The sequence below is a fragment of the Carassius carassius genome, chromosome 32 (assembly GCF_963082965.1).
Source record: "Carassius carassius chromosome 32, fCarCar2.1, whole genome shotgun sequence".
In the NCBI taxonomy this organism is placed as follows: Eukaryota; Metazoa; Chordata; class Actinopteri; order Cypriniformes; family Cyprinidae; genus Carassius; species Carassius carassius.
Window position 1 is genome coordinate 19,550,952 of NC_081786.1, and position 142,538 is coordinate 19,693,489.

A 142,538-nucleotide genomic window follows, 5' to 3' on the forward strand; every position below is an offset into this window, starting at 1 on the left:
GGTGCATTGATGAATTTATTATAAAGACATTAAGCAATTATTATCAAAGGCCTATGTTGTTATCTAGATAGAAAAGCGTTAAATGCAGTCAGAATTTCTTGACTGTTCTATACTTCATTTTTCTTTTCAACAGGCATAGGCTAGGTCTTTTTGAAGGCAAAATATAAAATCTTGCAATACCTGAACCTACCTCTCACACAAAACTTTGGTATTCATGGAGGAGCTACAAACACTAGACCAATACACTCTATGTCAAAGTGTTATATTTCAGCATTAGCAGAACAAGGCTACAGGTTTATATAAGTAAAACTATAAGTCCATACAGTCTGAGATATAGTTTTTAACAATACATACTACAGCAGAGAAACAAAGAAAACAAGCCAGAAATAGATTTTTAAACGTTACGCTAAATATACACTGTAGGGATAAAACAAAATTATAGTCTACTGGTAAAAACAAATCAAAAAGATTAATTTCCTGACTTTATAATTTCTCATTATTTTAAGGTCTCAGTTTACAGAGCTAGTTTTTAAAGGGGAAAAACTTGTATTGATTGTTTTACCCAATTAAATAGCCCGGTCAAAATGTATATATATATATATATATATATATATTTTTTTTTTTTTTTTTCATAAATACTCAACAGTTTCAAAATTATTGCAAATTTGGCAAGTGTTTGAAAACACATAACATTTATTTGCCACCAAACTATATTTTTGCACTTTAAAGATATATGCCTTTGCATGCTTGCTGGCAAATAAATTTATTCTAATTATGACTAATACTCTAAAATAATATTTTATATTTTTAACGCCACCTGTGTATAAACTGTGTATAAAGCTTTTTTTTTTTTTTTGATGATGATGATGATGATGATGATGATGATTACATTCAATTATCTTACCATATAGTTCCAGTCCTGGCCAATACAGTATTTCACTGCTTAAAAAAAATCAGCTGACGCAAACACCTTGTCACAAGTAGGCCAGGCTCATCACAGCGCACTCCCTCACCTGAATACTGATCACCGGCACCTGTTCACAATTAAGTCATCAATTCCCCAGCACATAAAAGCACACAGCTCATTCACCAAGTTGTCTGATCTCGTGGCTACATAGCGGAACATTCCTCTGTCTTAGTTACCTGCATTGATTTCCTTAACTTGCCTCTTTTTGCTTACCTTCTCTCCAGCAAGTATCTCCTCATCTCCTAGAGACTGCTGTGATTCTCCAGCGAACTATCCCTCCTAGTCTCCCTCTCCAGCATCTACCGAGGTGTGTGCTACTATTCGGCAGCCCTGGTCATCCCCCGTTCTGTAAGAAGATATTATGGTGTTTATCTATCGCCTCCTATCTCCATACCATCTCACCAAAGAATCCACGTACCTGTATCTCTCCCACTGTCTCTGAATTACCGGTTTGTTATCGGAATGTTCACCCACCCGACCGAACCCCAGAATCCTCTCAAGTCTGACCCTGAACCTATGCAGACCGACACCCACTGTCTAACTCCGACTGAGCGGCAGAGAAGGCTGACCCAGGGACTGTGCCTATACTGCGGCTCAAGTGGGCATCACATCCTGGCCTGTCCCATTCGCCCTCCACATCCAGCGGTGACCTACATTAAACCATCTCCCATTAAGATGAACCCACTCACCACCACTGTCCAGTTTCCACCCTCCTAGACTCTGGGTCAGCCGGGAACTTAATCTCGGGGGACCTCTGCCGCCAGCTGAAGTTACCCACCGCCGCTAAAGAAACCACCTACCAAGTAATCACCATAACAGGAAAACCATTAAATCGGTGGCATGTCCGGTATAGTGTGGGTCCGGTACAAATGACTGTAGGCCTGTTACATACTGAATCCGTCAAGTTCCTGGTTCTCGAGTGCTCTACAGCGGACGTCATTCTGGGTCGCCCCTGGCTGGTGCAACATAATCCGATCATCTCCTGGTCGTCAGGCGAAATCATCCGGTGGGGTGACCAGTGTCTCCAATCTTGCTTCACCAATCAGCCATCTCCACTGAGTAGACCTTCGGAGGTCCTGCCCCTTAATACTACCTTCCATCGAGAGTCCCGTAGAGAAACGGTCTGTAGATATTCCCTCCTGTTATCAAGAATTTAGTGACTTATTCTGCCCTCACAACTGCCTCCTCACCGGAGTATCTCAATCACTGTGTTATAGTATACATTGATGACATCCTCATCTACTCCCGGAGCCTGGCCGAACATCGCCAACATGTCCTAGCCCGGTCACGGCAATTCCAACTCCTCTTCAAAGCTGAGAAATGTACCTTCCACCAGTCCTCAGATCACTTCTTGGGATATGTCATTGACAGTACTGGGATTCACATGGACGAGGGGAAGATCGAAGCTATCACTACCTGGCCACTACCATCGTCCATAAAAGAACTCCAACGCTTCCTAGGCTTTGCCAACTTCTACCATTTACTCATTAAAAACTACAGCTCAATCATCAGTCCCATCACTGACCTCTTCCACAATAAACCCAAGTCTCTGTCCTGGACTCCAGCTGCCACAGAAGCCTTTGCCACCCTCAAATGAGCCTTCACAAGTGCTCCTCTACTTGTTCACCCCGACCCAGAGCTCCCTTTGGAGGTAGAAGTGGATGCCTCAACCACATCTCAGTGGCAGGGGACTCCTCCTCAACTCCACCCATGTGCCGCCTTCTCCCAGAAGTTCAGCCCGGCGGAGAGAAATTACGACATTGGAAACCAGGAGCTACTAGCGATTTAAACTGGCATTGGAGGAATGGCGACACTGGCTCGAGGGAGCGACATTCCATTTACAGTTTTTACGGATCACAAATTTACAATATCTCAGACGCAAAACACCTAAACCCCTGCCAAGCTAGATGGGCTTTATTCTTTACAAAATTCCATTTCACTATCTCCTATAGACCTGGTCCTCGAAACATTGAAGCTGATGCCTTGTCCATACTTTCTTCTGAAGTCTGAATTCGGGATGAGTTGGAAACCATAATACCGACTCTACTAATTTCCTGTCTGATTCAGTGGACCTCTCCGCCAGTCGCCTCCAAAGTCCCTCCTCCTGCTCCGCCAGGCTGTCCCCCCTGACTCCGGTATGTCCCACGGATACAACGCACCCTGCTTATTCATACCTCCATAGGCACTGGCCACCCTGGGGCTGACGCAACTCTCTCGCTGCTAAAAGATCGCTTCTGGTGGTCTAATATGGCAGGAGACGTCAGTAGATTTATCCGGAGTTGCACCGAATGTGCCATCTCTAAGAACCCCCGTCATCTTCCTGTCGGCAAGGTTCACCCACTACCCATTCCATACCGTCCCTGGTCACATCTAGGAGTGGACTTTATTACAGACCTGCCTCCCTCGGATGGTAATACCTGTACTCTGGTCATTGTTGATAGATTCTCTAAATTCTGCCAGCTCACTCCCCTACAGGGTCTTCCCATCGCCCTAGAAACCGCGGAGCTGTTATTCAATTGGGTCTTTCGCCAATTTGGCCTCCCTGAGGACATTGTGTCGGATCGTGGACCCCAATTCATATCCCGAGTATGGAAGTCCTTTTTTCTCACTCCTAGATGTGACCGTAAGCCTCTCCTCAGGATACCATCCACAATCCATTGGTCAAATTGGATTGGTGTTAATATATCGCCTTCTATCTCCATACCATCTCACCAAAGGATCCACGTACCTGCATCTCTCCCACTGCTTCGGAATTACCTATTTCAATAAACCTCTGCATTACACTAACCCTCTGCAGTCAGTCCGTTTGTTACACACCTTTTCACGATCCGCCCACAGTGGATCATTATTGTTTTACATAGCAACGTTCTGTCACTGTGAAATTCACACTTAAATTAAATGAATTGTGTAAAAGTGAACATTTGTGCTCTTGATATTTTAATATGTAGTAAAGCAGTACATCATTCCTTAATTTTTAAATAACTGAAAACAAGGAATAAAAAAAAAATGCATCAATGCAATCATTTTACTGCATTTTATTCATATTGTTTCTTGATAAAATACACTTGGCTTACAAGTGCTGATTACTATATTACATTCACCTCAAGTTCAAGTTCTGGAATACCAACATCTCAAATCATTTCAGAGTTCCACAGGGGAAAACATTGCCTCATTAATTAAAAATCCAAGTATTTTGTAAAATGTCACAGGTATATAAGGTTGGTGATAGAGGTGGTGGTAAGTCATGCATTGCAGCTCTATCAAAGGAAATGAAAGCAGTAAATAACCAACAACAGTCAAACGCTGCAGTTAACTCTGACAAATTAAAACATTTTCAAGAACTGGAAGTTAACCCAAACATTTGTTTTAGTTTTTTATTCAAATCAGATCTAAGGCCTGATATAAAGTACAATGGAGGTATCACAGTTATATTCTATGAGTCTCTTGTATGTTTAAATGCTGCATATGTGTACATATGTAAATGAAAGCGACAGTTTGACAAGTCAATGAAAGCCAGTTACACAGAAACAACCACACCCAAAGATATTCAGCACGACCCAACCACCACGCTAAATATTTTATTCATACAACACAAACACTATAACCTGATGGATTTTTTTTTTCTGTAAAAAGCTAGACTTTCAGTAATGAATAAAGTGAGCTGCAAGTTTCACACAGATATTAGTCAATTAAAAATCCACTGTGAGGACACATCAATTCATCGCAGGCAAAACTAGCCACACAAAAATATCAACAGATCACAGGGGCCCTGGTACGATAAAAATTGTGTAAAAAGTTTATGTACTCCTTAGACACAGGTATACCAAAATGAAACAGCCAATAAAAAGATATAGTAAATACCCTGTTTCTTAAACATTTTGTAAATAGACTTTTTTTTTATTAAAATATATTACTTAAAATATATTACTTTGCTTAACTAGACAAGACATTAAAAACAAAATCTGATTATCTAGTCCCCATAAATCGACTTTGGTATATTACCAAGCAAATCCTATCTAAAATTCTTTTACATTTCTATTGCCTGGAAGGCAGATGATAAAAAAAGCCTAATTCAAAGATGCAACAAGTTTTTTTTCTAACATACATAAGAACTATTGGTATCAAAAATGTATCTGTGTAGCAGGACAGAAACTGAGCCACGACATTTAATGTTGAAACATGATTAAAATGATGATGTGTTGGACAGTACTTCACAATTTCAAAACCTTGAGTTATCAGAGACAATCGGATATGTTTAGGCAAGATGCTTTGTAGAAATTTTTGTACATCTAAAAGAAAGTCAGTATTTACAATACTAAACAAAACAATAACAAAAATCTTCATTAAATCTCCCTTCTGAGTGTTAAACTTCATTGCTCATAATAGTTTTGCTGTTGATACTCTGCATTATTTTCCTACCCCCAAAAACTAAGGGTACAGAGAGTATCTGCTATTCTAATTAGAGGCAATGTCGCTGGTGTGTCGTAAACGACTTAAATGATTCGACACAGGCTATTGAAATGATTAAGACCTGGTTTTGCTCCTGAGAGGGTACATTAGATTGTTTAAGAAGTGCTTTAATTCATACAAATCATACTTTTTTTTAGAGCAAAGACATTTTTCTGAACATAAAAAGGGCAACCCTAATAAATCCTTTTTCCTGATGAAAATTAGATGTAAGGGACTAATGCTCTTGATTTAATAAATATTGTAAATTTACAAATTATTGCCATTATCAGTATAAACCTGTTTTTACATTCTTCTCTCATTTAAAACCCACCGATCTAAGAGAAGCCTGTTAAAATTTTTGACCAAACTCCCTTCTGTCCCATAAATAACTTTGAACAGTACCATATAAACCTAGTAACAAGGCAGGCTGATGTATTAGGTTTACATATTCACAGTAATTCTGCAGTAACTGGTATTTCAGTTGTGTGGTTCTTTGCTTGTGTCACAAAGGCTTAAACCAACCAACAAATAGCTTTACAGAAAATGCAAAGACTATATGTTGATGTTATCGGTTTCTAATCCAGCAAACTAGTGTGAATTATGCGTACAAGGTCCTCAATTTGAAGGGTGGAGGGGAATCATGATTTTTAACATCTACAAAAATAGTAGTATATTCATTTCAATTTCTAAAATGATATTACAAAAATAGAACAGAAATAGATCAAGGCTTAAATATTGCCACTATTCAATATTGAGTCTTGAGTCTAAAACAAGGTGCTCAATGAATGAGAGGAAGTATTACGCGGCATTGCACGTTTTTCATACCTCATCTTTTAGAGTGTTATTTGTTTGTTCAGTAAAGAAAAACAAAGGGGCAAATTCACTAAACAGTTGCGCGCTGCATTTCAGTGCAAAAAGCCACGGCGTCTTCATTCGCGTCCACAATCCAGTTTAACCAGGCGCGTAAAGGGCTGAAATGCAAATGATGGAGAAAAAAATGGGTACATATCCAGACATACAGTGTAGTCGAGCACTTTAGGAATTTTATGGCGCCGATTCAAAGTCTGGATTGCATTAGTGCAGCCAAACTGAACAGCCCAGTAAAGCATGCCAGATAAAGGTAGTCTGCTGCATTCACCTAAGTACTCAGAACTGACTTGCTGGTCATGTTACCTGATTTGCATATAACTCCTGTATATATCATCCACTAAAACATAGCAGAAGGTCCGTGCAATTAAACAGCACTATTAGCGACGCAGTTCATTCTTAGTGAATTCCCCCAATACAGCACAACAGCTTGCCTCTCAAATGACAATGGATACATGAACACTGCTGTACTGTAGTAACATTTCTGTTACCCTCACTGCAGTGATGACAGTTTATCCTACAAGTTGCATTTTATCCTCATGACAATTATCGCACCACCAAACATGACACACATAGTTTGGATGGACCAATGCAGTCATCATGACAGAAAGCGCCACATCCCTTGCACATTATCATGGCCTTCAGCCGGCAGTAGCACTTTGACTGAACGTCCTCCATCCCAGAGGTTTCTATGTAGGCTTGCTCAGGTGAGGTCTCACCCTGACTGTTCTGATCCAGTAGGTGACCGGCAGGTATGGCAGTGACAGTGACGGAAAAAGACATCATACCTCCAGCAGCCGTTTCACCATCACCGCTGCAGGACACAGTGGGAGAAGTTGGAGTGTCAGCCATACTGTGGTTCAGCGTGTGAGGGACAGACATACTGATAGTGCCACCATACTGAGGTCCATTATGGGCTTTCTGAGACAAGAACATCCGTTGGTGACAGTCACCTAACTGATATGGCTCTGTTTTACCCTGTATACTGCTGCACATATCAAGCTGTGCTCTTGAGCAGGTTTCTTTGGTTCTAATAGAAGTGCTGCCTTCGTCTTTGCTGGACAAACAACTCAGGGATGGAGATTCAGACTTTATATCAGAGCAGGGTTGTGGTGGCAAACCATCATCTGGTTTATTTATGAGCCATCCCTGCTGTTCCACTTTGACCCTTGGGAAATTCGGGTGAAGGGTAAGTGATTTCGTATTCACTTTCACACTCTCCTCTGCTTCGATTTTCTCTTTCTTCAGGTTGGCGAGAGCAGAGCCTCTATTACTACTTAGGTGGGGCCGTTTGCTGCTCTCGGAACCTCTACCATATGTGGACACGTTGAGGAGGTAGTGTCCTGTCATAGCTGGCTTGGATACCCTTTTCCGTCCAAAGATGCCTAAATGTATATTCTGGTCATGGCTACCCTCAAGGTGACCTAACTGACAGGACTGAAATTGGGAGTTGGAGCTGGTGTTCTTCTGCTCGCATTTGTGCCCTAGTGGATGGAGCATCTGGTCCTGAGTACCAACTTTTACCAACTTTTCCACACTTCTAAATTGCATGCCAAAAGGAACTTGGTTCCCAAGTTGGTTGGAATCTTCTTGGTTTGTTGAGCTATCTTTTTTCAACCCAGCAGTGGTGGCACCAAGATTCCCTTTATCTCTGGAAGAAATGGCCACAGATTGAACCTCCATCTTGGCTAGTGGCTTTGGGAGGATCTTTTCTAAGGGAACCTCTTTACCTTGAAGAAGCTGGGTGACCAGAGGATTATTTGCTGGGATTGAAGAGCTAGGCTTGGTGACTGACACTTCTAAAAAAGGTGTTTGCTGTGGACTCTGGTTTTGTGCAATTGTGTTCAGAACAGTCACGTTTCCTGCCTGACATGAAGGTGCTAGAGACCCCGCAGGACTGAGGAGGTTATGCTGATCCTTGCTCGTTGGGTTCAGCGTACACCCAGTGGTTTGCAACCCCATCGAAGAGCGATTATCTTTTAAAAAACCCTGGCTTACACTGAAGGCTTGTGCAAGACCAGGGTCTGCGTGTCCAGTGGAACCTGAGGAAGGAGAGGTTTGTGTGAGAGTCACTGTGCCTTCAGGAGCTGGAGATCCAGAGCTTAGCTTTATAGGCGACACAGATTGACTTCTGCTGCTTGCTGGTGAAAAATCTTCAAACATGGACCGAGCTGGAGAGGGTGTTGAGGTACCTCCAACTGAGCCAGTTCCCATTGAGGAAGACGACCCGGCTGCTGCTGCAGCACGCTGTGCACGTGCTAACTGGGCTTTTGCCTTGATGTCAGCTAAAGTGCGTGCACCGGTGCGACCGGGTCGAATGCTAGGGGGTGTCAACGGAATGGGAACCGGAGTTCTTGGAGATACCTGCTCAGTAGATGCAGGGGCAGAGGAAATTCTTGACACTGGGATCTGCAAAGAAAGAGTTTGAGTGTTACTAAGAGAGTAAAAATTCCAATTAGCGTAGCATTTAATGTCAAAAAATGAATATAGTACAGCAAAAAAAAAAAGATTTTTAGATTTTCTACAGTTCTTTGTACAGACAAATTCCCTACACTTTTAAAAATAAAGGTGCTTAAAAGGTTCTTCAAAGCGATGCCACAGAAGAACCATTTCTAGTTCCACAAAGAACCATTCAGTCAAAGGTTCTTTAAAGACCCATCTCTTTCTTACCTTTTTATAATCTGAAGAAACTTCTTTCACCACAAAGAACATTGTTGAAACAGAAAGGTTCTTCAGATGTTAAAGGTTCTTTATGGAACCATTTAGACAAAAAAGTTATTTAATGGCATCGTGAAGCACCTTTATTTTTAAGAGTGTACTACAATATTAGGGAGCTTTGAGTGGTTGCCTGGTCATTGCTATGTGGTTGCTTAAGGATTCTGAGTGTTTTTAACATGCCTAGGTGATTGCTAGAGTATTCTAGTTGTATACAAGTCTGATTTCTTAGAAAAAGTGAAAGAAAATCCTCTCCTCAACAACTCACACAATAAAACAGCCACACCTACATCAATCAAATAGATACTGCAGTGACCATTGCTAACAGATTAAAGGTGTGTACATTGGAAACATTAAAGCAAACGTTCCAAATCCAATTACATTTATATAAAAATAGCACAAATGATTCTAATGGGTTCTAATGAATCTCATTACGCTCATCTGGCATAGACAGGGTGTGCAACAGTGCTTAATACTTAAAGGAATAGTTCATTCAGAAATTAAAATTCTGTCATTAATTACTCACCCTCATATCCTCCCAATTCCATAAGACCTTCATTCAGAACACAAATTAAGATGAAATCCGAGAGCTTTATGACCCTGAATAGAAAGCAACGCTACTGACAAGTTCAAGGCCCAGAAAGGTAGCAAGGACAATGTTAAAAAAGTCCATGTGACGTTCTACATCAGAACACATGCTCCTGTGTCAGCAGCACCACACACGTGTCATGGTACTCTCATGAATGTGCAGCGAAGACTGACACGGAAGACAAGAAATTGTTGAATAAACCATTTTTTTGCTTTCTTTGCACACAAAAAATATTCTTGTAGCTTAAGGTTGAACCACTGATGTCACATGGACTATTTTAACAATATCCTTAATACATTTCTGAGCCTTAAACGTAGTAGCCGCTCTCTAGTGTCATCAAAAAGATTTACATTTTTGTTCTGAAGATGAACAAAGGTCTTACAGGTTTGAAACAACATAAGGGTGAGTAATTAATAGCAGAATTTCACTATCCATTTAAGGCTATGGGGTTTGTTCAAATGAAAGAAACCTAAAACTTACTTTGAGAGGAGGTACTCTTTGTTGTACTTTTTCTTTAGTTATCACTGTGGATGACGCTTCTGATGAAGTGACACGGGGCTTCTTCTCTGTTCTGTGCTCGGTATCCTGTTCATCACAGGCTTTTCTTTTAAGAGCCTCGGATGTGGCAGCAGTTACTTGAGATCCAGCCTTATTCCTTTCCATTACGGTTGTTCCAGCCTCACCAACGGGACTTTCATCTTTAGGGGTGTGCGTCTCATTTTCTTTCAAACAGGTGACCACTGCTTCCAAAGGAGATGCTGGGGTCTTACATGTGATCTCATTTTCCAGTGCTCTTTCACTGTCAGGTTTGGGTTCCACTGCATTTTGAACAGAGGACTCTGGAATCAGTTCTTCCTGTGCATCCTTTCTCGTGTCTAAGGAAAAACGTGATTGCTCTGGAGCAGGAGGTTTGACCGGCTCTTCAGTCGAGACATGTGTTACTGTTGATTTCGCATCTCTGGATCTCAACTCCATGTGGATGACCTCTGTCACCGAGTTTACCCTCTGAGACTCTTTGACAGTTGCTGGCTTTTCTGATAAGACCGTGCTTTTAGCTGGTTCAGGAACACTCCTATCATCTGTCAGCTCTCTGGATTCCTCTATACTCAGTCCAGATCTGAAATTAAAAGCAAGAAGAGACAGAATATGAGGAAAAAGGACCTCAAAAACAAAACATCACCTATGATACAACAATCTAGTGACCCACTAACCAATTTTCTAACAATTTTCAGGGTTCAAGGCATGCAATCCTGCTCCTGGAGGGCCACATTATGCTACAATTTAGCCCTAATTAAGCAAACCTAAACCAGCTAATCAGTGTCTTCAGGATCACTAGAAACTTAAATGTGTTGGAGCTAAACTAAAAGTGGCCCTCCAGAATAAGACGCCCCTGAACTAGACCATACTTTCTGATTTTCTTTTACAGTATTTCCATGAGGCTTGGTGGCTGACTTACTGTTCACCATAGTAACTCTCAAAGAAATGCTCCTTCCAAAGCTCCACTTTCTTTTCCTTCTCGATTTCTTGCCGCATTCTCAGTCTCAGCTCTGGTGTGAACTCACCTGAGAATACAGCCTTGCATAAGTCACACAAATACTGAAGATTCATTTATATATAGCACACTAAGTAACTTTTTTCCACTGCAAAATGTTTACACGTTAAGAATTGTACTTTTTATATATAAATAAATGTATAGTTCTTTTGAATTATTATTATTATTTTTTTTAAGATTAGGTAAATTCAAATTACTCTTGCAATAGAAAAATCTGTGTTTTTCTACAGGACATTGCTTCCTCATGGTGGCTACCACATTGAGATCACATGATCTGCCAAATACTACTCATTTTATTTCTGTAGCCCCTGTATTATTGGACACTTTCGGCTGCAGAATAAACTGGGTGACAAGTACATCTCCACATACAGTGGGGTATTTTTATATACATTTTTTAGTATATTTGCCTTTGTTATGTTGCATCAACACTGACATTTTCATCTACATTTTAATAACCAATGCTGTTCAAGAGCAATGCCAGCAAAGCAAAATTAGGTTGTGCACATTTAAGCTTTTAACTACTTTTAAATCACTGAGGACAACAACTGACCCTCTGACAATCTCTCCTTCCAAGATTGTGCTGCTGATGTGAAGAACTCATTGTTCAAGGCAGAGCTGGACACCTTCAGTGCACCATCCATACTAGCCTGCAAAGTATTATCAATGACAATCAGAGATTCATGATTCATAATACTGTATGTTCACCACTGCAGAGTCCTTTTGTGTTCTGCTACCTGCTGGTCAACCTCTGGCAGCATCTTAAGGAGCTTCTGTTGACACTCTGTAGGCAGCATTGAGAAAGTGTGCTTGTTGATGAGCGCTCGCAGGTTGGTGTTGACAAGGATGGAATCTGGTGTCTCAACATCTATCTCACACTTGGTACGCTTCAGTTGTCCTGAAAATCCAAGGTGGGGATCAGTTACGGCATTTTATGTGCTGACACAAATGACTATCTGTGACGATACTCACTGGCACCGAGCCTACTGGTACGCTGAGACACCTTCCGGGCCCCAGTGGCGTGGCACACATCTGCTTTGATGGAGGAGGAAGAGCTGGAGGTAGAGTTGTGTGGACTGGCAGGGTAGCGCTCGGTCTGTTTTAGCTCCCAAGCTAGCGCAAACGGAGACATTCGGTTTAATATGTATTCTGCATTTATATAAGTGTTCAAAAATGACATTGGACACAACTAAGGAGCAGGCTTTAATTTGATTCAATCTGACATACTGTATGTATGTACAGGATTTGGAGAAGTATGTATGTATGTATGTACAGGATTTGGAGAAGTATGTATGTATGTATGTACAGGATTTGGAGAAGTATGTATGTATGTATGTACAGGATTTGGAGGAGTCGTGAGTCATGTCTTTGACAGTCTTGAGGAGCAGTCGTGGGCTGGAGGTATTGGGGATTCCACATTGCCGCCGTTGATTCCTCTGCTGCTGCTGTTTCAGTGCCTATGAATGAAGTATGACAAAGAATGTCTTTAAACCCACAGCTTGCATAACATAGGTTACTGCTGTGTTGCAAACAGAGAGCACAGGGGGTCTCAACTTCTCAAGGTCTAAACAGTGGTTAATATCAAAGCAGGTCAGATCTTAATATACCAAGGTAGATATATCCATGTGCTATCAGTAATGCTTCAAGGGAGGGTTCACCCAAAAATGAAACACAAATTAAGATATTTTTGATGAAATCTGAGAGCTTTCTGACCCTCCGTAGACAGCAACAAAACTGACACACATCACGGCTCAGAAAGGTGGTGAGGACATTGTTAAAATAGTCCATGTGAAAACTGGAATTTAATGAAGTTATGAGAATACTTTTTGTGCCCAAAGAAAACAAAAATAACGACTTAATTCAACAATTATTTATCTTCCGTGTCAGTCTTCGACACACGTTCACAACAGTATCACGATGGACTACCTATACTATCTTTCTGGGCCTTGAACGTGGCAGTTCCTTAATTTGTGTTCCGAAGATGAACAAAGGTCTTATGGGTCTGGAATGACATTAGGGTTTTTGACATTAATTAATGACTGAATTTTCATTTTTGGGTGAACTATCCCTTGAAGCATTACTGATACCTCATGAATATATCTATAGTGGTATATTAAATGAGTTATTCAGTAATTATTATTTATAACCCAATAAATAAGCAGGAATAATAAGTGTAAGTGGAGTACCTGTTTGAGGGCCTTCTTGCTGTGTTTCTGTGATGGGGATATGAGTTTGCTGTTGGAGACTGACGGAGATGAACAGCGAGATTGTGGGGAGGACGGCTGAGATTGCAGTTTTGCTGGCACTGAGAATGGTAGGAAAGCAATTCATTACTTGCAATACCACAAACACAGTTATACTCGCACACAATTGAAACGGCATATTCATAATTAGACTCCATGACAATTCAAGGGCATTTTAATACAGATAAACAATTAGTTTGCAAATACCATATACATGATTAGTGCAGTCTTAATTCTGAAATATTTTTTCTTAGTGTGTTTTTATTATATAAAAAAAAAGGTTTTTAGTTTGCACTTGGAAATTATGTTGCTATTATGTTGTTCCATGATAACCATAAATTCATAAATATGCTTTTTTAACAGTCCTTTTTGACATATTTAAATCTGCAGAATTCACAACAAATGTTTGAGTCTGGAAGACATACAGTAAATACACATTTATATATTTAGCAAATGTAATATGTAGTGTCAGCACAACTAAAAACAACCATGTACTGAGATCAGAACCTAAGCCGTAAACATGAAAATATAAATAATAGTAAATATAAATTCACAGTCACCCAAGCACCTTTTTAAAGGACGTTTTTAAAAAGACAAACACTTAATAAAACTAACTTCCATAAATAGCATGCTGCTAAAGCAATTATTATTTCCTGGTTTTGCCTCTTCATCTTCATTTTCTCAATCCACTGCTTCAAAGTTTCACCAGGATATTTAGATGAAAGTCTTACTTACAGTACTTGGTTCTGCATGAATTCACTCTGTTAGAGTGCATTATTCTCAAATAATTAGTTTCTGCAAGATGAACTGAGGTAAAACCTACATTAGTTCAGTTAGCTTCGTACTACTCTCTCATATATATATATATATGAGGAAGTGGTATCACAAAAAAAAAAAAGAGTTGAATTTCCTGTTTAAAGGGTGTTTTGCATTCAAATAATATTTTGACTTGAACTGGGCAAACCTAAACTTCAATGTGAGGTAATTTATACATATGAGTTACACATTCATGATTCAGAATGTAATCTACAGGTGCATCTCAATAAATTAGAATGTCGTGGAAAAGTTAATTTCATTTATTTCAGTAATTCAACTCAAATTGTGAAAATCGATGCGTTTCAGAAAGGCGGGGCATAGAGGAAAAACAATAATGTACAGTATGTGGAAAAGAATGTGTTTTTTGAACTTTAAACCACGTAAACACATTTAAAACAAACAAGTTCATACACCAAATAATGTTCTTTTTAGCAGCATCATATGACCCCTTTAAGATTCACAAAATAAGCTTCACCCGAAAACTTTTGAACAAAATCTTAAAAAAAAAAAAAAAAAAAAAATTCTCCCAAACAACTATGAGACATTTCAAGAGGCACAGTCATAACAAACAGCCCAAAGTTATACTAGAATTAAAATGTAATTTATAGTGGTTTAATTTTAAAAAGACAATGGCCTTTTCTTTTTGTCTTTGTTGCTAACCTGCTTATCCAGTACAGTTTGTAAGCTGTAGAGCATTAATATTTGAATATATTTGTAAATAAATATTTAACTCTACACTGCCGTTCAAAAGTTTGGTGTCAGCTGTGTTTTTTTTAAAGAAATGGATATTTTTCCAGAAGGACACATTAAAGCAAGGACACATTTTTAGTCTGTAAACACATCTATAAAGTTACAAAAGATCATTATTTGGTGTAACAGAATATTTAGACATGCTTTAATGTTCAAAAAACACATTATTTTTCAAATACTGTACATTATTGTAGGTCGTCTATGCCCCACCTCTCTCAAACGTGTCATTTTCTACAAAGTCCCTCCTTCAGACAAGCGCAGTCTGCTCTGATTGGCCAGCTGACCCAGTGCATTGTGATTGGCCAAACACCGCAAGCACTCGTCGGAAATGTATTGCCCCCTTTCCATAATCGCGAGCTTCATCTTTCAGAATAAATGTAAAGACAGTTAATAATGTCCTAGTTTTACCATCAATTCAAGCCAGAAAGAGGAACAGTCACGTGACAGACACAGTGATGAAGCTCGTATGTGTTTGCAGTACACAAGCCACGGATGGTTAAGACAGCTCCAGACTCCACTGAGATGTGACACTGTCTCTCTCTCGTTCGCACGCACACACACATACACACGACACGCAACACTCCACATTTGTACAGTCAATAGCAAATATTTAAACTACACAAATATTTCCACGTAGAGATGTGGGGGCGTGTTTGAACGAGCCGTTATAGGGGGACTTGGCAGAGTCTTAACTTTGATAAAAAATATCTCTTTGGATATGAGACTTTAGTCTTTGCAACTTTACAGATCTTCTTCAAGCACCAATATGGAATTACATTTAGTTCAATAATAATGAACGTAACTTTATAAAACTGAACGTAACTTTTTCAGAAACTATCAAACATAGGCCATTACGGATTGTAAAGTTGGAGTCTTCTAATAGTCAGTTATTGAAGCCGCAGGTTTGTGTTATCGGTCATGGAAAATGTATTCTTACAGATTTGTTCCCAGTACTCAGGGTTGGAAGAGACGGCCAGGTCGGTTTCCCACTTGGTTGTTGGGAGTGTTATTGTTGTGTTTTGGTTGGAAATCAATGTATATAGTTGGGAGGTTAATTTTTTTAAGTTATTAATTTTCAAAATTTCTTCTATAAGCTGGGAAGGTTGTAATGTATTGTTGGTAAGTGTGGTTTTATCTATAATTTGAAGTCTAAGTTGTTGATATTGAAGGAATTGTTCTCTCCCAACCCCATATTTCTGTGTGAGTGTGTTAAATGACATGAAATGTTGGTTCTCAAATAAGTGGTGAAGATGTGTGATTCCTTTTTGTGCCCATGTGGGGAAATAAAGAGGTTTATTCTGCATCATGAATTCTGTGCCAGAGTGGGGTGAACCTGTTTCATTCTAGTGATGATTTTTTGATTTGGTTCGTTTTCCACCAGGCTGTCAAGAGTTGAATGGATGGTAATGTGTTGGCAGAGTTTGGATTTCTTGATTGATTGTGAATGGAAGGGGAGGTCTGCAACTGAAATATTTGTGCATTGGTTTTGTTCCAGTTTTAGCCAAGGGTAATTATGCTTGTGTATATTGATCCATTTAACTATGTACTTTAATTGATTTGCCAGAAAGTAGTGATGGAAGTTTGGTGCCTCAAGCCCCCATGTGATTTTTTATTTTGTAGTGTTGAGAGTGATATCCTGGGTTTTTTGTTTTTCCAATAAAATTGTGTTGGTAATGAATTACGAGTTTTGAACCATTTATCTGTAGGAGTGATGGGGATCATAGAAAAAAGGTAGTTTATTTGGGGTAGGGTTTTCATTTTGACAGCAGCTATTCTTCCGATGAGTGTGAGTGGGTGTTTAGACCAGCGTTTATATTCATCTTCAATTTTCTTTAGGAGTGGAGTATAGTTTAGGGGGGGAAAGCTCTGACAGCCTGGGGGAAATCTGAATCCCTAGGTACTTGATGTCTGTGAGAAGGTGGAGGGATGTGTCCTGAGTTCCAGAATCCCATGCATCATCTGAAAGTGGTAGTAAAATTGACTTGTTCCAGTTGATAGTGTAATGTGAGACAAGGGAGAATCTGCTGATATTGTTGAACGTTTCTTGAAGTGATACTTGTGGGTTCTGTAAATAAAGTAAAAGATCATCTGTATATAAACTGATTTTGTGTTGTGCGTTTGTCTACCTGAATTCCTTTGATTATGGTGTTTTGTCTTATTGCTGCTGCGAGTGGTTCAATGAAAATTGCGAAAAGAGAAGGCGAGAGTGGGCATCCCTGTCTGGTGCCCTGATGCAGTGTGAAACTCTGTGAGGTGATTCGGTTAGTGGTGATTGTGGCCCTGGGTGATGTGTACAATATTTTAATCCAGTGGATGAACGACTCTCCAAAACTGAACTTGTGAAGTGTATTAAATAAAAAAAGACCAGTTTACCTTATCAAAAGCTTTTTCTGCATCAAGTGAAATGATAATGGTTTTCTGTTGTCTTTCTTGTGATATATTAAATAGATTAAAAAGTCTGCGGACATTGTCTGTGGCGTATCTATTTTTTATGAAGCCTGTCTGATCTGGATGAATGAGTGTGGGGGTGACTGTTTCTATTCTGGTTGCTAGTGCTTTGGTGATAATTTTCAAGTCAGTATTCAATAGTGAGAGAGGTCGGTAGCTAGAAGGGTGAGATGGATCTTTGTTGGGTTTTAGCAGTAATGTCATGGCTGCTGTATTCATGTGTGTGGGTATGGTAGATGACGTTTTAATTTCTATAATTACTCTGTTGAATAGTGGTGATAATATGTCCCAGAAGTGTCTGTAAAATTCAGCTGGTAATCCATCCGGCCCGGGAGATTTATTACTAGGAATTTAATTGAGTGCTTTAGAGTGCTTTAGTAAGTTCATTAAGGGTAAGAGGTGTGTCTAAGATGTTGGTTTGTTCTGCTGTTAATTTTGGCAATGTCAGACTAATCAAGAAGGTGTTGATTTCTGATTGAGTAGGTTGGTGAGTGGGGGAATAGAGGTTGCTGTAGAAATTCCGAAATATGTTATTTATATCCTGTGGGTTTTGATTAATGTTTCCTGCAGCGTCTAGGATGGCTGGGATGATTGATTTCTCTTTCTTGTATTGGAGTAGATTTGCTAAATATTTACTGTTTGCTTTATTACTATATTGAAGACCATTAAATTTCAGTTGCTGAATTTGAAATTGTGTTTTTTTTTCTGTATGATGTCATCAATTTGTGTTTTAAGTTCCTTTAATTCCTTCTTTTTTGGTTCACTGGGATGGCGAGATATTTCATTTGTGAGGAATTAGATTTTTTGTTCTAATATATTTTCCAATTCTTGTTGCTGTTTTTTCCTATATGAAGAGTATGATATAATTTTTCCTCTGATTACGGCCTTCCCAGTTTCCCATAGCAGTGAAGGTGAGGTGTCTGGAGAGTCGTTCATCTCCAAAAAGAATGCCCACTCTTGCCTTATAAGGGTTGTAAAGTTGGAGTCTTCTAATAGTGAGTTATTGAAGCGCCATATAGTTGAACACAAACCTGCAGTTTATACAATATAAAAGTCATTTATAGAACTCACAACACCCGAAGTAAAATGTTCAAAATGGGCCTACACAACACCGATATCTGTTCACAATGCACTTTAGGTAGCACAGACGACTATTTGCACGCCATGTGGCATTGCCAACCAGTTCACTCTTTTTGGATTACAGTCACTGAGACACTGTCCACTATCCTGAGCCACAGAATCCCATCATCACCAACACTTTGTCTCATAGGCGACTTTTCCGAAATCCATATCCCGCAAAAATACAGGAATCCGTTGCTCATCTCTCTAGCTGTCGCTAAGAAAGTAGTTCTCCAAAACTGGAAATCAAAAAAATCTTGCCACATCAAACACTGGACAAATTTAATCTCAGAATACAATCAATCAATCAATGGAAAAACACAATGCACACAGAAGGAAGCAATCATCAGCCTTTAAAGACACCTGGTCCCCATTTTTGACATTTCTTAATAACTTAACAGTGATCTACTCTGATTGGATAGTGAGCTTTTGATGGACAGGTGCTCTCTGACCGGGAAGTACAGACGCCACTCAGTGGCGCGCGCCGCGCATATTGAAAGCTCTCGTGGTGATTAAAACTGGTCTCTACTGCAAAAATTAGTGAAAAGGAAATTTATTTTAAGCTCATACACAGGTTCTACCCTGTAAAGAAGTTTATACAAAGATTTAAATCTGACATTGATCTTACACGCTCTTTTTGTTCGAGTTCTGAAGAAACTGTACACTTATTTTGGTCATGTCACTACACTCAGAAACTTTGGGATGACATTGGTGTTTGTCAAGTGTAAGATTTTGCCAGACTTCTCAGTACATATGAAAAACATTATATTTGGGTATTATGACCCCACAAACGAAAATATCAGTTTTGTTATTAATTTAAAATTTAAACAAATTTCACATTCACAAATGCAAATTCTCCAACTGTAAACCTGTATTCTCTGTTTTTCTAAAAGAAATGGAAAACTATTTGAATGTAATCTCAGTGTCTAATAAGAAAGGACAGTTAGAATTTGCTCCGCCTTTGATCATGTGTGATTTTGTTTAGATTTTGGCCCTCTTTTCTTTAGTTCTATTTTATTCTTTATTGTTTTGTTTTTTGTGGTTGATATTATGTGATGTATGTTTATACTTTTGTATGTTTTTGTTTTCTGCATTAATGAAAAAAGAAAAAGAAAAAAAAGCTCTCGCGGTGATTTGTATGCAATACGTCATGCCTTGTGTTACTAAGTAAATAGTATTTGACCTTCCATCGTCTCAGTCTGTAAAGATGAGCTCTCAGGAGAGACGGAGCGGCGCCATCTTCCTCTTTTTGTCCTTCAAGGCAGCTTGAAGTAAGCTTGTGTTACTGAAGTAACCAATATCACCGATACAAGTTTTTCATGTTACAGTGTGCAAAAGTTGTTGCGGGTAATTATTGTCATTCAGTAACACAAGCTTACTTCAAGCTGCCTTGAAGGACAAGAGCTCATCTTTACAGACTGAGACGATCGAAGGTCAAATATTATTTACATATTTAGTATACAAATCACCGCGAGAGCTTTCCAATATGCGCGCCACTCTCTGGCGCCACTGAGTGGCGTCTGTACTTCCCGGTCAGAGAGCACCTGTCCATCAAAAGCTCCCTATCCAATCAGAGTAGATCACTGTTAACCCCGCCCCCACGAGAAGTTTGTTTCAAAACTCCAAACGAAAAACTGCGAAGCAAAAGCGAAATCTGTGGCAATGCATTCAGAATCCATGATCAGCGAAAACGAATCTTTAAAAAAACATTAACAAAAATTAAGCATATTTGAAGAGCCTGTTACATTTGTGCGACTGAGTTAATTTTTTTCATTTTCATTGTGTTTTTTTTCTTTTGTAATGGCATATTTTTGATAGTTTCTGAAAAAGTTCCGTTCAGTTTTATAAAGTTTCGTTCATTTTTATTGAAGCAAATGTAATTCCATACACCACGAGCTTGTAAAAGTCCGAAGAGAAATCGCATCATATGACTCCTTTAACATAAACGTAAATAATAAGAAATGTTTTTTTTAAGCAGCGAATCAACAAATAAATTCTGAAGGATCCTGTGACACTGAAGACTGGAGAAAAGATGCTGAAAATTCAGTTTTGACCTCACAAAAAAAAGTAAAGAAAAGAAAAGTTACATTTGAAAGAATACTAAAATAGAAAACTATTCATTTAAATTGTTGTTTTCACAACATTACCTTTTTACTCAACAAAATATTACAAAAATGCAGCTTGGTAAGCAAAAGCAAGTTATTACAAAACGTTATAATGCATTTAAGTAAGAAATTATCTGTTAAATGTTAAAACCCAGTTTAATATACAGACACAAGCTGTTTGTATGTTAATTCCCCCCAGTAGCACTTTGATGATATCATTGCTCTGATGCAGTGGTTCTAGACAGGTGCAGTGTTCAGGAAACCTGTTAGAAAATTAATATGAATTCTGCAGTTCTATTTGGTGACACTAGGGATGCAAACATTGCACACTCCAGCTCTAATTATGGCTATACAATATGTAATTCATAAAATTTGTTACCTCTCCTCTTCCACCTTCCTCTGCGTCCATCTTTGCTGTAGGTAGTGGTGCTATTATTTTCTGTGCATCGGGTGTCAGACATGCTATCACTGCTGTCCTCTGAAGCATCTTCTGACAGTTCCTTAACCACGTCTCCAATGTCCTTCTGCTCACATACAAACACAAACCATAAGCATCACATGCCCAACACTAATATCCATTAAAACAGCTCATTTGAATCTGATCAAACAGTTCATGTTAATTAATACATTTATAGATCATTGGATGAATTGGGGCCTGTTACATGTACATTAATTGAGCATTAATTATAATAGTGGTATGGTAAATATTCATGTCAGTCAGCAGAACTGTATGAACAAACCAACGCAATAGAAACCCCACATTTATATTTTAATTCTTATATAACTATAACTTTTAATTCAATGCAGACATGTTAGCAGCAGTATTAATGTGTGTTCACTTTTTCAGCGCCGTTGGTTCTGGAAGCATTTTTTCCACTCATTTTTGGCGTTTTGAAAAATGCTCTGTTGAAGCATGATAAGCCATAAAACAAGCAAACCAGCTATGAGGTGAACCACAGCACTACAAACTTTTATTTGAAGCAAAAAAGGTTAAAAAATTTTTTAAATAATTGTGTACCTAACATTTTTAGTGAAGAAAAAAACTACAATCCCAAGAAATATTAAAAATGACAAATTAAAAACAAACACACACACAAACACACATATAGCATATATTTTTTAAATATTACATCTATATTTATATTATATATACATTTATTTAAAATACAAATATACAATTTTTTTTAAAATATATTCATGCATATCTTTTTTGGCATAATTTGCTCACTGCGACTGTGATTGGATGAATTTTCTGCACAGCATTGTGGGTAATGTAGTTTTTTTTTTTTTAAACAACAAATTATGCTGTTAAACATGATTATTTTAAACACAAGTTGAAATAATGTGAATAGATGGCTTTAACAAAAGCAAATACAGTAATACTCTTAGAGCTCATACAGCTCTGTCTTTAAATGTTTACAATTTACTGTTAAAATCACTTTCCTTATGGGGAAAACTGAGTTTATGAATTTTTCTTGTGCTTCCAGAACCCAGCTGCTGCACTACTTGTATCTTTTGAAAATCAAATCTGATTATAGTAATGCTGACACCATGTTGAGCTATGGGAATTGTCTTCATGTAAAAAACATTTATTTTGTGAGAGTTGCTGTGAGATTCTGGTTATGGTGAAGTATGTTTACCTTCAGTGTATAGACTCCCATTCTGCCGGGGACCTTGTAGAAGATCCCTTCCTCTCCACGTGAGTTTGTATGGAGCATGGCATTGAGACAGGCAAGAGGCGACGTTCCACTGGAATAAAAAAACAACAGCTGATTAAAACAATCACTTCACACGTCTTCACACAAATGAAAAGCTGCAACAAAGATCACAGTCCAGTGGTTGGTTTCCAGATATTTGTGTATGTCAAAATAAATGTATATAGTCAAATTATTTTATTTAAAAAATACTGAAAACATGCAACATTACGTCTGAATGACTGAATATGGATAAAAAATGACTAAGAATGTCTGGCTTAATTCTTGGCATAAACATATTAAAAGTGTTATTTGCTGTGTGTCTTCCATTTCTAACTCTGAAGCACAATGGAAAATATATAAATGCAGATAATTATACTATAGTGAAAACTACTTCAAACATTTCTATATAATATTTTAATTAGGGATGGGAACCGAGAACCGGTTTTGTTCTTTGAAAAGAGCTGGAACCGTGAGCAATTTCTAAGGCCCTGTCCACACGGACACGGGTATTTTTATAACCGTGACTTTTTTTTACGCGGTTCGGCCTTTCGTCCACATGAAAACGCAGTTTCAGGGCACCGAAAACCAAACATTTTTGAAAACTACGGCCAGGGTGAGCATTTTCAGAAACACCGGTTGCAGTGTTGTCGTGTGGACAGTATAACCGGGGTTTTTGCCTTGCGACGTCAGAGTGTGCGCCGTTATCCGCTGTGTTTGACGTCAGATTGTGCGCTGCTGACTGCTTCTGATTGGCCAAGGTGACTTTACGATTTGGGTTATATCGCCGCCTGCTGGTGTGACAGCGCTTGATAGCATGTTTTTGCGTTTTCATGTGGACAGGATTTTTTTTTAAACGCAGGAGGAAAAACTCTGGTTATAAAAATACCCGTGTCCGTGTGGACAGTGTTGGGGAGTAACTAGTTACATGTAACGGCGTAACGTAATTTAATTACAAAATTATTGTAACTGTAATTAGTTACAGTTACTACGAAAAAATGAGTAATTAAATTACAGTTACTTATGAAATTTTTAACGATTACAAAGGGGATTACATTTGAATGTTTACACGCATCCACATACAGATTTAACTTATTTCTTTCCCAAATTGCACTGACTATTCTGAGATATACCGCCCTAATAATTTCCGGGATGCGGAAATACAGTCCGGTTCGTAGAATCCAGTCATAAAAACGAAATGCCTAACGCGGACGGAATATGCCACCTTTTGGATGACTAAATCAAAAGTAGGTCAGTACACTTGAATCAAAACATGACATCGACTAGTGTCTGTGAATATTAAGCCACAAAAATGCAATATATGACTTGCACGTTCTGCGTGTCTGTGGAAATCAGGCGCGGACTGGACACCGGGAGAACCGGGACAATTCCCGGTGGCCTGGCAGCCGATTTTGCCCCACTATTTAATATCATTATTGTATAATTGCCTGCCGAATGTACTAAAGCGATCATTTGCGAATCCGCCATTTGAGAATGAAATCTCTAATAAATCATGAATTGTTAGTCATGACTCGCGCGCTCTCCGCGCCTCCGCCAAACGGTTTGGATCAGAGTAATCAATGCGAGAGAGAGAGAGAGAGAGAGAGAGAGAGAGAGGACTGCTGGAGCAGAGAAGCAGAACTACTGTTCAGGGTTTCAGGTCAGTTTCATCTGTAAAGATGCTTTTTTTTGTCTTTGTTTTTTTCTTTATTTAATCAAGCAGCAGCACGTTGCTCATCAGTCATCACTCAAAATACTATATAAAGGACGTCATTATTATCTGTTGTAATGTTACAGTAGGAATTTAGCTGAAAAAAAATCTGATTTTTTTTTATAGGTTTAGGGGGAGCTATACGACAGACAACACAACCCTTACGAAAATTAACATTATAATATTTATCTATAAATCCAGAGAAAATGGTTACTATTGTTTAACTGTGATAACCAAAAATGTAAAATTATTTTACAAATGCATTTATTTAAAAATAAATACAAATCCATTTGCAAAAAAAAAAAAAATTAAACAAGGTTATTTTACTTTTATATAGGCTAATAAATCATGGTTAATTTTTGTAAGGGAAAAATATGACTCGTGTACAGTATTAGGATTTTTCTATAAAGATATTGTAGTATTGTAGAGTATTGTATTGTAAAGTATAGTTTTGTTCAATCTTGAGTATTAAAGTCATGAGAGAGATGGATAACAGGGCAAAATAAAGAGACTGAAGAGAAAAATGGAAGTGAAGGTGCAGTTCAGGAGAGAACTTTTAATTATTTTGCATGTCCCCAAATTAAAGATTTAAAATAGATAAAAATCGTTAGATAAACGATTATAGACGAAATAGATAAAATAAAAAATAGTTTTGTCCATGAATTTGTTTGTATGAGTTTGAATTTTCCAGTCTGAATTTTTTTCCCAGTCCGCCCCTCCTGTAAATTAATGGCAAAGACATGGTTTCATTTACTACACATAAGCCTACTGAAGCTCGCAGTGTTTTCAACCCCTGCCGCCTCAATATAGGAGTACACGAGCACATAAACACAATTTCTAGAACTGCTCTGTGTCACTTCATGTGCATTTTACTTATTTTGAGAAAACTATCATCATATACAAAGAGACAGCAAAAACACCAATGTTTAGGAGTTTATTACACAGAATACGTCACATGCTTATTAGATAACTGTATTTAAGTTGATGTATATGCTTTTATTTATTATTCTTTAATTTTCACAAATTTAGAAAAGTAATCAAAAACTACTCAAAAGTAATTAGTTACATTACTTTAATAAAGTAATTGAAAAAGTTACACTACTATTACATTTTAAACAGGGTAACTTGTAATCTGTAACCTATTACATTTCCAAAGTAACCTTCCCAACACTGCGTGTGGACTAGGCCTAAGTTTCGGTTCCGAAAACGGTTCTGGTGCAACACGTGACCAAGCGCTGTGAGCAGCCTTGTGCCGGTGTTCTGAGTATTCGGCGTTTCCCGTAAAGGATGTCACGAACCGAATAACAGACACGCCTCCCTGCCTCTTTAATTACTGAGCACATTGATTCCAATGATGGGCATTCCACAAACTCGTTGCGCTATCCCGTCTTTAATTGCTGAACACATTGTTTCCCACGACTGTATGTGCACTCGCGCCTTTGATAACTGTGCACATCGTTTTGTTTGACTGTACATCTTACGGCAGCGCACTGCACCTGCCGCCACTAAATGACATTATATTTGTCCCATATTGTCATTAATATACATACTGGCTTCAACTTGGACCACTAAATAAATAGACTGCTATTGTTATGCAAGTATGAGGGTTAGATTATTTAGTGTACTGGTCATTTCAAGAGTGATAAACAAAGTGATAGAAAATATTTATTTTAATGCATTTTAAATGTTTAAAAATGTGGAAACCACTCATTGCATCGCACCATCTCCTGACTGCATTATTATTTGTAAAATAGGCACTTTATGGAGAGTGTGTATACATGTTTATAAGTTTAACCGTTTAGATTTCATTAATTAAGGGAAATTAACAAGTGTCTCAGCCCTCAAGGGAGTATTTGGCCAACAAGCTTATTCCTGCTAGAAAAGCAAAATGTTATTGATAGTGTAAAAAACATCAACTTTGAAACACATGCTGATTGATGGACTAGCATTACTCAACAATACTTACTACCTTCCAGCAACGCTACATTCAGTGAAGGTAAAATAGTAAAAAAAAACATAATAATAGTTCATTTAAATGGAACCAGAAGCCGAACTGGAAAATCTCTAAAAATACCCAACCCTACTTATGAAGATCTGTACACTGTAATATATGTTGCATTTTGACATTGCCAACCTTTAAATTAAGTTGTCAGGAAGTAATAAACAGTATTGAGCATTGAGTAGTTGAGTATTGTGCATTTTTCCTTACCACTATTTCTTAATAATTGTGTAATGATTTTAATGGAACCGGAATCAGAACCGGAACCGTTAGGTGGAACCGGAACCGGAATCGGAAAATATCTAACGATTCCCAACCCTAATTCTAATATACATCCTATACTACTGACTGAGGAGAAATTGTCAAGAGACATAATATACACAGATATTAGGAGTCAGTACTTTAAGACAATATTTCAAACAAAATATAAATAAATGTAAAGCCAAAAATAAATAAATGACTCAAGTAAATTGTAGTTTGTATTTGAAAGGAAGCTCTGTTTTTTGTATAATTTATATACTATTATAGTTGTTTTAATAATATTTAAAAATATATATTTTGAACTAGCTATTTATTTTTATATTACAAGATTTAATTTTAATTTCAGTAATTTATTTTTTTACTATTTAGTTTAAATATGTTTTTATTTTTATTCCGTTTTGGTTTAGTTTAGTTTAGTTTAGTTTAGACAGTTCAGTTTTAGGTTTTTTTTTTTCACTTGCAGTTAGTGATTTAGTGATTGAACATTTCAGTTCATTGTTGAAACAACAAATTTAATTTTCAGTTTTTCATCCGAATTTATATTTTATCTTATTTCATGTCAACTTTATTTCAAAAGGACAAAAGTGACTTATATTTTATGAACTGTTGTACTATTTGTCTTCTCAAGAAAACTACTGATTAGTTTTAGTCTACAGTATTTAAAAAAAAAAAAAAAAAAAAATCGCAACAATAATAAAACAGGCTTTTTAAGGAGTTTAAATGTATTTAGTATAGCTATTATGTAGCATCTTCAACAGAGCAAATCTGGCAGAAGCATAACAAGCCAATAGCCATTTCAGAGGACAAGCACTATGGTCAAAGCCATGGCCCTTAGGTCCTCGCTCTTGGGAGTCCCTTTGCATGCTGTGTAAACTGGAGACATGTTAATAACATGCATAGGACTAATTGGATTTAAGTTAGTTGGAGAGCAGGATGTACTACTGTATAATCTTACCTTCTGGAAGACAACAGAGAAATTACATAAAAAGAGATATGTAAAAGATGTAAAAGAGATAAATTAGATATTTTACCACATAAAAAAATACAATAAATAAAATAAAAAATGTATATGATGTGGTACAGTACAGGGGCAACAATCTGTAGTAAATTGTGTGTGATAAATAAATTGCTATTTTAATAGTAAAAAATAAATACAACCTCAAAATAAAATGATCTCACCTTATCTCCTTCAGCCTTTCTCTCTGAATCACTTGCAGGATCTCTTTATGACTCATCGGTGTGTTTGGGTACTTCTCAAGCACCTGTGAACAAGTGAACAATTCAGCAGTGACTCACAGCGACTCAGCCGCAGAGAAAGAATGAATTCGATCTGATGGTCAGTTAAAAAAAAAAAAAGGAGGTTTGGTTAATCATTAGTTACCCTCACCAAAGCAAACAGCAGACAACTGACCTACTTCGGATTGGGTCAGAGAAACATGTAAGTTTGGGTGAGAGAGTTACATTCAAAAGTGGTCGTGTTTTGAGAGTTTGGGAAATGCACACAGACTCCAAGTGATCTGTAGCTTTTAGCCATACATGAAGTCAGCTGCTGGACGGAGGCCCAAGAGCTGCTTCACCCCTGCTGTGTCACACCGATGATGTGATCTCACATCCTGCATTCATTTCAGTCAACCTTTACTTTGATCAGGAAAGGAAATGTACTGTATTCATCCATGCATTTGCTTACATGAAACCCAGGTTCTTAGACACAAGGCACATACAATGGCACCACAATGTATCTGAAAACCTGTGTTACTTTATAATTATTGATGTAGTAATACTATAGATCTCTTTTTTTCAATTCAATATTAGATCAAGTTTTAGTAATTTTGTTGTGTTTTGTAATGTAAGTTTAAGCTTTTTTTTTCATTAATGCATTTTAATAGGGTTTGATATGTGTTATTTAATGCTAAGACACACATCCATTTTAGGGGTCCGTTTAAAGATTCCACTTACCTTTTGTGGCCATTGTATGGAGTTTTATTACAGTAAAGAAAGAGCAGATATTAAGGCAAAACGCTACCATGGTACACCTACACATCTGTATACTATACTATCCCCCGTAAGCCTCTTTTGTATACTATAGATCAGTTTGAATGGAAAAAATGCCCACCAGTGACAGCTATTAGTCGGTGTCCTTTATTTTTAACTAATAATGGAAGATCTGACTAATTTCCTCAGAGTTCATTTGAACAATTCCTTAAAAAATTGTTAAAAACAAAAGTTTCACAGGTTCTTTATGTAGTAAAATTTTCGTGGGTTCATAAAGTTTTTTTTGTTTTGTTTTTTCGACTGAAGCCATGATGACATGGAAGTAGCAACAGATCTTTTGTCCTGTATTGTGATTGTTGTAAATAAACACTGCACACATACCTGTAAACTGAACACACGTTACGCATTTGAATGACGTTACCATTTTAATAAATTTGCATTTTTGTAGTTTAGACCGAGATGATAAGAGTATCCTTTTTAAAAAACGGTTTGATTTTTGAGGCCCCCAAACTGCTATTGTTGAGTAAATGAACAGCCAAAACTGTTCATAAAAGTTTTTTCCATTTTTAGTTGAAAACAATATTGTGTAAATGCCCCTAAATGATTGGACACGTCCTGCATACATCACCAAAGAGAAGACTGTTGTTTCTAGATCGAGTTGGTTGGTACTCTGTTACAATGTATATTTATTTATTGATTTATTAATTAATTAAAGAACAGTGAGTTATTATATTTTGATTGCACAAAGTCCAAATGTAACATATGCACGTATAAACGGTTCACAATAATGAATTTATAAAACAGATATGGATCATAATTTTCACTTCATGTCGAATTTAAGTTTTATTAATAGCTTATTTATTGTAATCTTCCAAGTTAAACATACTGCAAATCTGTTATAACAGTCTACTTTTTAAACTTTCTTTAATTAGGAATCAGACACGTGTGTGTGAGATAATCACTTTTAGAGTTAGGCACGTCCAAAAAAAACGTTTGATTCAGAACAATTCGTAAACAAACTGTTAAGTCAGATTCGTGGTAAACCGATTCCTTAAAAGATCCGACTGAAGACTGGTTCACAAATCGGACTTCGCCAAACAGGTGCATAATCAGAAGCTGTAAACAAACTTGGAACTTGTTTAGTTTGAAGACACTGGTATCTCTGAAGACATACACTGTTTCAGTGACAGTGTATCTACTTCGTATTTCGCCTATTACGGCCTGGGATTAACGTTATATTCAACAGCAATGTGGAAAGTTCCGCTAATTTAAAATATCATACAAAAACATGGGCGCACAAAAGTAAACAAGCTGCGTTTGACAAGCTCGCGGTGTCTTAACGTTACCGACACAACATACTCGAGCGAGCGATGATTATGGTCTTTTACAGCGGAAAACACAGACGAATTCAAAAGCACAGTAATATTGCTGTGTCCTCGAGAGGTTAATGGCAGTACTAGGTTGTTTCTGCGGGTTTAGGTGAGCTAAGCTAACTGGCTAACCAGCGAAGTGTCACTAGTCTGAATGTGAATAAGCGCGCTAAGCTGCTTTGCGCGAGCTAGCAACTGACACGAACGTCATGTTACAGACGCTTCCCGAGATCACTCCCCGGATCAAAAGTTCCCAAATGGTACGTTTTTGTGAAGGAAACCACTTCATACATGCATTATGTCACGCTTAGGCAGTGTATGGATCTAAATGCACTTTATCAACACCGACCGAGACCAGGCCCCGAGATGCACACGCAATACGTCGCCTACACCAGCGGGTCATGAACTCATAAACACAGTTGTACAAGTGGAAGGCTGGAAGCACAAGGCGAAAACAAGCTAAACAAACGCTCAAGAAGTCTTCGGTTTTACCGTTTTGGCGGCCTCTGCCCATGTCCTCCCCTTTTTCTTCTTCTGTCTGTCCCTCATGACTGCAGTCGGTCGCGCAAAATCGACCTGAGTGCTGTAAAAAGTGTTGATGTTGCTTTAGTTACCGTGCAAGACCTGCCATCTCTGCCATACTGGGCTTTTACTGTAAGAGACTAATCACGTGACCCTCTGGGAAACGTCATCTTACTGTACGATGACAGTTTAGGGGAAAGCACCTACCTAAGGCTTGTCTGTCTCTTTCCATTGTTTTCATTGTATAAACGTTTCAAACTCAAACCAGATACACACGCTTACTCGTAGTTTCAATTTATACAGTGTTTATTCCGGTCAAACGACAAGCGATGCATGTAACAGCTGCTATTTACAGTCTTGGACTTTCACAAGTTAGATTACAGTGGTCAATAGATGGCTAATATATGACACTTTATATGCTATGTATTTACTTTTCGATGCATTTATGTCATTACACTAAGTAACAAAAACCAAGTGGCATATTTTAATTTAAAAAATTAAATAAAAAATACAAGCATAAGTTTCAAGTAAAAATTTCACCAATGTTGGGATGTTTAGGTCATAAAATATTAACAGTTTTGGTTATTAGATGAATTATGTTTAGTAGATTTAAAATTAATTAATACAGTCACAACATTAGATAGGCTACAGCTATCCACTGTAATTATGAGAGTGATATATTTTATCCTCTTTGCTGTAGCCTACACTCCAACAAAAATTAAAAATATTTTGAACACAATTTGATTCAGGTGATTCAACATTAATATTTTTAGTTGGCTTAGATCTAATTCATTTACTCTAGTATGTTTAAATCAATCTTATTTTATCAAACTAAATTTTCTTAAGTGGGAGAAACATAATATTATTATTTTAATATTATTTAATTAATTTTCACAGTTTCTGCCCACAGCCTACATGCAAGACTCTTCAGCATAATGGACAAACCACAAAATTCAAAAACCTTACAAAAACTACTCTAAATATAACTAAACATTAAACACTAACATGGCTTTTACTTTATAAAAAAAGAAGTAACAAATGCTTAATCCTAAATTTACTCTCCTTGCAAAGCATTTTGGGAACTACAGATCCACTGCCTGGTTATGTCAATGATTCATATAGTTTTAACACAAATGAATTGAGTAAACTCAAATTTTAAAGGTTAAACCTTGCCCCCTTGGCCTAATCTGAGCTTGTGATAAACCTCCCAGAGCACTGAAGCTAAAGTGGCCTACAATGGTATGTAACCAAGAGTCATATGATCTATGGTATACTGGCTTTCTTATTCAAACTCCTTCTATGCTTTTTCTTTAACCCTTTACATGACCTTCAATGCATTAGTGTTTCAGATGCTGTTTGTATGAAGTCATGGTTTGATGTTCACGTTTGTACAGTTCAGGATTGTATTTCTTGTTGTGCGGTAAACATTGAGAGATTGTTTGTTTGTGATCCATTTATTGTTCGCATTGCTGTTCAAGAATGACATCACAAGCTTAAACAGGATACACTAGCGTTTTCAAGTATACAGGAGACAGTTGTGCTTAAAAGGACTAAGCATTGATGCTAAAAAATCAAGATGATGAAAAAAAAACTAATGCCATCATTTAAAGCTCATAAAAACAGTGCAAAGAATAATTTAGTGCTTTCTATGCTTGCAGGCGTAGCATACTGTACAGGCTCATGGCTGGTAGGCTGCTGCACAAGCCCCCATCGAAGCTGGGCATTGGGGCCCAGGGGCCATGGAGCTGGCTGATGAAGAAGCAGATTGACTTGGCCCTTGGTACCTTGAGGAGTAAGAAAAGAACAAGGTTTAAATGCGGACAATTCATTTCAGCTTTCCTGGGAGCAGCTGAATAATAGATGATGTGCAGGGTACTCACCACGATCTGGCTTTCATGACCCGGGATGCGGTCGTCCGCTTTCTATAATGGCCAAAGTCACGTATCAAGTCTTGAGTCCTTATATCTGACCTCTGAAGATCCAGGGGCACCATGGTGGGTGGAGAAATGTCCAGCTCCAGAAGCATAATGTTCTCAGCCTGGGGCAACAAAAGATTTTTACAAGATTATACACTACAGTTCAAAAGATTGGGGTCAAGTTTTATCATTACTATTTAATAAGAAAAACATTGTATTATTCAGCATATTTATCAAATGTTACAAATGATTTGTGTTTCAAATAAATGCTGTTATTTTGAACTTTCTATTTGTCAAAGACTAATAAAAATATATCATGGCTTCCACAAGAATTAATTGTTAAATAATAAGAATACATTTTCATTGAGCACCAAATCAGAACATTATCATGATTTTCGAAGGATCATGTCACACTAAAGACTGGAGTAATGATGCTGAAATAACAAATAAGTGACTTAACAAATAAGTGATTTAAAAAATAATAATAATAATAATAAGTAATAGAAATGTTGAATAAGGGTTAAATAATTATGACATAGCGTATTACCAAAAAATATATATATTACATTATATACTGACATTATCACTTTTATTATGCCAGTAAACTGTTATAGATGCCATTTTTTATAAAATTCTGGATAAGTCTCTGGGGGTTGAATAATTTTGATTGCAACTGAAAATGCAGCCTTGTTGAGCAAAAGATTTAAACAAAAAGCTTTAAAAAAATTAATAAAGTAATATGTTTTATTCCATAATGATTGGGAATTTTTTTAAAATGACTATCTCTGTACAATACCAACCGTGTATCTAGAAGGAGACCCGGTTGACACAGCAGCTTGAGCATATTGACTGATTGGTCTCTTGTGTCCCACTACAGAAGTTGGCCTGCGTCGGACAAGAGGGGAGTTACTGGAAAATGAGAGAAAATACAATATCATCAGATAAGAACATCATCTTTTTTTTACTGTAATGTTAGGAAGAAAGCTGATATTTTACATACTTTTCAGAAGGAAGAAGAGGTAAGACTTTCCACTGGTCTTCCTCGCTGTCGAAGTGGAGACGATTTATGATCTTATTCTTTTCCTCTGGAGGAATGAAGTTCTCAATAATCAGGTTTCTGGTAAAATAATTCAAAGGGACAAGTGAAAAAAAAAAACCATCACAGCATGTACAGTAGTTTTGTCTTTGTATAGCTTATTTCAGAATAAATCTGAGGACAGGTGGGAAATACTTGAATTTCATCTCTCTTGTCAGCTCATTCATTGTCTGCTCCAGTTCCTGCCTCATTGTGACATGTTCATTGATGATATCTCCAATCTCAGACCTCACCAGCTGCAGCTTACTGTAAAACTGAGATGAACAACCAATGCAGTGTTGACTGGGGTGAAAATAAGACTAAAATATAAGCACTTAACATAACTAATGTCTGCTGTATTAAACAGGGTTAGTTTTGATTTTCCTATGAGCATCAAATACTCATGTTGTGAACATAATTTAAAGAACTGAATAAAAAACAGTACACTCTCTCTCCTCTGTGACACAGAAGAGCATAGCTGCCTGCGTTCAGCAGATACATGTATTCTCCAAAATGGTGAGAAGAGACACACATAGGAGAGAAATTATTAAATGAAGTCATTATTTTTGTTTCATTTGCGTACAAAAAGTATTCTCGTCACTTCATAACATTACGGTTGAACCACTGATGGCATGTGGACTATTCTGACGATGTTTTTCATACTGTTCTGGACCTTGACAGTGTAAGTTACTTGGCAGTCAATGGGACAGTCACAAGCCTCCCGGTTTTCATCCAAAATATGTTCAATTGTGTTCTGAAGACGAACAAAGCTTTCACGGATTTGGAACGACATTGGGGTAAGTGATTATTGACAATTTTTTCATTTTGGGGTGGAGTATCCTTTTAAGCAGGTAGTCTAAAGGACTAAATATCAGTCTAAATATGCCATGCCTGATGAAGACCCATGATACCTACAGTATAACCATGAACCAATTTTGACAGGGATAATGTACAATTAACCAGATATTATCTCAAAATAAACCAGCTATCAAGAGCTTGCTTATTGTGCCTATTGTACATTATAAGATTTATGAAAACATGCCATATAAATAAAAAATCTGGCCATAAAATATAGATTTAAATCAAAAGTAGCTGTAGATGTCAGTTATACAGTTTAGCTATCACTCAAGGCCCACCTTTGATAATATTCAAAGAACATCCTGTACTCATAAGGTAATATGTAAACTTAAACTAATTTTTTATACTAAATTTAAATACATTTAAGACTTTTTGGAGCCTTGGAAGTTTTCGGAGACTCCCTAGTTGGTCCCGACCCCCTGGTTGAGAACCACTTTTATATAAAAACATTTTTCAAAGATAATCAGAATTAAGTATACCTTACACGTAAGTCTAACATAATGTGCTAATGTGCTAGACTTACATTTCATTCTGTTACAAAAACAGTGAGCAGTGTGTGTGTGTGTGTGTGTGTGTGTGTGTGTGTGTGTGTGTGTGTGTGTGTGTGTGTGTGTGTGTGTGTGTGTGTGTGTGTGTGTGAGCGACCTTATGTACCTTTTTAAGTTTCTTGGTCTTAAATTCCACCTCTTGCTGTAGAGTGGTGAACGTCTCTTTCAGTTCAATTGTCTCCTCATCCTGTTCAAACATCAGCTGCTGCATCTCTCGTTCCATTCTTTCCTAGAAGGATTTATCACACACACATAAGAGATTCTGATTCTTCAAGTGTTTTTATGTTGTTTTTTATTATAATTACTATGTATATGGCTACTTTTGCACTACGGTCACCTGCTCAGCAATCTCTTGCCTCTTCAGTTCCAGCGTTCTCTGCTGTTCATTGGTGTGGTCAATGATGTTTTTCCCTCCAACCAGAAGCTTACTTTCCATAGCCTATAAAAAACATGGCACAAAGTATATGATGTGGTTTAGATTATAATCTGCATGAGGAAAAAAAAACTGTGTGGAAAGAACTAACCTTGTATTTTTCAATCAAAATTTCCATAGACTGTTGCTCCTTCAGCAACTCTACCACAGTCTTAGCTTTCTCATCTACGGTGCCAAGTTTCCTGCTAATGTCAGGCTTGTAATTAGCAGAGGTCTTGGCCATCTGCTGCTTCCACCAATAGTCTTCCACACTCTCCTCCTGAACGGTCTCTACGACCCCCACCTCTCCATCCATTGGAGTTTCCACCTCTCCACTGCTCATGCTCCTCTTCATCCTCATACTGTTTCTCCTCTGTCTCCTCTTTTCTTTCGCCAGCATCCCTCGTTCCTCGAGCTGCGCCTTCAGACGGGCTATTTCCTCTTGGAACTCACGGAGTAGGGCGTCTTTGGGGTCCTCGTTGATTTTTGGCTTGTTCCTGATGTTCTTCGCTCTGTTGGCATACCTCAGTGTCGTGAGCGTCTCATCGTAGTGGCATGAAGCTGGTCCAACAGTGGCCACCATAACGGTCTTTGAGTTGCCTCCGAGGGAGTCCTGTAACAGCCGGGTGAGTTTGGAATCCCGGTAGGGTATGTGGGTACTCTTCCCATCCACTAAAGCAGAGATAACATTTCCAAGAGCTGAAAGCGACAAGTTTATTTTCGCAGCCTCTTTAAACCGCTGTCCCTGTGCGCCTGTTTTGCTTTGCCGCTCACTGCCGGCCAGATCCACCAAGTTTAACTTTCCAACACGAATGTGGTCTTCACCATCAATTCCCATTTCACTGCATTCAATAGTTATGACAAAAATGGCATGAGATCTGGAGCTACGCTCATTCATTTTGGTAAATCCGACAGATCTTGATTGGTTCCCCAAGTTCATGGCATGCTCAATCTCCTTGATGTTCTTAGTCACCACAGATGAGAGATCTTTGACATAAACACCCAACTCTGGATTTTCTTTGAGCTCCAGTTTTTTATTGTTGTCCTTGCAGAGAAGGTCTCGTATCTCTTCTTGATATATTTCAATGTAAGACACTCTCACGAGATACTGTTGGTTCTGAGACCTGGATATGTGAGTGAAAATGTGCTGAAATGAATTTGGGATGACTCCCCTCCTCTCGGGGTCTGTGGGCACACCTTCCATTGTATATGTTTTGCCAGTGCCAGTTTGCCCATAAGCAAATACAGTTCCGTTGAAGCCGTGCAAAACGGAGTCAATAAGAGGTTTGCATGCATAGTCATAGAGCTCGTTTTGTTTCGAGCCCACGTCATAGACAGCATCAAACGCGAATGATTTTAAGAGGCCTCCGGATGATTTGGGATTACGCACGCTCACCTGTCCCAATCTGACATCTACTTCAACAATTCTTTCTTGATTCCTTGCCTCTTCCTTCTTGTTTAAAGGGCGGCAACGAACCACCACCTTCACCGCCTCTGATTTCTTGCCAATCGACATGGATCGCGGACGCAATAGGCTATTTCTCTTCATCATTTCTATGAAAAAGACTGTGCGTCTTTAATATTCTGCTATGTTATATATATGCATGCGAGGAAGGATTAAATGAAATACGCACATTCACATGCAGCCTTCACATACGCATTTGATTGCGGTAAATGTATGTCCATCCTATGAAAACAGGAGTGCAGAGCATCTTGGTCCAACGCCATCGTTATACTCCTCCTGATGCACCGAGCCGCGCGCATCTGCTGCTCCACCGGCGGCACACGCCCTGCTCCTCACAGACAATAGACGGAGCGCGCATCTGATAGGTAGAGGATGTTTCTTCTCTGCGTGATGTGCTGACGCACTCGGTGTGCAGGTTATAATCACTCAATTATGAGATTATTGGTGATTAAGTTATTATAAGTAATAGAGCACAAAAATGGTATATGGCTGAAAGAGTTCATTATAGTCAAAAATTGGACTAGGCTTATGTGACTTAACCTTCATGTTTGTTAGGGTTTGGGCGGAGTCAAAATCCTTTAATAGCTCAAAAATGTATTTAATTTATGTAGATTAATACACTTAAATTTGCAAGGGGAAACGTTACCATAAAAATATAACGATGGTGATAATAAATGCTAAAATACTAACATATATATATATATATACATTTACATTTAGTCATTAAGCAGACACTTTTATTCAAAGCGACTTAAAAAATGAGGACAATGGAAGCAATAAAAATCAACAAAAGAGCAATGCAAGTGCTATAACAAATCTCAGTTAGCTTAATGCAGTACATATAGCAAGGTTTTTAAAATCATATAATAAATACAAAGAAAACAAAAAATAAAATAGAAAGATATAGGGAAAAAATAGAGCAAGCCAGTGTTAGATGCCTTTTTTTCTTTTGTTAATTGTATAATAAATAATAATAATAATAATAATAAAAAATAAATAAATAAAATATATATATGTACACATGTGTGTGTGTGTGTTTGTGTGTGTGTGTGTGTGTGTGTGTGTGTGTAAAATACAAAATGATTAGAGCAGTAGTGTTAGTTTCTTTTTTCTTTTCTTTTTTAGAGAAAACAAGCTGTTAGTAAATAAGTAGAGTGCAAGTCTAAAGGGACATTTTCTTTTTTAAGAACAGAATAAGAATAGAGAGTGCTAGAGTTAGAGGGTCAAATAAAGATGGAAGAGGTACACGCACGCACGCACACACACACACACACACACTGTGACACACAATCACAATGAAACCAGCTTTTTTTTACAGCTAAATTAAATTTCATGTTATTCCATAGGCTATTTGATATATTATTTGATAGTATATGCTATAATATAGGCAGATAGATGGATGGACGGATGGATTGATGGATGGATAGATAGATAGATAGATAGATAGATAGATAGATAGATAGATAGATAGATAGATAGATAGATAGATAGATAGATAGATAGATAGATAGATAGATAGTAATTTAATTACATATACAGATGGGGGCTGCAAAATATACGTTCACAAAAATGCTATATAATAATCCTTGTTTCATCATCATTGTATTATTTATGTAATCTATCTGTCCGTCTGTCTGTCTGTCTGTCTATCTATCTATCTATCTATCTGCCTGCCTGCATTTGGTTTTCTCAGAATTTCGGGTCCAAAAATAAAATATAGTCGAAATAATATTTCGAACATAACATGATTAATATTACTGCACAATACTGAACTTTCAGGCTTGACAATCACGCTTATGTGACTGAATTACAATCAGTAAGTTTATGGCTAATGATAGTATTTCTTTATTACCAATGTGACTAATCTGTGCACACTTTGGAGTAATTTCCATCCATCTGCACTGATTGCTATGATCTACATTGTTCGAGCGGCTTCAGAATGTGTTCTCCCTGACCACGTGACTCCGGCGCTCAGTCATTCTCGGCCAATGGGACTGCGCGTCCCCGCTCGGACCGTGTGGAGAACTTTACCGGGTGCAAAGTCTCAAGTTTCGTTTAACTTGTCCTGAAGATTCATGAGCGTCTTTTATTCCATCATCAGTCTATAGCGGCCGGTGTTTCTGTCTAGAAGTATGAATGAATGTTTCGCTGTGCTGAATACTCTAGTGCGTCGCGCAACCAATAGCAACAGCGTTAACTAACGTGTTTATTTTCAACATTAATATCTTGTTAATGCCATAGACATCTAAAACCGTTTTTGTCACTAAAATGCAAATTATTACAAGTACTAAAATAAACGAATTAGTTTTTTTTCGCTGTTAAAGACAAGAATGGGTTTGGGACAGAACCGTCTGCGTTTGGTGTGTATGCTGTCTTTAACGCTTGCGTTTTTCTTTGTTGAAGTTGTGGTAAGCAGGATAACTGCGTCTCTCGCGATGTTGTCAGACTCTTTTCACATGCTGTCGGATGTAATAGCTTTGATAGTGGCTTTAATCGCGGTGAGTTTTGCGGAGACAGCCCGTGCCTCGAGTAAAAACACGTATGGATGGATCCGCGCAGAAGTGATGGGAGCGTTAGTGAACGCCGTGTTTCTGACGGCCCTCTGCTTCACGATTGTGTTAGAAGCCGTGGAGCGCTACACGCTGCCTCACGAGATCGAGAACCCACGCGTGGTCATTTGGGTGGGTGTTGCTGGGCTCCTGGTGAATGTGCTCGGTCTCTTCCTGTTCCACGGACACGCAGGGTTTGGTGGGCACGGACACTCTCACGGGGGTCACTCTCATCTTCACAAGACAAATCGCAGAGAGTATGAAAAACCAGAGACACGCGAAGAAGAATACAATTTCATGATAAAGAGCAACAGTTCTCCAGGAGACCAAACTTCTGATCTAAAATCAGGTATTCGATTTCAATTACAATTTATTTTATTTGTAAACAATATTGTATTAAATGTTATTTATTTATTTATATTATGATATTTAATTTAACACACATATATATAAATGAATGATTGTCACATTCTTTGAACACCTTGAAATATTAGGGGAAAAAAGATTTAAAATCATATTTTAAAAAAAGTCATGTTCCCATAGTCCTGGAAAACTTTGAAATATCAGGGAATGTCAAAAAAATCTTAAAATAAATAAACAAAAATCCTTAAAAAACGTAAAGGGAATGTCTGTAGTGAACTATTTTTTGTCATTAATATATATATATTTTTATTTATTTGCACGAACAGAAAAGTAATGGGAATTACATGAAAATTCAGAAAGTGCAGGAACCCTGTCTTTAAAATCATGGAATATCAGGGAATTTCAAAAGTGTGATTTCCAAGCCTGGAATAGTCATCAGAATTAATAAGATCATAAAACGATCATGGAAATGTATATAGTCAACATCATTTTTGCACTGTATTTTACAGTACATGTACTCGCAGTGTAGAAATTGAAGTACATGTACTTTAGCTAGAAATTGGTATCCAGTCAAAAACATGGAAATGAAAGTGTGGAACGGTGTCTTAAAAAGTCAACCCAGTTTTCTGTGGTAAATATTTTCTTCTATTTTTATTACCTTTTTAGTGCAGAAAAATCTATATTAGTATTTAAAAAAAAAAATTATATATATATATATGTTTTAAAGTGTTAAAACCCTGGTATAAGTTCAAAGAAATAGCTTGGCCATATTTTTATGCACACAACCTAATGAAAATAATTTTTCTGCTCATTTTGTTGACTTTTCCAGACAGCCTAAACCTCAGAATCACTGCTAAGGGCTCGTTGGAGGACTTGGATCACAGCTCTGAGTCGGCCTCCCAGATGAACATGCGTGGGGTGTTCTTGCACGTGCTCGGTGACGCGTTAGGGTCCGTCATTGTGGTCGTCAACGCCTTGATCTTTACTTTTGTGTGGACGCCATGTCACAGCGACACAGTCTGTTTCAACCCCTGCCGCAGCAGCCACTTGACTGAACACCAACATGTTAATACCACAGTCCTGAGCATATCCAAAACACCCGACAGGATGCCCAGAACTGTGTCTGTGGCCGGCCCATGCTGGGTGCTTTACCTGGACCCAACGTTGTGTCTAATAATGGTGTGTATTTTGCTCTACACAACTTTCCCTCTCCTAAAGGAGTCGGCTCTGATTCTCCTACAAACAGTCCCCAAACAGATTGATATGCACAAGCTGAATGGGAAGCTAAGGAGCTTGGATGGAGTTAAGGCCGTTCATGACCTGCATATCTGGCAGCTGGCTGGGTCTCGCATTATTGCAACCGCTCACATCAAATGCACGGATCCAGCTTCTTACATGGATATTGCCAAACGCATTAAAGACATCTTCCACGATGAAGGCATCCATGCTACTACTGTCCAGCCAGAATTTTCTCCCATTTCTGAAGGATCTGGTGACTCACAGTGTGAGCTTTCCTGCCGAAGTCAATGCAAACCCAAGCTATGTTGTAATCTCACTAAGAGGGCTAAGCCAGAGTCGGAGTTGACTAAGAGGAAAGAAGAGTCCTGCAGGCACACTGTAGGATGGGCTGATCGAAAAGAAGTGGAGGATACTGTACATACGGAGATGGAATCAACGGTTTAGGTCAAGAAGGACATTATATTGCATGAGTTGCACATGTCCGTTTGCTCATAGCTGATTGTTGCAGGAAAAATTAGGGCAATTGGCTGGACTACTTCAAATCTGCTTATTGCAGAAGTATATATTTTAGAGAGCTGGGTTTGTTAAACCCAACAACATTCAGTTCATCAGTTCATGCTGTGTTCTGTATATAATCCTGATATATATAGTATAAATGAAGTTTATTCTTATGTTTATTTGTTCTTATTGATTACTAGATAGATAGGTAATAAAGGTCACTTTACGTTTCTACAAATGAAGACATATTGATGCATAGTAATAGCTGAAATTTTTGTTTTTTCATAAATAGTTTGTTATATTTCAAAAATATGCCTATTCCTGGCATATTAGTGTGTTTTTTAAGACTGAACCTGCTTACTGCAGAAGTATATTTGATTAGATTTAATGCTGTGTTCAATATGTAAACCTGATTTATAAAAACTGAATGCAAATTTATCCATATTTTGTATGTTGTTTATTACTGATTGCTATATAGATAGATATTAAAGGTCACTTTACATATTCAAAATTAAGATTAGGATTATTATAGAACATGTCTTTGCACAACGCTGCAAAATGAACCTAATATTCTGTTATTTGGTTTATGAGGCATCCAGCTGATTTAAACTTGAGATGCAGCAGTAAGTGGTGTCCTCTCACACAAAATGACAGCTTGCTCCTTGCACAGCTGTACAAACAGATCATGTCTTTAATGGACCTTGGAACCCACTGCACTCATACAAAAGTACACAAACACTGAGATAAGTCTTTAGTGACTGTAGGTTGAATTCCTTAAATAGATTTCTACTCTTGCATGGCCATGTGGAGGATCAGGGGATGTTTGTTATGAAACAACAGTATTGGGATAAGGGTGGGGAGCACTTAATGAGGGCAGTGTGATGCAATCAGTAAAGCAGTGTATAGGGCCCTGTTTCAGAACAATGGAGAATTGTTCTTATTCAGTCGTTGCATAGTCTTCAAATCAATCCTCTAGGATAAGAGACCTGATGTGTGTCTACTACTGTAACAATTCATAATTGATTGACAGCTATTGACAGTCATGCAGCAATCAGTGAGCTGTTTGCATTGCTGTAAATCTCTAAGGAGATTTTTTTCTGCTTCTTAAGCAGGTTTAATGTGGAAAAGTTCACTTGAACCTATTGACTGTTGAACTGAGAGTATGATGAAGGGGCTGGGGATGACCGAATTTATCATGTGAGAACGGTCCCGAGTTCAGATGGAACTCATTGTGAAAGTACAAGCCTTACAATGAGACCACTGTAACATGCACATACAAAATATAAAGAACATAACCTTTTGCCTGATTAGTACAATAGTGCTTCATTATGGACATTACCTTCCAGAAAACACATGACATTCCAGCTATATAATTTATTCATACTTTTTAGTCCTTTCATTACTTACTAAAGGCTCATTCACAGCAAGGGCACTAACTGTAATAATAACCATAAAGATATAGTGTTAGAAATCTTTGTAAATTTCAAATGATCCACAGCACAGTGGAACTACATTATTATTAAAATGTCTTTCAAAATGAAGGATAAAATGTTGACAGCCAATCAGAATCCATCTTGCTTGAGGAGGAAGCAACTGCAGCACATGCTTATAATAAACGGAATGTTGTGTGTGAGTGCTAATATAGTTATCGTTATCTTTGTAGTGATTGTCCTTGGTGTGAGTGAGTGGGGCATATTTGGTAATGCAAAAACGCAGATTACTATCAAATTTACAACTCACAACAATATCGTTCCCAGGTATTACTAATATTTTGGCAATTTTTATTCATTGTCAACGTTGTAATCCCTTGCAATCGGGATCACCAAAGACAGCATTCATAAATAGGCCTACATAAATAAATGAACGGGTTTGATCCCATCCAAAACTGGTTTATATGGATTATTTATGGTGCTTTTACATGAAACTCCACATTTTAATCCCTAATTACTTGCATTTTATAGACCTGTACACGGCCAAAATATTTACTAAAAATAATGAAAATTATGAGTTTTAATTTGGGGTGAACTATGACTTTAAGAAACATTAGTTACAACATAAGAAATACAGCAAAGTCACAATAAAGACGAGCGCGGGTAAATTACAAAGTTAGTGCAATTACTAATGTCCTACCCACGCACTGTGTCCTTCAGAGATCATTTTATTGCGTGTTTGCCATCTTGTGGATGAACAAAAGATTGCAGGCTTTCAATTGAGGGTATATTGTTAGTTATCAGGGTTATTATTAGTTGACTAAAGCAAACTAAGTCCATAAAAAAAAATATATATATATTGAAATAAAATAAAAGTTATCTGAAATAAAATATAACAAAAATTAAAATGATTTTATTACAGATAGTTGCCAAGTCATTTTATTTTAAATTAGTTTATGCACCTAACTAAAATAAAACTGAAATAAAATAAAAAATTAGAAATTAAAACATAAATATGTAACAGAAAATTCATTCAAAATACTAATAAAAACTAATATCTTAATGATACTAATATCACAGGCATTAAATGATCATAAACCACATGCACAAAGTCATGTATGAAGATATATAAACTGGGGGTCCCTCTGTTGCTGATTTAGTTTTTCCTAAAGTGCACGCAATATTATATTTTCAGCATAACATATTGAGTAAAATGTAAATGAATTTCAAATGTGTTAGTAATAAACGTCCTTTTTTTGCTTTATCCATATGATTTGAGAAGCTAATTTAATTAGTAACCTATAATTATGCAGAAATATTTAATTCTATAAACTGAATTTATTTAAATATTCATATAATTAAAATTATATATATATACATATATATATATATATATATATATATATATATATATATATATATATATATATATATATATATATATATATATATGTGTGTGTGTGTGTGTGTGTATGTGTGTGTGTATGCATATTATATATTATTATATATTTGTAATACACAGATCTTTTTCACGTCTTATACATTGACTCATTACCTGAGGTTGGTGGTTTGCTCGTGATCAGCAGGTCTGTGTCTGTGGTGTGTAGTCAAAGACATGTTTCCTCCTCCTCCAGTCTTCCGCCTGCTGTCTGTCATCATTACACACACACACACACACACACACACACACACACATTGACCTCCAAACATGGCCGGCATACGAGCCCTCGGTTCCCTCTCCAGACTCACAGCCAGAAGATATACCCTGCTTCCAGGTACTTCTCACATCCACAATCTTTTCTTACATTTCTTTACACCCCTATCGTGTTTCTCTTTGACACTTGCATTAATAAACCACAACTAGAGCAGTCACACTGCACTGCAGTAGCTTAGCTCAACTGCTAACTAACTCAGGGTCTGGTGAAGAATGTTAATTGTGACTGTATACGTTTCTTGCTCGTGCAATTTGCATTGCAATAATGTTACGGTGTACGCAACGAAAGGCTAGCGTTGATAAATGCTGTTTTTATTTTATTTACAGCAGAGTTCGTGCACTGACATGCTGTTCCCACTCATGTGACTAATACTGGACATTATTTGTGAATGCATGACTAAACGAGTAAATTACAAAAAATAAATATCCATATACACGTGTTTAATCTGGAGTCGTTCCCTCTGCTATTGAAAACTAGTGTAATCTGGGCTGTTTGGAAGAGACCTGCTGCTTGGTTTCTAATACATAATATACAAATTAATGTTACATTATGACTAATAAGTCTGAATTGTTAACAGTCAGAGACACTTTGCATTCATTATATAATGTTTTATCATCATTGGGAAGTGTATGACTTTATCATTGTGGTTGAAGTGTAGGTTAAGGGGAAACTAGGTTAAAGTTCACCTGTGACTGTACTTCTGGAGTAATGTCCTCTACAGGACGCTATACGTTTTTCTGTGTAATTTATCACTGGTTATAGGTTTTTATATTTGGTATTATGACTTTGTGAGACCCTTCTGTGGTTTTTGCACATATGTATCACTATTTACTTTTTTTTTTCCATCCAATAAAGGTGTCACCAGACGGACCTTTAGAGTTGCTGCTTGTATGATGGGTAAAATCATTATATATTACATAAAATAAAATTGAAGTGTGTGTATGTACATACATGCATATGGATAAAAGTTGAGATGTCCCTTTTTGGGGACTGCATCATGCATATATATTATATGAACTTACATATAATGCAAATACCTAGTGGTCTGAAGGATTGTGGCAAAGATTGATAAATATTTAAGTTGACATTAGTATTTTAGGGCTGCGCTGTGAGTATTTCAGTGTCATTGAATGATTCTTGTTCTTTAATATGCATGACAAGATTTTTTGGTATGCAGATTATTGTTACACTTAATGAAATTTTTTCATTCAATCATGATAAAAATGTATGATGTCATTTCTTGCTCAGAAATGATCAAATAAGCAACACATTCTACTGAACAAACAAGTAAAAACAAAATTGAAAGCTGTATTAAAGTCTTATTGTTTTGATGCCTATATATATGTATAAATATATATATATATATATATATATATATATATATATATATATATATATATATATATATATATATATCTCGTGTGTGTGTGTGTAACATTTATTTGGTGTTTTTTATAATGTCATTTATTTCATGTATTGATTGGTTGTTCATTTTCATGTCTTTTGGGTGTTTCCTCAGCTCGTACACATGTGAACTATGAGATCAAGGGAGATGTAGCTGTGATCCGTATGAATGACCCCAGTGCACGGGTAATGATCATCTCGAAACAATGCATTTATGCATTCAAATGATATTATGATCTGTCACAATGTGTTTTTGTGGGGTCTAGGTCAACACGCTGTCTGTTCAAATGCAAAGGGAGATGACAGAAGTCATGGATGAGGTTTGGGGAAACAATGCTGTGCAGAGCGTTGTTCTCATCTCATCCAAACCCGGCAGCTTCATTGCAGGGGCAGACCTTAAGTTAGTATCAGGATTCACAATATGTTTCCTAGCTGATTGTTGTGATCATCCTCAAAGACAGTGCTGATATCTTGCCTGTACCATGCATTTAGCATGATTCAGGCCTGTACGACTGCAGAGGAGGTCACTTCCCTTTCTCAAGAGGGCCAGAAGATGTTTGAGAAGATTGAGAAGTCTCCTAAGCCTATTGTCGCTGCCATTAATGGATCATGCCTTGGTGGAGGATTAGAGGTATTTTTGGATTTGTTTGTATTTGTAGTCATTTTCTTCTTCCACTTGGAAGTTGCACCTAATTTTTTGAAATGTTCTAGATATGGTTTTATCATTTGTTGATGATTATTAGTTATACAAACAATAAATAATATAACTGAGAAGCATTTAGTTCTACAGAAAAAATGTGTTGGTATTGTGTATTTTGTCTTTGTAGTTCGCCATTGCGTGTCAGTACAGAATAGCCACCAAGAGTAAGAAGACGGTTCTGGGCTGCCCTGAGGTCATGCTCGGCCTTCTGCCTGGAGCTGGAGGAACACAGAGACTGCCCAAAATGGTCAGTAATATGCCAACATTCATTTAGTAATGATTCTCTTGATTGATTCGTCACAACTCAAGTCTGATTGTTCTTGCACATGTGTTTTATACAGCTTGGTCTTCCCAGTGCTTTTGATATGGTGCTGACAGGAAGGAGCATCCGTCCAGATAAAGCCAAGAAAATGGGACTGGTTCACCAGCTGGTGGATACTCTTGGTAAAACCGTTTCTCTATATGTGTATGTTAAACAGTAAAATGTAATTACAGTAATAAACAATGCAGTTGTGTATGTTAAACTGTAATATTGTGAAATATTTTCACATGATCTGTCAGAAAATGGTTATGCTACTCAGTATATTTATATATATCTATGTATGCATGTATGTGTATATATATATATTATAATTTACTGTTTTTTGGCAACCATATTTTTTTTTATAAATAGAAAATTTAAAAGAATAGTATTTATTTTTTAATATATGTTTTTATAGAAGCATTAAAGTCTTTACTGTCATTTTTGATCTATTTATTACATGCATGTTGAATGAAAGTATTAATTTATTAAAAAACAACAACAACAGGGCCTGGATTGAAGAGTCCAGAGGAGAGGACCATTGAATACTTGGAGGAAGTAGCTGTGGAGGCTGCCAGGGGGCTTGCTAAGAAGCAAATCCCACTTACCAAAGAAAAGGGCTTGATGCAGAGTAAGTGCTTGAAGTAGTCAAATTAGTTGACAATTATGTGTCTAAAATAATACAATTGAATTAGGCTTTTGCGTATTTGAGATTTAAAACTTTTAATCTTTTGCTAGATTAAGACTATTGCCTCTATGCACCATAATTTTGGTTTTTCACTGAAATTCATATAGCTAATTATTTCCTTGCAGAAATTCAAGACTACGTCATGAGTTACCCGTTTGTGAGACAGCAGATCTACAATACAGTTCAGAAGAAAGTCATGAAACAGACCAAGGGACTGTACCCTGCCCCACTGAAAATAATTGAAGTATGATATTTGTTATTAAGTGCTCAGCGGTGATGTGTTATCATAAATCATGGTAGTAATAAATATGTATGTTCTGCTTGTTTTCTCTTTCAGTGTGTGAAGGCTGGTCTGGAGCAGGGTCCGACTGCAGGTTACCTGGCTGAGTCACAGGTGCTGTGAAAGTGTTTCAATTATTTAATCTACAATAAACCCCAATCTTGCGACACTTCATTTAATGTCTCATGAATTATTGCACTCGACTACACATCTCATGCTTTTTTGTTCCCCTCAAAACCTCACTCGTATTTCTGACCAGGTGTATTTTTTGAACTGGTTTAATGCAGACTGTGGTTAAAATGAAAGAGTATTAACATTTAATATGCCCTTCTTATGTCCATTTCAGAATTTTGGCAAGTTAGCCATGACCCCTGAGTCTAAAGCACTTATTGGCCTTTACCACGGTCAGGTCACATGCAAGAAGAATCGATTTGGAACCCCTGCGAAGGAAGTAAAGTATGTATATTCTTACTCTATTATCATGTGTTATCATTGACAGTTGCTGCATGACTTGATTTATAATGCAGCTACTTAAAGCTGCAGTCCGTTACTTTTTTTGGTTAAAAATGATCCAGAATCAATTTTTAAGTAGGTAAATAAGCTCCTTACCTTAGCCCAATTCACAACAGTAAGCTTATAATAATGTTTTCTAATTTGAGTGGTACTGGTAGGTTTTCGTGGGAAATTCGAGCATGGCACTGCGTCATTACGTCACGTCTGTGAGCCATGCATCAAAACATTAGACTCATCCATCTTGAGTCCATGCCGATGCACAACCCACATAAAGAAAAAAATTCTGCAAATAACTGCAATGGCAAGTTTCAAACAGAGATGGCGACAAAGAGCCTAAACTTATGGACTGCGGCTTCAATGATTTATCTTTAATGCTTGTAAAATGTATTTTTCTTGATTTTCTGTTTGTAGAACACTTGCTATCTTGGGAGCAGGGCTAATGGGTGCTGGCATTGCTCAAGTGACTGTAGATAAAGGCATTCACACCATTCTTAAGGACACAACACTGGAGGGACTCAGTCGTGGAGAGCAGCAAGTCTATAAAGGGTGAGTATTAAAGGGATAGTTCACCCCAAAATTTAAATTCTGTCATTATTTACTCACCCTCATGTCGTTCCAAAACCGTAAGACCTTTGTTCATCGTCAGAACACAAATGAAGATATTCTTGATGAAATCTGAGAGCTTTCTGACCCTCTCATAGACAGCAACGCAACCGAAACATTCAAGGCCCAGTAAGGTAGTAAGGATATTGACTACGTTTACATGGACATCAGTTGTCTAATTATTGACCTTATTCGAAATAAGACAATATGTGACCATGGAACACAAAACCAGTCTCAAGTCGCAGGGGTATATTTGTAGCAGTAGCTACAAAAAAACGTTTGTATGGGTCAAAATGATAGATTTTTCTTTTATGCCAAAAATAATTGGGATATTAAGTAAAGATCATGTTCCATGAAGATATTTTGTAAATTTCCTACCGTAAATATATCAAAACGTAATTTTTGATTAGTAATATACATTGCTAAGAATTCATTTGGACAACTTTAAAGGCTATTTTTTCAGTGTTTCGATTTTTTGGCACCCTCAGATTCCGGATTTTCAAATAGTTGTATCTCAGCCAAATATTGTCCGATCCTAATAAACCGTACATCAATGGAAAGCTTATTTCTTCACCATGTATAAATATAAATTTTGAGAAAAAATGACACTTAAGACTGGTTTTATGGTCCCGGGTCACATATTATGATTAACCCCTGTTTCACACTGCAAGCGTGAGCGGTGCGCGAGCAGCGCGTCCGCGCAACTACATCGTCACTGCAGCAGCAGACTCTCGCGAGTATTCACACTGGAAGCGTATAAGTACAGCATCACAGCAGCGGCTGCAAAGCGTGTTCGGCAGACAGTATAACCATTTCAAACAATGGGTATAATTCTTTCAACATTTGTTTTTATAACAATACACCATACTTTCACCCAAAACGATTAATTAAAAAGTTTATATGGGTAAATACATATTTGTTATACTTAATTTTCTTTTCTGGCATAATTGTTAAAACACTAGACATTGGCATTGTTGTTAAAACATGCTTATTCTGTGCATTTTGAGCACGTTTTGTGTTAAATCACATTTATTTTGTCCATCAAAAGTGTGCTTTCACCTTAATTGAGCGTGAGCAGCACAGCAAAAATAGACCGGACGCTGAAACCCCCGCTGCACTGCTGTTCACGCGCTGCTCCTGCTTGACGCTCACGCGTTGCTCCTGGTCCCGGTGTGAATGCACTCATTGATTAACATGGACGCCGAAAAAAATACGCGCTGCTCGCGCGCCGCTCACGCTTGCGGTGTGAAACCGGAGTAAGGTGTTTACATGAGTTGCTTTTGCAATATTCCTTTCAAGTTCCCGTTTTACATAATATAGTAAATAAAACGATTAATGGCACACGTCATTACACTCCACACCACGCCATCCAATGTCCCCTCCAGAATTTCACGAATAAAAATTTGTCTTTGTTTTTATGCCATATTTTTAATTTACTGAAAGCAGGAAAAATGATTCTGTTTTTATATTTTATTTTATTTTTAATTTGATTTAATTGTGTACATTTTCTGTTCTTTTCAGGCTAAATGACAAGACTAAGAAGAAGAGTATAACATCATTCGAAAGGGACAGTTTTCTCTCCAACCTAACTGGACAGCTGGACTACAATGGCTTTAATAAAGCTGACATGGTCATCGAAGCTGTTTTTGAGGACCTGAGCATCAAACACAAAGTCCTAAAAGAAGTCGAAGCAGTAAGTTAATATCTAACAAGACTGAGATTTCAAATTCTCCTGAATACTAAAGCTTTGACGAAACCATATTTTCTCCTTCCAGATGATTCCTCCACATTGTATATTTGCTACCAACACATCTGCTTTACCAATCAAAGATATTGCAGCTGTCAGCAAGCGACCTGAAAAGGTAAGAAACTTGAGTTCTAGACCACAATGTGAAGTTAAGAGACGATCTGGAACATGTTACTTGTTTGTTTCAGGTGATTGGAATGCACTACTTTTCTCCAGTCGACAAGATGCAGCTACTGGAGATCATCACCACTGATAAAACCTCCAAGGACACAACGGCCTCCGCGGTGGCGGTCGGCCTAAAGCAAGGCAAAGTCATTATCGTCGTCGGGGTGAGACAGAGATTTTCAAAAGGTACCTTTTATGGGTCCGTTATCCAATGTTTGGATTAACAAATTGCAATGTTTGTCTTCAGGACGGACCAGGTTTCTACACCACCAGATGTTTAGCTCCCATGTTGGCTGAGGCAGTGCGTGTATTACAGGTTTGTATATTTCCTTCTGCTGTAAAAGTGTTATACATAAAAACCAGGCTATGATGACACTCTTGATAGTAACATGCCTAATATGCAGATCTTTGTATTTTCTACATACAGGAAGGTGTCGACCCCAAGAAGCTGGATTCCCTGACCACAGGCTTTGGTTTCCCTGTTGGTGCTGCGACCCTGGCTGATGAAGTGGGCATTGATGTGGCAGCTCATGTGGCTGAAGACCTCGGCAAGGCCTTCGGCTCCAGATTTGGAGGGGGAAATATTGAGGTTTTGAAGAGCATGGTGGACAAAGGATTTAAAGGTACGTTCTTTATCTTAAGGACAAAGTGTACTTCAGTTTTGATGTGAACGTGTTTGCATACAGCTGTGTTAATTATTTTGGTAGTGTTCATTTTCTATTTTGTCAGCAGTTAAATACTAATTTAAAGGGATATTTCACCCAAAAATGAAAATTCTGTCATTTAATTACTCACCCTCATGTCATTGCAAACATGTAAGACTTTTGTTAATCTTCAGAATACAAATGAAGATATTTTTGAAGCATTCCGAAAGCTCTCTGACCCTCTCATAAGAGCCTTTCGCACCGCTTTAGTTCCAGAACTAAATGTACAGTACTAAAGTACTGGGATGATTTTGCGCAAACTGTTTCCCAGTAACATTTAAAGGGTTTCAGTCGCACTGACCGTGTGTACTAGGATGTGACGTAAGCCGGTTGACAGCGATGTAATTAGTGTGCAGCGTTCAACAACGTTAACAAAGAAGAACAACTTTAATAAGAGGAGGATGGAGGACGCCGTGATCGCAGCTTTGTTTTTGTTGTGTCTCGCGGGTTTCACAATAATGGACATGGAATGTCGACGTATATGTAAAGCGATTGAAAGAAAGGAAAGGAGAACTAAGAATCTCCAATGACACACATTTGCTACAGCGTCCGTCCTTCTATCGCTGTTAATCATACTTGCGAAATAAACTGACACAATGTTTACAGTATGTTACACGCCGTTTTAAATCATGGCGGGTGAGGGCGTTTTCGAACGCGTCTGGCCAATCAATGTCTATTTACGTCACGGTTAGGCCCTGCTCCAGATTATATTAGATCCAGATTAGATCAGATTATTTTTGGTTCTCAAAAAATATTGTTTACATTCAGATCAAAGCATAAACAACGTATCCATGTGGTGCTGCTGAGACAGAACAGCATACGTTGTTTATGTGTGTGATACTCTCCAAAATGACACAGAGGAGATGAATTGTTGAATAAAGTCAATACTTTTGTTTTCTTTGTGCACAAAAAGTATTCTCGTAGCTTCGTAAAGTTACGGTTGAAACATACGTCACATGTAATTAATGAAAGAGTTTTCATTTATGGGTGAACTATCCCTTTAAGGCTTAATCTCTAGCGACCTTTTAGTGACCTTAACATGTTCGGTACAATTTGTCATTAATATTTCTACCTTATTCGCAATTAGGCCGTAAATCAGGTAAGGGCTGCTACATCTACCAGCCTGGACTTAAACGCAGGGATGTGAACACAGAAGCTCTGGAGATTTTGGAGTCATACAAGCTTACGCCAAATGCTGCTATGTAAGTTGTTCAGACTCTTTAGCTCCAATTCAAAGGACAGATGCAGTGTTATTGTTCTGTATTAGGGTAATTTATCGTTTTTCATCCAAGAAGAAAAATTTTTGTCATCACTGCAGCTTTCTGTCTCTCCACCCAGATCTTCAGACTCAGATATTCAGTACAGGTTGGTGTCCCGTTTTGTGAATGAGGCTGTTCTGTGTTTGCAAGAGGGAATCCTTGCCAATCCAGTGGAGGGTGACATTGGGGCCGTGTTCGGTCTCGGCTTTCCACCCTGCCTTGGAGGTGAGAGTCCAAAGTCTAGATTTACTTTGATATGAACTTATCCTTAAACTGTACACAAAATCTTAAAGAATAATGTGCATTCAGTCCCATCATGATGTGAATGATCTAATTGCAGGACCCTTCAGGTTTGTGGACAGCTTTGGTGCAGACAAACTTGTGGAGAAGATGAGAAAGTTTGAGGAGGTCTTCGGGAACCAGTTTACGCCTTGTCAGCTTCTGCTCGATCACGCCAAGGATCCGAGCAAGAAATTTCACAAGTGACTTTAGCCGTCATGTGCCATTACTACTTCTTTGAAGTTTCAGAGATTCACGTGAACAAGTGATCGCGATTGTGCACTTAAAGCGAAAATACAGATTGTGAAGAGCCTTTGTGTTCCTTAAAACAGACATAATACGTTAAAATATGAAAAATCACTTTTCCCGTAAGATGCCATGTGCGTGACTAATATTCAGGTAGACTTTGGCCAAGCGATAGCCTTTCACTGAATTAAATGAATTCGTTTTTGAGTTGTTTTTGTATATTAATGAACTCTTTAGGTGAAATTGTTTTCTAATGATTGTGTACAAACTGTACAGGCAAAGACATCAGGCGCATTCCAGTACAGCCCAGGTGTCAAAATCAAAACCTAATGCTCTTCCTCATGTTTTTGCAGGATATAGTCCAAAAGCAGTTGTCTGTAAAATAACTCTTTTAATTTCAGTGAGCTTTGATGCTCAGTCTGTCTCTCTGGACACAGAACGTGGCCTACATAAAAAATGAATGTCAGTGAATTAAATGAAATGTTCACATCTTTTGTGATTATGGTGTTTTTATTGAGCCCAAATGTTTTTTTTACAAATGGGACAATTTAGGTCATGTCAGCTTCTCGTGTTATAAGCATGATGTAGACATGCAGAGCTGTTATGATACATTTCAAACAGGGTGATAATGTTAACTACCTACTGTCATAAAAATGTCTATGAAACACACATTACATTTTATAATGACAAACTTGATTATTAAAAACAGGATGCATATTCAAATTTAAATGAACAATAGCTGTACAGCAACTTTATATTAACTTGAATACAACTATAAGAATAATAGTATAAGACCATTTAATTTAGATCAGTAGCATAATATGTCCCTGTCTTCAAGAATCGGTGAAGTGCAGTCAATAAACTAAATTGAGTGGAAAGGTAAATGTTCTTGATATTGTCTTTTTCTTATAATGAGAAAACGTTCTCTCCAGAAGGGGGCGCTCGGTGGCTCAGTAACATAAATAAATAAAAATATACACCTTTTCCGGTGTAATTTGATAATTAAATCAACTTTGGTGGTGTTTATTTAGTGACAGTCATCAGCTGACTACATTATTCCACTTATCGCACTGATATTTGAAATAAATACATTTATGGACAAGTGTTATTTTACGTATCATTTATATACTATTATAGCATTTCTTAATATTTTTTAAAATAGTTTTTTTCATTTTAGTTTTAGTTTAGTTTAAATTATATTTTACATTTTTTATTTTTTTTTGTAAACAACATTATTGATTTAATTTGCAGTTCGACATTATTTTCTACATTATTTTAAAGGAAATTGTACATAACAAAATAGACAACAACTGGTTTCAGTGACAACATTATTTGATTAACTGATTTATGAAAGAAATTAAATTTCTCCTGTAATTTAGTTCCTGCCAACAGAGATTATTATCATTTACCAACGAACTTGGTTAGAACCTCAAAATGATCAAGCAATAGTTTAAATCGTTTTATTATTAATTTATTAACATCTTATGTATTCATATTAATTTGATGTATTTAATAACATGATTAATTAACCATGATTAATCGCATCCAAAATAAAGGTTTTTGTTTACATAATGTTTATGTACTCTGTATATTTATGTAGTCTGTATATTAATGTATAAACGCACCCACATCCAGTAACTTTTTTTTTTGTTGCTTAATCTACATAAGACAGGGAACCAACAATGTAAGACACTTCCATTGAGACCAACACAGAGTGTACATTAAAGAGGAAAAAAAACAAGGATGAAACTAAAGTTGTAGATGATGAAGACATTATAAAGAAAAAAATGACAATAATAGATATTTTGAAAAAGAGAAGCATAACTTTTCAGATTTTCTATAAAAAAAATTTAAGCATTTGAAGCTATGAAACATTTTAAAAAACTCACATTTTTTACATTTTTTACATTTACAAGTATGGATATGATATTTACCCATCAACAAAACAAAATTTACAACATCAGAGAAGGATGAATTTAAATCAAATTAAAAAAATTATTTAATATACAAACAATATTTTGTTATATATCTGAAATATATACATGCATGTGTGTCTATTTATCTATAAATTATAAATATACACAGTACACACGCATATATTATGTAAACAAAAACTTTTAATTTGAATGCGATTAATCGTTTGACAGCACTAATTATTTATAATATTTTTAATATTGTAAATGAAAAAAAAAAGTAACATTTCAAGTCGGTTAAGCGTAACTTCCGGGCCAAGACGAGCAGCATAGCTCCGCCCCCTTCGGCCTTATGTCTATGGTTTCCCCTTCCTTCAGTTTTATTTCTCCGGACAGGATCCTGTCACCCGGAAGTTTCTAATGGATGATGTTGGCGATTACAGCGCGTTGATTTGCTTGTCACTGAAGCGAGAGCAGGATGTGAGCTGTCGGAATCCCCATCAGTGTCCTCCAGCATGAAGAGGAGAAGCGCTTGACGGGATCTCGGTGAAGGCAGTGTGATCTCGGCAGGATGCTTCGGCTGTTCGCGGCTCTGGTGATTGTTGGGCTGCTGCTCGCCTGCTTCACTTCCTGGCTGTTTGACAGCTATGACAGCTCCCGGCACCCGAAGCGCAGTCTACACCCGTCCAGAGACACCGGCCCCCCGTACCCCGGCGGCCAGCGGGACAGGGTGTTCTGGTTTGTGCAGGTGAGAGACAGAGAGCTCATGTGTCACACTGTCATTAGTCCGTCAGTGGGCTCATCGTGTGATTGGTTGAGGACGGCTTTTATTTTGCGTTCTGCCATAATAATTAATTCATCGCGCGGTAAAGACGGCTGTTGTGTGAAATATTTAAGCAATGAAATGTTTAGGCGAGAATATTCTAACCTTTAACGTGACATTGTATAGTTTAGCTCTATTGAGTAACTTATATAACCGTGAATGCTCGATAAACTGGTTATGGTCACGACGAGACATGTATATATGTTACAAAAACTGAAAGGACTTTTTTTTCCCCTTGAGGACACGTCACACACTTCCACTGATAGTCTATTGTAATAAATCATATAGAGTTTACAGACAGTGTGCTGATTTCATTGATAAATATTAATATGTAACTCTTAATACAAAATACTGGGTAGACCTACAAGAGGTCTTTCCCACTAATGCATTTTTTTAATAGGGTCAAAAAAAACAACTATATATATATATGCATTATTTCTATTTGTGATAGAATAACTCCGTTTTTAAAAAAAATCCTGGGACAATACTTTGCCAGAAGAAATTGTTATATGTAATTTATTTTATAGTTAAATGTGTACATATAATATATTATTTTATAATAACCTTATTATTCTGCTGTTAGTAAATGATCAGTGAAAATATTTATTTTATATATATATATATATATATATATATATATAAAACATTTGTAAAGCTGTCTAATATGTGAAAAGGCCAACGATGAAAGCTAATAATTGGTTCTTTAAATATTAGTCTGTAAAAACATATTGACCTGGAAAGACACATGGAATAGTTATTTTTATTATAAGATTTCAAAATGAAAGACTTAATTAATGTGTGTGTGCATAACCCTTCCGATCACTATACTGTACAAGAAACTATGATTTAAAACATTGTAAAACATTCAAACGTAACCATCACAACAATTATTTGTCATAAAAATAATATATGTATAATATAGCATCATTCTTTAATTCACCTGCTTAGAAATGTTTGCGCACACTAAAAGGACAGTTTTATTAACATATACTGAGACTATTTGGTATTTTCAGTCTACACTATGTACAGTATGACATCCTGGACACAAAAAGCTTGTCACATCAGATATGTATTATACAGTGTGCATTAAGCCCCAGTGTCATAGTTTGGATGATAAAACATGCATCCTTCAGCTGACTCGCACCCAAGACTTGTCTCCTCTAATATCCCAGTGACACTTGTTCTATAAACAGGCGAGTTTTATGTGTGAGATTTCCAGCACTCACCATTAACTACAAGCATGCTTGTGTGAAACCTCATTATTAACTGATTTCTAAACACGCTGCTTCCTCTGTGCAGGTTTCTGACATCCATATCAGTCGTTTCCGCGATCCCAGGCGCATTCCAGACTTCGAGAAGTTCTGTAGTGACACTATTGATGTGATCAAACCTGACCTCGTGCTGGCCACAGGTGAGATGCCATACATTGCTTACTGTATATGAAGTCAAATGAGATTTTATACATGCATGCAACATAAACCCACATTTTGACTTTATTTAACAGGGGACTTAACAGATGCAAAGACTGAGAATAAAATGGGCTCTCTTCAGCATGAAGTGGAGTGGCAGGCCTACCACAATGTCCTGAAAAGATCACGAGTGCTGGAACGAACTAAATGGATTGACATTCGAGGAAACCATGGTGAGTATTATTATTATTATTATTATTTTAAAGGATGATTTTCAAGGCTGGAGATTAGAAAATATCGATCATTTTCAAACAGGCTTACCCAAACAATCCAACCCGAATTTGAGGTAAAATATAACTATTAAAGGGTAGAAAGGTAGTTATTTAAAAATATATATATATATATATTTATTAATTTGTATGATGAAAAGGTAAAATATGAAAGATAAAAAAAAATAACCTTGCATATGAAAGGTAACGGTTTTTAGAAAAAGTAAGCATGAAAATCCACCTTTAAACTTAAACTGGAGCAGAAGCAGATTGTCCAGAAATCCAGAGATCATTATGAAAGTGTCTGAAGGTTTGGGTGGGAGATCTAAAATAAAGAGCAGAAATAAGCTTCCTCTTTGCATGTCACTGTTGGTCAGGGACAAATAATTGTTTGTCTTTGTCCCAGTGTCTGTTGGCAGTAAAACAAGTAAATGACATTGAGTGAAGACAGCTGGACACTCTTATGTCACACTAATGACTTGAAATGAAGCCTACTCTATTAAACAGGATATTGCCGCTTGTTGTGACTCAGAACAAACTTTAGTGGTTAATAACAACTTTGCAATCACAAGGCTGTTTATCATTACTCCTCCAGATTCCTATCTTTATTTAAAGTGATAGTTTACCCCAAAATATATTTCTGCAGTGTTATTTTAGTTATATACACAGTACAGACCAAAAATTTGGACACACCTTCTCATTCAAAGAGTTTTCTTTATTTTCATGACTATGATAATTGTAGATTCACACTGAAGGCATCAAAACTATGAATTAACATATGTGGAATTATATATGGAATTATATACATAACAAAAAAGTGTGAAACAACTGAAAATATGTCATATTCTAGGTTCTTCAAAGTAGCCACCTTTTGCTTTGATTACTGCTTTGCACACTCTTGGCATTCTCTTGATGAGCTTCAAGAGGTAGTCACCTGAAATGGTCTTCCAACAGTCTTGAAGGAGTTCCCCGAGAGATGCTTAGCACTTGTTGGCCCTTTTGCCTTCTGTCTGCGGTCCAGCTCACCCCTAAACCATCTCGATTGGGTTCAGGTCCGGTGACTGTGGAGGCCAGGTCATCTGGCGCAGCACCCCATCACTCTCCTTCTTGGTCAAATAGCCCTTGATGCCTTCAGTGTGACTCTACAATTTTCATAGTCATGAAAATAAAGAAAACTCTTTGAATGAGAAGGTGTGTCCAAACTTTTGGTCTGTACTGTATATATATATATATATATATATATATATAGATAGATAGATAGATACACACACACACACACACACACACACACACATATATATATACTGTTATAGTATTTATACATATTTTGAATTAGCTGAATTAGCAAATGTTTTCGTAATTTTGTTTGTGCTTATGTCATTTAAAAATTTATATATTTCTATTTAGCTTTAAATTCTTTTATTTCTTGTAATTTTAGTACTTCAACTTTTTAAAGTTCCATTTAAGCCTCTTTTTACAACCAGATGGGTGTGAAACTTTAAGTTTCCAATGATAAATCCACGCTAAAACAAAGTGCATTGCAGCACAACAGAATCGCAGCCAATCAAAACACATTTGATAATTAATATCCAGTTAAATGGAAAAGGATTTGGACCATTGAGATTTACTATGAACAGATAAAATTTACATAAATCTATCTGTGCAGCAGCTGTGTTTCATCTGATATTATTATTATTAATATTTAGCTAAGCAGGGCTCTAGACTGTGACCAAATGCTCGCATTTTGGACCTTTTTTTCTGCCGGTGCGGCTACATTTTGTGAACGGTCGCAGTAGTGTGACCGCCACCACAGTGACACACTTCCATATGAGAAACATCAAACGGCAAACGAAACAAAAGCGTGAAACAAAATCCCGCTACTCATTTGAGCTGCTAAGCGCAGAGCGTTTATCAGCTTGGACCACAATGAAAACAAACTGGTCCAAACTCAAAACTGCTTTACCTCGGAAACAAACAGCACAGCGCTGCGAGATCCAGTGAAAAGCGTCTGAATTCGCCGCAGGATGAATAAAGATTGCTGCGGGATCTGGTGAGATGCGTTCAAATTTTCAATGACTTTCAAGCATTTCATCCAACTGTTTCCAGCACTTTAAAGCTCCATAGTGATCCGATTTCGATGTTATTTTTAATGGGATGACCAAAATATACTGTGGTGAACAAACACTAATGTAAAATTTAAAAAATACATCAATCACCATTATAACCTGTAAGTGGCAGCAGATTTGTATTTTGAAATGATAAAATCACAATTATAAACTGTTCTAAAATATCAAATCATCAAGAAATCCTGAATTTTGCACTTATTTGTGTATGAAGTACAGTACAGTTATAGTATTGCGTTGCAGGCTGATTTAAAGGTGTGCCCCTAAATTTTCTGCTTGTGCTCCTAAAAATGTTCAGTCAGGGGTTACAGTGCTCCTAGTACAAATAGTTAGTCTGGAGCCCTGCTATGAAGAATGCATGGACTTTGGTGGTGGCTAATGAACATCTCTAATGAACTCCCATATCTCGCATATCATTTTTCCTCTATTCCCGTTATCCCATTTCCCCACAGGTCCTGTAACTGGTGTTACATTACGAAAACTGCCAGACCTGTAATAAGAGCTCCATTACCAGTTATTTTGTCCGTGCTCTTCTTTCATTTCCAGGAAATCTTGCCTTATATTTTCTTCTTGTCTCCTCAGATGCCTTTAATATTATTTCACTGGAGAGCGTGAACAATTATTACAGGTCTGTACAAATATTACAAATGCAGAACATAATGACTATAAAGCTACAAGAAGGTTCCAATATTAAAGTCGACAATAATGCGCACTTAATGGTCTTATTGGGAAGAAATGTTGTCTTCTTTTTCTCCATTCCTGAATACTTAGGAAATACTCTGCCAATCAGAAAGTTGGATCCTTCCACTACATACACAGAACTCCTTTTGGGAACTACTCTTTCATTTGTGCCGATGCCACTCTGACCCCTGGACCCAAACGACCCTATAACTTCTATGGAATTATCAATCAGGTATAAGAGATTATTTTAGCTTTGCTTCTGTAAATGTGATGACAACTCTTCCCTGTGGCTGAAATGTGATGTTCCCCGTAGACTCAGATGGACATGTTGGCGACCTTTAGAGAGGAGAGTCTGAGCAGTAACAACTCCATCTGGTTTGGACATTATACCACATCCACTGTCATCTCCCCCTTCCCAGGAATCCGAGAGCTCATGAGGTTTGGAAAAATCTTGCGTTGACACTGTCAACCAATCTGATATTTTTCCCTACTGACCGCCAATAATGGCCCACTTAGCCAGGAAGAGAGCATGTGACCAGCATATAAAGTGACCAGTAACTGTTCTGTTAAGTGTTGATTTATCTGAGATGAGATTACATTACAATAAAGGACCAGCATGAACAAAAAAAAAAAAATTAAATAACAGTGCAAAATATCTATATATTACTCTACTGAAAACATTAGAAAACAACTTAAAATGTTTTTAGAGTTTGTGAGGTTTAGTCCATATAAAAATTATAATACAATAATATACAATTTTTGATTGGTGGTGTAGATTAATAGAATTAAATATTGTTACTTACAGCATCAAGTCTCTAAAAATATTGTAATGGAAACACAAGAAAAACAATGATTGACTTATAAACTTTATATAAAGACCATATGGACTTTTGTTTCTGTCTGTACAAAAGTAATAATACCAATTATTTCAAATACATAACTCAAAAAATCAGAGTGTGTGTGTGTGTGTATATGTGTGTGTATATATATATATATATATATATTAGTATTAGTGCTGTCAAATTATTAATATCGCATCTTAAAGTTTTTGTTTACATAATATATGGGCAGGCACTGTGTATATATTTTGTATATATAAATACACACATACACACAAATATGTTATGTCTATATATTCAATATATTTTTATATAATATAAAATATAAATATATAAATGTATATACGGTACATGTAAATATTTTCAAAATATATACTGTATGTGTGTATATTTATAGGTACATAATAAATAAATACAGTACACACACATATTATGCAAACAAAAACTTTTAGTTTGAATGCGTTTGACAGCACTAATATACATACATATATTTATACATACACTTTTTAATTAATTTATTAATTTTTATTTTTTCAAATATTTCTTTTTATTAACCTGTTAAACTTTCCAGTGTTTATTTAAACCTTGTAGCCACTCGTTTCTTTATTTAAAAATATCTTGATTTAAAAAAACTAAATCCCTCTATGTTGCAAAAGTGCTTACAAATTTTGTGTGCAATATGAATCAGAATCCGTTAGTGACCTGTAAGTGGCCTGTGACTGTGCCATCTGAGGCTGCGACTTTTCAAATGTCATTCTAAATCTGATCTGAGACCGTGCCATCTGACCTACATCTGAACCCTAGAACATGAATTCTGGTCTGAAATGCTGTAATATTCAGTGCTGTTAAACACTTGTAGGGAATAATGCTAAAGAGCTAACAAGCGGCATTCGATTCAGTCTTATAACATTCATCATATTCTGCTGAGTCTCAAATTTGATCCATTGTTTTTTTTACAGTACAGCCGTGGCGTATTTGTGTGGGCACCTACATACACTAGGAGGCTTCATGCAGGTACTGCACAGTCGACATCAAGGAGGCACGCTGGAGTTAGAGCTGGGAGACTGGATGGACAACCGCAGGTAGGTTCCCACGCTCAAGGGAATGCTGCATGATGAACATAGCTGACTATGATAACAAATACAAGAACAACAGCTGATATACGAGGAAGACATAGCTTACCTTGCACTGACACAAAGTTTCTCCCTTGGTTCAGGTACAGGATATTGGCTTTCGACCATGACCTGCTTAGTTTCACTGACATGACGTTTGAGGACTGGCCAGCTGTGCTCATCACCAATCCCAAAGACGCCCAGTACCTGCACCCAGGAGTGGAGCCTCTGGGTCGTATCCGCAGGTCCACGCACATCAGGTGTCTCTCTGTGTGTCCTCTTGAAACTCCAAGCGCTCAGAAACATTATCGTCTCTCATCCAAACCTCACGTTTATGTCTATTCTCTGCATGCTTGTCTTGTTCTGTCCTACGAAGAAATGTCATAGTTTGAGATTGCACTAATTGCTCAATGTGCCGTGTGTCACTTCTACAGGCTCCTGGCTTTCTCTGAATCTCCAATCACAGCTGTGCATGTGAATGTGGATGGAGTTTCACTGGGGAAAGCGTTTAGCGCAGGGGGTCCTTTATACGTGCTGCAATGGGACCCAACGCTATATACTACTGGACTGCACACGATCAGAGTTAAAGTGAAGGTAGGTAATGATTTGAACAAACCCCTGTCCTGTAGACTTTATAAGAGTAATATCTGGAGACCAGAATATTATAGAGATGGATGTGACGAGTGGGGCGGGGCCGAGGGACATGGGAGCGAGGCCGGGGGAGTGATTGGAGATGAACTACACCTGTTCGTCCCACCGGTCTCGAGGCCCATGGAGGAGATGGAAGGATATAAAACTGGAGCGACGACAGTGAAGGACGAGAGAGGACCAGGCCTGGGATTTTAGTTGTGTTTTGGTTTTATTTTGCGCGCATCAGTCGTCCGTGAGGGGCTGATGCGCTGCTTTGTGTTTATTTTGATCATTAAAGTTTTCTGTTGATTGTCCGCCGGTTCCCGCCTCCTTCTTCCGGATGAATATGAAGGTTGATTCATTACAGTGGTGCCGAAGCCCGGGAGAAGGAGGGACGCGCTGCTGAAGATCCCTCGCCGCTGTGGTGAATCCGCGGTGCCATCGAGCTGGCGAGGAGTGTGCCGCCATGGACGCTCGAGGCGGTGGACTGGAGCGAGTTGCCGGGGACGGGCGAGCTCGCTACCGGCCGCCCACGATGTGGAGAGACGGCTGCCGTCCGTGAGGGAGCGGAGGAGTCGGCGCCGTTCGCCAGGTGGCCGGAGCCTGCTGCCTCCGCCGGAACGGGGAGGAGCAGGGAACGGGGGACTCCTGCCGGCTGCCCAAAACCGGAGGAGCCGTCGCCGTCCACCGGGCGGCGGAGGAGTGTCGTGCCGTCCGCCGAGGGCCGTCCAGTGCCACCGCCAGGCACCGCGGAGGAGATCACCCAGCTGGTGGAGGGCCGAGCAGCGGTGCGTCTGGGAACCGGAATTTTTTTTTTTTTTTTTTTTTTCCTCTCTCCCCTCTCTCGTCTCTGTCGCTCCTCCTTCCATCTCCTTTTCTCTCGCCTCGCCTGTCCTACCCCCAGGTTCCCGCAGGTCCCCGGGAGCGGCCCCCCCGGAGGGAGGGGGGGGGGGGAGTAGAGCGCAGTCTCGGGAGTACCCCCCGGCCTGCGAGGGGCGATGGGGGTATGTGACGAGTGGGGCGGGGCCGAGGGACATGGGAGCGAGGCCGGGGGAGTGATTGGAGATGAACTACACCTGTTCGTCCCACCGGTCTCGAGGCCCATGGAGGAGATGGAAGGATATAAAACTGGAGCGACGACAGTGAAGGACGAGAGAGGACCAGGCCTGGGCTTTTAGTTGTGTTTTGGTTTTTATTTTATGCGCACCAGTCGTCCGTGAGGGGCTGGTGCGCTGTTTTGTGTTTATTTTGTTATTAAAATGTTTTTGATTGTCCGCCGGTTCCCGCCTCCTTCTTCCGGATGAATATGAAGGTTGATTCATTACAATGGACTTCAGCAACCAACAAGAAAACACAGGAGAACAACATGCCATGAAAACCTTAGCAACTGCCTAGCAATTGTTTATTTGAATATAAAGAAATGGCTGTATTGTTACTGTAAGAAAATGGTACAGTGTGAGCTTTTCTCATTTGTTCTCTGGCTCCGTGTCCCAGGACTCTGCAGGACGCTCAAAAGTGCGAGAGCAGCAATTCACACTGGAGGAAGGCCTCACTCCTAGCTTTGGCTTCATGCAGTCCTTCATCCTCCTCACAGACCACTACATACTGGTACAAAAATGAAACCAAGTCATCGTGTGGTGAAGAAAAATTGATCTCAATAAATATTGAAATGGCTGTTTACTCTATTCTTCAGTTAGGGATGGAGATAAAATGAAATGAGATAAAAAGGGATAAAATGAGATAAAAAGGGATAAAATGAAAATTCTGTCATTAATGACTCACCCGCATGTCATTCCAAACCTGTAAGAGCTTTGTTTTTTGTGAATAATGGCATTTTCATTTTTGGGTGAACTATCCCTTTAAAAATTATCATAGCTTTAAACATGGCATAATTAATTATATTATAGTGGATTTGTATAGTGTGTCAGGGATAAGGATTCAACAGTAAATACTCTGCATAAAACACATTTATCACAAAAGTACATCAAAAGTTTATAGTTAATAGTTTGCTGTTAATGAATATTATATGCATGTCAATGACTGTGTGTTTTCACAGGCACGGATTGCCTTTGTGGGCATAGTTTTACTAAACCTTGCTGGGCTTGTGCTCTTCAGATTTATGCCTGTATCTTCTATAAGAGGTATTTCTGTTGTCCTGTCATTATAACTGAATATAAATGGTCTTCATGAGCATAATTGACACTTAACACTATATACTCTTATAATCCATCAGGATTGTCCTCTCAAGCGTGGACATCTGTGCATCTTGTCAGTAAAAGCAACACGTTCTTCTATTCTCTGTTGCTGTTCAACCTGTGTACAGCATTAGGTAAGTCACCGCCTGACATTAGTTTCACAAATTGATGGAACATAATGACGTAAACTGCCTCTGCAGAAGGCCTGTAATATTTTTTTATACAGCTAGTATTTTTCAAAAAGAGAGAATGAGTGATAATGACACAATTATTATATTATAGATAATTGCCTTTTAGTTTTTATGAATGCTCATAACCAACCCTTGACCTTAAGGCTACATAGGTAATCTAATAAAATTAGAAACTAAAAATAAAATTCAAATAAAATAGTGAAAGTGCCAACTGCAGTATTCAATACAAGTCAACTTCTGTTGCAGCAAAATATGCATATTTACAGCTTTTTCTTTTTGAGATTTGTAACCAATAACAGACATGAGAGCAATGGTTAATCAGGAATGTTAAAATAGTCTATATACTAATCAATATCCTCAACCAGTCTAAATCAACGAGTTTTAATCCTCATGTTCGGTCCACAAAACAGGTGTTTTTTTTCTTTTTTTATATGCCTTTGATGAGCCTATGACTGTTATGAATAGGGATGGGTGTTGTTTACATTTTACCGATACCGATACTTATCGATACTGATATCGATACTATTTGGTGCAAATATTTGGTGCAAAGATATTAACTTGATGAAAACTTCTAGTTATTTTATTACTGCTGAACTTTATTAACTGTATTAATGTTAGTCAGTCAAGAGCAACTGTTTGCTTACCCATATTCTTCAAAATATATTATTTTGTGTTCAGCACAAGAATAAATACAAATTAATACATGTTTTGTACAACATGACTGAGTAAATAATGACAGAATTACAATTTTTGGGTGAACTATCCCTTAAATGACAGGCTGCATTATATTTAGTACTGTCCTTTTAAGAGATGCACGCACCATTTCTCTCTTGCCTATTTACTTTCACTTTATACATAATTCATTAACTGTGTTTATATGTAAACCTTATTAGTTTTTGACAGTATTAGCACAATCAGATGATAACTAATATAACTTAATAATCGGGTGCTGTTTGACTGGCATTTTAGTGTATGGACGCTTCGGGTGGACGCATTCTGAAAAAGCACATGTTAGAACAGCACTTGAATAACACGTTTCATCGGCATGGCCTTAAAGCACATGCAAATCATGTACTTTTGTGATTGCAAATAAGTGCCGTGGCTCATATCTGATCGCATCTGACACTGGTGTCGCTTAGTTTTGTAACGATAGCCCATACTCTTGAACGTTTCACTCTTGCCGTGATGACTGACTGTACACACACACATAGCACATGCGCATGGATATCACGCGCACGTCGAGCAAACCTCGGCCACATATTTCAGTGAAGGGAAATGACAGGCAGCAGCTTCTAATTCGTTGTTAACATTGAAGTATACAGAGATAAAACAACGCAAGTATCAATAACAGTCTCGTTTGTACTGAAGCTTATCAGTACTTTGGTATCGTCCTAATTACGCACCGGTCCAAAAAAATACCGGTTCTCGGTACCCATCCCTAGTTATGAAAAGATCTAGATAAACAAATACAAATTTTCATGTACAAAATCCATAGAAGAGTCTGGAGTAGGGCTGTTACTAACGATTATTTTGGTAATCGAGTAATCTGTCAATTATTTTGACATAATCGGATAATCATTAGAATTTTTTTAGTAGTAATAAAAATAGACTTAAGTTAACAATAGCTTTTAAAATTTCCTAAAATACATATATAATTGCAATGAGGCAATAATATTTAGTTCAAATAAAATATAAAATCAAGTAATCATATGGTTTTATTGAACAAAATGCATAATGTATTATAAACAAGAGCTAACGTACATTAAGCATTATAAAAAATGACCACAGAGAGCACCAACGGCCTGACGATTGTTTTTACACTTTAATGTTGACTAATATTTAATTCAAGTGTCCACCTTATCTTTAATATTTGGCCGGAAATGTTTTATTTTGTAATCGCAATTGACAGTTAGCATATTGGGAAAGATATTGATGTATTCTCTTGTACTTGCATAGGTTTATAAATGATTTACCTTATAAATCTGAGGAAATGGTGCACATTACGTTCCCAGATGAACGTTATAACAAAACAATATGCAGAGACGGAGTCTGAGACGCTCCCCACATGTAAATGATAACAGTTTGTGTTGAGCAGCATTTACTGTGAACCGAGCCACTCCGAGACATATGAACTCGACCTGCAGTACACGCTTGTAAATAATTAAAGCACGTATATTAAACCTGCATCAAATACATTTAATTAAATCACAGTTATTTAATTAAATCACAGTGTTTGACACTTTCACAATAACATTATGCTTTATTATGATTTTTAAATGGGTTTAATATATCATGGAGTCTTGGAAAATGGTCTAATAATGCATTTATGGATTCACCTCTGGGGAATTTGCCACTTCCGGTATTTTGCCGGTTAGTAGGCACGGGCAAAATGCAGTCAAGGAATTTTTTTAAATTGAGCACTTGAATCGAGGAATCCTGACAGCCCAAGCCTAGTAGGAATTTACATTCAACTCTATATTGATTTAGAGGGATCGTTCACCCAAATGAAAATTTAGCTGAAAATTTACTCATCCTCATGTTGTCACATTCTAAATTATATTTATTATAACAAGTTGTTCTGTGGAACACAAAGATAGATTAAACTGAAAAAATAAAAGATTATTGAGCCCCATTGACTTTCATCGTATGAACAAAAAATACAAATGTGTTTTTCTTCAAAATATCTCCACAAAATAAAGAAAGTCATACAGGTTTGGAATGACATGAGGGTGAGTAAATGTTGACGCTGACAGAAACAGAATTTTTAAGGTGTCACTTGTTTGGATCCTCATAAGGTTACACTGCGAAATGAATAATCATGATTACAATATCAAGGGAAATTATGAAATTGTGTAGCCCTTCTTAGTGAAGATTTTTCAGGATGAACTTGGTCACAACATGTCCTTGCAATTACTGTGAAGAAAGAACAGAGCATTTTATCTTCTGGTTTTTCAGGTCCATGGTTCATTGGCGAAGTCATTGATGGACACAATGGAGCCTGCTTTGCTTTTGGCGTGTTTGTGGATGGCCATTTCCTTCAAGGCAGTCTTTCCTATGTCGTGGGAGTCACACAGGTAATTCAAGACCTACAGTAGGTGCAGATCATACTTATCGTAACGACCGGGTCCTAACATGCCGTCTGTCATTCACAGGTGCTCTTCTTCAATATGCCTCTCACTTATTACCTCTGCTGGAGTCTTCACCACAGGTCTCGCGGTACCAGCTTCCGCTCGCATTTCTGCCGGCCAGGCAGCCGCTGGAGGAATCTGGCCATGCACATAGGCATGCTGGTCCTCATGATTTGGCAGGCTTATTCTTGCTACTTCCTGCTGGAGACCTACGGGCTGCTGGCATTCTTCCTCTCTCCCGTACGTACCTGGGCCCTGCTCATGGGTCTGCTGTTGGTGTACAGGGCATGGTGGGGAACACCTCCTAACTTCTTCAGTGGCAGCAAGACCAAGCGGCCATCATGACGGTGACAGCTGAAGAGAGGCCTTCACCTGCATCATGTTTTGTGCCAAGCTCTTCCCTCCATTCACTGCGGTCTTCATGGTTACTGGATTGCCAATCATTGCCATTACACATTAGGATAGAGCAAATAGTCTTCAGTTAATATGGAGTGATGATGGCTTCACTCTTGGATGACAGAGCCATTTAAACCTGGTTCTGATCCACCTTTGACACTAAGACACATTGGTAGTTTTTTCATAGCCAGTTCCTGCTCATGAGAAGCCAAGCAGTGTTGAAGTCCAGATGTGTGTGGTTAAACATACCTATTACTTTGATAAACTGCACATTATGTACAGTACTCGTCCAATTATGTTTGTTTTTATTTGTGAGGAGCAATCAAGAAAGGGATAAGACTGCCTGATATTCTTACTGTTTCTGCATGAAACTGCCACCGATCAGTCAATATGGATACTCATATTGTTTTAATGCATATAAACTACACCGTAAAGAGGGGATTATATCATTTTTTTTTTACACCTGTAGACAAGGTATAATACATGAAGGATGATTTAAGGGATGAAGCCAGTCATTATGGGCTATAAATGATTTTATCTACCAATTTACCAAAGTAGTTTCAAAAGAAGCCAAAGCATCAAGCTTTGCATGTCACCAAGCAACACACAGATTTAAACTGTGTATGGAATGCTGCGCAGCCAATCAGATTAGACCAGGGGTGTCCAATCCTGCTCTTGGAGAGCTAATATCAGTTTCTCTCTAGGGCTGTCACTAACAATTATTTTAGTAATCAAGTATTTAGTCGATTATTCTGACGATTAATCGTGTAATCGGATTACTGTATTTCATTTTTTTGTAGTAAAAAATTAGCCCTAAGCGAACAATAGCCTTTAAAATTACTTCAAATGTATATACACTAGTCAACATTTGAAGTGGATCAACTATTTAAATCAAAGTTGTCCTTAAACCTAAAAGCAAAATGAGTTCTTGTCTTAGGAAAACTTTGAACTTTTTTATCCACTTCAAATGTTGACTACTGTATAATAGCAATGAGGCAATAATAATTAGTTCAAAAAAAGTATCAAAAGCAAGTAATCATATGGTTTTCTTGAACAAAACTGTTAAAATGCATAATGTATTAGAAACCAGCTAACGTACATTACGCATTATAACAAATGCCTGCAGAGGGTGCCACTCACAACATTTAATTCAATGATCCACTTAATCTTTCAGTTTCTTTATGACAGTTTCTTGAATACGTGTACATCAAATCTCAGAGCAAGGGTTTAAACTTTTATTTTTAATTGTGATTGACAGTTATCATATTGAGAAAGTAATGTATTCTCCAGTGTATGCGTAAGTTTATAAATGATTATCCTTACAAATCTGATTCTGATTCTGATCTAACTGAATCTTGTGCACATTGCAATCCCAGATGAACGTTATAGTAAACTCAAACTCACAGCAGTATGCAGAAATGGAGTTTGAGATGCTCCACGCATGTAAATTATTACAGTTTGTGTGGAGCAGCATTTACTGCTAACTGAACCACTCTGACATGCACTTATGTAACCTACACGCATGTTAATAAAGCAGATATATTTAATTGAATCATAGCATTTGTGAATTCACAGTAGCATTATGCTTTATTATAATTTTTAAATGCTTATTATTTATCATGCAGCCTTGGTAAACGGTCTTATAATGCATCTTGTCAGATTCTCGTCCGTGGAATGTGCCACTTTGCCGTTTACTCGACAATGGCAAAATGCAATTTTTAAAAACTGAGTACTCAAATTAAATTGAGGAATTGTGACAGCCCTATTTCACTCCAACACACTTGCCTGGAAGTTTGTAGTGAGTTTGAAGACCCTGATTACTATGGTTCAGGTGTGTTAAATTAGGGTGAGACCTAAACTCTGCAGGACAGAGGCACTCCAGGAACTGAATTTGACACCCCTGGATTAGGCGATCAGGACTCTATAATGACTAGATGACTGTACATTATCCCACTTATTACACCGCTACTTAACAAAATAAATATTGAATTTGAGCTCTTTTCATTTTATTGCAACAAGAAATTGCCTTGAACAGTGTCCAATTACATGGTTTAGAAGTCATTGTACAAAATTACTTGACACAGAATGCCAACATTGACTAGAATGTGTCGGCATTAAAGGGATAGTTCACCCGAAAATTACATCAGTTACTCAATTAATTCCATACCTGTAGGACTTTCGTTCATGATTCATCAAAACACAAATGAAGATGTTTTAAGAGAAGCTCAACCATACTTGCTTGATTCATGAGAACAAACCAAACTTTTCCAAGCAGGAAAGGGGCAGAAATATTTCAGTAATCATTAAAACATCTTTATTTGTGTTTCAAAGACTTTCATGTATTTCTAAGAGTTATGTATTATGTTTTGACATCATTTTTAACAACAACTAACTGATTATACATATTGCAATACATATTACAAATGATGAAACCACTATATTTATCTAGATGAGCATGAATGTAGAAATTTTTTGTTGCATAGTCACAGTTAATACACTTAATAATGTCCACTTCAACACATGCTGAGGATTAAAGCCAGACATTTTGGACTGCTGAAGGAAACATCCCAATATAGCACATAAAAGAAGACACTGAACACATAGAAATGGTCAAATGTGCACAACTCTGTTAAATGTTTATTAGGGAAATGTTGTGTAGCAGCTCTTTTATAGTTGGTGTTTCACAGTTGCAGACCACACAAACACAATGGCCATCGGTTAGTTTGAAAAGCGGCTCTGTGTTGCCATTGAGGTCTGCCTTTTTTGCCCTCATAATCCACTTGACAGATGACAGAAAGAGCTGTGACAAGAGTTTCTGGTGGATTCACTGACATTCCCATTGTCTCTCAGGAAAGTAAAGACTTGAACAATAGACTGCTCTAGTTTGTCTTTCAATGCCCTGAATGTTATTTTTTTTAAAAAGAGTTTTGTTGCCATTTTAAGGTGCATAACAGTGAGAATGAACCTTTTTAGAAGATTCCACATTTACTCTCTATGTTAATCTAGATTTGTGGTGAACCAATAGGACTTTGAATGTTTGATGATGAAATATCTGCTTATATGTGATTTGGTTTGAATTACTGTATTTCTTTTTTTCATTATGTTATAGTATGCATCCACATTGATATTGTAATGTATATTCCTTCCAGCTGTTCTGCACTGTTTTATGGGCATTCTGGGTTTCTCTGGGTCACGTGGCTTTTGTAGTTCATGCCGGAAAGTGCTGTTCACATTTGTTTTGTGGAAGGCACAAAATAGTTTCTTTTCAGTGAATAATGAATACATATTTACTTGGAATTGAATCAGAATTCTATTTTAACAATTGGTTTCTCCACAAAATACGGCCAAAATAGATTCTTTATTCTGTTTTACACCTGACAATGTTGCTTTCCAACATGAAATTACCTCAATTTATATTTGCCATGTTGCTGCAACTCTGAATCATCTTTTATTGAAATTTATATTGTTTTTTTTATGTACAACAAATTAAAGGGGTTTCATATTGTGACATATTTTGTTGTTGCCTTTTTTTCCTTTGACACAGAAATGACTTGCAGGAATAAATTACATTTTTAAATATTTTTAAAAAATGGAAACAGTTATTTTAAATCATAAAGATTTTTGATCAAATAAATGCTTCCTTGGTGAACATAAGGGACTTCCCCAAATACTTGTGAACAAACTATATATGTGCATTTTCAGTGTCAAACCTCAAATGGTGCTTGAAACTATATATATTACCAAAAACTGACAGTAAATTTATTTTAAAATTAACACTTAGAGCAAGGCAAACATCATTACATTACACATTTTAATTTAAATGTTGGGTGAATTATTTCCTATAATTTTATTTTTTAACATGTTAGCTGATGCCTTTAGTTACCTTTCGGTTACCAGTCCAGATTTATAATGACTGCATCAGATGCAGATGTTTGACTCAGTCTGAAATTTTGACAACTTGTTTACTGATATTGCCTCTGGTCATCATGGAGCAGAACGCCTCTGAAATATGCATAGTGCATTCATGCATTAAAATAAACACAGTTCATGCAATATGCATGCAAAGTACACTTCAATACAAAAGAAAATAACAATAATAAACTCACACTTCCCATGTTTTCTATACCACTTACAACAGTTTCCAACACCTGTAAAATTAAGAGGAGAAATACAATGTACAAAAGGTTTATGTCATCTTTCATATGAGGAAACATGACTGGGGTAGATTTACCTTTATCTGGCCCGTCTTTAACCAGCGGCTGAGCTGCACAATACCTTCTTCATGCTTCTCCATGTAGTTCAACACAACAAACCTCTCCCTGTGAACATATTGTATTGCTTGCAAGTTGGTAATATGATACCATGTATACAATCAACAAAGTATGTTTGTAACCAGTATGTAACCACCGGGATTCATCTGCACAGGGAGAGTATTGCACGTGAACACAAATGACCCACAGAAACTGACATAAACACTGAGGGCAGGACATACTGTACCTGTGATATAACAGCATCGCTGATGGGACCCCCTACGTTGTCAAAGTATACATCAATGCCAGTGGGGCAGTGCTCCCTCAGCGCTGAGCTGATATCTCATTTTTTGTAGTTTATCCCTGCTGTAAAACCCAGCTCTGTTACCAAGGCCTGGCATTTCTGGTCAGAGCCGCAAATCCCCACGACTCTCTCACAACCATCCAGTCTGCCGATCTTAAACCACACAGAGCAAAATTCAAATCACGCATGGCACACTGAATATCTGATATAATATCATATAATATAATAAATACTTATAAGTATAATACAAAATTATGTACGGATTAATGTAGACATTCATTTTTTTAGTCATTCCGAATTATTTTCAAAATATGACACAATAAATAAATAAAGTTTTTTTTTCAATGTTAACTTACTTTTTAGTATTTGGTATTTTTATTATATTTATTTATATTTTATACAAAAAATCATGAAAAAATTAACAAAATATTATTATGTTCATGGGAGTCGCACCAGACACCATTTTTTTTATCTGTTTTATCATATGATGTCGGATTTTACAGGATCTGACTGATTATTAACTTTGACATACAGTACAGTCATGCAGGGGTCCTGTCTATGATATCATTTCATATTTTAGGTTGTTTTGTCATGTTGATAGCACCAAATGACTTTGATTGCTACACAAAATATTTTTGCTATTTTAACTGTTTCATTTTTTTCTGAGTAATAATAAATTTAATTATTTAATGAGTTCTCTGTTCTTTATTATTGAATCAGTTGTATTACCATGATAATTTTCACTTTATGCCCCCCCCCCCCAAAAAAAAAAAGAAATTACATATACATATATATGTATGTACATATAATTGATTGATTGATTTATTTGGTCACACTTTATTTTAAGTTTAAGTTTTAAGTTTTAAGTTTATTTTATTTTATTTTCGCTATTAACAAACCATTACATTACATTTACATTTATTCATTTAGCAGACGCTTTTATCCAAAGCGACTTACAGATGAGGACAGTGGAAGCAATCAAAAACAACAAAAAAAGCAATGATATATAAGTGCTATAACAAGTCTCAGTTAGGTTAACACAGTACACGTAGCATGGGATTTTAAATAATATAATAAAAAAAAATTTAAAAAAAAGAAAAAGAAAAAAAGAAAACCGATAGAATAAAAAAAGAATAGAGCAAGCTAGTGTTAGGGATCTTTTCACACACACACACACACACATACAATTGCATAATTAATGAAAGGTAGTTAGATTTTTTTAAAGAATAGAATTAGAATAGTGAGTGTTAAAGTTAGAGGGTCAAATAAAGATGGAAGAGATGGGTTTTAAGCCGATTCTTGAAGATGGCTAAGGACTCAGCTGTCCGGACTGAGTTGGGGAGGTCATTCCACCAGGAGGGAACATTTAATTTAAAAGTCCGTAAAAGTGACTTTGTGCTTCTTTGGGATGGCACAATCAAGCGACATTCACTTGCAGAATGCAAGCTTCTAGAGGGCACATAAGTCTGAAGTAACAAATTTAGGTAAATGGGTGCAGAGCCAGTGGTAGTTTTGTAGGAAAACATCAATGCCTTGAATTTTATGCGAGCAGCTATTGGAAGCCAGTGCAAATTGATAAACAGAGGTGTGACGTGTATTCTTTTTGGCTCATTAAAAATTTATCTTGCTGCCGCGTTCTGAATTAATTGTAAAGGTTTGATAGAATTGGCTGGAAGACCTGCCAAAAGAGGGCATTGCAATAGTCCAGCCTGGACAGAACAAGAGCTTGAACAAGGAGTTGTGAAGCATGTTTCGAAAGAAAGGGCTTGATCTTCTTGATGTTGAATAAAGCAAATCTGCAGGATCGGACAGTTTTAGCAATGTGGTCTGAGAAAGTCAGCTGATCATCAATCATAACTCCAAGGCTTCTAGCTGTTTTTGAAGAAGTTATGGTTGATGTGCCTAACTTGATGGTGAAATTGTGATGAAACGATGGGTTTGCTGGAATCACAAGAAGTTCTGTCTTGGCAAGGTTGAGATGAAGGTGACGGTCCATCATCCAGGAAGAAATGTCTGTTAGACAAGCTGAGATGCGAATAGCTACCGTCAGATCATCAGGATGGAATGAGATGTAGAGTTGAGTGTCATCAGCATAGCAGTGGTATGAAAAGCCATGTTTCTGAATGACAGAACCTAATGATGCCATGTAGACAGAGAAGAGAAGTGGTCCAAGAACTGAGCCCTGAGGCACCCCAGTAGTTGGATGTTGTGACTTGGACACCTCACCTCTCCAAGATACCATCTCCTGCTGGCTTCCTGGAGTCACATGACCTTTTTCTCTCACACCTAAAAGAGCAGTGAGTCAAATCATGCCCAGCGCTCATAGAACATATGACAGGTGACCATCGACCATCTCTGGGTCAACCTGCGAGAACCAGTACACCACACATCCACAAACCTGAAGACTATGACCAACCTTGCCAAAATGAGCACTGTACCTTTTGGAAAAGGCTGCCATCCATCACACTGTAGGTTTGCCAAGGCCAGTTGAATGAGGTGACAGTAGTGCCCAGATAATGCCTGACTTGCTGGCCTCAACTACACCAAATCGACCTCCATTCATCCACACACTCCCCTAATCTCCATGGCAACATTCATCTCCAGCATCATCGTTCATGCGACAGTGCTGCACTGAGTTTGGTGTTAATATTGTTTCATGCATGAGTAAATGAGTTAATGCACGGTGGTATATTGATTACAGGTTGAGTTTTCATGAAGGAAATGTTCACCATATGAATATAGTAAACTATACTATATTTCCCACATGAAATGAATGCATTTCGTGAAGTTCCTTTATGATACCTCAATAACAAACACCTGGTTGAGCGCGTAACACAACTCTTTTTACATTTAACATTTTCCCTTCTTCTACTACTTAATGTTTTTTTTATCAAATAATTCGTGTAGTTATTTATAATGCAAAGCTCAAAAAGTTTGCATGCAGCGACTCCTTCCTGAAATAATCATATTTGATTGGCTGCATGAGCTTTAAATATCTGTTCGCATATGTTGTGTTGATGGGAATTCAGACCCCCGAATCGGTTCATTTGAACAGTTAATTTAGAAGAACCAGTTCTTTTTATTACTAAATGCACATTAACATTTAAAAACATTTAAAAACATAATAACAATAATAAACAGACTCACTGTAATTTCGTGTTAGTTCCAAATTAGTTCTAAAATCGAATTATAAAACGGATAGTTCCGGTCCTTGATTCTGATTGGTTGAGCCATGTTCTTAGCTGTTTTAAATTAATCTATAAACATACACCTTTGTTTACTTCTGTGTGTTGCTTGGGAACCACTTTGTTGGAACCACAGCCTGTTTCTGAGGAACTACATTGTTCGGTGGAAGAATTATGTTTTTATTAATATCATTACACTTTATTTGCTCTGTTTTATTCTGTGAACTAATGTGAACTCTTAACTAGTGTGAAACCTTACTACGTATATGGAATAACCGTTTTATAAAAGCAATAAGCCCCGTGAATTTATAACAGCCAAGTGGTTTCCACTGTTGTGAGTTAAGTTTAAACAATCCTAGAAAACCATAGAATTCATTCCACGTTTTTGCTAGTTTTATTAAAATGATATGAGTCGAAGTTGACTCGAGATCGAGAACCTCTCGGACTGATTCAGTTCGATTCACAAACGAATCGTTCAGAAGGTTCTTTGACAAAGTTCGACTGATCCCTAAACGATTCACAAGAATGATTCGGGCATAACGTGTGTCCTTTACCTTGTACACTAGTGCGAATCTTTACCATGTGATTTCATATGGGATCGTTTAACAAATGTATTTTAATAGTAATCGCTTTTTAGCACACATTACTTTAGGATGATGAGTTGTATATATTTAAATGTAATCGTAAACTTGCCACAACGTTCACTAAAGGTGTCTCCTGAATTAAATGTGCAAGAGAAAAATTACATCACTGTGGAATTTGCAGCGGGTGGCGCTCTTGCTACGAACGAGGAAGTGACGCTACGATACATGAAAAGGCTTAAAGTTTTTTCTCCCTTTTTTTATTGAAAGCAACGCGAAAAAGATCTGGATCGCTGGAGCTACGTCGCAGATGTTTTAGAGGTAATGTAATGCGCAATGACTCCTTTCCAACTAGATCCAGTTTGAATCCACTCGTAAAGCATAGATTTATGATGAGTTTCTGCAGGACGTCGAAAGCAGTCCTTGTTCTTCTGGAGAATGAATTCGTTTGGGTGGTTCCGTACTTTTGACAGAAACAGTTAGATGCGTCTCTGTCAGTGTTGCGAGTGGCGAACTGTTTCATGTAAACACATTCATGCAGGAACACAGCAAGCGCTGCAGCTACACGTGAGCAACAGAAAGTGCTTTTTAGACGAACAGTTGTGTTGCAACAAATGTCTAACGATTTCTTCTCTCGTTAGTAAATACAAGTGTTCCCTTGAAATCAGTGACCGTGTTAGTAGCGCTGTACCTGCATTATGATGATGGATCATGTTACTGTTGTGCAACATTTGGTGGTGTTGCAACAACTGTGTCATATAAACTTGTGTCAGCCTCCCCCCTAAGCCATCACAGTGCAGTGCAGGGGTGCAAAAAAATATGTTTTGTTCTTCAAGTTTGATTTCTGGGTGGGAATCATGCGTGCGTTGTAACTATTAAATAGGCATGCATTTACGCGCACATCTGCATTTTATGATTAAGAATGCAAGAAGGCTGCATGCAATATGCACCTACTTACAGTAATGTCTGAGAATTATATTTTACACACGCGAATAGCATTCAAGGTATCAGATTGTTTACTGAGGCTGGTACAGCACATGCCATACACTGTGAATGGCTGGCCGCATGTCTGGTGGCTTTGCACTTTATTTTAAGGCACAGCAGAGAGAGAGAGTGACACGATGAGGCCTATGGGTGTCTCTTCACTCACGACAGCACATGCTCGACCATGTCCGTGCTGCTGAGCCTCTGCACGCATGCACAAATGCTCCCAGTTCTAGGCGTGATTAGTGTTACACAGAGTTCAGAAGTATCTCAAATACTGATGAAATAGGAGTCTGTCTTACAGCAGTTGCCTCGTCACTGCGCACTCTATCATAATCATATGTTCACAATGTTCCCTTGTAATATTGATAGCAATCCTATCAGTGAGAATGGATTTAGAGTAGGGCTGGACGATTATGGCCTAAAATCAAAACCTCGATTAATTGAAGATTTTACCTCGATTACGATTAATGAACGATTATTTTGTTTCGGTTTTGTTTGTTTTTTTGCCCTCATAGTTCACTGACAATGTTTGTACTGTAAATATAATTGACTATCAGTAGTTATTTTATCTATGTAAGTAACATTTCTTACTGGGGTTGGGTATCGTTTGAATTTTATCGATTCCTATTCTTATCGATTCCTAGCTTCGATTCCAATAAGATAAAAAATCTGATATAAAAAATTAAGTCAAACATTTAGATGTCAAACATTTTTACAAAGCATTCTGTTGCAGCTGAATAACATGAGCAAAAAAAAAAACATGAGCAGCAGCCTACAAAACACTGCAAGAGGAATTTTGCCTGTGATTAAAATCATAGCAAAAACAACTAGATTAATATAAATTTCAAATATTAAAGTGTTAAAGACAAGTAATAAGATAGGTCAATAATAAGAAAGGAACAAACAAATCAATTAGCAATATCATAAATAAATACAACTAAACTAAATTTCAGGTACAGAAACTGTAATTAAAAGTTTAAAAACACTGCATAGTTTTTTTTATAAACAAAATAAAGGATAATCAAGTAAAGTTATTAAATATATTCACAAATATATTCGCTACTCTCTGTTGCCGCGCTTGTGCTTCATGTGCGCTGCACACAAACATGCTATAATAAGTTTTGAGATTCTAAGCTACTTTAGTGATAAATCACAGGACAGCGCTGACAACTAGTTTCTGCGTTCCTCTGTGCACGCAATCTTCATAGCTACTGTTTATATGACTGTTCGTGCCACAATGCAGCTGCGCGAACATGGTAGCTCGATATAATAATACACATCCATTCATCTAATCGCTTGAATGTCCAAACCATAAAACAAATACAACTGACAAAGTTTAGTGAAGACGCAAGGCTCACCGCTCACGCGCCATCAGTATGTGTTGAACCGGCGTTCACCTCCGTGTTTTGCTTTTATGCCACTGACTGGAGAGTGGAGTCACGTGGCTACACACGCTAGTATGCTTTTAAGGGGGAAGTGTTAACAGGATTAAAAAACCGAAATAACTGACATGGGAAAATTACGTCGGTTAGAGGTTATGAATTTCGGTTTTGATTATTTTTCGATTAATCGTCCAGCCCTAATTGAGAGTGTGAGAGACTTTCTAGTTGTAAGGTTACATTCCGTATGGGAGAGTGGTGAGTGTTGACTGTTGTAACACTCTTTTTTTTCCAAGATTCTGAAATAATATTATTTTATTTGTCTGCTACATGTTAAAGTAGTTTAGGAATGCACAATTTAAACTGTGTAAATTAGTGTCAGGTACAAAGAGTTATGTTACAACCCACCTCACTAGTGAGCGTAGCAACCTGGACATTGAAGTGTTATGCATGATTTCTGCATAACACTTCAATTTCTGTTCATTTTGAATATTTTATTTTAAAATTTGATTTCAAAGCTGGAAACAGGCCAGTGAAACCTTTTCACATATCCGTTTTTTTTAAGAAGTGGAAGTTACCATAGTTAGGTAAACATCTATGGTGGTAAACAGAAACTAGAACACATTTTTTTTTTCATTCACTTTTTTTTCAGTACCTAAAGAAAAATCCATGATTGCATCGCTCGGGGAAGTCGTGGTCTAGTGGTTAGTGAGTTTGACTCCTAACCCCTAAGGTTGTGGGTTCGAGTCTCGGTCCATCAATACCTTGAGCAAGTCCCAACTGCTCCCCAGGCGCTGCAGCATAAATGGCTGCCCATTGCTTTGTGTGTGTTCACTGCTGTGTGTGTGCACTTAGGATGGGTTAAATGAAGAGCACAAATTTTGAGTATGGGTCACCATACTTGGCTGAATGTCATGTCACTTTCGCATTTCTATGACTTCACAGGGGGGGGGGGGTTGACGGTGCTGATAGCACCCTCAGTTCAAATCAGCAGACAATCAAAGGTGTTTCAATTTGAATCCAATCACCGGAGCAACACAAATCATCTTATGATAACAAAGTGTAGACCGGATGTAATGCAAATAAGAGATTCATTGTGCAGTGTAGAGACCTTCGTTGATTATAACGAAACTGTGAGATCGCAGTGAACTAGGATGAGAGACAGCTTTTTAGTAATTATAAAGGGAGTGCTCTTTGCGCCGTAGCAATGGGTGGCAAAAAAATACAAAATAAAATTATTTATATAAATATATATACACACACACACATATATATATATATATATATATATATATATATATATATTGACACCCTCACTAATTTAATAAGCAGCCTCAGTAATTTGATTCTGGAGCCGAGCCTGAGAGAGAAAAATGTCAAATTTGCCTTTGCACTCTCGGCCATCATAGTAGAAACATTCACGCAGCAGTGTTAACTAGCTTTCTGTAATTTAATGACAAAATATAATGTTAGAACCATTAAATTAATAAAAAATGAAAAATCATCATAACAGTCCATCAAAAAAAAAAAAACTAAAACATTGTGCTTGCAAGTCTGTGTTAGTCACTCTCACATGTATCCAGTAGAAGTGCACAGGATAGTGTTGCAACCCCTGCCACCTGCTCAGACATGATATTTCTAGTTCTTAAAAATTTAGATGAAAAGCTAATGCAGATGTTGTATGTCAAATTCAACTGCTGATTCAGACGACAATGATCACACATTAAAATACACATACTTGTCCTATATCTTGTGTATTTTAACATGATCTATATTGTCAAATCAGGAGAGTGTTGGTCATAGTGATTAGACCTCTGTAGCTCATTTCTTATTGGTTAAACTGTGTTAGTGTTACAACACACTTTGTGTTACACCACTCCCTGGTTTCCAATCCAAACAACCACACAGTTTAGCCCTTTTTTATTTTTATTTTGTTGTGATTAACACAATAACTGCCATGTCTGAATTGCTGGTTTTCAGTTTGAGCCTCATCTTTTTGCTCACTGACCACACATTTCTAATAAGTTCATTCACTGGATCCGGTGGGGATGTTTGGTACAAGCCATGATATTAAGAATGTTTCCCAGTGACGGAATTTCCCGCATGGCCCTTGCATTTGCAGTCATTTACAGCGCCCCGCATGGAAGGGGAAATGCCTTATATGGTAGCGGAAGTGGGTGTGGCCAACGGGACAGTAAGGGATCACAAGACTTCAGCTGAAAGAGAATGTGTTGTTTCATACTTCATGTACGAGTGAACTACACTCTTTGGGCGTTTTGATTCGCATGCGCGTGCAATAATAACGAAATCGCGTGCAATTGTTTTGAAAAACGCCACGCCATTTTGTCAAAGAAGCCCTCCATTTCCATTTCTCAGTGGTTACGTTTGCACAATGATCTACCTCTTGACTTGAATATTACTGGAGTGAGGTCAGCATTGCATGACTCAATCGTGGATAAGCATGCAGTCATTTCTCTACTATTGCATTGGACACTGCAGTTGTTCTTAGGGCGACCTGGAAACAAACGTAGAAGACAACAAGCACGGTAAGGATGCTTTTTAAACTCTTAATATTAAATGTTTAGGACTGTTCAGCAAATCGAAATCATGTAGTGGATATCATTATTAAGTTATAGGAGAATATTAGTCGAATTCGTACGTGCGTTACGTGTGGCTCTTACTCCATACTGAAAGCATGAAACTAACTTGCGCACAAATTACATTCATCGAGAGTTGACAACTAGGAAGAGAACGAATGGGGGGCTTGTCATATACCACGTTTATTATCTTGCTGCTCAAGCATGCTTCATAGGGTGTATTGTTGTCTCACTTTGTTGCAGACTGCAGTGTGACACGGAATTAGTGACTGGATAATCCCTTTTCTGCAACAAAGAACTTCTGGTAAATAGCGCTGAGCTGGCTTCCCTGAGAAGTGGGGTCCAGGGAGGGCACCCAGTATGCAAACACTCTGTCTGTGTCTCAAAATATAATGAGCTGTTTACCCAGACAGCTTTTTGAGGGGCTTGAATGCGCTTTTCGAACATTCGAACGCAACGCGTCCGTCCTGCGTCGCGTAAATAAAACGCGTTGAAGTTAAAGGGATAGTAGCACAAAATGAGAGCTCTGTCGTTTATTTACACGCATGTTGTTCCAAACCCGTACGGTTTGCTTATTTATGGCATACAAAACAAGATGTTAGTCAGTCTCAGTCACTATTCACTTTTTGCACAAAACGAAAGTGGCTGTCACGAATGGCTGTCATTCTGTTCAACATCTCCTTTTCCACGGAACAATTATAGTCATACAGGGTTGGAACAACACGAGAGTGAGTAAATGATGACCTCATTTTAATTCCTGGGTTAAATTGTAATTTAAAAGTAGATAAACTCTGTAAAACTAGATTAAATAGAGACCCCGTTCTGTGTCTACGCCCCTAAAATGCTGTATAGTGAAGCAGCAGACTAGGTCTTGAGCCACTAGCTTTCTCTCTGAGGGGAATTTTTGCTCATACCGCAGCACTTGAGGCTCTTCTTCATTCTTTGTGATTTAAATTAAGGACTAGGTACGATTAGGTAACCGTACTTGACGTTACAAGCTTATTAAACACGTTTTCTTGTCAGCTTTTATAACCGTGCGTTGCTGTGTCTTATGTTGTTTTGCCAATGTAATGACATTTATGTTTCATCAGTACGCCATGCGCTGGATTACGCCAAAAAAAAAAAAAAGTGATGCACTGAAATGTGTTGGGTAAGCTTAACCTGCAATATGGTCCTCGCACTTTAAGAGGACCCTGGTTTGGTTGATGCAACTGTTGTTTACATCCCCGCGCAGTTCACAACCCTGAATATACTGCAGCTTTAAATGGCTGCTTTGAGTACGCAGTATGTATACACTTTACCCTATGTTGATTTCACAGTATTTGTTATGTGAGTTGGCCAAACGTAATGTATTTGAATGATTGTTTATTTTAAACATTAAGAATGCTCAGTTATATCGTATGTATATATATATATATATATATATATATATATATATACAACCCGAATTCCGGAAAAGTTGGGACGTTTTTTAAATTTTAATAAAATGAAAACTAAAAGACTTTCAAATCACATGAGCCAATATTTTATTCACAATAGAGCATAGATAACATAGCAAATGTTTAAACTGAGAAAGTTTACAATTTTATGCACAAAATGAGCTCATTTCAATTTTGATTTCTGCTACAGGTCTCAAAATAGTTGGGACGGGGCATGTTTACCATGGTGTAGCATCTCCTTTTCTTTTCAAAACAGTTTGAAGACGTCTGGGCATTGAGGCTATGAGTTGCTGGAGTTTTGCTGTTGGAATTTGGTCCCATTCTTGCCTTATATAGATTTCCAGCTGCTGAAGAGTTCGTGGTCGTCTTTGACGTATTTTTCGTTTAATGATGCGCCAAATGTTCTCTATAGGTGAAAGATCTGGACTGCAGGCAGGCCAGGTTAGCACCCGGACTCTTCTACGACGAAGCCATGCTGTTGTTATAGCTGCAGTATGTGGTTTTGCATTGTCCTGCTGAAATAAACAAGGCCTTCCCTGAAATAGACGTTGTTTGGAGGGAAGCATATGTTGCTCTAAAACCTTTATATACCTTTCAGCATTCACAGAGCCTTCCAAAACATGCAAGCTGCCCATACCATATGCACTTATGCACCCCCATACCATCAGAGATGCTGGCTTTTGAACTGAACGCTGATAACATGCTGGAAGGTCTCCCTCCTCTTTAGCCCGGAGGACACGGCGTCCATGATTTCCAACAAGAATGTCAAATTTGGACTCGTCTGACCATAAAACACTATTCCACTTTGAAATAGTCCATTTTAAATGAGCCTTGGCCCACAGGACACGACGGCGCTTCTGGACCATGTTCACATATGGCTTCCTTTTGGCATGATAGAGCTTTAGTTGGCATCTGCTGATGGCACGGCGGATTGTGTTTACCGACAGTGGTTTCTGAAAGTATTCCTGGGCCCATTTAGTAATGTCATTGACACAATCATGCCGATGAGTGATGCAGTGTCGTCTGAGAGCCCGAAGACCACGGGCATCCAATAAAGGTCTCCGGCCTTGTCCCTTACGCACAGAGATTTCTCCAGTCTCTCTGAATCTTTTGATGATGTTATGCACTGTAGATGATGAGATTTGCAAAGCCTTTGCAATTTGACGTTGAGGAACATTGTTTTTAAAGTTTTCCACAATTTTTTTACGCAGTCTTTCACAGATTGGAGAGCCTCTGCCCATCTTTACTTCTGAGAGAATGTTCTGATGTTCTATTGTGAATAAAATATTGGCTCATGTGATTTGAAATTCCTTTAGTTTTCATTTTATTAAAATTTAAAAAACGTCCCAACTTTTCCGGAATTCGGGTTGTATATATATATATATATATATATATATTTTTTTTTTAACTTGAAGTTGGTTAATGTACATTTCCGTATAATCATGCAAAAAAAAACTGTATTTTTTTAGAATATCTTTTGAATCCTTCTTTTAGTTGTTTTAATAAAAACACCTTGTGTAAGAATGGCTGTTATGTATTTATTATGAAATTTAGCTAGTGATATATATGCTATAAGCAGACATCCCAACCTGCAAAAAGTCATTTCAGGGAGGTACCCCCCCCCCCCCCCCCCCCCAAAAAAAAGGAAGGAAATACATCTGAGCTGTAGTCACCTTCTCAGTGAGACTTTGCTGAATGGGAGAACTGAGATATATTGGAGCAGCCTTCCCTGCGCTTAGCCTCCCTAACATGTTGTGGTCCCTAACAGATAAAAAAGCATAAAATATTATTTCTATAAGCTATAGGCCTATGTAATTATTCGTTAATTATGTTTAAATATGTAGATTACTTTTACTATTTATATAATCTGCTTATACAATTTATGTAAACTGCTTTTATTTATTTTCCATTGCAACTTTAAACAGGTCTAAGGAGTTTGTTGTTTTCATGTAGCCTTGGCAACTAGCATGAATAATATGCAGATGAAATTAAACTTGTCAACTCACCTCAACATGCCTTTTGCAATCATATAACCCGCCATGGGCAATGCTTGAGCAAGACTGTCATTATGTTTGACACCTATAAGACAGGGGTACACTTTCGTGTAGTCTGCCGTAAAATGTGTCTTATACTTTTTTTGTTTTGTGGCACTCTCCCTCTGCCATGGTGCTCCTGTTTCTAGATAGACATAACTGATTAACTTTGTTCGGGAGAAGAAATAAAAGCCCGCCCACACTGACAATTGATTGGTTGATTTGCAGAAACAGGCCAATCAGGATGCTCTCTGTCTTACATGCGCTTCGCACACACGCACATTAGCACACACACACATGCAAGGTCTCTCGCTCCCTCTCCCTCTCTGCCGTGCGTGCGCTACACGGTTTGAAACACAGTATCTGTTTCGCATGCGCGCTTTGGCTCGCTCGGTCTAGATTCTGGGAGATTTTGACTAACTTGCGGGTCTCAGGGAGCCGCTTTCAATATGAGGGAGACTCCCAGAACTTCCGGGAGACTTGGGATGTCTGTATAAGTAATACAAAACACCTTTAGAAGGATTCAGGTGCACAAAGTTTAGACTTCAGTGCTATTTTATATTAAGCATAGAGCAAAAATGGTCGGTGTAATAGAGCAAAAAGCCATGTGAGATGTGCACTACTGTGATTTTAGCACAGGTAATCAGTGTTAGTAAAAGCAGAAACGCTAATGTACATTAAATAATTAAAGGACAATAAACCATTATTAAATATAGATCACAAAAGAAATATGTTAAATCATCAGGTAGAGTGCTTCGACCTTATAAGTGTAGGTTATGATTTGCTGGCCTTGCAGGAAGATTTATACTTCTTTAAATAAACCAAATGCAAGCCCTCCATGATTTATGAGAGGAGGGTATAGCTGATTAGTGATAGACTTTTATTGATTTTGATGTTAATATTTGGATGCTGATATGAGCTATGAGGGGAATTACCTTTAAACAATCTCATTGTGAAACTAGGCTAGTACAATTTCACACTCTCTGTGGGATTGTGTGTGCAACTGTACATCTCTTCTCATCTTACTCACTTTCCCTGATGCCCTCTCTGCTCACAATCTAGAAACATTATTTGCGGTAGTGTGCACATTTCCCCCCTACTCACACGTAGCATTTTCACATATGTGTCATCTTGGTTTGTTGGTTGCTAAGATTAGTCTTTTACTTTCTATGCATACTGAACAGATTACCTGCAGTTTGTTCAACATTGTTTTATTATGTGCACTAAACTGCTAATGTCACAGTTCCCCCAACCCTTTACAATCCACCTTTCCCTTTCAAATTCTTTTCTCTAGGGTTCTATTCATGAAATTGCTGAAATGGCTATTTCAATGAACCCCCACTAAGCCCCACTTCAACTGACTCTGAAGGCTAACCATAATATTTGTCATCACTTTCTTCTTAGGTTGTCTTCAATGAATGAGCAATAAGTTAACCTAAAGACTTCTCAACCCAGCTTGACATCCCATAAGTGGAAGAGTTGGCATTGAAGAAAAAAGCAAATGGACATGTTTGAGCTATATCATGTTTGAGCTATATCGTACTGAAACTACTATTTCTGAACAGGAGATGCTGCAGTGTTTTCTTTTAAAGCTTGCCTGCATTCCTACCATGCTGAGTAGGTTTGGATGACCATTAACTGTCATTAAACCAATCAAGGGTTCTTTGTCAAGGGCAATACTCTAAGACGCTTCATTAAAACTTTGTGTGGTTTGGGAATTTGAACTCTTGTCTCCTTAACCTCCCGCTCCACCACTCCCCAGAATTCATGAAAGTCATGAGTTTGCCACCTCAACAGAAACCAAACACAAAAAGAACGGGCAAGCGCATCACTTTCTTTAACGATCAGGGTGTGGCGATGAAAGAGGCCTCTCAGCATACAGAGCCCTACTATGGGATTGGGGTCCCTCCCTCAGGGCCAGGCCATAATGAGAGTGGAGGTGTGGAAAGCTTGAATACAGAAGCACCACATGCTTACCTCAATTCTGTCATTTTCAGCCCAGAGAAGAGTGATCAAAGCCGTGGGCACTACCAACAGATGATGCCCATGAAGTGGTCACACCAAGACCCACCTTTGCAGCCCCAACAGCGACCAAACAATTGGTCACAGGGTATGACTGCTTGGTCCCAGAACTTTGGCCCTTACTTGGGGGCACAGGCTACTTTTGCAAAGCAGATGCATGAGGGCATGTCAGTACAGCAACAGCAGCAGCAGCAGCAACCTGAGCCTTCGACTGTTAGGGCAACTGAAAAACAAGTGGCTAACATAAGTGGAGATAACTTTAGGGATACGACCAAACCTGGCCGGGGCATGGACTGGGAACAGCAGCAGGCCTTTCAGCAAACACAAAAGCCTGGAATGTTAAATCAGCAGCAGCATGGACAGTCCAACCCTGGGAATTCAGTGCTGCAACCCTTTCAGTTAGCTTTCGGACAGCCCAAGCAGAACTTGGTAGCGGGATACTATCAGGTAGTTCAGGGCAATCGGACCTTGCCAAATTTGAATTACAGTACACAAACAAATTCCCAACTACAGCAGCAACTTCAGCAAAAGGAGCAACAGCAAAAGTTGCAGCTGCAAATAATGTACCATCAGCGGCAACAGCAGATGCGACAACAGGTGCAACAGCAGCAGCAGCCGGTACTTCAGCATCAAAAACAGCCACAACAGATATCACAATCACAGTTGCAGCAACAAGCACAGCAGTTAAAACATACTCCGCAACAGCAACCGCCACAACAACATATGCCACAGATTCAACTGCAACAAGACTTGGTGCAGCAGCAACAAAAATCTGAGCAGCCTGTTCAGAACCAGCATGTATTGGAAAATTACTCTGATGGCCAGCAGCCATATGCTTCTTCACTTGATCAGCCTCAGCCCTCATTACCAGGACAGTCCCAAGAGACAACTGATCCCTCGTCAACTCAGACTCACGACTCCGTTCCTCAGCCTCCTTCCACTGCTCCCCAGCAATCCATCGAGACCCAACAGCCTGGGCCCCGGAGATCACGTCGGCTTTCAAAAGAGGGTGGAGGCCCTGCCTCGGATAACCCATTTGTCATGCCGACTGATCTCCACACCCAAGGCTCTCAGAATGGTGCTTCTGAGAACAGTGCAGTGCAAGACATCTGGGCCGCTCCAACAGGTGTAATCCAGAGCACACGACGTAAGAGGAGGGTGTCGCAAGAGGTCAACCTGGAAACCTTGGCTCAGAAGGCTTCGGAAAGGGAATCTCTTCCCTCACGTAGTACCAAGGTAAGACAACTGCCAGTTAAACAGTCAAAAATGTTGGAGAAATTAAAATGCGTTGTGGTTTTGCCAATTCATTGTTATGATGGAAATTTGGACTGTGACTTAAGGATGACAAATTACCCAAGGGTAGTTTGATGTCATTATCTGCTTAAAGCTGTGCAGTGAGGATGCATTACTTGTTTCAAATGCATACAGGTTCTGCAGGTTTCTCAGTTTATAGGGGAGTGTAAAGTTAGTAATGGCACCGAGTGTCACCGTTAGGTCACATGATCTCTTGAGCCAAAAAAAGGCTTTTTCATACCTCTATCTCCTGATGGACTCCACATACAAATACCAGCATGTGCATCCCACCCTCAGCCCACTGGCCCTCCTGAGGATGCCTAAACACTGACGTACATAAAGAGCTGCATTTTCTTTTGTCGAATTCCAGAAGCACATCTCTGTGTATAACTAATTTTGATTTTGCAGTGTCACTGAGTCACTTCTATTTTAGAATGGGAGATTAAGAGATTTCATCCTCTTTCAGTAGATGTTGCTTATATGGACTAGTGTTAATTGCTTGGTTTGTTCATTCTTTTACTGCGCACAGAGAATTAGTTCAATTAGCAGTCAAATTTAACGAGGGGATCTAAGTGTTTCTGGGCCACGCTATTTAGTTCACTCTGCTTTTCCTTGTTCTTCCTTTGAAAAGGACAGCAGCACTCCCTTAAGACATCCAACGGCTGATAACAAAGAAAGGGTGTGTGTGTACATATATATTGTTGATCTGTGGCCTAGATAACGTACAGAACAGAAAGAATGGTCCAGTAAAAAGCAAATCTCAGGTCAGCTGATTCAAGTTTCTCAAAAGGAGTAGGTACCATAAGTCAGTAAGTTTTATTTATATTTTTTTTTTGGTTGGTCTCGGGTGTCACTTTATGCCTCTAAACCTCCCCTGAAAAACAGCTCTTGCTCAATGGTGAGTGAGCTGCAAGGGCTTCATGTGCTAAGCTGAATACCTTAGAAGTGCCAGCAAGGCCGGAGTTCAGATAAGACAAGCCACATCCTCAGGGATTTCTAGATTTTCATGCAACTTCCAGTTAGACACATGGTAGTATTGACGCATGTTGCATTGCATTTTTCCAAAACATGTCAATGAATTTTCAGTAGTTTATTTTTTTATTTGCCCTCATCATTCTTTGCTAAGAGTTAGCAATAAGGAGAAACAGGAATCGCTCTCACAATAAGGGAAACATGGGTTTGGTGCTCCTCCCAATTTTCTGACTCAAAGATCTTTGTGATTTTTTTTTTTTTTTTCTTTATTTTTTTTTTTTTTAAATGAAGTTTCGAAATTTGCAAGCATTGTGAAATTGCTAAGAGTGCCACTGTTGTATCGTTTTTTTTTTAAGTTCCTGGAGAAGTGTGAATGCAGTTCAGTAAACCTAACATAGAAGGAACTCGTTCTCTAATCATTAACATACCCACAGGAGAGTCTGGTTATATGGAGGTATTGTCTTATGCTGGCATGCCATTGTTATTCACTTGTGACATATCTATGCATCCTCATGCAGTCTGTTGCTGTTCTGCAGGGCAAAATGTTTCTTCCTGGAGCAGAAATGAGGTCACAGTTGATTCATTAAGATGTTTTTGAAAATAGTCTTGAGCTAACCTCATTTCCTGTACTAATATATCTTTATCAGCTCTTAAACACTCTCTTGTTTCTTTCATGCATATAAATTATGTCTACAGAGCAGAGGGAGGATGCACTCCGCTGAGATTTAGGACTTTCGTTGAACCATTAATTTGACTGTGTTAATCATGTGTGTTTTCAGCAAGAGCCACACAGGCCCTGGAGCCCCCCTGTTGCCCCAACAGGTCCAGGTCGAGGGGCCGCTGAGGTGGATCAGGTGAGTGCCAAGCGTCCCAGAGATGACGGCCTCATGCCATTGGTCATTCCAGTCTCTGTGCCAGTGAAGCAGACTGAATCCTTGTCCCCGGATCATGAGAAAGCCTCCCTCTCAGCTAGTTGGCCTTCACGGCCTTTGAGCACCCATGACATGAGCTGCTCTGATTACAAGACTTCCGTGATTGTCACTCGACGACGTTCATTGAGGAACTCTCTGTCTGAGAGCACAGGCCAGGTGAGTTCACAAATCTTATCAAAACATTAAAGGGGTCATGAACTGCCTTTTATCAGTTCTCTGAGGTCCAGTTATAACGTTATCAAGATTTTAACATCAAAAACCATAATTTAGAAGATTTAGGTAATTTTCTATCCTGTTTTGAATTTGAATAGGCGTGGCGGATTGTAAACTCTGAAGTAAACGCTCACTGCTATGATTGGCTAACATTTGTGTATGTTTGACAGCCTACATAATTCATAATTCACATTAACTGCTGTGATTTAGGTTAAAACCAAGCGGCAACCTCTGGCTGTCTCTCGTGAAGCCCATACAGAAGTGACTTAAACTGTAATTTGTCAACTGGCCACTGGAGGCAGGCTGCAAAAGGGAGTCAATCCCTTAGACTCCCCATGTTAAAATGCAGAAATTTACAGAAGAAAAAAACATGTTTACAGCCTGTTTCAAAAAATTATTTTGGTCTATATAGCTAATTTTGCCCTTCATGACAACTGTGAAGGGGTGAATTTTTGTATAAGTCATCTCATCTGTTTAAATTATATTAAGCCTTAAAACTGCATAATTAAGAGGGTGGCCACTTGAGTGACAGGTGGATTGCCGCTGCTGTCCCCACCATCGAGCTAGGTGGGCGTTGTTTCCGCAACCAGCTCCTGCCTTTCTGCCAATTTTCGATTATCCGGGAGTGATGCGCTGACAAGATGGCAACGGCCGTCTCCGCCTACTTTTGGCTTTGAAAAAACTCTCTTCGGAAAACTATGGGTGATGTCATAGACACTGCGTCCATGTTTTTATACAGTCTATGGTTAAAACACATAAATAAATATTCGGTTCATATTAGGGCTGGGCAAAAAAAAAAATTCCGGTTAATCTTTTTTTTTTTTTTTTTTCAATGTTTAAAAACTATAAACTGCGAATCTGTCTTTTCTGGTATTAATTTAAGCAATCATTTAACAAAAGATCTGATTAACGTGAATCTTATCTTTAGTCTTCTCCACTAGATGATTCTTATTTACCTTGTGTGATGTTACAACGGAAAGCCTGTCATTCATTCAGTGCTTGGAAATCATGGTGGAAATATAAATAAAAATACTACAAATCTGCAGAAGCATTTGACATCACTTATACGGCAAAATGATTTTGCCATTGAATGAATGGTGGATAGGGCAGATGCACTGTTTTGTTTACTACTTGCATATGGATGTGTGCAATGTTTTCAGCCACTGCCACTGCTGATATGAACACACCGATATAATCTCCAGCTGCTCTGAGAGTCACTTCATTTGCATTTTACCGTTTAAATTGACTACCGTCAAATCACATACATAACAGCTGCAAGTTCTTCAAGGCAGCCTATCAAAATAAAAGTTTGGTTTAACTTGAAGAAACTGTGACAGAAATATATATCTATTGCGCAGCCATAAGACTCTGAAGCAACAGCATTACTATTGCTAATAATTATTAATAAAACTTTATTTTTAAAGGAAAAATCAAATTTGTTTTATTTTTTATTTTAACAGCAAACCTCTTTTGTGCAACACTTTGTTTGCCAAAAAATGTTTCATTTTCAATTGATTAGAATAATTTAAATGTATATTTTATGCCTTCATTTGACTACCAGAAAAATTAAGAAAAACATTTCATAGGGTCCTGTTTTTAGACTTACGAGAAAGTTCTGAGTTCGGAAACTTACAGGAAGTTTTAATGGTACAGTGACCTCCTTATATGTCAAAAGATAAAGGGAATTTTGGATTCTCAGGTCATGTCCCCTTTAAATATACCTCTGTATGCCCATGATCTCTCTCTCTCTCTCTCTCTCTCTCTCTCTCTGTCTTTGACTACTTGTATATTTCATCCCCTTCTGTTAAAACCTAGATTAAAATTCTCCAATAATCCGCAAATTTCTGCCGACCCCCCTGTCTGTTCTCTACACCCTAATCCAACCTTCCCCCACCCCATTTCACTACCACATTTATGAGATCTGACAAGACTCACCAAGATCATCCAGATTGCATATGGTGTATGTTAGCGCTGCACGATTATGACAAAAATCAAAATTTTCGATTATTGCCTTGAAATTGTAATTGCGATTACTAATTACGATTATCACAATTTACATTGAATGATGTTTATACCATTGTTTGATGCAACTGCATGCCGTATTTTTATATGAAAATAAACAAGCTGAAAACGCTCTAACTGAAAAACCTTTAGTGCTTTTCAGTATTAAGCCTACATATTAAGTATACATAGGATTGGTTTCTTCTTTAAATTATAAAAAAGATCTTAAGTGTGCAGAATAACATGTGGATTTTTTTGTGGCATCCATAATTGTAATCGCAATTAGAAATACATTTTTTTGTGCAGCCCTAGTATATGTATTTTAGAGGGGTTTTTGCACTACCTGGCTTGCCAACATCTAGTTTTATTTTTTACAGAATGGTGGAGCAGAGAGTGGAAGTGAAGCTGACGGCAAATCGGCCAAAGCCAAACGACGTCCTCGCCCAGAACCGCTCTTTATACCCCCACCCAAACTCGGAACTTTCATTGCCCCACCAGTCTACTCCACTATCACACCTTACCAGAGCCACTTACGTTCACCTGTCCGATTGATGGACAACCCCCTCAACATGCCGCCTTACACTCCCCCGCCAATCCTCAGCCCAGTTCGAGAGGGTTCGGGTCTTTACTTTTCCACCTTCCTGTCAGCCGCCGCTGCAGCCGCCGCAGCGAATAATCAGGGGCTGCCCCCGCCTGCCACTCCAAAATCTGCCACCCGTAGCCTCCTGCGCTCCAGTGAGTTCGTTTTACTCTCTACAAAGAGCATTGATAAAATAAGTAAAATACAACCTTGAATAGAATTCTGGTTTAGATTCATTGTTTAGAATTGAATGACTTAAACTGACAACCAAAAACCTAAACTTAAGTACTGTTCCAAAACCTAGTAGGTTGCCTAGCCAGCTACCTTATAAAACAGTGTCCTAACTTTAATACAATCTCAAAAGGAACTCCATGTGCATCACACATGTAGCACTCCACATCTAACTTGATGAACAGTTGATTCCAATAATGCTAAACTAAAGACTTGATATTCTAATAACTCAGTAATGGATTGAGTTTTCAAGGACATATTCTCTGAAAATCTGTCCACCTTCTTATGTTCATTTTGTCTCCTAAGCTCCTCCTAATGCGTGCTAGGGCTGCCTGATTAGCAAAGGAGACATGCTATGCTGCCTTAGAATTTGCTACCCAAAATATTAAGGAAAATGAAGTAGAATGAGCTGCCTACTGTTTGTAACAGCTTAAAGTGCTGTAAGTAGGTACCTCATTAGGCTTTGGAACAGACTTAGTATACCTAAGGTATATGGATACATGTAATTAGACATAATTGATGTGCATATCATGACTCGGAGGACATATAATAAGAAACACTGTTTACTTTGCATCTAAGTACAGTCCTTTTGTTTGTATATGTCCAGACAGCAGTGATATAACTCCTCCAGTTCTCTCTGCTATGAGTGAGGCTACACCTGTCAGTATTGAGCCGTAAGTACATAAACTATTCAAATAACACCCCCACATATTATGCTTCACAAGATTCCTTAATTAGCTTACGCTTCTGGCTGAAAGATCACTTACTTTACTTGGTTAACCTTGCCTTTTTTATTTTGCTACTTTCTTACTAGGTTTCATTAAGCTGGCTGAAAGTCAGTTGTCAGAATAGCTGTTTCCTCACATATATTAGACAATACTCAATGGAGCAGCCCAGAAATCACTTTATTTTCTGGACAGAGCTGCAGCTTTACACAGCATAAATGTTGACGATGTGAAAGCACAATGTGAGCCTGCTGTTGAAGATTCTGCTGATTCATTTACACTGCTAATGCATGTTGTGTAAACAGGCCTTACAGTGCTGTTATGTTGCTTTTACTTGATTGTAAGTTGTAGACTGCTGACTGCAGATGCAAAATTCATGCATTTAGCTTGTATGTTAACAGTGGAGCTGGTTGGGGAGCTGTTATGTCATGCACAAGTGGAGCTGGTAGTATGTTTAAGGGAAATGACATCTCAGTGGGTTTCTTGGTTCATACATGGGGTATTTCTGAGCTCTGTTTTCAAGAACCGAGTAGGTGGGGGATGGTGGTAGAAACAGAGGGAATTATGGGATATCTTCTATGACTGATACCAGCTGGTTTATCTAATGGTCAGGTTGAAATTCTTTCTCTCTTACATACACAGCGAATGGCTGCAGATCCCTTCATTTTGGAGTTGGCCATTGCACCATGAAAGCACATCCTGGAACAAAATAATAAAACACAATCTGTCTTGCCTTATCCCCAGATCTTGGCAGTCAGATACTGGAACATTTGGCTTTGGGAACATGGGGTGTTAATTCTATGCAAATACCCATGGTCAAAATCTACTCTTGTGTATGCGAGTGTGAGTTTAAAAAAAAAAAAAAAAAAGGAGCTGACAATGAGATGAGCAATAAATGAATTGAAAGGGCAGTCTGAAACAACTTTAATTGTCCTTAAATTGTTCTGATTAATGAACAAGACACCTTTTAAAAACAACACAAACTACCTGTGGACTGACCTGAAGTGGAATTTCTCATTACATAGACATGTTTCAGTAGCAGCACTGAGTTTGAACCACAAATATTCTCCTTTAGCCAGCAGTTCTTGTGACCCCTGTCCATAAAGGCTTTTGGAGATTTTTCTCAAATAATGCTCATTAGGTTTTGCACAAACTTCATGTTAATCTTTTACTCAAATTGTTAAAAGGATAGTTTACCTAAAAATGAAAATTCTTTTATTAATAACTTGCCCTCGTGTTATTCCAAACCCGTAAGAAGTTCGTTCATCTTCAGAACACAAATTAAGATGTTTTTGAGGAAATCCAAGAGCTTTCTGTCCCTCCCATAGACAGCAACAGTTCTATAACGTTCAAGACCTAGAAAGGTAGTAAGTACAATGTTGAAATAGTCCATGTGACATCAGTGATTCAACCGAAATTTTCTGAAGCTACGAGAATACTTTTTTTGTACAAAAAGACAAAATAACTTTATGAAACAATTTATTCTCTTCCGTGTTATTTTTTGACACGCATTCACTAAAGTACCATGACAAAGGTGTTTTTTTTTTTTTTTTTGCATTTCTTTGTGCACAAAAATGTATTCCATAGTTTCATGAAATTTAAGGTTGAACCATTTATGCCACACTATTTTAACAATGTCCTTAATACCTTTCTGGGTCTTGAACATGTCAGTTGTGTTGCTGTCTATGCAGGGTTAGAAACTCTCAGACTTTATTAAAAATATCTTAATTTTTGGTTGCGAAGATAAAAAAAAAAAAGGTCTACGGGTTTGGAACAACTTGAGGGTGGGTAATTAAAGGGATAGTTCACCCAAAAATTTACATTTTTGTCACTCTCATGTCGTTCCAAACGTGTATGAGTTTCTTTCTTATGTTGAACATAAGATATATTGAAGAATGCTGGTAATCAAACAGTTGATGGGACCCATTGACTTCCATAGTATTTCTTTCCCCATTATGGAAGTCATTGGGGACCAACAGCTGTTTGGTTACCAGCATTCTTCTTTTAGAAGTTCTAAAAGAACTTTAAGCTACTAATATAATAAATTCAAATAAATATATATTTGATTAAAAAGTATCAACGTATGAATGAAAGTATTTAAAAAGATACAATTATTTTTGCTAGTGGCCTGATGCGTTTGGACGAATCATTTAGTTTAGATTGCTACAGCAACCTATTTATGTTCTCTCTCTCTCTCGCAGTCGGATAAACATTGGATTGCGGTATCAGGCGGAGGTCCCGGAGCTGAGAGAGCGCTGGGCAGCGCAGCACGACCTACACAAGGCTGAACTGGTGTGGGCACCACTGCCTGACCTGGAGGCCAACACTGAGCAAAAGCAAAGAGGTTTACAACTTACACAATACCGCATTAACTTCTCTCTTTTTGAATTCATTAAACTGAATGAAAGGAAATTGCAGGAACATGCTGCTTATTTAAGTGAAATCCGCATGACCATATGTTTAAATCTGTGTCTTTCCTGGACCTTCTGTGTTCCTGCAGTGGATGACCTCATGCACTTGGCGTGCTCGAGTGCGTTGCATGGAGGAGGGACCAATCAGGAACTGGCCATGCATTGCCTGTATGAATGCAAGGGTGACGTCATGGTGAGTGTCATGCAGTAGCAAACTGACATATTTTAAGTGCACTTCCTGCTGTATTGTGTGCCAAACATACCTGTTTACGCCCGACTGCTCCTTTTCTTAAACTGCTGATCACTGAGAGCGATAGATGTAGGGTTTGTCATACGAGTAGACTATATCTGTATGAGCAGTTTGTTTTTGAGTCATTTAGTCATTGGTGACATCTGTGAGAGGAAATATCAGTTTAGGGATCATCTTTCTGACTTAAAATGAAATTATGTGGAATTATGTATTGCAGGGACTGAAAAAATGTTGATGCGACTGATGCGTGCAAATGCATTACACGCACATGGTACACATTACACGCACATGGAAAGTGTGTATGGAAATGAAATGGTCTGTAGTTTTTCTTCCAGCAGCATTTTACATGGCAGCATGCATATGAAAAGCTTAGGGCCCTTTGAAATCTGTTTGATTTTTTTTCCCCAAATTCAGTTTTATCCATTCTTCAAATTTCATTTTCATTATTCTAGTCTGTTTTAATTGTTAAATTAAGTTGTGTTAAAAAAAAACATGCCTAATTAATTTAAATCATGAAACTTTCACAATTAAACAGCAATTTATTAAAAAAAAATTTCTAATTTAGTTTTATTTTAACCAAATTCAGTGGTTTCCATTCATTTTCTCTGGCTTTCATTTCAGTGGTTCTTTAATTTTTAAGTCTGTAGCACCCCCCCCCCCCTTTTTCAGAAATACTGTGTTGTGTATTTTATTTTTCTAGTAAATATTCCTTGAAAATAATGCTTTAATAATAATTTATTAGTAGTAGTTCTGTCACAGTTTCTTCAAGTTAGACCAAACTCTTACTTTGACGAGTTGCTGCAAAGACCTTTAATTTTCAGTTTGCATATTCTGATGAAAATAGCAAAATTTCAGGTCAAGAAAAATTTAATTGTACATTTTGGTAGTAATTCACAAGTTCAGTTTATTAGCTACTGCATTAGGAATCAAGAATTAACAATGAATAACAATTCTTGCAGCATTTGTTAATCTAAGTGAATGCTAATTTATGAATATACATTTGTTCATTGTTAATTCATGTTCATCCATAATAGATTGTCTAATGATAATTTATACACAAATACTACCCTAAATGAACAATTGCTATAATACTTTTATGTATAATTTTTTTTTTAAATTAAAATTACTAAACTAAATTCTCTCTAAGACTGCTGTAATGTAACAAGTCCAAATGGATACGTTTTTTTTTATCAAGTTTCTTTTTAAGTTAATATGAGTATTGTTTTTCCCCCAAAACAAATAATTCCAAAGCAACTATATCCAACTATATATACCTTATGGACCATGGCTAGTAATTATGACTGTGTGAGTGTAAGTACTGTACATTGTAAAATTCATCTTTTCATGCAAAATGCTGCTTTTTTCCTATAATACAGATACATACTATTTATTTAGATTCTCTTGACAATTGTCTTTTTTCTAAATAGCATTTCATGTTATCAAATCAGTTTTTTCATCAGTTGGCAGACCTAGTTTATTTATTTATGATAACTGAAACCCATGCATCCTGCTAATTGATGACCCCTGTTTTATGAAAACACAAATGGTGCATGTGTTTTGATACGACTCTTTTCAACATTCGCTCAGCTGAGCCAGCAGCTGCAACAACCCAACAGCCAGCCACTTACTGCTGAGCTGTCACTCCGCCGCCATAGCAAACCCCTGTTTATCACAGGCTCATGTCCAGAACGACACACTGAAGATGACTAAATCATGTGCATTCTGCTTCTGAGCCAATTACACTGCAAAATAAAAAGTGATCTGTTGCTTTGTGGTTCGTATCACTCGTGAAGCACTTCTGCAGAACCTGAAAGTCAGCTCAACTCTCTGTGAAGTCTCTGTGAGGTTTGTGGTGTTTATTGAGTCTCCGTGATCAGAGAGATACACTGACAATTGGTTTCACTTTGTTGCCTTTAATAGTTTAATCTTGTTGCATCTTATGTTTTATAATTGCAAGTTGTTTGTTGCTTTGTGTGTCATGCAAATGAGGAATTTGTTTTAACCACTAGCCATCATGCTCTTGATGTAGATATTTTAACACATTAATAGTCAGATGGGTTCAGCAGCAAAATTAAATCCCAAACAGATTGGCCCTGGGATGAGATCTTTCATGTTGTGTGTTTTGAGTTATAACAATGATTAATTTTTTTTCCCAGACATAACTTTGATTTAGAGTTTGAGTTAGACTAGTTTGAGTATAAACGCATCGAGTCTGTAAATGCCAACTAGATGCATTTCCTGCTCCGTGTCGTGACATTTAATGTCTCCGACAACCTCTATAGTCCAAATGTTATTAAAGGATAAGTTCACTTCCAGAATATACATTCCCTGGTAATTTACTCACCCCCATGTCATCCAAAATATCTTTCTTTCTTCATTTGAAAAGAAATTAAGGTTTTTGAGGAAAACATTCGAGGATTTTTCTTCACGTTGGAAAGTTCACGTGTGATGTGGGCGAAGTACCGACCCAATGTTTACTAGGCGAACGTGCAAAGAAAGACATCTGCCCTTTACAAAATAATGTAAAATAATGATTTCGGGTGATTTTAGAGTTGGAGGAAAAAATGAGATGGAGTTTTTTGTCCTACCCTAGATTAGCTTTTTGAACCGGAGTACACGGACGAAGAACTTATGATATGTGACCTTTCCAGAGTGATTACGTAATTCGTGAAGTCATGGGACGTGTGTCGCACAATAGTGCTAGATGACTATTCGTGGTTAAAAGTATATCAATTAGTTTTTTGTTTTTTTTTTTACTTGAAAAGAATATTGTGGAAGTGAACTTGTCCTTTAATGACCTTTCTCAGGACATGTACAAGCTTAAAATAATTATTGTATTGTATGTCCTACGATACAGCTAAATGAGAAAATATCTAACATCAGAACTTATTTCAGGCATTTAACCAAAAACAGTAAAAAAAAAAAAAAAATATATATATATATATATATAAAAATCTCGCATTCAAGCTCGATGACCCAGAAAAGACTATGATGTCCTCAATTTATCGTACCCTGAGAGAGTGCATGGTGGAGAAAGGCAGCGAGAACAAGAGGGATTATCCAGCGACTTGCACAGCTGGGTTAAACGCCTTCAGCAAAAGCCTTTTACACATGTTGTTAAGGATATAGTGATGGTCTTGCAGAATTGCATCTCTCCTGTCCTCATTAATCTCTTCATATCCATTCTAGGGCATAACATGCCCTGACGTGTGTTTCTCTAACCTGACTACATCTCACACACTGCAGTCGATCTTGTTTCCTCGACCATGCTAATTTCACTTTCTTTTTCAGGGTGCCCTCACACTTCTGTTGTTAAAAAACCCTATCTTTCCCAAAGCGCACCCTTTGGCTGGCTACCACTACTCTGGTAAGTCCCCTTCACTATCAAGCACACTTTCCTTTTTTTATTTTATTGGCTGAGGTGATGCGAGTAAATCTGTAGAGCATGTGGTACCCTATCACCCCCTCTGCTGGCATTCCTCACCACGCTCTGTGTCTCAGTTATAAACAAAAGCAGTTGAGGAGTGGAGGGGAGGGGAGGGGTTCGACTGAGAGATTGCCGGGTGACCGAGTGGGTTGCTGGGTAGAGTACGGGAGGAGAGGAGGGGGAGTGTGTCTGTGGCATGTTGTTAAATCCTAGGAGAAGACAGCAGCATCATTGTTTGTCTGGACATGTGTGTGCTGGCTGTTCGCTCCCTCTCTGTCTTTTGTGTGCTGATATGTTTTTGTTAGCGGGTGGGGGTGCTATATAAGAGAGCTAAATGACTAAACGGACAGCAGCCTCTATCTGATTCTGTGCACCGCTTGTCTGTCCCGCACAGGCTCTGACAGCTGGACGCCAGGGGAACGACGTTTCTTCAACAAAGGCATTACTGCCTACAAGAAGGACTTTTTCATGGTCCAGAAACTGGTATGTACAGCTTTGAACAAAAACCTCACAATGAGTGTCAATCCCCCACACAAATCAAATGATGTGGCATGAAGAAAAAATGGGTTTGAACATTGTAGCAACACTTTAACATCGAACTACAACTCCCTAGCCAATCACATAGCAATGCACTAAAAACTCTTAAAACATTCTAGCTTGGGCCTAATATCCACATGTAACATCCTAGCAACATCTTAACACTTCCATCTGAAAAACCCTGGCAGTTAGGAATGTCTTAAAAATATGTAAAATATGTTAGGAATGTCTTGGCAACAGCAACAAATAGAACACTCTAGAAGCCACATTGCAACATTCTAGCAATATCCAAAAATGCTGGGTGGATTGCTTACAAATTGTAATCAATTACTTATTCCATTACACATTTTAGGTATTATAATTTGAATACTATTAGAATACTTTTGATCTAACTTGTTTATCTCGATTTAGTTCTGGTAATATTGTACCATATTGTATACCATATTATACAAAGAGAAAGAAAAGAAATTCCAGTTGTTGTTATAAATGAATTGTAATGCATTATTACATTTTATATATATATATATATATATATATATATATATATATATATATATATATATATATATATATAAAATATGCATTTAGCAGACGCTTTTATACAAAGCGACTTACAGTGCATTCAGGCTATCAATTTTTACCTATCATGTGTTCCCGGGGAATTGAACCCCCAACCTTGCGCTTGATAGTGCAATGCTCTACAAATTGAGCTACATTACATTACAAGCTGGGGTCTTTGAAGGAACTGCAGGGAAATCATGAGTTTAATAAAAGTTAATAATTGATCAAATCATGAAAATGCGAAATTAGAAGTCAGAAATCATTTTTAAAATAATAATAAAGCTTCTTGCAAAAATGCTTGCAAAATAAATCATCCTTTCATCCTAGCAGACAAATAGATCACTCTAGCAACCAGTGAGATAATTTTCAAATGAATATAAATCACTCAGAACACCTTCTAGCTCTAGTGAATTCTGGTAATGACGGATTGTGTTGATGCTTGACTTGAAGGTGAGCTCCAAGACCGTGGCTCAGTGTGTGGAGTTCTACTACACGTATAAGAAGCAGGTGAAGATCGGCAGAAACGGAACACTCCTATACGGAGAAGCAGAGCCACCAGAGACTAAACCCACGACAGAGGAGGAAGTGGACAACAAAGTGAGTTCCTGACTGTGGCTTTGTGTCTACATTTAGCTGGGTGATTTAATGGCCTACAAACCAGTGATGCATCAAAATGTTTCTTCTCCTTCAGAGTTCACAGAAATTCGAATCGCGGAAAGAGGACGAGGAGAGCAGGAAGTGGGAACGGTCATGTGACAGGAAACAACAAAACAGCCCGGGCCGGGTGACACAATCTCTACAGGCCACGGAAAATGTGAGTTTGGGGAAATTTGATTTGCATGAGGTTGCAAAAATGCATGGTGCCTGCAGAAAAGGTTATCTGCAGTTCTCCAGTGTTCTTGCCCAGCTCTGGCCTACTTGAAATAATAAGAAAACAGGTCTGCAATAGACATTAGTCATGTGTAGCACAGTAGGGTATTCATAGCGCCATCTAGTGCATTACCTCATTACAAGCTTAAATGATTTATCCAATGCATAGTGCACTTAATATTGTCTATATATTAGAGACCATCCTGCTTGAGTGACCTGCAGTTAACTTGCTGAACTCTTACATGGGGTTTGAACCAGATCTCCTTCACTACACCACCTCTCATACATCACAGACAGGACGGTCCCTGTGTCTAATATCTGTCTGCATTCAGCTGTGGTTGCTTTATTAATCATCTGTTTCCTGTTAGACCGCTGCCATCTTGGTCTTAAGAAGTCAGGAGGACAGCACTAGAGATGCATCCACGTTGGGGGTCAGTCATCATCATCATCCTCCTCCTCCACAGCCAACATCTAAACCCCGCTCTGACACCACAGGCCAGAAAAGTACTGGCAATACAGGAAAGGGACAAACGAACCAAGAGGGTGAATTCCCCTGCAAGAAGTGTGGCAGGTTAGTTTTTGGGATACACATGGGATTCAACAATAGTGTTGCTGTCAGTCAGTTTTTAGTCATATAAATTAGGATGTTTTAACTTTGTACAAACACTTTTTTAAAATAAAAAAATAATAATTTTAAAACACTTTTTTTTGTGTGTGTTCCTGTGGCTCAAGGGGTAGAGCATTGCATAAGCAGCGCAAGGTTATGGGTTTGATTCCCAGGGAACACGTGTTAAATAAAAACTGTTAGCTTGAATGCACTGTAAGTCGCTTTGGATAAAAGCGTCTGCTAAATGCATAAATTTAATTTAATTTAAATTTAAATTTGTAATGTTTTTGAAAATAAAATAAGTTGTTGTATATGTTGTTATGTATGCTGCCTTTTCTAAAGCTAGCTTCCTCATCACTTGTGAGTTGTGCATGTCACTAGACGCATGCTCAGGCGGTGTGGTCGTTTCACACAGCTGATATATAGCTGCTCATAAAAACACCGGGGGTCTTACGAGGAGTCAGTAAAGCTCGTCAGCTCCGAGGTGTTACATGCGTCAGGGATCAGTCTTGTAGTAAGCAGTAAAAAGGCAACATCTGATTCTGATTGGAGATTTTAACCATGGCAACAGTCGGCTTGTTAAAATCAACAGTCTCTTAGCAACCAAGTCCATGGAGATGTTGAATGCCACGTTCCCTGATCCGTTCACATCAGCGTCTGTGTGGTTTGAATACACACGTATGCTCTTTTATTTTTTTTACTAATGAGTACTGTGGCAGTATCTGGATTATCACCATATTCATATTCAATAGTACTAACATGGTACTATTGGCGTATAAGGATACAATTGTATTAGCATGGATCCAGTGTTTATGGAAATTTAATGTACAAATTATTTATTTGTAGTTGTGTAACTTGAGGTCATCAAAAATGACTTGTATCATTCCAAACCTTTATGACTCTCTTTTTCTTAAACACAAAGACAAATACCACAAAAAAGTGGCTGAATTACAAGTTATCTGACTGAAGTCATTTTATAGCTTTCCATAAGAAACGAGCCAAATTTAGGTCATTATTCACTGAACATTTTGAACGGCTCATGACTATCCTTGGCAGCATGTTTGATTAATGTACAAATGATTCATTTGATTTGATCCAGTTCACAAATCCAGCTGATTTGGTTCTCATGTTCAATTTATTGAATAAATAATCTGCTTCGCTGATTTTATGAACAAAACAATTACTTTTAGTCAGATCTTTGCAATGAATCAGTTGATCAAGTTTACAAAACCAGTTTGAGTGATTCATTCATGAGTCCGGCTGATCTGGTTCTTGGGTGCAACTTTGTGATCTGCATGTCTGATTTGTGAAGAAATCATTCCTTTTACTTGTATTTTTGCAATGAGTATGTTTAATGCATCCACAAACCGGTTCTTTGATATAGCTTACTGACTGATGATGATCAGCTGGTCTGATTCGGGAATGACTCATTTTTTTGACTCCAAGATTCTAAAATTAAAAAATGCGCATAAAAAAAACTTCTGTGCACAATTGAGTACAATAAACTTTATATCTGTTAAGAAAAAATGTGCATTAACTACGATGGAAACACATTTACCGAATAAATTCCACCAAGCTGCGCATTAAAAAAAACTCATGTGAGGAGAAGGGTTAACTTGACCACCCAGCAGACCGATCTCATTACACTGCATCTGAAATTTTGTTTTGGTCGTTCTGAAATGCCTGAGCAAAGTCTGTAATCATAGTATTTCTGTATAATTGTTGTACACGATTGCGTTCCCAGACAGCACACATGCATCTCCGAAAGTTATGATAGCATTTATTGTGTTTCGTCTGTTTGCTCTAAAGCGCAAGTAATTCATTATAACCCTAACCCTATTATATAAAGAACTTCTCCTTCTTTTGTTGGTGATACGATTTTGTTTTCTTTGACTCGTTAGATGGAAACAGTGCTTTATCCCCAAATGTTAAATGCGATATTAAAGTTACTGTAAATTCGAATCTTTGGATGCAAACAATGAGCTGCATGTCTGATTCTTGAATTAATCTTTCTTTTAAGTTTCTTTTAATCTCACTCCCTGAATTTGAGCATTGTGTTTTCAAGCGTTGCCTTTCTCAGTGCCTTCAAAATAAAAGTCCTGTCACGAACGCAGCGGCCAAACAGAAAAACTTATCGGCCGATATATCGGTCGACTCACTATTGCAGTTAATCTGTTGATTCAGTTTAAACATCATTCTTTTGAGTTGGGTCTTTGCAATAAATGGGTAGAACTGGTCCACTGGTCACTGGTCTGATCTGGTTCAGTTAATCTAGTTCACAAAATCTGATCTGGTTCTTGAGTTCAAATCACTGACCTAAAGATCTGAACACTGTGTTTTCTTCAGGATCTTCTATAAAGTGAAGAGCCGCAGTGCCCACATGAAGAGCCACGCCGAGGCGGAGAAAAAGGCAGCTGCGCTCCGGCAGAGGGAGGCTGAGGAGCGGGCGGCAGCCGCCTTGTTGGCCGCCCAGCAGAACAGAGCGATGGGGGATCAGAGCAGAACGAGGAGAGCCAGCAGCGACGACGAATCAGAGGAAGAGGAGGATGCAGATGATGAAGACTGGCACTAGCTATCACTCTCTTTTGTATGGCCGAGAAAAAAACTATTTATTTTTATTTTACCAGCCAACAAGACCCATCCCAAAAGAACAGTTTCAGGGACTGGCTCACTCCCGTAGAGTGTGTGTGTGTGTGTGTGTGTTATGTTTACATGAGACGGACAAAGATGGAGACCGATGCTGTAGAAGCATTCAGGGGTTAAATGTTCAGATATAGGGCTATTGGGAGTGTAAGCCATGCCATCTCAGTGTGAATGTGTGTGTGTGTCTATAATATGCACTTTCGGACTCATCCTACACACCATGATCTGACCGCAGCACATCAATCCAGTGTCTGTGCACAGAACTCACTCCCTGTTCTCCTGTGAAATGAACCATTATGGATTCAGTGCTGCGGAAATAGAAGGACACAGAAGCAAGTATGCGTGTGTTTAGTTTTTTCCTCCTTTTTTGAAATGAAAACGACGGTATCTTTCTCTTCCACGTGACTGCCAATTGCTTGCACAACTGTGCTTGTACGCCTGATCTTGATCTCCAGTGCTGTAATTTTGGGCTTTCTGTTTTGAGTATTTAAAAGGTGAAGTTCATCCGGAATGGAAAATTCTGTCATTTTCTCACCCTCGTGTCATTCCAAATTGCCTTTCTTCCTTCTTCTTCAGAACACAAAGTGAGACGTTTAGCAGAATGTTCATGCTGTTCTTTCACAAATGTTGCCTAAGGGGTTTCAATCTTTAAAAAGAACATGTTAAAAAATACACCAAAGAACTATTATGCTATATTCCAAGTCTTATGAATAGGTTGGTCAAAGAAACAGAATAAAATCTTGACACATGACATTGTTATTTTAAACAAAAACTAAAAAAAAATATTTTCTTTAAGTGATATAAAGTAGGGCTGTCAAATTGATTAATCACAAGTATTATAAAAGTTTGTTTACACAATGTGTGTGTGTGTACACTATGTATATTTATATGCATATATAAATACACGCACATACATGTATATATTTTAGATGCGATTCATTGTGAATAATCGATTTGAAAGCCGTAATTTAAAGCTAAAATAAAATACATATTAGAATAAAAAACATAAAAATTGCATAAATAGAAAAAAAAAGATGAAGTACAATTTTTTTTTACCTGAAATTAAAAGTTTTAGCTTTATATATTTATATTTATTATCATTATATAACTAATCATTACAAAAACCATGTAACAAAAGTATTGCACTTTAATTGAAGAAGTAATTCAGAATATTCATAAATACAATACTTGCACAGTATTATAATATTTACAATAGTATATAAGTTATGCTACAATAACACTGCAGAGTACCAACTTTAAACATGGATATAGTCAAATGCTAGGTAGTTTTAGTGAATAATGAATTATAAAAAAATATATAATAATTGTATGACATCAAAAGACTGTATACAGTGCATGAGTTGTATGGACATTTTCTGGTGTTTTTTTAACTTATTAAAGCTTGACAGCTGCCATATTGCTACTATATACTTTAATTTAGTGAAAATGATCAGCTTGAATATTCTACTTAACATCTCCTTTTGGTGTTCATTGTACAGAAAGTCCTACAGGTTTGGAAAGACAAGTGTGAGTAAATGATGCCAGCGTTTTTCATTTTGAATGAACTCTTGCTTTCATTAAAACGGTGACCACGCTGATGCCTTCAGTGTTTTTGACACTTTCTATCTTTACATGACAATCGCTTTTACAAAGGTTCTTTTTTTATACTCCGCAGATTATAATGGTTGTGCTTGATATATCATTTTTGTTATTATTATCATTACTGTTACTATTAACTTTGTACTGTTTTATTATAGTTATGTTGTTTTTTTCGGGGCGAGGGAAGGGGTGCAGTTCTTTTTCTCGTTTGACTTTTAGTTTTAGACATTTGCTACCTGTGTTTAAGTGAAGATTGCATATATTTGCTGAAAGCGTGATCATAAAATCACACTGTAAGTGCAATAGCAATTGTGGGACTTTGGAGTTCCCTCCCACTTTGAACAAAAGTATTAGATAATCAACTTATATTTTAGTGTAAGAACAAATGTGAGTTTAAGGGCAGTTGCGAGCAGCTTGGGTTTCTTTCTCGCTACTGGCCAAACACTTAAGCACTTGGCTTTGTCTCTGTTGCAACAAAGCGTCTTCTTTTAAAGGATAGGCACACGGGGGATTCACAGCCAACAGTAACGGCTCCAATTATTGCTAATAACACTGAAGTCTTCTATGCAGCGCGTGTGTGTGTGAATGCATGTGTGTTTGTGTTTATTTGCATGGGTGTGCATGTGTGGTTGTGTCTAGTTGATGCACCAATATTCAGAACTGTTTCAAACTCAAAGCCAAGTGAGAAAAAGAAGCTTCCTAGGCTATTTAATGTTTTTTTTTTCCAAATATATATATATTATATATACTTGTTCATATATGTGAAAAGACTGATTTGATCCAATATGAAGATATGGGCATTTGTCAATGATTTAGTGAAGCTTTTTGTTATTCTCGTCATTGTTGTTGATGTTGTTGAGATGAATATTGAAATTTATTTGGGGAATGTCATAAGTGTGCACCTCCTGTTTCTGTCTTTCATTCAGCCGAGGGAAATTCTTCTGTAGAGGAATATAAAATATGAAAAAGGCTTCTAAAACTGTATGCACACTTTCTATGCTATTTTCATAGGGGCTTGTACACTAATGATGGCTGTGGAAAGAACTCTGAACTGCTTTTTACTACAGTATAACTTATTGTATTTCAGTTGTGTTTTTATCATGTGTTTTAGAATAATAAATAAGGAAAAAAAACAAGAAACATGAGCATATTTATAACAGTATTTGGGGAGGATGAGTGTTTTAATTGGTCAAATGATGGCTAGAGCAACAATAAAAATAACAATAATAAAATATAATATTTTTATTCAGATTTATTTCTTCTGAAGTTGTATGGATCACACTGAATGTCCACACGGTGGCATTGTTGTCTACAGTATTTTTTACACTAGAAAAGCTAATGACTATGAAAATCTGCAGTATAGAAATCTTACAAATATATATATATATATTTTTTATAGATTTTTTATATATTTTTTATATATTCAAATCTAAATCGTTGGGTCATTAAATTAAACTAAGCCAGAGTGATTTTATTTTTACTAATTTTACAAATCAAATAATTTTTTGACCAGACTTTGATACGCTAAACTGTGTCTAAACAAACATTTTATTTATTTATTTATTTTAATTAAATGCAAGATATGTAAAACAGCACAGATGTCAATTTACAACTAAAAACTGACATTCAAGGGTCAACGCATCAAAATCAGATTCAAGGCAAAAATTAAAAATTATTGCTTTTTGACTTAATTTTTGTAAAGGATTAATTAATTAATTAATTAATATAACAAGAAGAAGAGGGGACTACACTTAATCTACCTTTAAGTAAACAATATTAACACATTTATTTTTTATTTTTTTGCCTGCCATTGGGTGGCGCCAACATCTGCCAAACAATCCGCCATGACGAGCTCTTGCAATGCAGTTATGTTTTTAGCGTCCATGTAGATGGAAGATAATTATGTTATTTTGTCCAGAACTTTCAGATAGACAAATAAAGATTCATCTAGCTAAATATGGGCAACCAATTCAGATTAACACTAACAATATGGCATTTTACACATTCAAATGAAAGGCTAGGCCTGTGTCTCAGAGTTGTATTTAGCGATGCGAAGCATATGCAAACTACAAATGTCAGAACAAACTTAACGATTTGTCTTGACAAAGAATTGTTTAGAGCATGTAAAGCCACATACACACCACTCATTTACTGACCAGAGCCAGCAGTCACACATTTACCACGTACTGTGGTCTGTGGATGAAGTGTGTTGACTGTTGATGTAGGTGAAGAACCAGAACCCCCTGATGTATTTCAAAGTGAGCAGCAGGGGATTTTGGGAGAGACGGACAAGAACAGACGAGGTGGTTATGTGCACATCCTCACTCCCTTCTCCTCCCACTTGGAAGAGATGCTGAGATAAAATGGCCAACACAATCTCTGTTGAGAGAATATTGTATTTTTTTACAGTCTTAGACAACATATGGAAACAATCAGAGATCAGAGGAGATCTGTTTTGTCTTCTAGAAGGACACACAAAGGACTGAGTTTGCACAAGCTGCAATGCAAACTCCAGTAAAGTGTGTTTGGAGGAAATTCCAGCAGGCCGTTTGTAACACATGTGATAGGTTTGTTCATTCATCAATGGAAAGCCAGCGAATCATGAGCGCCGTTGGTTGGCCCTGATGTCCCTCTGGGCGAAACAGGAGAGATGTGTACAGGTTTAAGATTTACTGTCCCTGCGATTAACCGTAAAGTTAAGGAATCACGTTTGAAATGTATGTGTTATATAAGGAACTTGATACAGATTCACCTAACAGATGTTTGACTGGATGAACCTCACGGAAATGTGTTCAGGTCACATTTCAGGCTGAAATCAAAAAGAAAAAAAAACATTGAGATTGAATCATAACTGTTAAGATTGATTGATCTTTTAATCGGATTTTTGAAATAAAAATATTTGTACCGTATTTATTTTCAGTTGTAATTCTATCATTTACATTACATTAACTTGCTAAAAACTCTATATAAAACTCTATATAAAGGACATAATGAGACTCTTAATTTTCACGTATATCAAGATGCCTGTCATGAAAGTAAATAAATAATAATAATTTAAGAACAAACAAAAAAAAATGTCCCTACATAAAAATAATATTTTTTATATACTGTAAAAACAGAAGATATTGAACCAGAGGCAAAGCCTTACAGTTAAATCCCATATATATTTACAAGTAGAGCCATTTTTTTTATTACTATCTTATATACGGGCTGTGTAAAAGACAATGGGCGGCCTGCAGGGGAGCAGTTCTGACTTTCTCTGCTCTCTTCTGTATGGTTTCTGTAATATACATATTGTGTATGAGAGTTTTCAATACCTAGATACTATACTACTGTATCCCACAAAGCAATGCACTTGAATCGATCTCTTCCAGTCTAATGGACCCTTTTCACAGACTGTGATGACACATTTCTACTGTTATTAACACCACAAATCTAGCAAAGTTTTTTTTTAATTAGTATTATTTTCATTTATATATATATATATATATATATTATAAATGTATTATGTACATTTATAAAACTGTGCAATAAACTACAGAAAACTATAATGCTGCTGCATGTGTGTTTAATACAATGGCTGGAGGAGTGATAGGAAATTTGTCTCTTAAATTTCTCTCTTACGACAAACATAAAAAATCTCTTTTTCTTTACCCCTTTTGTAAAGTCTATATTAAAAAAAAAAAATTCTAGATGAACATGAGAATGCAAAAAATCCATTCGATTCACCATACAGATGTTTAACAACTATCACCCTCCACATGTGAAAGAGTCTGACAACCACAATTTCTAACGCCTCTTTTCAATTATTTACCAAACTGACAGAAGTTAAGATAATTCTACACAAAATAAAATGCATAATAACTTCAACAATATTCTATTTCATTTAGTAACAGCCGAATGTATTAGTTTTTACATATTTTTTTTATTATATTTATAATTTTATTTAAACCTGACTTTGTGATTTAATATTAATCAAACATATTTATTTTCCTAAAACATTTTTTTTTCTTTGTATGAATTTTATTTATTATGAAGACCACATACATATACTTTGATATATAGTTTTTGTAAACATAAACCAAAATTGTACTTTTCCAACCCCAGGAAAAGCAAGAACTGAACTATAAAAAATGTAACTGTGAAAATGTGTAAAATCGTCTGGAAAATGCTTCAATGTAAATATGGTCGATATAATAATTTGTTGGATTTAATATTAAATTAAAAATATTTTGCTGTCAATGTTTAATTTAGTTTAGATACTATAAATAAAGACGACTTCAAAATGGTGTTATGTAGTAGCTAGTCGGTTATGTACTAAAAAAGCCACAGTAGTTTTGTTCAACCTGAAAACCATGATTTTCATTTAGACCAATATAAAAATGCACTCTGAATAAATGACACGGTTGTTTCAAGGCTACAATTTTGTTTAAAAAACAGCAGTGTATGGTGTATACTGTGCTGTATAGAGGTATCCTATTTCAAACATAGCCAAGCACTGCATGGTTATTATCACATCCGGCCTCTGGGATTTAGCAGGAAGCCGCCCTGTTCGCTAATCAACACAGTATAACAGAGACAGATGTGCAGGTGCTCGGAGCTCCGATCGGCCTTCTTCCTGTCTCTCCCTCCACTCTTATTAGCACACACTGACTTTCTCATTAAACACGAAGAGAAATGTGCATTTCATCACAGCAGATTGCTTCCAGAATTGCTTTGCCTTTCGTGAGGACAGACCAGTGAGTGAGTGAGGGTGGATAGAACGAGATGGGACCGACGGGACTGAAAATTTAATTCAACAAATATTATGTACTGCCAAAAGAGATGAGGACCAGATTCAATGGAAGACCACAGCTTCTCCCTCATGTCACATTCTGGCAGGGCTGTTTACTATGAATAGACCTCTGTTGCACTTTCTTGGACAAATTTATGTACTTGAAAGATTTATTTAGATAACTTTTTGGAAAATTCTTTCCATTTTTAATGAAGTTCTGTTGATTTTGTTACAGCTTGTCAAAGCTCTACACAATGAAAAAAAATCACAATATTAATTCAGGCCTTGAATCTTACTGTTAGAGATTAAGATTTAAATAACCTCATTCTCATGATCCCTACATCCCTATATATATATATATATATATAGTACATATATAGTATATATATCCTAAAAATTCAGCTTTGCATCACAGAAATAAATGATAATTTAAACTATAATAAATTTAAAAACAATTATTTTAAATAGTAATAATATATCACAATATTAAATTTTTTTCTGTATTTTTGATCAAATAAATGCAGGCTTGATGAGCAGAAGAAACTTCTTTCAAAAACATAAAAAATAGTAATGTTTCCAAACTTTTGGTCTGTACTGTATATATATATATATATATATATATATATATATATATATATATATATATATATATAACTTTCTTTGTATATATGTTATGCTCTTAATTCGTTGTAATAACATAATTGCTATAAATAATAAACTTGGACATGATGATTCAGTCATGCGCTTTGTTGAGAAGATTTAGTTTTAGTAGCTTAAATATACATTTTTCATGTTTTCATGTGATAACAGCCATCCAAAATCCACTTTTTTTATTGGTTATTTTTATTCTATACTACAACCATGGTGCCTCAAACCATTAGATGAATCTGTGTAGAGCAGACCAACTCACCTTATTACAAATAGCCTACCATGTTCTGCAACAAGTTATTTGGGAGTTTTCTGCTTCAAGTTGTGCTACAGATCTTTCTAGACTGTCTAAGCAGGTTTCATTTAACAAAAAGACATTTGTAGGAAAAAAAAACTTTGTGAAAAGGTCCATTTGAGAAGCTTAAATGAAAATAAGCAGTGCAGTGGTTAAAATGTCATTTTTAAAATAGAGCGGATGAACTGGAATCTGCTGGAAATGGTATGTACAATTACTTGTACCATGTATTTGGCTACAAACTTTATATGAATTTTGTAACTCAATGACTCTGAGCATCTTAAAAACATATAAAACCACTGTGTTATTCTTCGGCAAATGTAATTATCCCCTTTGGTCCGTAACAGTGTATCACTTGCCCATTTAATGTCAGTGGGAGCTTGACAAATATCCTGTTATATGACTGTTGAAGGAAAGTGTACTGCCTTTGCAACTCTACGGAGTGAAAAAATGAGAGATTGATAAACCTTTACCACTTTAACCAAAGAGGACGAGGCCATGCAAATATAGATTGCTTGGCAGTTTCTGTATTTGAGTAGGTTTACTCAGGTTCATCTCTGGTGCAAGATCCACAGAAGCTTCAGTTCTGGTATTATTGCATCTGAAAATGACAAACAGCCTTGATTCAGTCAGAAAAATCCTTCCTGTGTGAGAAAGTTCCAAGTGTGAGGGGATGGAAGCGGTACAGCTGCGTGAACTCAATTATACTGCTATAAAAATAGTCGCATTTCATCATGTGTGTGCTCAATGCTTCTTTCTTTGAAAAATATTTTAAATAGCAAACCGGGGAACAACCCTGTCTGTCTCATTCTCTCATTCCAGATCGCACCATGATAAAGGATCTTTGTTCAGGGGCAAATGGTGGGCTGAGCGTTGGCCAAGTCACTGTTGGGTCTTGTTTATGTCTGTTACGATAGTAACCGCTGTCCTCTGACCCGCCGGCAGCCGTTCTGTGTTGGGCGGTGAGAAGGAGTTGAAGGGATGTAGGCAGGCACTCATGTCAAACACAGACACAGAGTGGAAGTTACACTCCCTTTTGAATCAGTCCCCTCGAAATGTATGTGGGATCCAGCATGTGTTCATTCGGGTATGTTACCATATAAGGGTATTCTAAATAAACTCTTGAATCAATAGTTATCAATGAATCCCTCTGGCAGATTGTTTCATAGTCTGCATTTAGTTAGAAGTGGTTGTGCTCTGTGGCATTACTCAAAATTAACACTGCCTGCTCATGTCTGACTCATGCATCTGGAATCTGGAACCATGCCAGTAATAATTAGCTTTTCAATATAAATCTCAAGATCTTTTGGCATCACCTTCTCTAAAAGTGGAAATTGTTCTGTTATGGAGCCATTTTTCTCCTCCATGTGGAATATTTCTCTCATTGACGCCAGTAACGTGCAGCGACAAAGTGACATGATCCCTTTGATTGCAACAGAGTTGAAGATTTCCAACAACACAAGTGACATTTTATTGGAGACTGTGTGTGTTCGAAATCGCATACTCTCTTGCGTATGTACTTATTTTGAATAAGTAATTATTACTTTGTGACCACTGAAAAGTATGTTCTGTGTCATGTGACCTACCAGCAAAAGTTGCATCACTTTACTGGCATTCACACAATCCTCTCCCACGGCTTTAAGAGATAGGAACTTCACTTCCGAATCTTGCTGGATGTACAGTAGTAAATCATCCGAGTACTTTTTACCTACTCTTTTATAAATACCCATGAATTTGGACATACTTTATATGTCACATACTGGTTTTGCTTCCTATTTAGTAGAGAAGTGTGCAATTTTGGATCCAGCCAGGATTTAGATGTGTCCAGCGAGACAACAGAGTTGAAAAATACTCAACATTAATCAAATGCAGAGTGACTTTTAGAAGTGACAACCATAAGGAGAGAAGACTGTATCAGTGGAGCTCATGTCATCCGTCTTGGTTACACTTTATTTCGATAGTAAACTTTAGACTAACTGTAAGTAACTTTCCGCCTACATGTCAACAACTACATGTTTACTAACTCTAATTAGGTAGCCTATTAGATATTAAGCAGACTGCCTATTAATATAATGACAGCCTATAATACTTTTAATGACTGGTAGTTGCAAAGTTACTTTGTTAAATTGGACTATCAAAACAAAGTGTTACTATCGCCTGATTGCAGGCAAAATAGGACAGAGAATTTATGGAGCGATTTTACTATTCTGTATGATTTATGATTTGTATCCAAAATGACGAATGGAAATGAAACCGGTGGCAGTCACGGTGAGTTTGATTCATTGATAGTTCTTGTTGATGACATGATGCAGTAAAGCAGTATCCTCTGTATAGTGTTCATTATTACACACAATAAAACAATTTAGCTGTCAGATTCATATGACATTTTGACATTTTTGGCCAGTATAAATGAGTTTAAATTGCATCATAATAGACTGTTCATCTAGTTAATGATTTATTACACTAACACTGCTGTAGTTTATACAAAAACACTCCCCAACAACAGCATGGTACTCCTTTAGCAACAAGAACACAATTCCCTAGTCAAATTAGAACAATTTCTAAGATTTTGCATCTATATATATAATTTGTGATTATATATATTTATAGCTAGTACATTTGATTAATTCATATATGAGAAAAAAGTGTGAAGGACAAGCATAGGGAGGTTTAAATCATACATTTAATGTATAAAATGTTCAGTTTAATTAAAAAAGGGTCTTTGACTGGTGCCTCTAATGAAAAATCAGTGTGTGCTGCTATAGCAGACACCATCTTAAAAACAGATTATACAAATTGGTACTTTCTAAAACATTGCATGGTTTGGTCATTTTGTCCTTGGTTTAACAATATGTGGCTAAAAATAGTGGCAAATAAACAAAAAATAAGCTCCACTAAAACAAGCTTATATAGTGTGTAAACCTGTAAATAGAAAAGAAAAATATAGTTAGTGCATGTTACATGTCATCTACTGTAAGTGTAGGTAAAATTGATCATTTATATATGGTGAGCTCACTTGTGCAATGACCTATTTGAATGTGTGGCTCTCAGTACCGCCACGTCCAAAACCTGAGGAAAAAGACAGAGAATTACTTGTAATTATACAAACAGTCATTCGTTTTCAATAGAAAATACAGTATAACCAAGTCCAGCTGACCATATGGTATGAAACTGAATGTTTTGGCATAATTTTTTGAAGTAACTTGCACTGATGTGTTAGCTTAGCACACTAAATGATTAGCATGCTAACTGAAAACACAAAAGTCTTGACGCTGTCTAAGTATACAGTATGTAGCATTGATGCAAAATTCAATTATTTAACAACTGACAGTAAGATATTTAGATTAGGTGCCACTGGATAATTAAGAAATTTGAATAAATTCCCTGGGTGAATGAGTGTGAAACAATTTTATAGTGGTCAAGTACTGTCCCACAGCAGTCAGTCCATGTGTTTATGAGGTGAAGCACTAATCTGTGCCATGTGGTGGTGTAGTTGAACAGTAAACCTCCAGCACAGTAAAACAGAGCTGTTTGCACACTGGAGAAACTTTACCTTTGGGACCGAAGAGTGCTGAGTAGCATGGGTTGTTACAATAAGGCTTCCCATCATGCTGTGGGGTGAAACACATTAGTCAGTATGCAGTACATTAATGGATTTGAACAGGGCTGTTATGCAAGACCTTCCTCAAGACATATTACTCTGACAGACTAACCCCCTGAAGTGTTTATGTAAGGTAAAAATATGCCAAAGTTAACTGGACTCCATTAAGTCTGCCTGGTAAATGAATCTGTGCTCTGTCTCAGTAAGAGGTTGGCAGGCCGTGTGTATTTCTGTGACTTACCTCTGCATGTGAGCCAGCCGACAGGGTCTTGTTGCATTTCTCACACTTCAGACAGGGTCTATGCCAGTCTTTGCCAAGTGACGACACTCTCTCAGCTGAAACAACAACGATAGTTATCATTAATTCAAATAAATATGAAAACCACATATAAGTAGTCTAACATGGATTGATTAATGCAGAATTGCAAGGCACATTATTCACAAAATTCCCTATTTATTTATTTGTTTTCTTATGCACTTTTGTAAATTCTTAGCCACAATATCTCAATATAAATTACAAATTTAAAGGGACAGTTCACCTCAAATTGATTATTTTAATTTCAATTACTTGTCCTCGTGTTGTTCAGAACCTAACTTTTTTCAGTTTTTCACACCAAAAAATGTGCTTCGTATTTTAAAAGTTGACTTTTTCTTCCCTCACTATATTAAAAAAAATAAAATAAAATGAAGTTCAATGCTGTTTTGGACCACACTGTCTGTCATTGTATGGACAAAAATATCTTCTCTTGCATTTTGCAGGAAGAAAGAAAGTCATGCAGGTTTGGAACAACACAAGGTGAGTATATAATGACCAAGTAAAAAAAAAAAAAAAAAAAAAAAATATATATATATATATATATATATATATATATATGTGTGTGTGTGTGTGTGTGTGTGTGTGTGTATTATTTTTTTTTTTGGGGGGGGGGGGGGGGGGGTGAACTATCTCTTTAATTTTTTTAGAAATATTTTGGTTAAGAACTTGTGTAATGAGAAAAGGAGCCTAATTTAATGCTTTTAACTATGATTTCCTCCAGAAAAAGTCAGAAAATGGTTGAAGAGAAACATTTAGTTCCATCTGGGCCTGTTTATAACCCTCATTAGCCTTTAAGTTGTTTTTATAAAGGAGTCAGAGCAATATAAAGTCAATCACGCATGGGAAAATTAGTTGATTTGCAGCCATTATGTAGTTAATTAAAGCCATGATGAACTTTTCATGTCAACAATGCGTAAGCTGAAACCTCAAGTCTGTCAGATTGCCTCCACAGCCCAGCATGCTGCAAATCTTATCAGATCATTGTGTTCTCCACTCAACGCAGATAAAGTCATGACAGCGAGAACATGGGAGGGAGTGGACGCTACATGCAGGACACTCCCAAAGGAATTCATCCCTCCCTTCCCTTATAAAAGGGCCATAAAGAAGTCTTTATCTACAGCCCTCAGCAGAAAGATTTCTCCAAACAACCCTCATGATGAACATCGTAAAAGAAGTGGGAAGGGAGACAAAGTCATGTGTGCTTGGGCGTCTCCAGTAGGGGAGGTGCTTTTTACAAGGGAGGTTTTGGGCAAGCGTCTACATCTCATGGATGCCAAAGACTGTCTGAAAGCATGACCACTATAAAAGATGTCAGATTTATGGCTTCAAGAGAAGATTCGTTTGAGCTTTTTGGCATGCAGAAGCCAAAGGATGGACAAAGGGCAGATTAACAGTTCCCATCTGTGACGTAAATCTGAAAAATGTGATGAGGTGTTAGCAAAGACCCCAGACACCAAATAATGCTTCATCTTTTATCTAGTAAGCAGAGTGTTGAAGGATAGCACATACACTACATTATTCCCAATGTTATGGACTATTAATTGCTTACAACAGCTGTAATACAAGTCATACTTAACCCAGCTGTTAGTCATGTCACACTACAGTGGATGCCACAGGAAGCTCTTTTGTTTAGTACTAGACTGTGAACATATGATCCAGACATGCTGGGAGAGTTAGATTGTAGAATCAATGATCCATGTGAGAAAGAACATTTCCAAAGGACAAACTAGGCAGAAAGGAATTCACTTAAATGGGTTTGGGCTCTTGGGATACTGCCAAGAAATAGTTTGGTCATCTGAGCCACACCTAAGACCGTAATTACTTAACTACCCTCAGCCAAATACACAGAGGACACACTAATCTCTCTCTTAATGGACTTTATCAATATAAAATGTCCTTGACTGGGTGTCAAATCTACAACAGAGATTTGTAATCTGAAGCTGATTTATTCTGCATAGCATGGGTTTCCCCATAACACCGCAACAAGTAATACACACACACACACACACACACACACACACACACACACACACACACACACACACACACATATATATATATATATATATATATGTGTGTGTGTGTGTGTGTGTGTGTGTGTGTATGTATATATATATATATATATATATATATATATATATATATATATATATATATATATATAATTAATATTTTGATTATGCCATTATCTAATCTGTATCTTATAACTTGATTGTGGAACTTTTTATTTTATTTTTTTGTCTCTTTCCATGTCTGATGGGCTGCGTTTGTTATATTACTTCCATTCGAACATTAAATAAGACCAGCACCAGGCACGAGAGGCAATTTTGCATGATGGAAAAGATACAGGTTTAGAGAAGCACTGTAAGAGCAAAAGCAGAATGTGTCATTGTGTGAGATGTCGAATGAGGACCATATGATGGAATCTTTATTGTTAATTCAGAGGATATGTGCTCATAAGTTCTGTAAATAATAGATAAAACTTTCAGTGAACTGCTGATTATTATTTTTTCATACTGAGAAGATATGATGCTATACAGACTTTGTGGTTCAAACCTGCCCAAAACTGTCCGGCATGTTTATATTGGCAAAGAATGTACAGTAAATTAGCAAAGAAGAAAAAAGAGTGGTGGAACAAATGGTCAGTTAACTGAAAGGACGAAACCCAAGCCCAGACTTGCAGTAAAGACAAAGTCTCAAAGGAGATGCTTATGAATTAATTAAGGCTCTGCTCAGAAACTTGAGAAATGTACACATTCGTATTTATTTTCCACAAATATATTTTACCGATTACTCCGTTTGAATATGAGCCAAATAGTAAAGTTCTTTAAAGAACCATCTTCTCTTGTTGCCTTCATGGTACTGAAAATATTTAAATAATTTGGCTGAATACACAATGCAAATATCACTTCACAATGTAAAGCATTGACATTATGATTTGCATTATTAGTCACTGTTGTACTATCTGCAATTTATGTTCTTTCTATATTATTATAAATAGAATTAATAAATTACACATTTATAGTATTATATATATATTTTTTCTTTATTTTTTTCTAAGCAAACATAAGCGTTCCTCTAAGGCCAAAGGTGCAATTCTCCATTAAGTCTAAAAATCTTAATGCAAACGTTTTTTCTATAATATACTGTATAATTTTTTTTTTTTTGCTGTAAATGCTTGTCTGCACAAGTTATGCATACAAGCTGTTTTGCAAGTTTCCAGCAGGAAACACGGTCTCATGCATTAGTTGACAGCTCCCTTCCTGGCTATTCCCTCGTGCTGTTGCCCATTCAAACCAGTTTACATTATTTCGATCGAATATTAATAAATTGTATAACAGTGTACTTTGACTTTCTTTTCGTTCTTTTCCTACTTAATATAAGTAGCATGTATAAGAATATGAATAATTTCACACGAGTCTTACCAAAGTAAACTTCCTTCTCGCACTTGGGACATTTAGGCATGTTTGCGGTGATTTAGTTCCTCGGAGGAGAAAGTCCTGCTTGAAGAAAGTTGAGATGGAGAGCAGCAGCGGTCCACCTGCACACAGCCACGCCTTTGGTTTGAGCCCATGCACTCTGCAGCCTTATTTATAGTACTGTGGAAATAGTTTGCACACGGTGGTGGGAAGAGAAAGAGAGAGAGAGAGAGCGGGTGTGCGCGTACACGAGAACGCGCATTGCTTCATTATAAGTATGCTGATTTTTCTGCGGTTTTCCCGCTTTGTATTCTGGGCTTTTTGATTAGTTTGCAGACAGGTCTACAAACACTGGAGGCCCATTGTTTGTGGGAATAACCTTTTGCACGGGATGCAGGTTGAGTTCTGCTTGTTTGAAAGGGACAGAAATATGAAGCTGAACTCGGTACAAACTCATTCACAGATCAAAGAGCCTCGTGACGTGGAATCTGATGTCATCAAACACTAATGTGCCAAACACGCTGGTCATCACTGCTTTGTGTTTTTAATTTTTTTTAAATTCAACCCTTTCACAATCATGAATATGGATCTGGCGCATTGCACGCACCTAGAGAACTCTGTGCAGGTGTTTGAGTGACTGTTTGTGAGCGGCTGTTGTAAATGTCTCTGTGTATTTACGTTTAGTAAACAGCATCAGCACTTGACAGATCAAACATTTCTAGGGAGTATAGGTGTGTCTCAGCCCAACCCTTGGATTGATAAATGTACCATGGCAACTGCTCAACATGTTTTCAAGTGTAGTGAAATACATCAATGATGTACGCGGATCCACACACACACACACACACACACTCACACACACACACACACACACTTGTTTCCTTGTTTTATGGGGATATTCATAGACGTAATGGTTTTTATATTGTCCAAATTGTATTTTTTAATCCACTTTCCCTTATCCCCAGATAAAATTCTGCTATTTTAGATTTTTATAACACTTCTTTCTGTATGATTTCTAAGCTTGTTTCCTCCGGGGGGGGTTTGGGGGGTGCGTTGGTTAAGGGGGTAGGCCTATTCCTACTGGTAGGCCTATTACTTTTCTTGAGGAGACAATTGGTCATAATAACTAAGAGAAAACTAAGTACACATACAGATATTAATGTTATTTTATGGCTGTTTAACCAGGTAATATTTTAATAAATAACATGACACCTTTGTCCGGATTTAATCATTGATTTACACACACACACACACACACACACACACACACACACACACACACACACACACACACACACACACACACACACACACACAAACACACACACACACACACACAAAGCAAAATTCTCTCCTGTTCTATTTCTCTTTCTCAGTTTCTGAATTTAGATATTTTTTTCTCATATGATGCAATGCCATGATTCAAATGTCCTGATTTCATTATAAAGAAAAGTCTCATTAAAAGAATTTCATTTTTAAAAGAAAGTCTTACCTTATATTTTATTATTTATAACTCTCCCGACTGTGTGTCAAGATCAGTAAATTTAGTTTTTCTATTATGTTTTGTAAAAATGTATGGTATTTGTAGTATATATATCCATCCATCTTCTACCGCTTATCCGGGGCCGGGTCGCGGGGGCAGCAGTCTAAGCAGAGAACCCCAGACTTCCCTCTCCCTAGACACTTCCTCCAGCTCTTCTGGGGGGACACCGAGGCGTTCCCAGGCCAGCCGGGAGACATAGTCTCTCCAGCGTGTCCTAGGTCTCCCCCGGGGTCTCCTCCCAGTGGGATGTGCCCGGAACACCTTCCCGGGAAGGCGTCCAGGAGGCATCCGGAACAGATGCCCGAGCCACCTCAGCTGACCCCTCTCGATGTGGAGGAGCAGCGGCTCTACTCTGAGCTCCTCCCGGGTGACTGAGCTTCTCACCCTATCTCTAAGGGATCGCCCAGCCACCCTGCGGAGAAAGCACATTTCGGCCGCCTGTATCCGGGATCTTGTCCTTTCGGTCATGACCCAAAGCTCATGACCATAGGTGAGAGTAGGAACGTAGATTGACCGGTAAATCGAGAGCTTCGCCTTGCGGCTCAGCTCTTTCTTCACCACGACAGACCGGTACATCGACCGCATTACTGCAGAAGCTGCACCGATCCGTCTGTCAATCTCCCGTTCCATCCTTCCCTCACTCGTGAACAAGACCCCAAGATACTTAAACTCCTCCACTTGAGGCAGGAACTCTCCACCAACCTGAAGTGGGCAAGCCACCCTTTTCCGACTGAGGACCATGGCCTCAGATTTGGAGGTGCTGATTCTCATCCCAGCCGCTTCACACTCGGCTGCAAACCGTCCCAGTGCATGCTGAAGGTCCTGGCCTGATGAGGCCAACACGACAACATCATCCGCAAAGAGCAGAGACGAAATCGTGTTATCACCAAACCTGACCCCCTCCGGCCCCTGGCTGCGCCTAGAAATTCTGTCCATAAAAATCATGAACAGAACCGGCGACAAAGGGCAGCCCTGCCGGAGTCCAACACGCACCGGGAACAAGTCTGACTTACAGCTGGCAATACGAACCAAGCTCCTGCTCCGTTCGTACAGGGACCGGATAGCCCTTAGCAAAGGGCCCCAGACCCCATACTCCCGGAGAACCCTCCACAGGCCGCCGCGAGGGACACAGTCGAATGCCTTCTCCAAATCCACAAAGCACATGTGGACTGGTTGGGCATACTCCCATGAACCCTCCAGCACCCTGTAGAGGGTATAGAGCTGGTCCAGTGTTCCACGGCCTGGACGAAAACCACACTGTTCCTCCTGAATCCGAGGTTCTACTATCGGTTCTACAGGGAGGCTGAGAAGTGTGATCCTCCTGTAGTTGGAACACACCCTCCGGTCCCCCTTCTTAAAAAGAGGGACCACCACCCCGGTCTGCCATCCCAGAGGCACCGTCCCCGACTGCCACGCGATGCTGCAGAGGCGTGTCAGCCAAGACAGCCCCACAACATCCAGAGACTTGAGGTACTCAGGGCGGATCTCATCCACCCCCGGTGCCTTGCCACCGAGGAGTTTCTTGACTACCTCGGTGACTTCAGCTTGGGTTATGGACGAGTCCACATCTGAGCCCTCAGCCTCTGCTTCCTCAATGGAAGACGTGACACCGGGATTGAGGAGATCCTCGAAGTATTCCTTCCACCGTCCAACGACATCCCCAGTTGAGGTCAACAGCTCCCCACCTCTACTGTAAACAGCGTTGGTAGGGCACTGCTTCCCTCTCCTGAGGCGCCGGACGGTTTGCCAGAATCTCTTCGAGGCTGACCGATAGTCCTTCTCCATGGCCTCACCGAACTCCTCCCAGGCCCGAGTTTTTGCCTCCACAACCACCCGGGCTGTAGTCCGCTTGGCCTGCCGGTACCTGTCAGCTGCCTCTGGAGTCCCACAAGCCAACCAGGCCCGATAGGACTCCTTCTTCAGCTTGACGGCATCCCTTACTTCCGGTGTCCACCACCGGGTTCGGGGATTGCCGCCTCGACAGGCACCGGAAACCTTACGGCCACAGCTCCGAGCGGCCGCTTCGACAATGGAGGTGGAGAACATGGTCCACTCGGACTCAATATCTCCAGCCTCCCTCGGGATCCAGTCGAAGCTCTGCCGGAGGTGGGAGTTGAAGATCTCTCTGACAGGAGACTCGGCCAAACGTTCCCAGCAGACCCTCACAGTACGTTTGGGTCTGCCGAGTCTGTCCAGCTTCCTCCCCCGCCATCGGATCCAACTCACCACCAGGTGGTGATCGGTTGACAGCTCCGCCCCTCTCTTCACCCGAGTGTCCAAGACATACGGCCGGAGGTCGGATGAAACGACCACAAAGTCGATCATCGACCTACGGCCTAGGGTGTCCTGGTGCCACGTGTACTAATGGACACCCTTATGCTTGAACATGGTGTTCGTTATGGACAAGCTGTAACTAGCACAGAAGTCCAATAACTGAACACCGCTCGGGTTCAGATCAGGGGGGCCGTTCCTCCCAATCACGCCCCTCCAGGTGTCACTGTCGTTGCCCACGTGGGCGTTGAAGTCCCCCAGTAAAACGACGGAGTCCCCAGTCGGAGCACTTTCCAGCACCCCTCCCAGAGACTCCAAGAAGGCTGGGTACTCTGCATTGCCGTTCGGCCCGTAGGCACAAACGACAGTGAGAGACCTATCCCCGACCCGAAGGCGCAGGGAAGCGACCCTCTCGTTCACCGGGGTAAACTCCAACACATGGCAGCTGAGCTGGGGGGCTATAAGCAAACCCACACCAGCCCGCCGCCTCTCACCATGGGCAACTCCAGAGTGGTGAAGAGTCCATCCTCTCTCGAGGAGTGTGGTACCAGAGCCCAAGCTGTGCGTAGAGGTGAGTCCGACTATCGCTAGTCGGAACCTCTCTACCTCACGCACAATCTCGGGCTCCTTCCCCGCCAGTGAGGTGACGTTCCACGTCCCTAGAGCTAGTTTCCGTGTCCAGGGATCGGGCTGTCGAGGCCCCCGCCTTCGACTGCCACCCGATTGTCTAAGCACCGGCCCCTTACGGTCCCTCCTGTAGGTGGTGAGCCCACGGGAAGGCGGCCCCACGTCGCTCCTTCGGGCTGAGCCCGGCCGGACCCCGTGGGGGGAGGCCCGGCCACCAGGCGCTCGCATACGAGCCCCAACCCCGGGCCTGGCTCCAGGGTGGGGCCCCGGCTGCGCCATACCGGGCGAGTTCACCGTCCTTTGATTTATTCTTCTCATAAGGGGTTTTGAACCGCTCTTAGTCTGACCCGTCGCCTATATATATATATATATATAGGGCTGCTCAGATGCGCAAATAAACGCTGAAAATGAAGTGGATTTGCGCATCTTCTCAGTTAACAACGGCTCAGTGTAGTAGCCTGCTCTGCACCTGAGGGAATTTACCGCTGATTAGAGAACCGGCTTTACTGACGAGATGCTCATAACGATCGGCCGATAATATATATATATATATATATATATATATATATATATATATTACAAATATATACTACTAGAAAAAAAATGTATTGAGCATTAATGGAGCAACAGATTTTGTGTGAAAATAATTTTGTTTAAAAATCTTATAAATGTTTGAGGTGTCTATTAGGGCACCTCAAGCATGGGGCAAAAGACAGTGCTGACACAAACACTTCAGCTAAAATTTATTTTTTATTTATTTTTTTTAAGTTAATACTTATGAGTTATAGTTATATAGTTATAATTTTAGTACAGTTGTACTATTTTCTGCTTATTTTGAAAAATAAAAGAATAGCCTACATTTTATTTCAATAAATATACTCTCATTAAAATATGTTAATATAAAAAATATATTTTACAATACAGAAACAAAATCATTTTAAAAAGTAAAGATTCTGAAAGCATTTAAGGGGATCGCATAATAATTTAATATATATTTACAGCTGTAACAACAAATACTATTTTATTATATGATATGATTAATACCAAGTTTTTAAATATGATGGTTTCATTCTAAACATGGTGATCATCTCTAATATGGACACCCAATGTAATATAAGATAGTTAACCTCTGAATCTAATCATGTCATGTCAACAATTGAAAAAGTGAGTCATCACGTGCGTTTAACCCCAAAACCAGGGGCGCTGTTTACCCCAATGGGCTATTCTTTCGTTGTTGTTTTTTAATTTGATCGCTTCTTACTTGCTTTTTAAATCTACAACATTTAAAATAATCATAATAATAATAATATTAAAATATTAAATATATAAATAAATATTAGATCAAGTAAGCACAGAATCAACTTTGCGCTGCAGTCCTCGATCGCATCAAGGATCAGACAAAGATCAAACAAATATGCACGTGTATCTTACAAATCACGTGTATAATATCAAAGGCGCCTTTAGCCATGTCATATATCAACATTTTTAACGATTAAATTAATGATTTTTTTAAATGAATAATAATTGTGATGAAAGCATGTTGTGTACATTTTACAGAAAACTACTTAATTTTCAGCATGCACATGAAAAACAATGTGTTCACAGACTGTTGCTGTACAGTGTATATGTTTGTGCACTGAATATAAATATATATTTGATGCATGATGAACATGAACGATTAATGTGCCACATGTGCTCTGTATTTGGCTGCGCCCCTCGCTCTGTCCTGTGTTTGATTTATCTTGACAGCTCTACCCACAGCTGATCCATCAGCAATCTCCTAATGCTATCGTGCCACCCATGTTTACCCAGTCATGCCAGGCCACAGTTTCATCTCAGCAGACTTCAACTGCCAGCAAACAGCCCACCCGCTGTTTCATCTGGAGCGGTGTAACTGCAGTCCTGTTCACTGGGCTCTTCCCCATGTAGACACTGTGAGGTTCACCATCAAGGATTTTCCACTGATCTTTATTTCCTCCCTCTGTTGACAGTAGATCCAGCAATCCGTGCTGAAAGATAATTTTCCCTGCCCGTCTCTTCCAGCTCTGTTATCATTGCCTGCTTACCAGCACCAAAAGCATTATCTTATCTAAGCACCCGCAGTACACACTTCCTCTAACTGGTTGTATTTAAACAAAATGAAAGAATAAACCTTTAAAGTTTGTAGATTAGAAGCCTGGCTTAATAATGTTTGGTTTCAGTGTTGGGGAAGCTGCTTTAAACCTGTAGCGTGCCAAGCTACAAACTCATATTTTAAAATAGCTCAGCTATGGTCAAACTACTCTTCTGAGGACGTAGATAGCTACGCTACCCAGATAGTGACATACTGTGCGTCTCCAAGAGTTCTTCATCTGGAAAACATCTGTTGTGTACAAACATCTGATAAACATATTTAAAAAGCAGTTTTACATAACCATAGACATTTGAAAGACATTTTCTAAATGTCTTTTTAACATCTTTCAGGAAAAGTCTTGGAGGCAGACGAGCCTCCAGATGATTGTCCTCGCAATGTCTACGCAATTTATGTGTGCTGTCAGAATACAAATTCAAAAACCAACACAAATAGCTAAGCAAAAGTATTTAACATCTTAATCATTTATGCGTCTGTGGCTCTCTGGAGTACTTGATTCTGAGTGGCATTGGTGGCGTCCATGTCGCCGCTCATTTAGTTAGAGAGCATAGACTGTAAAAAAGTTGGACGACGTGTCGCCACTACCTTCCAATGTAGAGAAGTGAAGTCAAAATGTTTCAAGTATGGCTGCACCAATCGTGCACCAATGACATCATTTAGAACCTGATTTTGCACAGTAATAGTGATCATGAGCTGGAGCCGCAGTATTAAAATCCTGCCCAAACTTCCACAGAACCAATCACAAGCAAGCAATTACGCTTACTAACTAAAAGCAAACTTACTAGAAAGGCGAACAGTTGAAAGCATGATAAGAACTTCCCAAAATGACGGACCCCATCTTAGGGAAGTGTAATTTATTTATTATATTTTTTTTGGTTTATTTGTTTACATGGGGTTCATGAACTATACTGCAGCCAGCCACCAGGGGGTCAAAATATAAAAAAATATTTGGCTTCAGTTTTCAGGAAGTGTGAGGCACACTTGGTAAAAAGTTAGGCTACTTCATGAAATTTTACGCTAACACTCAAATTTGGTGCACACCCAGGTTCGTTTAATATCGAAATTCAGTTTGTTATTTGGATAATGTGAATGCTTTCTTCTGAACGCAGGTTTGTATCCATGAACTGTAGGTTTGTCTGGGGGTTCATGTGAACCCCGGTACTGTTTGCTTCTGATGTGAACGTAACCGTACTAAATATGATATTAAGAATGTATAAATTGTCCAAACTGTGTATTTATGCATTTACTCACTCACTTGCCTCACAACTGTGACTGATATGCTACAATAGAGAGAATATACAGAAAAAAGATTCCCGCATCTTTTGAACCTTTGCATTACAGTCGTGACAAATAGACGCATATTCAGTGCTGTGTGCCTTTCTGTGTTTGGAAATTAATAAAAAAATTCAAAATCCGAAGGACAAAAATTAAGCAATCAATCATCCATTCATTTTGCGGTCTCTTGTAACTTTTGTTATTTTAATTATATTATTTTATTTAAAGTATTAACAATTTTTTTATGTATTAATAACAGAGTTTTCCCTGGTGGTGTGCTGATAGACATCTATAACGACTGTTCAAACAAGCTGATTCACGTACACGAATCAGATTTTCTAAAGCTGCTTGAGAACGAAGAGAGTTCACATGCACTTAAATTATTGACTCAGTTTGCTCAGAGCTACATTATTTTGTAAAGCCCTGAGCAAAAGCTAGCCTAGATATGTTTGTTGAGTTATTCTTTCATTCAGTTGCTCCACAACACTGCATCTGTCTATGGACAAAACATTCATACCTCTCCACGGGAGCACTACTGTAATTTGTTTGATAACAGATACTGTATTTGGCATTAGCAAACTGGCGTGGCTCAACAGTACATTACTTTAAAATGACGCTCTTATAAATATAATGACGCTCTTGATTCCTGTCATTATACTTTACAAAAGTAAAGTAGCATATCATCATTTTGTCATAATCACAGATTGTTTTGTAGGCTATTTGTGGGAGCCCATTGCCAGTGTGATAGATCAGGGTGTACAGAAGTGAAAGAGAGAAGGAGTGAGTAGCGAAAACAAACACAGACGTCTGTGATTAGGTAATCAGGGTCTGTGGAATAACAGTTTGTTGGACTGAACTCATCACTGCTGAAGACAGAGGGAGGGCTGGGAAGCAAAGCATTCTTTTTGTGAGCTGAGAACAGACAAAATGTTACAGTATGTCATTGAGTGAGGAAGAAACACACACACACAGTCTGCAATCCTTTTAATAGCCCTAACTGTTACATCACATGCACACATAACAATGATGATGTCAGTCATCTCTGGATGTCATTGAGCATTGGGTGGGAGGAGATGTTGCCAGGGTTACTCTGTTGTGGGCGAGTTTGTACCCTTCTGATGGACAGCTGAATGATGATTACAGTGTCACTCAACACACCTTAAAAGTTTGCCACAACTTGATGTCGAAAAATAAAATCACGGAAACGTTACTACATTTTACGTCACCAGTCTAGTCATCACAGGCTTACTGTACCAGCTAAAACACCTTCTCATGTACGACGCTTTTATCAGTTACATGTCAGTACAGTGAAAAATATTTATCTTGGAAAAGTATCAAAAGGTGAGAGATGGTTCACACAGTCACAGGAGTGTTTAACTCATACTTGTCAGCCCACGTTAACTGGAAGTAAAATTGCATTCCTCTTTGTAATGTAACATGTTTGAGTTTCAGCCACCAAGTATGTGTCTATTTAAGAAATTGTGGAAATAAAGCAAGATTCAGTTAGAATATAACAAATATTCCAAATATGCATAAGTGCCATAATCTCAAACGATAATCTTCATTTCTTTCGTGGCACAATACTGAAAAGAATGCAACAATTTTCTCAAAAAAGAGAAGGAGGGAGAGTAAAAAAAAAAAAAAAAGTTGTTTCCTTAGCAACCGGCGGTTATTTGTTATAGTTTACTTCCTGTGTCATGGCAACAAGAAATAAAACAGGATATGATGAGCTTGCATGTGTTTTACAGTGTTTAACAGTGTTGTGAACCGTTGCACCGGCGAGGCAATTGTATCATCCCATGTCAGCTGAGCCACAATACAAGCTAAACTCTTCTGTTTTATTGCCAGACAAATATTTATACCTGGACAGAGCAGTCTACAGTATTTGTTTAGCCGACTGTCATTCGTTAACTAAATTACAAGCGTATTTTCCAATATGATTTTTTTTATGCTGAAAAAAGAGAAAACTGACACCCTTTGTAGGAAAAAAATAGAGAAAGGCAGGAACTGCACATTTCCTTGCATTTCTTATGTAATTATTTTAGGATTTGTTGTAACTTATCAGTCGGTGCATCATTTTTTTTTTTTTTTTTTTGCTGTGCATAGTTGTGCAGTAGTTTCACTGCACAATATCCCTCTATTTTCTAGCACTATAAGTTTATGGCACAGAGCGGTTCATGATTTGGCACCAGTTTGGCATTAAACGCCCGTGTTTCACGCTGTGGTGTAATTGGCTTTATTTTTTTTCCAGAAGGTTGCTAGAATTTTTCCAGTATAATGGGCAAATGTTGAGAGAGCATGTCACATGAGGCTGAGAAGTGTGATATAATCACTGGAGACAGACACCAGCTGGGCGAGAGGCCAGTTATTAGGCATAAGTGCTTCACACAGCGCTTGAGTCAATGTAACTGGGTCTTCCTACAGAACGAGTGACTTTGGTGTCCCTTATGTATTATGTGTAGAAAAATGACTTTTCAACAGTATGAACAGTATACAGCCAATGCAAATGTTTTGCTCTCTCTGTGTTAACATGGCAATCACAAAACCACAATTGTATTTTATATTTAGATCTGTTTTTATCTTTAATTTTTATAGATTTTTGAATAAAGTCGTTATTTTTGTTTTCTTGCTCACAAAAAGTATTCTTGTAGCTTTATAACATTAGGGTTGTGGTTATTGTGCGACTATTTTAACAATGTTCTTAATATGTTCTTTAACGTGGTAGGTCCATTGCTATCTATACAGGGTCAGAAAACTCTAATTTAATCAAAAATCTCTTAATTTGTGTTCTGAAGATGAACTAAGGTCTTACAGGTTTGGAACGACATGAGGGTGTGTAATTAATGACAGAATTGTCATGTTTTGCTGAACTATCCCTTTAAAATCTCCTTTGAAATCCATTTATGTTTTGTCATGATTGTCCCCTACTGACAATATTAAAAGATCAACCCTGTGCTTTCGTATATTAAATTTGTATATTGTATTTAAAGTCTAAAACTGAAATGTACTTTAAAATACCCCCACTCAAAAGTCTAATTATTAAGTTAAAAATAATCATGATAACCTATGAATAAATGTATTTTATATCTGTGTACTGGAACCATTTTAAATAATTGCAAACTCAGTTAAGTGTGAAATTTGAACTCTGAATAAACTTCACAAGACTATAATTATATTAATCATTTGAAACATCTATTCGTGTATTTCAGCTATTGCAAACAAGCAGAAAGTGGAAAACAGTCAGATAGCTGATGAAAGTCAAGATTTCAATGCAATGTGCAATCATCAGACAAACCATCAGCTCCTTAAAGAGCCAAGTTTCCATGCACACTTTTCCAGTTTCTGTTTTCACTCACTTGATAGTCTAGGTAAATCAAAAGCAATCTGACCGACTTTACTTTGGCTGTAGTACTCTACAGCAGAGAAAATTACTCTCATATGCCAGAGAGCTCTAAAGTATCAAGCAACTGGTTGACAAGCCCTGTCCACTTAAGACAGACATGTTACATCTTACAGGATTTCAGTGGCAGCTCGATAAGCCTCAGACTGCATTTACTGCTGGTTTACAGGCACAAAAGGACCACAACCATCCACTCCACTGTGACACCGCCTTAACATTTATTCCATAGCCATATATACTGATGTCACAAGGTGACGATCTTTAGGGGCGGAACCAAAATTCGGGAAGTTTGGTTCCGCCCGGAAGTGTTTCCGCCCGGACCGGAAAAACAGAACACCGGAACTTCCGGTAGCGCCGTAAGAAGGAAAATCAGGGAATTCGATGCACCTGTGCCTAGTTAGGGACAGCGGTTGGTGATTGGAGGATACGCTGGACAAGGCAGTACTTAAGGCCAAGTTATTTTACAGTCTGGGAAGCTCTCTTTGGTGTGTGTGAAGCACTGGGTTGTGCCCGTCTTGGTACGCTGCTGGTAGCTGTCTAACTCTCTCTCTCCCTCAGGCTGGAATTGTATGATTGTGAAGACATCGCGAACCTTAAAGGTTGAGAAGTGAACAGATTATACGGCGAACTGAGACGACGTGAAAAAGGGGATTGGAAGTGGCATTGATGTGAGTACTAAGAGCCAGTCGAAAGTGCCCTGTATATTGACCTGGCGTTGTGTAGATCTCTCCAGGAGGAGGAGGGTGGCCCTACCCCTAATATAGTGTGGTGGGAGAGCCGAAGGAATACTTATTGAAGTAGTCGCAACGACGACATCACTAGCTAGGCCGCATATTCCATCGCCAGATCCGAACCAAGCGAAGTGAAGGAAGACGGGTGTCCTTTCCGTACACTGAGTGTGGTGGGTGAGTCTTCGTGCTGTGAAAACCTATAATTTTGACGTGGTGTTGTATATTGCTGTGGGCTGCTGTGTATTGCCGTGTGTCCTGTCAGATAAACCCCCGCCTTCACGCACTTCGGCGTGGGAGGACAAGGAGATTGCTGGTCCTGGCCTAGTTCAGTACAGTATATGTTGTGAGCGTGCTTCAGATCTCCGGAGATAGCACGGTACGCTGTGTCCAGCCCAGAGGTGAAAGCCATCCAAAGCAGAGTAACTGTGTTTTGTGTCTAAGTTGATACCTGTGGAGAGGAAAGGAAAGAGAGTGAGTAACACAAGGAGAAACAGAGGAAACCTGTACTTACAGTGCGCTGTGTTCAGCCCAGAGGTGAGAGCCATTCAAAGCAAACTAACGGTGCTATTGTGCCCAAGTTGATATCTGTGGAGAGAAAAGGAGAGAGAGGGAATAACACGAGGAGGAATAGAGCGAACCCTGTACTTACAGTACGCTGTGTCCAGCCCAGAGGTGAGAGCCATTCAAAGCAAACTAACTGTGCTATTGTGCCCAAGTTGATACCTGTGGAGAGAAAAGGAGAGAGAGTGAATAACACGAGGAGGAATAGAGCGAACCCTGTACTTACAGTACGCTGTGTCCAGCCCAGAGGTGAGAGCCATTCAAAGCAAACTAACTGTGCTATTGTGCCCAAGTTGATACCTGTGGAGAGGAAAGGAGAGAGAGAGTGAATAACACGAGGAGGAATAGAGCGAACCCTGTACTTACAGTACGCTGTGTCCAGCCCAGAGGTGAGAGCCATTCAAAGCAAACTAACTGTGCTATTGTGCCCAAGTTGATACCTGTGGAGAGAAAAGGAGAGAGAGTGGGTAACACGAGGAGAGACTGAGGGAACCTGTACTTACGCCGCTGCCTGTGGAGAAAGAGAAAGCGAGTGAGCACCCAAGGAACGAACTGTGTGAACCAGTACTTACTGTGAGCTGTAATCAGCGAAGAGGTGAGAGCAAAACCAAGCTGAACTAACTGTGCCTGTGTGTCCCAGCCGCTGCCTGTGGAGAAAGAGAAAGCGAGTGAGCACCCAAGGAACGAACTGTGTGAACCAGTACTTACTGTGAGCTGTAATCAGCGAAGAGGTGAGAGCAAAACCAAGCTGAACTAACTGTGCCTGTGTGTCCCAGCCGTTGCCTGTGGAGAAAGAGAAAGAGCGTGAGCACCCAAGGAACGAACTGGGTGAATCAGTACTTACTGTGAGCTGTAATCAGCGAAGAGCTGTTGCCTGTGGAGGAAGAGAAAGAGAGTGGGCACCTCGAGAACGAACTGAGTGAACCAGTACTTACCGTGAGCTGTATTCAGCGAAGAGGAGGAAGAAGGAGGGCGCTACGGATACCTAAGACTCAGGCCGGGGCCCGAGCCCCACGCCCCGGATCCCCGTGGCCCCCTTGCTCCCTGACCTCTTCCCGGCCATAGCCCATCTGGAGGGCCGAGTCAGAGTTTAGTTTTAATTGCCCTTTCCCTATTCCCTAAGCTATTTTTAAATATTTAAATAAAGATTGTTTTATCACTTACTTGTTCTCGTGTTGCTTGGCCATTGGGTCGGGTTTGGGGACCTCCTCGAGGTGGAAGTTGAGAAGGGGTGTGGCTTAGTTAAAGCATAGCCAGCCCCTGGGTGTGACAGATTTGGCGTAGTCGGCAGGGTTTCCACCTCGAGTTGAGTAACCAAGGTCGTCCAATGACCGACAACGCGGGGCTTTCAGCCCAACCCCGTGCCATGCCCGTTTTTATGGGGAGCCCCTGGATTCAAAAATATGGGGGGACAGAATCCGAGGTACGATTGTCTGAATGGAAGGCTCAACTAGAGTACTTGGCCGACCTACAGGGCCTTAGTGCAGCCCAGCGGCTTCAATTTGTGTTAAACTCCCTGGATGGAGAAGCGCGGCGAGAGGTGCATGCCGCCCCCGAAGCCGTTAGAGCCAACGCCCAAACCGTGTTCCAGTTCCTCACTGAACAGTATGGTGACCACACCCCCGTAGCTGTCCTTCGCTCCCAGTTCTTCAATTGTAAGCAGGGCCCCCGCCAACCGATTAGAGCTTTCGCCCTGAGGTTGCGAGAGCAATTCGCCCGACTACAGACCCGTCGGGACCACGGGTTGGGAGATGGAGAGACTCTATTGCGGGACCAGTTTCTTCTGGGGTTGAAGGAGGGTCCGGTGAGACAGAGCCTACGTATCCAGTTTCGAAGGGACCCGGGTCTTACGTTCGAAGATCTGAAGAAAGAGGCACTGGCCCTGGAAGGTGATGAGACTGAGGTGAGTGGTTCCCCAGTGTGTGCGGTTGTCAGTGAAGTAGCACCAGCACAACCCGGAGGCCCTGACTGGAAGCAAGCACTGAAGGCTGAACTTTTGAAAGATGTCCGCGATCAGATGTCTGAACTGTCTAAAGCCCTCGTAGGAGAATTGCGCCAAGGACGGGCGCGGGAGGAACCACGGCCGGCGCCCCGAGACCGAGTGTACTCAGAGGGAGGCCGAGAGCCGTTCAGGCGCCCGAACCACTTTAACCGGCCCCGTTTCGAATGGGACGAGCAAGGGCGACCCATCTGCAACCGCTGTGGCAAACCAGGTCACTATAGCCGCCAGTGTGGGCCCCGCAGGGCGTCAGAAGGGGGTTTTTAGGTCGGCCGGCCACTGTGGGTCGTGTGGCCGGGACCCCTCGAGAAGACCCTGGAAGAGGATATGGCTCTAGGAGCCAGATGATTGGGCGTAGCCCCGTGGCGAAGGTGAGAGTGTGCGGCAAGGAGATTCAATGCCTGGTAGACACAGGCTCCCAAGTGACGTTGTTTGCTGAGAGTTTATCCGAAGAAGTGTTTGGGAAACAAGGGGCACCAGGGGCGGAGGCCCCCTGGCTTACTCTGAAGGGCGCAAACGGCCTCGACATCCCATATATTGGCTACCGATTGACGGACCTAGAGGTTCACGGAGTGATGGTCCCCCAGAAAGGTGTGATTATCGTGCAAGACCATTGTCTGGGTGCACATCGAGCCCTGTTGGGCATGAATGTCCTCGCTGATTGCTGGGAAGAGCTATTTCGGGCTAGGCCCGTATCGAAGATACCACCTGCAGAGAGGCCCAAGTGGGAGTGTGTGGTAGCTGACTGTCGAAGGGTGCAAATGAGCCAAGTCCGCAGGGAACAGGAAGAGGTAGGAAGAGTGATGTGTCGTTTTGCTTTGTCTGTCCCCGCAAAAAGTGAGGCTGTTGTGTGGGCGCGAGTACCGCCCCGAAGAGCGGGCCCAGAAGAGTGGGTGCTGGTGGAGCCCCATGTGGATTGTCCACAAGTGGAAGTGGCACGAGGACTATCGACGGTCCGGCGGGGGAGAGTCCCCGTGAGGATACGGAATGTACATCCATACGCGGTGCAACTACATCGGCACCAACGATTAGCCCGTCTGACAACGGTTACATCCCACCAAGTAAGGGAAGAGAGGGATATTAGTTTTCGTCAGGTGTGCCCCACTGTCATCGAGGTGGCCCTGACACAAGTAGACACCCCATGGGGTGGTATGGAGAGGAGTGTGCCGAGCCACCTGGCGGGTGAGTCGTTACAAGGGGAGGATTTAGAGCAGGCACAGACACAGAAGTTACAGGCCCTCCTTCGGAGATGGCAGCATGTGTTCGCCACCCACGATGAAGACTACGGATGCACCCAGGTGGTACAACATCATATACCTACCGGGGATGCAGGGCCCAGCCGGGAGAGGTATCGCCCAATTCCGCCCACTTTGTATACCGAGGTACGTACACTCCTGCAAGGCATGCTGAAGCAAGGAGTTGTTAGGGAAAGCAGCAGCCCGTGGGCGGCCCCCATAGTGCTGGTGCAAAAGAAGACGGGGGCTTGGAGATTCTGCGTGGACTACCGTAAGCTGAACCTCGTGACTAAGAAAGACGCTTTCCCTTTGCCACGGATCGAAGATTCGCTTGCCAGCCTCACGCAGTCGGCATGGTACTCTACCCTAGATTTGGCCAGTGGCTACTGGCAGGTGCAGGTGGCCGAAGCAGACCGGGAGAAGACTGCCTTTACAACCCCGTTTGGACTATTTGAATGGGACCGGATGCCTTTCGGGCTCTGTAACGCTCCGGCCACCTTCCAGCGGCTGATGCAGCGGTGCTTGGGAGGTCAGTTAATGGAGTCAGTATTAGTTTACCTGGATGATGTGATTGTCTACTCCCCAGATTTTGATTCACACCTGAGGCACCTCGAGGAAGTCTTTCGGGCCATGGAGAAGTACGGATTGAAACTACAGCCCAATAAGTGTCACTTACTACGGAGAGAAGTCAACTTTCTGGGCCACGTGGTCAGTGCGGCTGGAGTGTCCGTAGATCCTGGAAAGGTATCGGCCGTGAAGGACTGGAAGGCCCTGAGGACAGTGAGGCAAGTGCGATCCTTTTTAGGATTTGTGGGATACTATAGGCGTTTCATAAAGGACTTTTCAAAAATTGCTAAACCCCTTAATCAGTTGCTGGTTGGCACAGGTCGTAACCGGGGCCGGGGGTCGCCCAACGTAGACTGGGATGCAAATTGTGAGTCGGCGTTCCAGACATTGAAGCAGGAGCTGCTACAGGCCCCTATCTTGGCATACGCAGATTTCACAAAACCATTCCTTTTGTATACAGATGCCAGCAATCTCGGGCTGGGAGCGGTGTTGGCTCAACGGCAGGACGGAGTTGAGAGGGTCATCGCGTACGCCAGCCGGAGCCTCCACCCAGCCGAGAGGAACGATGCGAACTATAGTTCTTTCAAATTGGAGCTGCTGGCGTTGAAGTGGGCCCTAAGTGAGAAATTTAAAGACTACCTCTGGGGTGCCAAGGTGACGATCATTACAGACAATAACCCATTAGTACACTTACAGACGGCGAAGCTGGGAGCCGTGGAGCAGCGGTGGGTGGCCCAACTGGCCAACTTTGACTATCAACTACAGTACCGACCAGGGCGTGAACACATGAACGCGGACGTCCTCTCAAGGCTGCCCGAAGCGGAAAGCCCCGGAGGGGCCAGCCCGGAGGAGGGCTATATGGTAGGAGCAGTAGAGGCACCAGGCAGCAGACAAGAGGCCGTGCCTGAGAACTGGGGATGGGATCCCCGTCGGTGGAGGGAGAGACAGGCCAGGGATCAAGATGTGCGGCTGGTAAGAGAATGGCTGGAACAGGGCCGACGGCTGACGCCAGCGGAGAGGTTAGCCCAGACGGATACTGGGAGGAGGCTGCTGGGGCAATGGGACAGGCTGGAGCTGAGAGATGGCGTTTTGTGCAGAAGGGTCAGTGACCCGAAGTTGGGCGAAGAAGTACGCCAGATCGTGGTACCCGCAGATGAGGTAACGGCTTTAGTTTCGGCGTACCACAACCAGTTGGGGCATCAGGGACAGGAGAGGACCGTGTCCCTGCTTAGGAGATTCTTCTTTTGGCCCGGGCTAGAGGCATCGGTGCACGCCCTAATTCAAGCTTGCCCGAGATGCATATTGTTTAAGTCCAGACGGGAGGTCCGAGCGCCAATGGTACCCATCCATGCGAAGGCCCCCCTTCATATCATGGCTATGGACTTCTTGACACTGGGCCGACCACGAGATCGCTACCAGAACATCTTGGTAATAACGGATTTGTTCACAAAGTACGCTTGGGCTATCCCCACCCTCGACCAGACTGCAACCACCACCGCTACAGTTTTATGGCGGGCCGTCTTCCAGACGTTTGGATGCCCGGAGTTTCTGCACTCCGATCAAGGAGCCAACTTTGAGTCCAGGGTAATTAGAGAACTATGCCAGTTGTACGGTTGCACGAAAACTCACACCACTTCGTATCATCCTCAGGGGAACGGCGGCTGTGAGAGATTCAATCAGACCCTATTGGGGCTGCTGGGGACCTTGGACCAACAACGGCAGGACGATTGGGTGAGTGCCTTGCCAAACCTCCTACAGGCCTATAACAACAGTATACATAGTACTACGGGTTACGCTCCCACTTACCTGATGTTTGGCAGACACATACGAATGCCTACTGACCTGGTCCTAGGAGTGATAGCCGACCAAGAGGAAGCAAGTGTAACGGAGTGGGTGGGGCGCCATCACCAGCGCTTGCATTTCGCCTACGAGCAGGTGTCGAAAAGGATACAGACGGCAGGAGAGAAAAGTAAGCGGTTGTATGATCGGACTGCTAGAGAAGCCCCTCTACTGCCAGGAGAGAGGGTGTTGGTGAGAGATAATCGGCGGCAGGGGAAGAGGAAACTGAGTGACCGTTGGGAGGCCACCCCTTATGTAGTCTGCCGGCAGCAGAGGCCGGGGCAGCCGGTCTATACCATCCGGCCAGAAGGGAAGTCAGGCCCCGACCGTGTGGTGCACCGGAACATGATTCGCCCATGCCCTAACTACCCTGAAGCCGTGGAAGAAGTCCCCACGGAACCTGTACCAGCGGCCCCCTGGATTGAAGGTTGGGCTGTGGTACCAGGGAGACCCGTGGTGGCACCACCCCCGATCGCCCCGAGAGAACCAGAAGCAGCCCCTGAACAAGCTGAGCCCGATTCACCAGTGAGACGATCCCAGCGAGAGAACCGAGGCCGATCCCCTGCCCGCTATGGGGAGTGGACAGCCCGAGGACGTTCTAGGGACTAGAACGGATTGGCGGGGGAGGATGTCACAAGGTGACGATCTTTAGGGGCGGAACCAAAATTCGGGAAGTTTGGTTCCGCCCGGAAGTGTTTCCGCCCGGACCGGAAAAACAGAACACCGGAACTTCCGGTAGCGCCGTAAGAAGGAAAATCAGGGAATTCGATGCACCTGTGCCTAGTTAGGGACAGCGGTTGGTGATTGGAGGATACGCTGGACAAGGCAGTACTTAAGGCCAAGTTATTTTACAGTCTGGGAAGCTCTCTTTGGTGTGTGTGAAGCACTGGGTTGTGCCCGTCTTGGTACGCTGCTGGTAGCTGTCTAACTCTCTCTCTCCCTCAGGCTGGAATTGTATGATTGTGAAGACATCGCGAACCTTAAAGGTTGAGAAGTGAACAGATTATACGGCGAACTGAGACGACGTGAAAAAGGGGATTGGAAGTGGCATTGATGTGAGTACTAAGAGCCAGTCGAAAGTGCCCTGTATATTGACCTGGCGTTGTGTAGATCTCTCCAGGAGGAGGAGGGTGGCCCTACCCCTAATATAGTGTGGTGGGAGAGCCGAAGGAATACTTATTGAAGTAGTCGCAACGACGACATCACTAGCTAGGCCGCATATTCCATCGCCAGATCCGAACCAAGCGAAGTGAAGGAAGACGGGTGTCCTTTCCGTACACTGAGTGTGGTGGGTGAGTCTTCGTGCTGTGAAAACCTATAATTTTGACGTGGTGTTGTATATTGCTGTGGGCTGCTGTGTATTGCCGTGTGTCCTGTCAGATAAACCCCCGCCTTCACGCACTTCGGCGTGGGAGGACAAGGAGATTGCTGGTCCTGGCCTAGTTCAGTACAGTATATGTTGTGAGCGTGCTTCAGATCTCCGGAGATAGCACGGTACGCTGTGTCCAGCCCAGAGGTGAAAGCCATCCAAAGCAGAGTAACTGTGTTTTGTGTCTAAGTTGATACCTGTGGAGAGGAAAGGAAAGAGAGTGAGTAACACAAGGAGAAACAGAGGAAACCTGTACTTACAGTGCGCTGTGTTCAGCCCAGAGGTGAGAGCCATTCAAAGCAAACTAACGGTGCTATTGTGCCCAAGTTGATATCTGTGGAGAGAAAAGGAGAGAGAGGGAATAACACGAGGAGGAATAGAGCGAACCCTGTACTTACAGTACGCTGTGTCCAGCCCAGAGGTGAGAGCCATTCAAAGCAAACTAACTGTGCTATTGTGCCCAAGTTGATACCTGTGGAGAGAAAAGGAGAGAGAGTGAATAACACGAGGAGGAATAGAGCGAACCCTGTACTTACAGTACGCTGTGTCCAGCCCAGAGGTGAGAGCCATTCAAAGCAAACTAACTGTGCTATTGTGCCCAAGTTGATACCTGTGGAGAGGAAAGGAGAGAGAGAGTGAATAACACGAGGAGGAATAGAGCGAACCCTGTACTTACAGTACGCTGTGTCCAGCCCAGAGGTGAGAGCCATTCAAAGCAAACTAACTGTGCTATTGTGCCCAAGTTGATACCTGTGGAGAGAAAAGGAGAGAGAGTGGGTAACACGAGGAGAGACTGAGGGAACCTGTACTTACGCCGCTGCCTGTGGAGAAAGAGAAAGCGAGTGAGCACCCAAGGAACGAACTGTGTGAACCAGTACTTACTGTGAGCTGTAATCAGCGAAGAGGTGAGAGCAAAACCAAGCTGAACTAACTGTGCCTGTGTGTCCCAGCCGCTGCCTGTGGAGAAAGAGAAAGCGAGTGAGCACCCAAGGAACGAACTGTGTGAACCAGTACTTACTGTGAGCTGTAATCAGCGAAGAGGTGAGAGCAAAACCAAGCTGAACTAACTGTGCCTGTGTGTCCCAGCCGTTGCCTGTGGAGAAAGAGAAAGAGCGTGAGCACCCAAGGAACGAACTGGGTGAATCAGTACTTACTGTGAGCTGTAATCAGCGAAGAGCTGTTGCCTGTGGAGGAAGAGAAAGAGAGTGGGCACCTCGAGAACGAACTGAGTGAACCAGTACTTACCGTGAGCTGTATTCAGCGAAGAGGAGGAAGAAGGAGGGCGCTACGGATACCTAAGACTCAGGCCGGGGCCCGAGCCCCACGCCCCGGATCCCCGTGGCCCCCTTGCTCCCTGACCTCTTCCCGGCCATAGCCCATCTGGAGGGCCGAGTCAGAGTTTAGTTTTAATTGCCCTTTCCCTATTCCCTAAGCTATTTTTAAATATTTAAATAAAGATTGTTTTATCACTTACTTGTTCTCGTGTTGCTTGGCCATTGGGTCGGGTTTGGGGACCTCCTCGAGGTGGAAGTTGAGAAGGGGTGTGGCTTAGTTAAAGCATAGCCAGCCCCTGGGTGTGACACTAACATAAATCCACTGGTACAAAATCAGACATAATATTTGGACAGACCACATATCCACACGGTTTCAATTATGAGGCCACCAAGCCACACATGGCATGGATCAGTAACACAAATTACCAAGAATACAGGTTTATTGGTGTCTTGGTATAGCTTTGAACTTGGGGATTTTCTTCACTGTGCACTTGCAATAGATCTCCAAGGCTCCTAGATTTTAGGGAGGCAGTTTCCATTTGTGTACTCTGGAGTCTTCATTAAACCAGTTTATCTGCACGGAAATGACTGTGGTTGCAATGGAGAGCGTTTGGCTGGGAAACGACGGGTTATGTCATAATGGAGTAGCAGGCTGAGGAAAGCAGAGCGGACAGGAAACGACTGTACGGTAACCAGGGTAACCTGCCACTGTTATACGGTATCCATTCCCAAAACCATAACTTTTAAGGATTTAACACCTACCTGTGCAATAAACCCGTAAGTAATAGAGTGAGAAAAGTGTCAGAGAGCTAAAGAAATACAGATTTCAGTTGAGTTAAGGACAGGGAAACTTTTATTTCAAGCCAGTACTCTGGCCAGCCTCAGTATAAACTAGAATGAATGGAAGTGGTTTTATATGGAAAATGTGCAATGAAGGAATCACAGACTGTCGGACAGCAGGAAAATGTCCTGTAGATCGAATCCTGGGGAAGCGATCATGCTCTTCTACTGTATCTGGCGCTGCTCCATCATTGTGACACATCCACGGCAACCAAAGGGAAATGTTTAAGTCATTATGTTGGAGAAGGTTTGATGTTGTTCTTCTCTAAAAGCCTCTTTGTGTTCAAATCATCTGTAAAATAAAATGGAATGGTCTATATTTGGAGGGCATAGTGGAAATGTTTATGCTGATAAGGCTACTA

General features: G+C 39.0%; 7 protein-coding genes and 1 pseudogene across 11 annotated transcripts; 4 read left to right on the forward strand and 4 right to left on the reverse strand.

Moving 5' to 3' along the window:
- Nucleotides 1-4,325: 4,325 nt before the first annotated feature.
- asxl2 (ASXL transcriptional regulator 2) lies at nt 4,326-30,299 on the reverse strand. 3 transcript variants are annotated; one of them, XM_059520686.1, is made up of 13 exons: nt 30,137-30,299; nt 27,462-27,544; nt 22,258-22,366; nt 20,997-21,141; nt 14,115-14,174; nt 13,323-13,441; nt 12,476-12,593; nt 12,109-12,249; nt 11,874-12,034; nt 11,690-11,786; nt 11,044-11,149; nt 10,068-10,704; nt 4,326-8,692 (listed from the first exon to the last, which is right to left on the reverse strand). In XM_059520686.1, exons 1-13 carry the CDS (start codon nt 30,191-30,193, stop codon nt 6,830-6,832), a joined length of 3,696 nt encoding a protein of 1,231 aa, XP_059376669.1. In that variant the 5' UTR covers nt 30,194-30,299; the 3' UTR covers nt 4,326-6,829. The 3 variants fall into 3 exon arrangements, with proteins under 3 accessions (XP_059376669.1, XP_059376670.1, XP_059376671.1); XM_059520687.1 differs by lacking the exon at nt 14,115-14,174; XM_059520688.1 differs by lacking the exons at nt 20,997-21,141; nt 22,258-22,366; nt 27,462-27,544; nt 30,137-30,299 and having other exon boundaries at nt 14,111-14,134.
- A 1,510-nt stretch (nt 30,300-31,809) lies between these two features.
- Nucleotides 31,810-36,792, reverse strand: LOC132112927 (kinesin-like protein KIF3B). The gene is made up of 8 exons (XM_059520689.1): nt 35,088-36,792; nt 34,901-35,002; nt 34,670-34,792; nt 33,314-33,432; nt 33,083-33,199; nt 32,883-32,991; nt 32,047-32,204; nt 31,810-31,950 (listed from the first exon to the last, which is right to left on the reverse strand). Exons 1-8 carry the CDS (start codon nt 36,525-36,527, stop codon nt 31,845-31,847), a joined length of 2,274 nt encoding a protein of 757 aa, XP_059376672.1. The 5' UTR covers nt 36,528-36,792; the 3' UTR covers nt 31,810-31,844.
- A 1,648-nt stretch (nt 36,793-38,440) lies between these two features.
- slc30a1b (solute carrier family 30 member 1b) lies at nt 38,441-41,592 on the forward strand. The gene is made up of 2 exons (XM_059520690.1): nt 38,441-39,338; nt 40,182-41,592. Exons 1-2 carry the CDS (start codon nt 38,771-38,773, stop codon nt 41,033-41,035), a joined length of 1,422 nt encoding a protein of 473 aa, XP_059376673.1. The 5' UTR covers nt 38,441-38,770; the 3' UTR covers nt 41,036-41,592.
- Nucleotides 41,593-44,164: 2,572 nt separating this feature from the next.
- On the forward strand, nt 44,165-53,614 carry hadhab (hydroxyacyl-CoA dehydrogenase trifunctional multienzyme complex subunit alpha b). The gene is made up of 20 exons (XM_059520691.1): nt 44,165-44,294; nt 45,090-45,131; nt 45,754-45,824; nt 45,905-46,038; nt 46,131-46,269; nt 46,466-46,585; nt 46,680-46,782; nt 47,148-47,270; nt 47,453-47,571; nt 47,665-47,721; nt 47,954-48,063; nt 48,532-48,666; nt 50,245-50,416; nt 50,499-50,585; nt 50,659-50,799; nt 50,883-50,951; nt 51,063-51,258; nt 52,427-52,541; nt 52,678-52,823; nt 52,939-53,614. Exons 1-20 carry the CDS (start codon nt 44,228-44,230, stop codon nt 53,082-53,084), a joined length of 2,292 nt encoding a protein of 763 aa, XP_059376674.1. The 5' UTR covers nt 44,165-44,227; the 3' UTR covers nt 53,085-53,614.
- A 1,850-nt stretch (nt 53,615-55,464) lies between these two features.
- Nucleotides 55,465-68,852, forward strand: LOC132112930 (transmembrane protein 62-like). The gene is made up of 14 exons (XM_059520692.1): nt 55,465-55,784; nt 57,159-57,270; nt 57,364-57,501; nt 60,243-60,288; nt 60,432-60,573; nt 60,655-60,779; nt 62,140-62,262; nt 62,397-62,552; nt 62,727-62,886; nt 64,417-64,530; nt 64,979-65,063; nt 65,156-65,251; nt 68,264-68,382; nt 68,461-68,852. The coding sequence occupies exons 1-14, from the start codon at nt 55,608-55,610 to the stop codon at nt 68,779-68,781; spliced, it is 1,914 nt and encodes a 637-aa protein (XP_059376675.1). The 5' UTR covers nt 55,465-55,607; the 3' UTR covers nt 68,782-68,852.
- Nucleotides 68,853-72,769: 3,917 nt separating this feature from the next.
- On the reverse strand, nt 72,770-75,949 carry LOC132113269 (prostaglandin reductase 2-like; annotated as a pseudogene).
- Nucleotides 75,950-77,350: 1,401 nt separating this feature from the next.
- On the forward strand, nt 77,351-106,620 carry LOC132112931 (mitotic deacetylase-associated SANT domain protein-like). Of its 2 annotated transcripts, none has more exons than XM_059520694.1 (13): nt 77,351-77,473; nt 86,992-88,845; nt 90,654-90,962; nt 93,398-93,755; nt 94,439-94,505; nt 96,758-96,900; nt 97,057-97,160; nt 100,509-100,584; nt 101,039-101,127; nt 102,193-102,339; nt 102,434-102,556; nt 102,981-103,183; nt 105,566-106,620. In XM_059520694.1, the coding sequence occupies exons 2-13, from the start codon at nt 87,355-87,357 to the stop codon at nt 105,789-105,791; spliced, it is 3,336 nt and encodes a 1,111-aa protein (XP_059376677.1). In that variant the 5' UTR covers nt 77,351-77,473; nt 86,992-87,354; the 3' UTR covers nt 105,792-106,620. The 2 variants fall into 2 exon arrangements, with proteins under 2 accessions (XP_059376677.1, XP_059376676.1); XM_059520693.1 differs by lacking the exon at nt 77,351-77,473 and adding an exon at nt 81,708-82,064.
- Nucleotides 106,621-115,917: 9,297 nt separating this feature from the next.
- On the reverse strand, nt 115,918-120,682 carry crip1 (cysteine-rich protein 1). 2 transcript variants are annotated; one of them, XM_059520696.1, is made up of 5 exons: nt 120,521-120,682; nt 117,021-117,115; nt 116,732-116,789; nt 116,207-116,247; nt 115,918-116,100 (listed from the first exon to the last, which is right to left on the reverse strand). In XM_059520696.1, exons 1-4 carry the CDS (start codon nt 120,558-120,560, stop codon nt 116,207-116,209), a joined length of 234 nt encoding a protein of 77 aa, XP_059376679.1. In that variant the 5' UTR covers nt 120,561-120,682; the 3' UTR covers nt 115,918-116,100. The 2 variants fall into 2 exon arrangements, with proteins under 2 accessions (XP_059376679.1, XP_059376678.1); XM_059520695.1 differs by having other exon boundaries at nt 116,195-116,247.
- Between the last annotated feature and the right edge of the window lie 21,856 nt (nt 120,683-142,538).

Bases quoted from the DNA above. Each gene is read 5' to 3' on its own strand.
- asxl2 (XM_059520686.1), bottom strand. From the start codon at position 30,193: ATGAGGGACAGACAGAAGAAGAAAAAGGGGAGGACATGGGCAGAGGCC. The intron at 22,367-27,461 runs GTGAGATCATTT...TTTTTATTCCAG, and splicing joins GAAAGGCTGAAGGAGATAAG to TGGAACGTCGCCTCTTGCCT. The intron at 8,693-10,067 runs GTAAGTTTTAGG...CTTTCTTTGCAG, and splicing joins AAAGAGTACCTCCTCTCAAA to ATCCCAGTGTCAAGAATTTC.
- LOC132112927 (XM_059520689.1), bottom strand. From the start codon at position 36,527: ATGATGAAGAGAAATAGCCTATTGCGTCCGCGATCCATGTCGATTGGC. The intron at 32,992-33,082 runs GTATGTAAAATA...CTCATTTTCCAG, and splicing joins CCTCTTCTTCCTTCTGAAAA to TAACTCCCCTCTTGTCCGAC. The intron at 32,205-32,882 runs GTTGGTATTGTA...TTGTTGCCCCAG, and splicing joins GGTCTCCTTCTAGATACACG to GCTGAGAACATTATGCTTCT.
- slc30a1b (XM_059520690.1), top strand. From the start codon at position 38,771: ATGGGTTTGGGACAGAACCGTCTGCGTTTGGTGTGTATGCTGTCTTTA. The intron at 39,339-40,181 runs GTATTCGATTTC...TGACTTTTCCAG, and splicing joins AACTTCTGATCTAAAATCAG to ACAGCCTAAACCTCAGAATC.
- hadhab (XM_059520691.1), top strand. From the start codon at position 44,228: ATGGCCGGCATACGAGCCCTCGGTTCCCTCTCCAGACTCACAGCCAGA. The intron at 45,825-45,904 runs GTAATGATCATC...TGTGGGGTCTAG, and splicing joins TGAATGACCCCAGTGCACGG to GTCAACACGCTGTCTGTTCA. The intron at 47,722-47,953 runs GTGCTGTGAAAG...TGTCCATTTCAG, and splicing joins GTTACCTGGCTGAGTCACAG to AATTTTGGCAAGTTAGCCAT.
- LOC132112930 (XM_059520692.1), top strand. From the start codon at position 55,608: ATGCTTCGGCTGTTCGCGGCTCTGGTGATTGTTGGGCTGCTGCTCGCC. The intron at 60,780-62,139 runs GTTTGGAAAAAT...TTTTTTTTACAG, and splicing joins GGAATCCGAGAGCTCATGAG to TACAGCCGTGGCGTATTTGT. The intron at 62,263-62,396 runs GTAGGTTCCCAC...CCCTTGGTTCAG, and splicing joins GACTGGATGGACAACCGCAG to GTACAGGATATTGGCTTTCG.
- LOC132112931 (XM_059520694.1), top strand. From the start codon at position 87,355: ATGAAAGTCATGAGTTTGCCACCTCAACAGAAACCAAACACAAAAAGA. The intron at 90,963-93,397 runs GTGAGTTCACAA...TATTTTTTACAG, and splicing joins TGTCTGAGAGCACAGGCCAG to AATGGTGGAGCAGAGAGTGG. The intron at 96,901-97,056 runs GTTTACAACTTA...GTGTTCCTGCAG, and splicing joins CACTGAGCAAAAGCAAAGAG to TGGATGACCTCATGCACTTG.
- crip1 (XM_059520696.1), bottom strand. From the start codon at position 120,560: ATGCCTAAATGTCCCAAGTGCGAGAAGGAAGTTTACTTTG. The intron at 117,116-120,520 runs GTAAGACTCGTG...TTGTTGTTTCAG, and splicing joins CGAGAAGGAAGTTTACTTTG to CTGAGAGAGTGTCGTCACTT. The intron at 116,790-117,020 runs GTAAGTCACAGA...TTCACCCCACAG, and splicing joins CGGCTGGCTCACATGCAGAG to CATGATGGGAAGCCTTATTG.